Consider the following 144,179-nt stretch of genomic DNA (forward strand, 5'->3'; position numbering starts at 1 on the left):
TCTTTGAGTATCACATGCTGCCCTTGGAGAGTGAAGAGTTAAATAGAGTTGGTTCAACATCCATGTAATAAATGTATGAGGCTTGGAATGTGATAGTATAGATCCTTATGAAGAAGTGGTTTTCATTTCATCTGGGGCTTGGAGAAGTTCTTGTCACTATATGAACATCATGTAAGCAATGCCCTGATGATGGCTTGCTTTTAAAGCTGCATCATGTCAGTAACTTGCTGTAGAAGAAAGTAGAAAAGATCACCTTGCTCAAGTGATGGAGTTTTTTTTTTTTAATTTTTAAATTGTTACATTTACAGTAATGGGCTTATTCAGTAGTTTACCACTTTTTTTTAGAAACCCCTATATACCACTAGGTATCTTCCTGAAGTCTAGAAGATGAACCTCCATACACATCTGAATTTAGCAGGATGTTGGTTCTTTGGAAATATCTCCAATTGGAGATTTTTCTTGTCTTAGTTATCAATACATGTTTCCAAATTATTGTGACATTCTATCATCTTTTTTTTTACATTGGTGTCAATAGATTTCAGAATAAGTCAGTATTATTTGATACAACAAAATCAAAACTGATTTCAAAATGTTTTCCCTTTTTCTGTTCATGCTGAACAGGCTAATATTATCATTGATATATTTGCATTTCAAATGTTCACATATTGTCATATACTCTGAATGCTAGAAGCTTTTTTATTAGTAATACTATATGTCAAATTCACATGGAGAGTAGATGATGGATTCTCTAATAGATGTAGATAGTATAACATAATATATTTATTTATTACAAGTTCATTGTTTTCTTTACAATTTAGTTATATGTGTTCTGGAGTATTAATGTATTTGGTTATAATGATTCATAATTTAAGATCTCTTCATTAACTTACATGTACCATCTAAGTAGGAATATTTTACAAGTTTTTATCCTTAAGGCAAGTTGGAAGATTGTAGAATTATCAACATTCATGTACAGTATAGTTTCAGATTTTGTTTTTAAAGACACACTTTGTCAATTTCTTGTGACTGATTTTTCTACTATGTTTCTAGCTGACCATGGACTGTGGTCCGTGTTCCATGGTTCATCATCAGTCCTTAAACACTTCTCGTTATCACTATTTCCCGGGAAGTTCACGTACGGGATAAATCTCCTCAAATGTAAAATGAAGGTTTCCCTATGGTCCCTAGTTGTAACGTTTTGATTTTGGAACTGATCAGGAAAACAGAATGGGTGACTGGTGGCCATGTTTGATTTTGGACAATGGAAGTTTGTTTGTTATCACCTTTTCTTAGGAAATACTACATAAACATCAATGTTTTTTCTCCAGTTTCATATGTATGCTCCCCTTGGTTTCTAGTTTGTTCTTTTGATTTCGATTGTGGAAATACTGATTAGCTGACACAAGGCCATGTTGGATTTTTACTATGAAAGTTTTTCATATCTATTTCTTGAAAAAAACGGGATTATGGAACTTGCTCAAATGTCACATGGTTGTTGCCCTTGGTCCCTAGTTGTGCCCTTCATATTTTCGGACAGATCAGAGAAGCACAATAGCTGATAGGTGGCTCTCTTGGATTTTGACTATGAAAATTTGTTATCACTATTTTTGTTAAGAGAAACTTCTTGCATATTTTTCAAATTTCCTAGGTACATTCTCCATTGTCCCTAGTTGTGCCTTGTTGATGTTTTTGAGTGGTCAGAAAAGCAAAATGGTTGACCAGTGGCTTACTTAGATTTTGACTTTGAAAGTTTATTATCACTATTTCTTGAAAAAACCTGGATGGATCTTTCACAAAACCTAAATGTAGGTTACCCTTGGTCCATACTTGTACCCTTCTGATTTTGGAACTTGCTGGACAGTAAAATGACTGTAGTCATCTTGGATTTTGAAAGCTAAAGATTATTATTGCTTCTTCTTATGGTAAATTATCAAATTTCATTTAATGAAAAGCAAATAAAAGGAAAGAAGAGAAAAAATAGGGAAAAACTCCAACATTTGATGGAAAACACCAAGGTCTTTGTGAGATCTCTTGTATAAACTAGAAATCTAAGATAACCAGGAGGAACACAAGGTCAAACTGCTGACAACTTATATGGATATATTCTTATAATGTTACATGTATATTAAATAAATATTTGATGTAGACCTAAATATAGGAAAACTGCATGTTTTTATATTGGGACCAATCATATAATAAGAAATAAAGCTTTTAACCAGAACTGAATACAAGATTTTATGTAGGTCCACTTGTGTGTGTATATATATTATTGAGACCATTCATAAGATAATAAATCCAGATTTTAACCAGATTTGAATTCCAGATCTAATGTAGATCAACTTTCTTTATTTTTTTATAATCATATATATCAATTACATTAAAAACTTAAGAGTTACATAAGTTAATTTCAAATATACATATATACAGAGCATATATTGTTGATTCTTTAAAGGTGTATTTTTCAGGGCATTGTTTTGTGTAAAGATGATGAAGAAAGTACATTTTTGTAATACATAAACTTATGTCTAGATATGATCAGTGATTATTAGATAGAAGCATTTGAAATTTATTCTTTGTTAGATTTTGAAGGAAATACTTATTTATGGTAATGTACATTGAATGTTTTGTGCACCAAAAATATAGAATTCCTGTACCTGACAGTGTTTCTTTTACTAAGACAAGGCTTCTGTATCAGGCATAGATTTTCTTAACCCATATCACATTTCTGTACCCAAGAGAGTGTTGTGTACCTCACAGACTAGCATTTCTGTACCCATTGTAGCATTTCTGTACCCAGTGTAATGTTTTTGTACCTCACAGACTGTAGCGTTTCTGTACCCAGTGTAGCGTTTCTGTACCCAGTGTAGTGTTTTTGTACCTCACAGACTGTAGCGTTTCTGTACCTCACAGACTGTAATGTTTCTGTACCCAGTGTAGTGTTTCTGTACCCAGTGTAGCGTTTCTGTACCTCACAGACTGTAGTGTTTTGTACCTCACAGACTGTAGCGTTTCTGTACCTCACAGACTGTAATGTTTCTGTACCCAGTGTAGTGTTTCTGTACCCAGTGTAGCGTTTCTGTACCTCACAGACTGTAGTGTTTTGTACCTCACAGACTGTAGTGTTTCTGTACCTAACAGACTGAAGCGTTTCTGTACCTCGCAGACTGTAGCGTTTGTGTACCCAGTGTAGTGTTTGTGTACCCAGTGTAGTGTTTCTGTACCCATTGTAGTGTTTCTGTACCCAGTGTAGTGTTTTTGTACCTCACAGACTGTAGCGTTTCTGTACCCAGTGTAGTGTTTCTGTACCCAGTGTAGCGTTTCTGTACCTCACAGTCTGTAGCATTTCTGTACCCAGTGTAGTGTTTTTGTACCTCACAGACTGTAGCGTTTCTGTACCCAGTGTAGCGTTTCTGTACCCAGTGTAGTGTTTTTGTACCTCACAGACTGTAGCGTTTCTGTACCCAGTGTAGTGTTTCTGTACCCAGTGTAGTGTTTCTGTACCCAGTGTAGCGTTTCTGTACCTCACAGTCTGTAGCGTTTCTGTACCCAGTGTAGTGTTTTTGTACCTCACAGACTGTAGCGTTGCTGTACTCACTGTAGCGTTGCTGTGCTCACTGTAGTGTTTCTGTACCTCACAGACTGTAGCGTTTCTGTACTCACTGTAGCGTTGCTGTACTCACTGTAGCGTTGCTGTACTCACTGTAGCGTTTCTGTACCTCACAGACTGTAGCGTTTCTGTACCTCACAGACTGTAGCGTTTCTGTACTCACTGTAGCGTTGCTGTACTCACTGTAGCGTTGCTGTGCTCACTGTAGTGTTTCTGTACCTCACAGACTGTAGCGTTGCTGTACTCACTCTAGCGTTGCTGTGCTCACTGTAGCGTTGCTGTACCTCACAGACTGTAGCGTTTCTGTACCTCACAGACTGTAGCGTTGCTGTACTCACTGTAGCGTTTCTGTACCTCACAGACTGTAGCGTTGCTGTACTCACTGTAGTGTTTTTGTAACTTTTATACATGTAGTATTGCTGAACCTTCCATAATGTTCCTGTACTTAACATTGTGACCCAGCATATTGTTTCTGTACCTAAAGTTGTGTTTCTGTACTGTATGTAACACTTCTGTCTTTTCAACTGGTGTTTCTGTACCTGACACATTTAGCATTCCTGATTCTTACATTGAGTTCCAATACTTAGTTTGGTGCTTCTGTGACATATACATGTATGCAGACTTTCTATCTCAGGCATCTGGACTTTCTGTATCAAATATAGCGTTTCTGTACCCAGCATATATACAGTGTATTGTCCCCAATATCTGACTTCTGCACCTGACGTAGCCATTTAGTATCTATGTACATCTGTAGCGTTGCTTTGTACCTGATATAGTATTTCTGTGTCTGACAGCGTTTCTTTGTCTGACAGCGTTTCTGTGTCTGACAACGTTTCTGTATCTGTGTCGTCTAGATCACTGCCATTCCAAAACCTAATTATTCTCATTAAGAATTATGAGACGTGTAGAATTTGTACGATGACTGTAGAAAATTTTATCACTGATAAGGAGGTTTATAAAAAGAAATTTGTGGAATGTATACTAATTTCTGCCAGAAATTGGGAAAATGTTGCATATACATTTGTTACAACATGTATTCACTAAAAGTTGGTTACGTTTTTGTTTTGTTTTTGTTTTACAATTCCGCAATATATAGTATGCCATAAGATAGCAGACAGCTTCGTGTTGTTAGATACATATGTAACTTTATTTATAAAATCTGCTGGAATTTATTATTCTTAAAAAAATATATATGTGTGTTTGATATGTACATTGTTCCCTTACAAAATAATTATGGATATCTTATAGGTCAACAATAAAATGCTTTAAGTTTTTTTTGTGATCACTTGATGTGTGTGTGTTTGTTTGCTTTTTATTTTACTTTTTTTTTGCTCATATAGTCGCCACTTTGTCTATCCATCTGTCTTTCTGTCCGTCCTTTCATGTCCGAAACATAACTGTTCTAACAGGTTAGCAAGGTTCGTGAAAATTGTTGTATACATTGGTCTTACAATGACGATGTGCAGTGTGCCTAATTCAGGGTCCACGATCCCTCAGACACAAAGTTATTGCCCTTTATTAAAATTTCGTGTCTGGAGCATAACTTGATTTGCATTTAAATCAGAATATTGAAACTTGGGTTTATACTTGGTCATATTAATAGGATGTGCAGTGTACACAATTCAGGGTCTGCAATTTCTTAATTCTTAAAAGTCGGTGCCGATTGTTCAAATTTCCGTGGCATAATTTTGTTTTGCTTATAACTAGGTGTATACTTTGGTTATGCGAAGAGGATGTGTACAGTACGGAATTCAGTGCCTGAACCACTTAATTACAGAATTATTGCCCTTAGTTAAATTTCTGAGTTCATTGAAGTTTCAGATACTCGTTTGATTTTTTGTGATTATTTGATTTGTGGAATATTTTGATATACAGAAAAGACAAGATGAAAACAAGACAGACTAAAACGGAGGCCGTGTGGTTATATCCCCATGGCGTAATTTTATATCTACCGTGCTTTATCCTACTTCTGTTTTTGTGTGCAGCAGTTGATCGACATTTTAGGGCTTGTCCCTGGTATCATGATTTTCCCCGATACAGATAAATGTCGCGTTGACTGGCGACGGGGGAATATCCCTCAACCCAGTATTTCGAGAACTGCAAGTTGTAGAAGCTTAGGAAATGTTTTAAAGTTCCTTGCGTTCCTTGTGTGATATGACCTAATAATCTGTGTACGATATTTGTCATGATGTCTGGCTGTGTCGTTATTACCGAGCTCTGAGAGAAGATGACATAGATCTAGATTTAGATTACCCGAGGGTGAAGTCCATTTCTCCTCAGTAAAGTATCATTCTGTTGATATTTTGCCATTGATTCATTTTGAATCAATAAAAAAATGAATAAATAAAAACAAAATATTGGTTACATTATTTACACACTGTATTTAAAACAAAACCTGCCAGATAAAGATATACGACAGAAGTTTCCTGTATTTTTGTGGAATTTGGCGAAACGTCTGCTGGCGTTCTGTCTAGGCACTACTTCTATACGGCTTTGATGTACTTTATCAATTAAAGACATTGTCTAGATCTTTTGTGATTTCACCTTTCACTGATTTGGCTCCTCTGTATCATATCCACGGGTAAACCTAAATTTTAGCCATCGGATTCATCAGTACCTGTAACAAACGTGGTTTATAAAAGTGTAAGGATTTCTTAAATGAAAAATGTGTGGCACGTTTCATAAACTACGTTAGAAATGGGGACATATATGAGATTCTTTTTATCTTCTGATGATTATTTTGGTAAACATTACTGAAAACACTAGTTCGTGTCACGCTGACCGTCACAATAGGCTGTATTACACAATACAATACACAAAAATATTACATATTCGCTAAATATAACAGGAATCATGTGATAAATATAGGGTCTGAATGTGCTTTCATGTCTGTTTCTGTTTTTTTTTTTTTTTTGTTTTTTTTTTGATGGCGCACCGGTATGTTACAAGGCTAGCCATAATTAAAACTTCGGGACAAGTTACATAAAATCTCATATGACATGGAAACATATTGAAGGTATTTTTTTCGCATAACTCAGAGCAGATACACTTTTAAACTTAAAAATGTGTAGAACAGAATCAATTTGGGGGCAACAATTTTCCTGTGCCATTCTTAATAACGTCATTGTCCATATTATGACATCACAATCGCTTTTTGACTGGCACAGCCAATGAAAAACAATCCAGGGTACGTTACACAAGTGACATACATGTAAACATATTACTGGACTGGATAACAGGCTAAAATGTAAAAACACCGAGAGACACGTGATGATTGGAATCAGTCATACCTGTTCACATACCTATCTATCATTGTGTGTTTAATAACAATAATATAATTATGGTAATTTGAGATAAATTTAAGCAATTTACACCTGAAAACAGCTGAAAACAAATCAAGTTTTCACTTATTACCAAGTCGATCGAATACCTTTGGGCTGGACAAGGTAGCTTAACTTCATGATAACGGAAGTCAAACATTAAAAAGCTGCTAAAATCGCATGTAGAAGAAAATACTGATTTTGTATACAAAAGAAACGATAAATATAATTAATAAAAACAAGGAATTTAAAGATAACAAGTATCTGTAAATGAAGAGTATTTCTTATGTAGCTATATATGTATCGTTACTATGACGATAATATATACATCGACTACTATCGACTTACTGTTTTGACCTCTGTATATTGTTGAAGTCCGTATTCTCCCCTGAAATGTACGAGATCAAATACATCATGAATGAGCAGAAGTGGCGAGACGGTCAACAAGGAGTGCCGAAAAAAACTCGACAACTCTAAAATAATAGATAAAATGTAACTTTATTTTACAACAATGGCGAAATAGTAAAGTCACACCTTCATATATGTAGATCTATTTTCTAAGATTTCTTACATTGTTAACAATAGTCATATATATGGCAGTTAACATCTTTTTTTACTTGTGATGCAGAAATATACAAGATGTTGTTACATATTGAGTCATTCGTCATTAGCCCCTGTGTTTGATTATATCAACATATAATCATTTTGCATTTAACGCAGATTTACTTACAATTCTCGCCCTATTCCCGACATTTTGAACCCACCAAATGGACTTTGTGGACAAATGACATTATAGGCATTCACCCTGAAAAATAAAATCTCCTTGAAGGATTCTTCTAGAGACGTTCTTGGAATAAAAAATATAGACATGATGTGAAGCCCAAAGGAGGAATAGTTAAATACAAAATGTATTATTACATGGGAAATTCAATATTTCCTTATATCAATCAGTATGAAAAGTCGGAATATTGGCTAGTGTTAATAGAACATGAAGTACAAGTGTTTTATTCCATTGATGAAATTTTGCGATTTTACGGGAATCATGGAATTTAGGTGCTTTCCCCATTGGCTAACAGTTAAAATAGTTTGAAATCAACAATATTTAAAAGTATTCTAAACCTTGTTAGTTGTCAAAGGAACTTGGACGTGACATACAGAGTTACACACCGAATTCCACAAAAATAGAATTTCAAAGGATTTGAACGGTATCGTGACACATGGACACTAACACGTTTCACAATGAGCTTGTGGATATTTGGCGAGCCACCATTCTATAATCAATGTAAGTATCCTTTCGTTTTCTAGGAGTTGTGACCTTGGTGACTTTATTTGAACTTACCACACAGATCCAGCCTTTACATTATTACTAAAGGTTATTGCCTTCTCAAGGTCGTTTGTGAATATGGCAGCAGCCAGTCCATATGCTGTGTTGTTGGCTTTCTCAATCAAGTCCTCCATGTCCTTAAATTTTATTATTTGCTGAACAGGCCCGAAAATCTGAATCCAATGAAAGAGAAGATTTTTTTAAGACTCGACAAAAATACCCAACCACACTTAAATGGAACAAAAGTTATTTGTACTGTTTGTATTTTCAAAACATCCTTCTAAAGCATCGTGTCAGTGTAACTTTTGATTGGAGTTCTGTTGAAAATAGTCTCGGTTGCGTCATGTATGGTTAGATATGAGCTTATTTGTCATGTTGATCAATGGTATTTTACATGTATGTTACAAAATCCAAACTAAAAGGATGACGTCATTTTAGAGTATATAATGATTGGATATTGGTTGTCGGGTATTTAAAAACGTATACATTTAGTTACGTAATGCCATTTTACCAATCGATATTGCAAGATGATATAATTAAAACTGTATTTAGATAGGATATGCATAAAGTAGATTGTACAAGACTCATAAGTGGACAGCACCATTTCAAACAAATAAAGAAAACTGAACCTCACTAATTGTTTCGTCTTCTAGGAGTCGTTAGTGACGGTAAAAGTCTTAATGTTAAACCTAGGAGGCGACTGAGGGAAAATCAAAAGTGCCACTATTTGAATGACTGAAAACGTGGCATGCAAGTTACAGTAAACCTCGAAGACTCATATTTCACCAGCAGTGTCTACCACCTGCTATTTCAAAGATTATTCAAAAGACACACACGTGAATAGCACGCTTTAATATAAACAGTATTATACAGCTATTTCGTCCTTCTAGATATTATGTCTTGATATAGGTACACTTTATATAACATAGTAAGATTGGCGCTGAAACATTTGATAACTCAGTGTGAAAAAAATGTCTAAAAAATGAATATACCAATATTGCTAAGCTATGCTAGCTAATATCACTCGAACGTTACACCGCGGGAGTATTACAAAGACAATGTGTTCAAAGTGAAGGAACACTTCTGGGGTAACTTTAAGATGAAAGACTATTATCTGTGAAATTTCACTGTTCAATATTCAAGTACATAACAGTAATTTTTTCTTAACTGTCATCTCAGATTAAAGTCTATCACAATAACCAAAATCTGTATCTCGGATTTTCAACACAACTGTATTGTCAGTTAGATGATTATAAAACAGGAGAATATATGTGTTATGGTTATTATTTTAAAGGTATGATGTGCATTCAGAAAAGGTTTGACATATCTGTATCAATTATTCCGATAAATCAACATTGTAATACGTGTTATAGATTACGGCCAAGGACCATTATTACCGCAGTTATGTGACAACAATTGTAAGATCGTACAGAGGCCCCAAACCAACTTTTCTTGACGACATAGAAATTCATAAACATAATTAGTTCTGCCATATGTTTTTGTTTAATGCAGTGTTAATCTTGACATTTATCACCACGATGTATGCCGTGGTTTGAATGAACAAGTACATTTTTTTTAATTCAGAGTTTTACTTGGTACTCGATTTCAAGTAATGTCTGCCTTATCAATTGGTATCAAGAACTGTATTTCAGTTAGTGGTGAAATATAATTAGTTACAAGACGATGTATTTATTAAACCTTACAATGTGCTCAACATGACAGGATCGGAGCTGATTTCCCCTGTCTCGTTGTATTTTATACGAACCTCCTCCCTGCCGATGGTCATGTTTTCTGTGACCCCCGAGAACACTGTTGGCTCTATGAAGTAGCCTTTGCCTTTGATTGCTTTCCCACCACATTCCAATTTGGCACCTTCTTTTTCTCCGATTTTGATAAGCGACAAGATCTTCTTGAACTGTGTTTCGTCAATCTGAATCATGTTGAGCAATGACAAAATGACAACCATTAATAGAAATGCTTTTGTCCACAGAATTTTAGTGGTATTGTACACCAAATAGTGGTCAGTTAAAACCAAAACAGCGATATACCTGTGGTCCTGACTCAAATTGTGGATCAAACGGATCTCCAACAGATCGGGCTTTAGCTCTGTTGACAAGCCTGTCCTTGAAATCCTCATAGATCTCTTCCTGGACATAGGTTCTCGACCCTGCTGTGCAGCATTGGCCTTGATTGTAAAACAACGCTTGGTGGGACATCTCTGCTGCAAAGTCCACTGAAAAAAGACATCAACAGTGGTAATCATTCTACAAAGAGGTAGGGGTATATGAGATGTATACTAACTGCCCTTTAGAAGATACCTTACACAAGAAGTAGTTCAATGGTTATGCACATGGTCCTCATTCCTCTAGGACAAATATGTTAAAACGACCCCCTGGTAACAATAGAATAATGGTAATAATATGAAGTACATCATATTGACATATTGGATTGAGAACTTCAGCATGATATTGCTTTCAGAAAATCTGGAAATCTGAAATCTGGATTTTCTCAGGAAATTTAATTCTTGTATACTAAATCACTGCTTACAGTTTGCATCTGCGAAAATAACGTTGGGACTTTTGCCTCCGAGCTCCAATGTAACTCTCTTCAGATTGGAATCGGCAGCAGCCTTCATAATGAGTTTTCCGACCTGCAATGTAAATTGATCTTGATTGTAAAAGTAAACCAAACTATGTGTAAACTTGTATTAAAGTTCACCATGAGTTAATATTTATCACCTATAACTTACTCGTCATAATACAATATACCCACCTCCGTAGAACCAGTGAATGCGACTTTGTTAATGCCCGTGTGACTCGAGATGGCAGCACCGGCGGTCGGACCATATCCGGCAACTATATTGACAACCCCTGGCGGAAAACCAGCCTGCATGCAAATATTCATAAAGTTACTAATATATATTTTACTATAATTAGAAGCGAACATGACACAGATAATTTTGTCGTGTAAATTAGAAGTCCAAAGGGCTATGACTATCTACTCGCTGTTTTAGATAGATAGATAAATAAATAAAATCGTGTAAAATAATGAACAGAGTAGGGAAAATGTGTTATTATGTTTGGTTTTTGTGTTCTGTTTTATTAAGTCTCGACAAACTTTCTTTCCGTGACACAATCTTAATTCTTACAGAAAAAATGGCTTCACAAAAGATATTTTTGGATTTAATTTATAGTTACAAGATAAATCAAAACTTTCGTTTTGGATATGTATATTTGTTGCTCAACCTGAAAATGATATTCAAACTTTAACACAAATTCCATTAAGGTTTAATTAAAATGTAGAAACATCCTGAAGGCGGCTTTATGGAATACCATGCTTCCGTTTATAACTAGTATGATACCTAGATATAAATGACACACCTCCTTGAAGAGAGATCCCATGTACAGAGCGGTCAATGGCGTTTGTTCGGCGGGCTTCAGCACAATACAATTGCCACAAGCCAGAGCAGGCGCTACTTTCCACATCAACATGAGTACAGGAAAGTTCCACTGTGTGTATAGAAATGAGTTGTGACTTTTATTTTTCTAAGCACTGTCCAATAGTATATATAAATACTGTTATAATGAATTCAGAACAATATGAATTAAAATTCACGCAAAACGTTATAGCGAGCTTTTAAACATGTATTAATAGCCTTAATAACTCGGATACTGTGGCTTTTACAACGGTTTAATAATGAAGTGTAATGGTACGTGTAATCACAACAAATATCAGGAAATTGTCACTTGAAGACATCGTGATTCATGGAAGGATGAACTAGCATTTTACATAACATCACATTAGTAAATGTGTAAATTGGAGGTTTACTGGAATTATTTGTCCACATATTCCCACAGGCTCGTGTCTTGTATAGCAGAAAAATGGCCCATCTTAAAAAAAGGAAAACAGTAAATAATAAACTTGAAATATAAGTACCTGAGTTTACCGATTGTTTATAATTCAATATTTTTTACAGTGGAACTGTTAACCAATAGCTACGTTAATACCAGAACGAGACGAAAAATGTTGCTGTCAATGACAGCCAGTGGTGTATACAAAGGACAAAACTACGACGAATAATCTCATTTTTTTCGTCTTATAACTCAGTATTAACGACTTTTTGAAAAGTATGCATATGCGTCATGACAATACCGACGTACCGACAGGGATGGTTCTTCCCATGATCTTATCTGTCCAGCCAGCGTAATATCGGCACGTATTGATCGCCATCGTCATGTCGTTCATATACATATCTCTGAACGGTTTTCCATTGTCCAAGGTTTCCAGACTCTGAATGTAAAAATCTACTTACAGCTATCAGGGTTCTGACAACAACAACAACAACAACAACAACAACAACAACAACAACAACAACAACAACAACAACAAAAATGATTTTATGGATAAATGGTAATGATAATTGCATACCTTAAGTAATTTTTTTAAAGTTTTGATTGATGTCTCGTCCGTATGTGCTTGAGAAAACAAAGGATTTAAACAGATGCAAGTTGAAAAAAATTATGGGGAAGTATTATGGTGGCCATAGTAATCTCATTGAGAAATATACTAGTCGACATGAAGCTGGATGTGTTTGATGCTCGTTTCTTTGCCTGTTGGTTCAGTTGTTGTTAACCTTGCTCTCATTTGAGAATGTGGCGTTATTGACCAAAGTTTACATGGCAGTTGTCGTCGTTGAAGCAGAAGATGCTTAATCTTCCGGAACACGTTGTCTTATTCTCCTTGTACTATTTCAGAAGTCTCCAGGTAAATCTTTCTTTTGTTCATATTTGCCCTAAGTATATGTAATTTGAGTTTGGATTATGATTATGATGACATGTTGGTATTTTCTTGATGTCTTTGCCTGTTTGGTCCGTTGTTGTATGCCGTGTTCTCATTTGGGAACGTGACCTCACTTATTTGGATTGGCCCATATTTGCATGGCGGGTGTCGATGAAGCAGAATATGCTTACTCTTTCGAAACACCTGGCTTTATCCTTCTGTTACTCTTCAGGAGTCTTTGTGAAAATCTTTCTTTTCTTCATATTTTTTGAACTTCAGATTGAATTATGATTGTGTTGACATGTTGGTATTCCCTTTGAGATTTTAGGTAGTTTTAAAAACCTGAAAGCTTCCTTGCAAAAATTATCATTCACAAATAATCAAGAAGATACATTAGATAGATTATATGAAATAGAAACAAAGTTTTGAATAAATTACAACTGAGTCAAACAATGAATTATACTGCATGGTACATTTATTTTGCCTTACTAGCAATCGACATAAATGCTATGAATCTAAAATGAGAAGAGATGACTAGAGAAAATCCTGATAGGATGATATCAATGTCAAACTATAAATGGAGAGGTGCTAGACTATTTCAAAATGAGGTACTTGTACGCAGTCTGAATCGTTCCACTGTTCAAATATACCATACGTTTGTATATCATTAGTTGGGTGTTTGACTAATGGTGTCATTCAGGGTTTTTTTTTAATTTTAAGTATTTATCATTTTTATTTTTTATATATTTTTGGTGTTGTTGTTGTAAAAGTCAGCCTTCTTTTTATCATTTCTAAATTCTTGTATGACTGTGTTTTGTCTCTACTCACCGATATATATATTCTGTCCCTCTCCATTAAGTCAGCCAGTTTGTTCAGGAGTACGCCTCTCTGACTGGCGTTCATCAAGCGCCATGGTGTTTTGGGCTGAAATGCAGCTTGAGCGGCTTTCACTGCCTTGTCAATGTCGGCCTTAGAGGTAAGATGGGTTCAATATAACAAAAGTTAATTAAATTATAGTGTTGAAAAATAAAAGGTAAGCTATTTTACCACTAAATTAAAATATTTAAAGTTTTCTCATACATATATAATTCTTACTTTGTTAGACGCGCTTAATTCTCAACAAATCCTAACTTCTCTTCTTATAATCAATAATCTAACCATTTGATTAAAAGGTAACCTTCTAACACTGTATGTCATTCGTATATGCCTTTTGTGTTTTAAAGTTGTATACATATATGCAAACACTGTTTCCTGAATACCTTGTCTCCTTCTTGAATACTGGCTATTTTTTCTCCTGTACTTGGGTTCAGAGTGGGGAACGTTTTCCCGCTGACAGAATTCACATACTCATTGTTGATGAAAAGCTGTGAAGAGGAAGCAGTACATGGTAGATGTAAGGACATTGATAAAATCAAGTACGATAAGCTTCTCGGAAGTCAGGTTTAAGAGGGTGATGTTATCCTTAAAACGAACTAATCTCTCATTCATATTCATTGGCGCATTTTTCCGTGAGAAATGATGGACTTTGAATTACGGGAAATCTAACAGCGTGCATTTACACTAATCTTCGCCAATGGCACGTTTAACTTTCCGTAGTGATAATCAATTAAATTAACGCCAAAGTAGTTATGTTAAATGAAACGTGTGGACTTAAAATATATCGATCCCACACATGGAAAAACACTATTGAATATTTGAACTTCTCACTCTTCCATCAACCCAATGACCCTACTCCTAATTATTTTCTCATTGATAAATGTTATCCCATTGATTTAAAAGAATATAAAAGAATGTTTAACACGTGGAACAAGATGTTTACAATGCTGTTGTAAGTAATTGTAATCAAGGCATGAATAACCGGGTGCATATACGTGTAGTCATTCTATACACTGCGGTTAAATGTAATGTGTGGCAGATATAGATAACCACGCGGTGTGCATACACAGGTGCTATCGTAGACATCAGGATGTATGGTATTTTTTTTACTTAGATGTTGTTGTAGACATAATGTAGTGTGATACTTCTTAAACATTCACAGTTCAATGATTTTATATTAGCTATAATAGGGAAAACTTCTCTAGTGTGTAACAGTTTATCTTCATAAAGATAAGTGCCCGCGCTGTGATAATACCCCTGTCTATTTGGTGTTAGAAAGGAGAACGTCTATTGTTTATACATTACAGGTAACACAAGTGTTTGACGTAGAGGTAAAAAGAGACAGATAACTCAGTGATACAGAATTCACAGTGCAACAACAATTTAAACGTGACTTAATCAATTATCATAAAAATCAATTAACAAGTCAATGGTTTTACTTACCTTTGTATACTTGACTTTTGGATTCTTGATAGGGTCGGGTAAGGTCATTCCTGCCATGTTGATATGATTCTATGCGGAGTGGACACACGAAGCTGACCGCGCACTAAGTATATCTGCCGATAATAAATTTATATATATATATAAAGTCATGTGATCGGATAAGACACCCAGGCGGAAGGATATGTGAACATGTAAGCACATCTAAGGGTCTGTGCTGAAGAGATGACACGAGAGACTGATTAAAGTATCGGAGATGTTGAAGCTGGAAAATGTTTGTTATTATATCCATACTATGTAACATTGATATTTTCACTTTCTATCTTCAATATGATTGTACAAAAGGCACACATGTGAACAGCTCCTTTTAATACAAATATAGTTAGATACAGTAGATTTAAAGAATGAGTTAAACTGCATCATACAGACGTATCGTCCGTCTAGGACTCATCAGTTATGCTAATGGCCTAAACAGAGGCGGCGACTGGGGAGAATCCAAACTTATCGAAAGAAATGGCAAAATCTAGACAGAGAGGTGTACTAGCTCCAAAATTCAGTAAGTTTTGTAAATACCATATATCTGATAGTTTTAATAGGACGTCAAGTACATGTTTTCATTATCGAATCTATATTTACAATGAATACTTTATCATTAATCGACAGTTAACGCAATGCACAGAAATGCTACCTCGACCGCTGGGAAACTTTCTTATCATGATTAAATTATCACTTCTCCACCAAATAGGTGACACAGAAAAAGGTTTAGGTGATTGAATTGTAAGTACCAGATATTAATTAAGATATTTAATGGAAACACCCAAATCAAAAATGATTGTACGACAAAACAGCCACTGAAGGAATTTTCCAAGCATTCTAACAATGTTGAGGGTGCGATAATCATCCATATTACTAAATGACCATAACACTAATACTATTGGTAGTATAAAATGATAATCAAATCGTGTGGGTTTGTTTTAGTGGTAATTATATTGGATTTAAAGTTTAAAGTTGACCATTAATAACAATGTAAACCAGCCAGAACTAAACAAGTTGGACTCAGCTTTCGTTTTATAAAAAAAAAAAAAAACAAACAAACAAACTCACCAAACAATTAGTATTACATACGTCATTAATCATTGAATAACGGCGAGTTACGCGATACCTTACAATATCTAGAAAGACCTCTCTAAACGCTGGAATAGTTAAACATTGTAAACTTACCCATACATTTCACACCGTCAGATTCAACATTTTGGATGTGGAATGATGACGTTGTGATTCTATACACAGTATTCCGTCATTGTCGAGAAAGATGGCCCTACAAGAAATATGATGTGTTTTCAGATGCGGACATGCCTTATCACATCTAATTCCTGCGTGGATTTGAAAATTTGAAAACTTTGTGCCAACCCATGTTCTGACCTATGACTTTATAGTGAAAACATTTCTACAAATTTCAAACGTGTCGTTTTTTCAAATAACATTACAGAACCAACATACATGAAAGTCAAAGAGCATAGAATTTGTATTTCGATAAATTTGTACGTATGTAAAATGTCGATTATAAAGTTCACATTTAGATAAGAGGAAGAATCGAAATGACTTATTCATTAAGTAAGCTATAATAATTGGAAAGCTTTTCAGACATATCATGTGTGATAGTTTCATCAATATGATTGTAATAGCATCTTTCCTTGTTCACCATTAACAAGTCGATGGTGCTGCTGTCACTGTCCTTATCAACCCCAGGTCAAGAATTTACCAACCGACTGCTATAAATTTCACTGTTTACTGTTTCACAATATTTAACTTTAAACTTTTAAAGCATATCTTATAAAAAAAATTGACGGTGATGAAAAGTATTTCTTTAAGAACGTTAAATATTGTTAATAATGTTTCAGGCCGAGAGTGTTTTTTTTAAAATTTCATCTGGTATTCCAAAAACACGTCAATATTAACCTAAACGATAGAGGTGTACAGTGTTGTTTAAAAAAAACTGCAAGTTTATCAGAACGAATCAGTAATATTTATCTATTGAAGCAGATTATGTATGTTGTACTTATTCAGGCCATTTCACAGTTTAGACACTGAATCAGTACATGATATCTGTACAAGTCGATATTGAACTAAAGTGACCACTTATTGTGAGCGAGCAGTCACCTTCAGATCTAACCATCATGATTCTGATTCTGTCCCAACGTGTCCAATAAAACCAATTCAGTAGAAGTACACATTTAACGGACAATATGTTCATGTAAAAGGTATTGTTAAATGGTCATGAATAATACAATCTAAATAAATAGTTATGGAAATATTTTATTGAAAACAGCCATAGCAATATCACAATAAGAGTATATCATCGCATTAAATTTCCAATATATATCTGCGGATAAACACGTTTCCACTGATGTTGAACAATCACCCGTGACTGTGTCTGGTGTTGCGTGTTCGAAACGATATATCAGAAAACTGGAAGGTACTTAGTCAGTAAACTTTGGTGTTATTATAACCAAAAAGGTCTAAGTTTTCGTCCATTGTGCTTTACAACAGCGATATTGTCTTGCTTGTCGACAAATGCATACTTATACAGCAGTATTGCACGCCCATTTTTGAACTTGTGAAATACCGAGTCATGTATATAGAAGCGGTGTGTTTTATCAGGGAAGTATAATGTAATGTATCGCTAGTAATTTTACTGTATATAAATTACATGTATCACATCAGTACAAATACAGAGTAAGATATCACGGGTGATAATACAAGTTTAGGATATCGCCTTTCTCTCTAAATTGTCGAAATTTATTGATAAATAGCATCATACATACGTATTTCTGTAAACATTGAAACTTAAATCTGTGTTGTGTTTAACACCTTTACCGCTGTAATTTATCGGCAACTTTTATTACATTAAGGTTATTAGAAATGCTGAGTAATTGTTGTGAGTTTTTATTCGTATAATCGATGCACATGGTGGTCTAAATCGACGCTATGATACTTGTCAGAAGAGAATAGGATATAGGAAGGTTCAGTTACATTTTTCAATAACAAAATCAAATGCTACACGAACACACTAAATCATATTGTACAAAGCCTACAAAATTCCGATATCCAATGGCGCCAAATGGTAGGTCATTCACAAACGATTTGCATGCCATATCATGAAAATAATTCATTGTTATCCTATAAAAGCAAGAAAATACCGGCTGTCAATATGGAATCAATTGTGCATAGGCTGGGAATCAGGAATGTTGCTATCCAGAAATAGAAAGCAGTTTCTGTGTGTCGAAACATTAGCAGGCACAGAAGCGTACCCTGGTATCTTATCAGTGTGTAGAAACATTAGCAGACACAGAAGCGTACTCTGGTAACTTATCTGTGTGTCGAAACATTAACAGGCACAGAAGTGTACTCTGGTGTCTTAACGGTGTGTGGAAACATTAACAGGCACAGAAATGTACCCTGGTAACTTATCTGTGTGTGGAAACATTAGCAGGCACAGAAGTGTACTCTAGTAACTTATCTGTGTGTCTAAACATTAGCAGGCACAGAACTGTACTCTGGTAACTTATCTGTATGTCGAAACATTATAACTTATCAGTGTGTAGAAACATTAGCAGACACAGAAGTGTACTCTGGTAACTTATCTGTGTGTGGAAACATTAGCAGGCACAGAAGTGTACTCTGGTATCTTATCTGTATGTCGAAACATTAGCAGGCACAGAAGTGTACCCTGGTATCTTATCTGTGTGTGGAAACATTAGCAGGCACAGAAGTGTACCCTGGTATCTTATCTGTGTGTGGAAACATTAGCAATAGGTATTAAAACAAAGCTGACAAGTTGCATGAATATCTCTTTAATTTATATATAAATGTAGACAATGCAATTTGATAAATTCATAATCATGACATTAGTAATTTCAATATACAAGTAAAAAGGTGAAATTCTCAAGAATAATATTTTATTACATGTTCTTGTATAAACAGACACACACACGTCTTTCACACAATATCATACACTCGTACCAAATGAAACAAATATCTTAAATTAAGTTTACGGTAAAGGCAAGCACCAATGTACTCGCAAAATAACATAACAAATACAATCTAAGTCCACATTTCATTAAAAATAGCGTAATATTACATCAAAAGAGAAAGAATGTCACATGTGAGTCATAGTGTCATTCTGTATTAAGTTTGAAAAACTCATATCATTTGGCTTTGCAAAAAGATGTTCACATGAAGGTTGTATTCTTCCTCGGCAAATCACAAAATATCCGATGAATTAAACCAATCCAAAGCACTTTTCCATGACCTTAATTTTGTTACATGCATGTTCCTATAAATAACCTACCAACCTGCTTTGTATACACCTAGTTTTTTTTACACAGTCTGTGTCCATTCCTTGCAGGTGATGGCCATGGTTTTCAATATTGGTTTTGTTACACACAGAGTGTTAATTTCCACGTTGGTCTCTAGAGTTAATTCCTATGCGTTTCCATTGAGATCTATTTCTTCTCAGTTGCTGGGGGTGGTTTCGATCCCTCTGTTGGTTCACGTACCATGTTCAGCAGTTTGTCGAGCTTAGCGATCTCCAATTGTTCTCTCTGGGCTGGGTCCATAGCAGGCTGGCCCTTTTTCTCCTAAAATTACGGACAAGGTAATTCAATTAGAAATATATCTATTACCCAACATAAACATCAGAATGTTACATTAGTCATTGCAAAGTGAACAATTAGACAAGTACTACTACAGAATTAATTACTACTGTGCTTCTTAACAAAGCTTTAAAACGACAGTACAAGCAATCATACCACTATACAAGTTAATCACAACATTTAACAAACCTTAACAGTGATTAGTATATAGCTTATCACTAATATATACAGGATTAGAGTACCAACATGTATGTTATACACTTTGAACTACACGAACAATGAGAGCACAAGGATATGGTTTGATGTTCAACACGTTTCAAATTACAGAAAAAACAAAACAAGTCACACCTGAAACATCACAGTAGATCATTATGTGAATTCACATGAGATAACACTGAAAAGTGTTATACTCAGTAAAAGAGTGTGGAAAGGTAATGAGGTAATATGAAAAAAACATGGTACACATATCTCACACACACCAGTGTCATTTAGGTGTTTGTATGGTAAAGACACACAGTCTGATTAAACAGTAGTCAAAATAAAAACTGTGACCCTTTTATTGACATTAAACAGAGGCTGAAATTTCTTATCACAAAAGTTAGACCCTTGTATTGATATATTACAATCCTGAAGTGGGAATTTTTATTTTCTCTTTTTATGTAATAAAAGTGCACTGATGTTTTACAATTCAGTAGTATGCTGTAGGTTATTTTGAATTGATTTTTAATAACCAAAGGATATTGCATGGCCTAATTGATTTCCTTTAACTCTGAAGTTACATTTTAACAACTTTTTCTTATAAAGCATGACTTTTTTTATTGATGTTTTGCATGAAGAATAAAAAACTTATTTAACTGGAATCTCTGTTGATATCTTACCTTTCCTTTGCGCAAAATCTTTGTTAGATATAAATATAATATCAGCTAGTAAGATATATGTATGGTATTGTCAAGATTTTTTTATTACAATATCAATTTTTCCACATTTTATGCTAGTGCATGAGTAACATCAAAGTTTATAACAATATAGCGTAACACGATACATAAACACTGAAATTTCAAAAAAAAAAAAAGTGGTAGAAACAAAATGGAGCAGTGTGATTTTGTCCTAAACAAGACAGAAAAATTAGCAAAACGTCATTTAAATCGAGTAAATCTTATTTCTTTTTACAATACTTTTATAAACGGAATTCACTCTAACATTGTCAGTATCATTTCTGCATACAAAATATTGGTCACATGGTATTTACATGGTGTATAAATGACACCTGCATTTTCTTATGTTGCTCTCATACATCCAAGTGGTCTTATAAAAATTGAAAAGCAGTGCATGATATATGACAGTGCCAAGCATATGTAAGTGCAGATTGCTGTATCAAAAATGTATTTGAAATAGAAGTTATTTTGTTGCTTCATTTAGAGTGTGTAAAACTGAGATTTGCCAGTAACGGAATGATCCTGTGGCACTGTGCTTGAGAAAAGAAAGACCTGGTAACAATGAAATACCAGCCACAACTCACACTGAGAGTAACAAGTAATAAAACTCTTAGTGGGTTGTCGTTAATGTCGCTATCCTCTAAGAAGTAATGCTTGAAAAATAACACATCAAAATATCATTCATAATGTTCTTCACATTCAATACAACATTCAGAACAATTCAACTGTTATATGTACATTACAAAAGTATTTAAAAGATTTATGTACCTGTAACTTCAATTACTTAATGAATCAAAATGAAATCAAAAAGGGAAGAAATAACTTTTACTATTTTCAACCATTTTCTTTTCACTCACGAAAATGAAGGATGATGAGGACTTTTCCAGGTAAGATCATGAAAAGGTAGCAGCTTATTGGTGAACACTAACAGAACATTTATTATTAAATCATTTCCCTGTCCTTCCCGCATAAATCAAAATAATTCTACTCTCTAAATGTCATTAAGTTTACATGGCCCACAACTACACACAACACATACTCTAAAATATCCTCAGCTGGTCAAAGACAAACCTAGATGTAAGTTACTATTTCAATCACTAGTGGTGTGAAACAGTTGCTGTGGTCACAGTAACATTAAGGTGTACACATGTAGTAAGCACCATCTATGAAGTACTTCCTGTGAAATCACTACCGACATGACTGCACTGCTAATCTTGTCACAATCACAGTGCACACATACATACATGTATTAGTACACATTTAACAAGCATGAAGGAGAGATGTATGGACCCCATTTCAGGGACAGATATTAGTATCACAACATTAGTTACAAACATGCTACAAATTATCCCTTAAGTTAAATAAGTTCTTACCAGTACAGCTCAAAACATATCATATATCAATATTTATGTTTTAATCATTTATTCCAAGAATGAACATTGTATAACACCACAACTAGTATTGAAAGTAAATAAAATGTTCAGATTCATCATTCATTTAACCAAATGAAATAGACTGATTGTTAAACGATCAAAATTGTATTGATCTTTAAGAAGTAAACATGAAATCTTACCTTTGGCATTTTCTTGAGATTAGGAGACAGTTTCAAACTTGTAACATTACCCCTGAAATCATAAGATGTATAAGTTTACTTCTGAGTAAATAAAAAGAACATCTTATAAGTATTTCTGTTAAAACTTTTCACGAAAGCATGTGAACAAGATATGTCAGCACATTAATACTTACCTATCATCACCAACAATTATAATAGGATAGACAGGGTTGAACTCTATATGAGTGAGCTTGGTCTTCTTTTTCACAGCCACCATCTGTTCACATAGGGGCTCATACTTGTTCACGTTCAGATCATAAACAAACACCTGATGACAAGAGAGTAGATTATGATATTTTAAAAATCATACTGATACAATAACGTTTGTGACAGTGTAAACTCTAGGATAGAAAAAATTCAAACTAAATGATATACTGTTTGACTTTTCCTGGTGGTAATTGATTGAAGCATACCTTTCCATCAGCTGTCACAGCAGCAAACACTGTGGAGGAATATGGAGCCCAAGCCACATCGCCCACAGAGTTGTTCAAGTCAAATGTAAACAAAGCTTTCCTGTAAATAATAATTCAACAAAAATTTGTTTTATTTGGACGATCACTCACTCACTGTAATAAATATGGCAATTAAATATAACTCAAAACACTCCAGTAGATCCACTAATATACATTTATCTCAGATCTGAGCATCCTACTTGTACTTGGTAGAGATGTTCTCAGTATTAATGACATGAGAACAAAAAACCAAACACCAAGGATCTGTGCATGGTCTGGGTTAGTATTTACAGAAAACTCTACACAGGACCATGTACAGTAACAGGTAGAGATGTTTTCATTATTGTATGAGTTAATGTCAAAAGAAAACAAAAAACATGAACCAAGGACCAGTACAGCACCTGGAAGGGATTTCTCAGTATTGCATGAGTTAATGTCTGGATAAAACTCTACATTTAGGACATTGTATAGCACATCGTAAAATCTTGTTGGTGTCAAGATAAAAACATGAACCAAGGACCAGTACAATACCTGGGAGAGATGTTTTCAGTGTTGGTTGAGTTAGTGTGAAGAGAAAAACATACAACAACAATCTGTACAGTACCTGGAAGAGACGTTCTCAACGTTTTCCGAGTTAGTATCTACGGTGGTCTTGTTGCTAACTTCCCAGATTTTCACAGTCCAATCAGCACTACATGTGATGTAGATGTCCGGATGCCATGGGTTCCAGCGTACCTGGTACACAGCCATGTTATGGGCTAGGTTGGTATCCAGGAACTGGCTACTGTAGGCTTTAGAGCAGGTGTGGATTTTCCCCTCTTCGGTACCTACCAGGAACATGTAGTCATTCTTCTTGTGGAAGTCAAATGCGGTTCCACAGCCTGAAATCACATCATATACACGTCGTTCATTGTGTTGCTTATCCTAAACAAACTACAGCATGATTAAATTTAGATCAAAAGAAGACTGAAACCAGATGAAAGTGTACTTACCAACAGTGCTGACCTTCGTACCATCAGGACCTTCTGCTGGTGCCTCAGGTAAGGTCAGCTGGATCACATCCTGGTAGATCAATTCATTCTGGAAATCCCAAATCACAGTATGTTAATAATGTGTAATACAATAGTACCTGGATTGTCTGTCAGAAACAGTTTGCTTCAAGTCAGTTGTGACCAAGTCAATTTCATTACAAGGGTAAAAAGGGAATACAAAACAGTGGTATGTTTATGTATTCATGCATTACTGGAGAGAACAATAGCAACAACAAAGAAAAAAAACCCAGCCAGTACCTTGATAATGGTCCACTGAACAATTCTGCCATCAGAGGATATAGAGTAGAAATTGTGATTGTTTTCCAAATCATCCTTCTGCCAGCGAACCTGTAATATTTCAATGTTTTGTTATGTAACAGTTATATCAGATCCCATGCATTTTTTTCAAGTTGAAAGGTCAAAAATTCAATACTGAAAATGTGCTAGTTACATTATTTTAAAACTAATGTATAGCTTTAGAACACTTTTGTCAGGCGTTCTAGCATTCAAAGAACAAATTTGGGTTCAACTTGATTACTAACTCATTAAACTAATTACTCTGCTTTCCTCCTAAGTCTCTATACCTACCTGCCAGACTGGGTCTGTATGCTTGCCATTCTTTGCTGTACATCTGTGCACTGGTTCTTTGCATTCAATATTGAATACGCCAACACTTCCATCATAGTAACCCACCACCACTAGGTATGGGTGTTCTGGGTGAACATCTAAACACATCAGGCCGCTGTCTGTCTCATAGATAAACTCAGGGAAGGATGGGTTCTTCAGGGAGTAAAACAAAATCATACCATTTCCTTGCTTCATGAAGTCATCTAGAAATGAAGAGAAAAATTATTTCCACCTTTCAACTTTTACAACAGGAGACAAACTGAAGCATCTTCTCAAAATCTGTGCTTCACCTAAACAAGCTAAACATTACAGACCTGAAGACAAAATATCATCTGTTTGCAGCTTTGTGTCACAGTAAATTGACAAAGTCTTGTCATCTTTTGGAACACATTTAAAATATGTCCTCAACTACCACATCAAATAACCAAAAATATCTGTTAGAGGAACTTAAAAAAATTTGAAACATCATACCAAATAGGTGATCAAACTATATCAACTTACAAGAGCCAAAAGATACTGCATAAAGGTCCTTGTACTTGGGATTCCAACACAGTGAAGTGACAGCCAATTTCTTGGCCTTTTCAAAGGTGAATCTCCAGAGTGGCAAGAGTGTGCCTTCATTTTCACGGTACTCATCTGATGGATCATCCCAGTATTTAAAATCTGACAAAAGAAATTAGAATTCAATTTTAAAAATGAACTTCTTCTTTTGTTTTAATACTAAGACATTGTGAGAAAAACAAAGACCTGCAGAAACATGACAGGTTTACGTTTTGATCATCAAAGTTATCTCACCTTGAGCGATATCATCATATGTATTCTGGTTCACCATCCTCTCTACAATCTGTGCTGCATTTTGAATTCTGGTCACATCATCACTCTAAAATCATTGCAAGAAACAAATGATTAAACTTAGGACAATGAATAATTCTACCCAACAGGTGAACTGTAAATAGATCACACCAACAGCAGAGAGTAAATATATTCTCACAGCTCCCTGAAAATTAATAGGAACGCTTTTGATAACTGAATGATGTCAAAACATATAAAAGTAAAAATACGTTTGATTGGGGATATCAAAACATAAATTAAAATTAAACATATGAAAAATGGATGAGTCTGGTAAAATTGAGGAGTAAAAAAAGTACACAGGCTTACTAATAAATTCATATTGATTTAAATACCACATTTTGTGCTTATTGTCAGAGGGGCTAATCAGACTTATTTGGCATTGGATTGCATGTTTTAAAAGAAAAAATAAATAAATGTGTAATTCACTCCTTTGTGATTCAGAAGCTGTACATATTTTGTACAGTATGAAAGGATAAACAGAGACAGATATTGTGCTTCTAAGAATACTTTAAAAGTGCAAATATTTTAACATAAAGGAAATATTGAACAAGAATTACTGTTTTACAACTGATACATCAAAGAAAGAAACATTTGATATTTTTAAGCTTAAGAATGGAGTCTAATATTATAAACTACAGTTGTAGAAAAGTTTTATTATTTAATTTGTAACTTTTTTTTTCTTTTTCTTTCAATGTGTTGAAAGTCTTGACAGACTAAGAGGTGCAGATAAAAGATGAAATATACTTGTGTCATTTGAATTCTGTCTATGTTAGTATGTTTGGCTCTAACTAACAGAGAGATTAAGTCAAAAGGGTTTTTAAATTGTTAAAACAGATTTGTAGTTCAGCAATATCTGAACAGTCACAATAAAATAATTTGTGTGATATCTAAGCTCAGAAAATAAGTGTGAAATATACATACCATATTGTAGAATTTAGACTAAAACATTTAAAGTATCTAAGGTCATTACAATTTAGAATCTGGTAATTTGTACAAATTTACATAAATGTAAATCCAAAAGATTTTAAATATAAAAATTACAAGATGGAATACATACTGGTGTGAAATAAACAGCAGTCACAATTACATGAGTAAACCTGGACATCATAGATCAATAGATATTGGGAAAGGTATCTGAAGGAAGATGGGTATACACCAGGTCATGTTTGTATCAGGGGAGACAACTATACCTGGGTTTCTGTGATGGTGAGTTTCTTTCTCGTTTTCTCCTCAGCCTGTCTTCCTGGTATCACCTTCTTCTCTTTATTTTTCTCCTACAAAATTTAGGTATTAATGCATTACCAAGTGCCACTTTACCTGTAATCAAGTACTGATACAGAAAACATGTTTTACCCGTGATTAAGTTTTCTCTGCTCTAGATAAGTACTAAATAAGGTATAAATATTTGTTGCTTTAGACATGACAGCTAAATCTGAACGATTTCTGAGATAACTATAAATTTTGTTAAAATGTCATTTCAAAATCATTAATGCATAAAACTGCAAGTATTGATTGTTTGACATCTCAAAAGGTGGCAGGTCTAGAGAAAAAAAAACAAAAAAGAAGAAAAAAAGAAAATTAACAACGTATAATTTAGCAAGGTAATCAATCAAAATCATTTACGTGCCGGTAAGTCATCAACATAATAAAACAATAAAACAAAAAGGTTTTCATTACATTGTGTTTACATCATATAGAATGAAGACATGCAAAAGACATGCAGTGTGCATATAGTTACCACATGAATTACTAGTGTTGTTCATTAATGATATCCAAGTCATATTTCAGTTCATGCTACATGTATGATGTGATCAAACCAAAACAAATTTCAAACTTTCATCTGACTGTCACAATCAAGACAAACAGAAGAATTTTGTCTGGGTCAATGACTTTGAATGTTTGTAATTTTTTTTTCTGTTATCAGATATTTTCTAATTTCCTGATTTGTAATAGTGGCACCTTAACTTCAAATGAATTTATAAAATTTGTCGACACTGAGCCACAAATAAGACAAAAGTTTGAAGACTTGTTTCATGAATTGTATATGGAAATGGATATCCATGCTGGATCCTGTGCATAAGTTTATTATATTTCACTAAATCATGCATTCTACTGATGACCATTCCAGCCATACTGTCGAAGCTTTCTCTTGGTATAACATTACAGAATGTTACTACCTGAGACTAACCAGAGTTTATCATTTACTAACAATGTTGAAAATGTGAAAGTTAAACGCCTAATGGAATCCAAACATTCATTACACAGAGTCACATTGTAATTGTTGGATTCCTTAGTCAACATATAGAAATCTTTCATTCATTAAAAAACTGAAGTGAAGTGATAGACCAGAACGATATACACATTCCTACACAACAAAATAGACATATTTCCTCAGCCATGACAGGTACACACCACGCTCTACAATCAGTATACAATATTCCACAAGATGGTGTACACATATCCTCTATCTGATACAAGAAAACGTAAATTGGGCAGGACAAGTGTACACAACAGTCCAGATCCACAATGAGTAGTCAGTTGACTATTTCCACAGGATGGTGTACATATTTCTCTGTATGGTCAGATATACTATACAGTGACAATACAAATGCTGTCTTTACCTACCCTGCCACTATATTTCATAGGACCAAATCCAAAATGATCAGCCTTGCGGGCAGCTCGAATTCGCTAGGTACATATTAGGTCAAACATATATCACAATCACTCAATCAACATAGTCAGATGCTTACATTTCATAGGGATAAACTATTTTCTCTCGCTTTTACCCCAAAGTACTTATTTTGTCAGTAGAGGTGTGTAATGGACGTAAGAGGTTTTCATTCAGGTACATAATGAGAGAACAGAGAATCCATCTTAAACTATTTATAACTGTCAGGCTTTAGGTAATATACAGTATACACACTAAACTAAATAGACAAAGTTATCTTATCTTTTTTATATACAAACTATATATATATATATATTTCATGCAGACGTCAAACTTTAGAATATACCATATTCTTGAATGACCTGCTGCAGCCAATAGCAGCAGGCCTTCAACTAACATGGCGCCAATATTGATCACTTTCAGATACAGAAAGACTTGTATGGAAATTAAATGAATGATATGATAAGCAAAATGTTCAAGGTCAACATTTATAAGTAAATTTCAAACTTAAGATTTGGGTGAAAGTATTTAAGTTGATGTAGGCAAATCTTTCTGAATCAGATGATCATGATAGAATTAAGGATAAAAAGCTTGACCTCTGAAACAGTCAATCTCAACTTAATCAAACTCACAATTGAGTTTTGTAAGAGTATTTTTATGAAACATGTACGATTAAAGCTTTTTTGGGAAGATGAGTTTGACTGTCACAAAAATATGATCAGCTTGTGCTGGTTACTGTAGCCAGAAATTGCATTAGAATGACTACAGCCAGTGCATAATGCTTCTGAAATCTAACCACTATCAGATATACAAAATAATTGATGCATTCCTCGAATAAAAAGTAAGTAGGAGATGTGTATACTTGTATCAGTTGATGGTGATGCAGGTAGATAGAGGGTGTCTTTTGGACCTGTTTAGCCTTCATGGCCTGGTACTAAAATATAAACTCTGAATTGTTACTGTTTGGACTAACCACAGAAGGATCGTACAGGAACGGGAACAGATTCAACTAGAGAGGTCAACCAAACAGGATGAAGAGAGTGCAGTGGAACAGGTGATATTATACATATTCAGCTACTGAGAGGAAAATTGAACAAAAGGATGAAATGTGGAGTTTGGAAAATCAAATGTAGGAAAGCATGGGTACATAGGGACAATTTACTACATTCGTTATTCCCTGTACAGATATAACTTTATATTCTTTTTCAAGTTTTATATTCATCAGATATTTGACTTTTTAAAAACATATTTCACTTTTGTTAATGGCAAACTATATTTTGAACCAAAGTACAATTTTATGCCTGTCCTGTGCAAAAGAAATATTCATGATTTACCATATCAAAAAGAGTAAAAATATGGAAACGGTAATAATGTGTTAAAATGTCTAGGGAAAACAGTGCTATATATGTTTCATGTTAAAACTAAGTCCACCGAGTGTTAAGGAGATAGGTAGAACTGAAAGAAATCTCTGGTTAAGACTGATAAGAACAAAGGGCAATGACTTCTGGACAAGATAAAAAAAAGACTATGGTATCCCAAATTATCAAATCGCAATGCTAATATCTAAAATATTTACTATTAATTGCATTAACCTAGTTTCCGAAAATATGGTGGAAAAATTAAGAAAGGAAATCTCCATAAAAATTGAAATGCTAATAAACAAAGGACAATGACTCCTTCAGAAATTTCTGACTTGACAGAATCAAATGTTATAGTCAAAATGTCTAGAAAGTTTGAAAGAAGTTGGTTGGAAATTGAGAGAGTTCTCCACTCATGATTAACATTATGAAAACAACAAGGGGCAATAACTCTATCAAATACAGTTGAATCAAACTGTCATCCTAGAAATCACAACTTCATATAATGATAATTAAGCCTACAAAGATTAGATTAAATCAGTTGAAAACTGAGAGAGCAGATCAGCTCCTGCCAAGATTTTCTCTTTGGAAAGAACAAGGGGTAGTATCTCTTCCAATATCATCAAATCAAACTAGCATTCAAGAAAACACATTTATGTCATGGTGATTGAGCCCACTAAGTGTGAAAAGATTGGTTGACTAGTATGGGAGGAGATCTGAAAAAAAAAGATTGAAGCAGACAGACTGATGGACAGCACCATACCATATAATATCCTGTTAAAAGTTTTGATGGGCATATACAAAGTCAGATACACATTTGATCAGTCTGATATACAGTACAACAGTTAAATATATATTGTATTAGTCAACTGTATAATACAATGTAACTGTCATCTGTACATTGTATCAGATTAACATTGTACCTACATTGTAACAGTCACTTATACATTGTAACATTCAGCTATACATTGTAACAGTCAGCTATACATTGTACCTACATTGTAACAGTCAGCTATACATTGTACCTACAGTGAAACAGTTCCTTATACAGTGTAACAATCAGCTATACATTGTACATACATTGTAACAGTCAGCTATACATTGTAATACATTGTAACAGTCAGCTATACATTGTACCTACAGTGAAACAGTTCCTTATACAGTGTAACAATCTGCTATACATTGTACATACATTGTAACAGTCAGCTATACATTGTAACAGTCAGCTATACAATGTAACAGTCAGCTATACAATGTAACAGTCAGCTATACATTGTACCTACATTGTAACAGTCATTTATACATTGTAACAGTCAGCTATACATTGTACCTACAGTGTAACAGTCAGCTATACATTGTAACAGTCAGCTATACAATGTACCAACATTGTAACAGTCAGCTATACAATGTACCTACATTGTAACAGTCAGCTATACAATGTACCTACATTGTAACATTCAGCTATACATTGTAACAGTCAGCTATACATTGTACCTACAGTGTAACAGTCAGCTATACATTGTAACAGTCAGCTATACAATGTACCAACATTGTAACAGTCAGCTATACAATGTACCTACATTGTAACAGTCAGCTATACAATGTACCTACATTGTAACATTCAGCTATACATTGTAACAGTCAGCTATACATTGTACCTACAGTGTAACAGTCAGCTATACATTGTAACAGTCAGCTATCTACAGTGTAACAGTCAGCTATACATTGTACATACATTGTAACAGTCAGATATACAATGTATCTACAGTGTAACAGTCAGCTATACATTATACTTACACCTAAGTTTGTATATATGGTACCAGTGATACATACATTGTATTGAATGAATCTTATATGAATAATAATTTGTGAAAACTTCTCTATAATGACACATGTTTTTACCTGTTTCTCAAAATCCTCATTGTAAGCATCGAAGATTTCCCACTGAGTGACGCTACCAGAGAATGTGGCTCTTGGGGGAGGTTCAGTGGCAGTGCCTCGCTCCTGGAAAACACCACCAGACAATCATACAAAAATGTTTCAATTTCTGTTATAAATCCAATACATCTACAAACCTTTTTCTGTGTTGGTTCAAGACTGATTTCAGGATTATTTAATTTGAACTCTATATCAAAAACCAAGGTTACATAAGACACTTACCCGGTAGGGGTTGTTGTAGGTCTGGGAAGCTCTCTCACTGTAGTTGAACTGGTTTGTAAGTTTTTTGCCTCCTCCAGATGCAGCAGCTGGAGCAGGGGTGGCAGCATCATCACGCCCTTCATCCTTTCCCTACAACAAAAACAGCTTCCATGTTTAAACCATGGGAGTATACCATTTAAACAGTCAAAATCTAACAGTTAGGGGTCCACATCTACAAAACACAGTAAGGTGCTTTGTAAGGTGACTATTTTCTTAAAGCTAAACTGACTCTATTAGGATTTCAGTTATAGTGTTCATATCATAAAAACAGATTCAAAGTAGAAAGTAAAATTCCATTATATCCATATCAACTTTAATCCTTACTCCCTGTCACAAAATAACACAGACTTATCCTTATTATTTTTACAATATGAAAATGATACAAAAGTTTTATTCTTAATGCAACTCCAGCAAAACATGCTTAATTTTGTTTCTAAAAAAGCTTAAAGATTGAGCACATAAATTTGCTAGAAAAATAAGAACAATTACGGACAAACAAACAGAAATGCACAAACACAACAATAGTTAAGCTTATCAGAAAATATCTATGTAAAACAAAATAAAGCAAATCTAAACAGGAAACAGCAAGGTGTACCAATAGATATAAACTGTTTATATGCCATCATACAATAAGGATAACAAAAAGGAGGTTCTGGGTTCAAATCCACATAATTACACGAACAACCTATCCAATGTTTCATCTGATCTTAATTAACATCTATCCTGTCATCTGGGGCTTTTTCCTTATTTTTACAATAAAACAGATACAAGAACAAACACAATATTCCATTTTCTTTTTTAAAGTAAGAGACAAAATGTTGAATTAACTACTGTTCATTAACCTAAGGCAAGGCAAGATTTGATTTATGAAACACACTGTTGAGAAATCAGAATGCGTTGATAAAGATGGGCTACCTTTAGATATAGACTTTACTGATATTGGGTTTTGAATCTAGTAAATAAATCAAGTTTGAAGGAAAATGGCAAGTCACTGGGTTTTTTTTCTACAGGGTGTAAGTGCACGACCATGAAGCAACACAAGTTTTTTTTTGTGAGAATATACATGTATGTAGTGCCCATAAAAAATAATAATAAGATTTAAAAGTGATGGAGATATACCAATTCTTGCACAGGCTCCTCATGGTCAGCCTGACCGTTAGTGGTTGAGCCAGACTGCGAGCAGTAATGAAGAGTTTAGACATACACATTAAGTAAGGTTAATCATTATCACTTCAAAAAATTATATCTATCCTGTACAACACAGATGTACATCAATTAAAAATGTAATGTCTGTTCTAAACATGTGAGGTGTGCAATGTATGAGGGTTGGGACTTATGAGGGAATTCATATTTTTGAGAGTTGGTCATGTGTGAGAGTTGGGACTTGTGAGAGGGTAGATATGTCTAATGATTGGTCATGTTTGAGAGTTGGGACTTGTGAGAGGGTAGATATGTCTCAGGATTGGTCATGTGTGATGGCTGGCTATGTATGAAAGATAGAACATACATGAGAGGTAGGACTTGTCTAAATGTAGATATGTGTGAGGATCGGTCACATATGAAAGTTCATGATATGTGAAGTTATTTATATATGAGAGGTAGAATACATTATATGTGTGAGAGTGTGACAAGTGTAAAGGATGCACATGTGGCACATATGATTTTAAGGTATAATTTGAATTGAAAAGGGCCTATAGTAGAACAGTCTCTTTTTGATCATAGACTAATATTTTCTTTTGTAGTGATATTTCCTGAATTGTACCTCACATAAAAATGTAATTAAACCCCAAAAGAGAAGACAGATTACAATTGAAGTATTGAAATAGATCAAAATTAATCAGTTACATGCATAACTTTGTCTGCATTACTCAGAGACAATTTATGTAAACTGTAAGGGCTCTACAGGACATATAGGGAGGATATGCATGCCATACAGTGGTATTGAAAAATCTATGAATTGTTTCCCATACCTCTTCCTTAGCATCTTCCCCGTCAGCTGCACCGGCTCCAGCCCCTTCCCCACCTTCACTTCCAGCATGCTCACTCTGGACTGCTGCAAAAAAAGACACACAAACTCTGATTTTTCTCAGTAACCAATGGCAACTTCTGGAGATAAATTAGTGTTTCTCTTGTGACAATAATTACACATTGGACTTGAAAACAATAGTTTACATGATTAAATCTACCATGTTTTATTAATTCAAAATGATTAGAAAACACGAAAGAGATATTAACATATTTTCTTTGTTAACAATGATTTGATTGATGATAAGCTTGAAAAAAATTAAAGAAAATCTGGTTTTGTACATATTTAAGACATTTAAGTTCCCTAAAGGATTCCTCAGTTTCCCTTTACAAATTCAAGTTCACACAAACTTATTACCAAAAATCAAGTGGGTGAAATGTCTCCTGTTTTACCAGCATGTGCAAATGACCAGCTTCAGTTTTAATGATCATTGACTGATTTATGATATTGTTGACACTCAGCTTTGAGAATCCACCTGTTTTCTGCAAGTTATTTAATTGTTTTGTGGAAAATACTAGAAGAATTGATAAGATGTTAAACTGTTAGCATTGTAATGACCATTACAAACTAGCTGCATGAATTACCTAGGAACATCAGAGAAATGTTTAATGACCTGGAATAATAAACACATTATGCTCATCAAACAAAGTTGTACAGGTTGTAGCTAACATTTTACAGAAAATAAGAGAAAAGTAGCCAATGATTCCAGAAACAATGGTCAAACAATGGTCAAACAGTGGTCAAACAGTGGTCAAACAGTGGTGATTTGTTGTAATGTCTCAAAAACATACACATAAAAAAACCTATCAACTAAGGATAAATTGCTCATAATTTTTTCCAGCAGGTTTATATTGTTACATTTGTATAATAATAACATAATTTTTTACATCATTGTTCAAGTCTATCTAAACAAGGGCCATCAGAGACCGGTTATGCTCCCTGAATGGGACAAAATTTAAGAATGAAAAATAACAAAGGGCATGTTTCTTACATTATGCAATAAAGAGTGATGGTACTGATGCACTACACTTCTCCTTATTGAGATGTATCTACCTATCAAGTTTTATGCTGATATCATTTATAGTTTTTGTGTTATGTTACAAACCTTCAGCACTCATATTTTTGTAACTAAAAGGACATACATCCAATGTACCTAAATATTTTAACGAACTTGCTTACTTTGGAAAATCATATTTAGCTATAACTGCCTTTTATATACAAATACAAGTGACAATCTAAACAGCATGATAGATATACTGGTGAGATAGTTCTGCAGACTCCCAACAGCTGTTCTGAATCAACATTATCTCATTAATACAGAAAAGTAAGTTACGGTATATCATCATTAATAAAGGCAATAAGCCTGAAAAACAATGTACAATAAGCATCTGTAATTACAAAAATAACATTCAAGATGAATTGTTACCTTTTGTTTTGTTGAGTATTATGAAAAGTGATTTTAAATCTTTGATTATATTATCTAGATTTAGTACTTCAATGAAATGTATTAGTTAAAATGTAAAAAATAAGCTTCTAGGCTTCAAGGACTTTCCTGCCTTTATATACATGTAACGAGGCCAAATGTCAGGGGCAATCTCAATCAGAACTTGTCCAAATTTTTCCAAATCTAAACTTTCTCCCCCACAACCAAATTAGAAAATCATAACATGTGCTATGTATGCTTTTCAAACTTGACCTTAAACATTTATAAATAAATCTTTCCAATTTGTACTTGAGTGGAGATTTACAAAATAGTAAAGAAAAGATCTTTTTGTGTTTGTTATTTAGATGAAGAAAATGTTGCAGAGACACATTAAGTCAAGTTCTTAAACCTCTTTAATTGCTATTAAGTTGAAATGATAAGTAAAGAAGGCAAGGCATACAAGAAAGTAAAACAGAAAACAGATAAAAATTCAAGGGAGAAAATGAAATATTTGTCAGGGGAGATAATTATAATGTTCTAAAACACAACTATTAACAACTACAGCTATAGGTACGACGTGGATGGGAGGTAGATTATTGGTCAGATATGGCAAATGTTACCTTGCGTCATCAGACTTAATCCTGTTGTTTCTCCTTCAACATGGCAATAATTGACAAGATAGTTATAATAATATGGGTTTTCTAAATAAATAACACATCTCTTTAAGTACCACAATTTCTACAATCCAAAAGTATAACATCACCACAAGGTCACACCATCTGCTTCATACATATAAACACACTTTAAAACACTAGAAAAATTTTAACATTCTGGTTAATTAAATTTCGATCATGACCACGCCTTCTTTATTGATAAGTCTTGCTGTTAGTGTTTGATATGTTTAAAATATTACTACTTCACTCACCATCAGGCATTCCAAGTTTAGCCATCTGTCTCTTTGCCTCATCTGAGTCCTTGTGAAGCATGTTTCCATCCAATGCGAAGTGAATGGCCAACTGGTCCACACTGGAAATTTGTTTGTACTGACGTTCCTATAACATCACGAGATTGTACAGTTGTATTAACTTCTAGTTTACTGTGTGTGTAAATATATAGGAATATGCAGCTATAATACATTTTGTACATTAAATGCTTATTTGTATATCAAATGCACTCACTTATGAATACTTTGTTAAATGATCGTACTTGTGATCAATGCAAAAAGTTCTTATAAACAATTTGCAGTGCTTATAGAATTAGAATCAAATACCAATATCTTTGTCTCAAAAACACTGGAGTACACTTATGTAGACTACATACCTTGAAGCTGTAGCGCACAATGTTTTGAGGTGCATGCGGATTGTTGGCTGTAAGAATTCTTGTGAACTCCTCTTTCAATTGCTGAAGATATAAGAAAAAAAAATAAGAAAATTCCTGAAGAGCTCTGCCTTCAAAAATTTACAAATTAAGAATGAAAGGAAAAGTAGTAATGATTTTTTATACATGTTTCATACCCTTGTGGAGCAGACAGTACAGTGCACAGAATAAATAGATACCATTCCAAAATCAAAATTTTGAAGAAAAAAAAATAATACAAAACTAGATACATAGAAACAAAGAAAAGCAAACAATTTTATATACATACATTGTTTAAAAAAATGTTACAAGTTTTAAAGATATATCTAACACTGGAAGAGAAAAAAATGTTATCTGTTTAAGTCACTAGACAATGATAAAATGCTGAAAACAACAAAAACTAAAAAAACCAAAAACAAACAAACAAAAGGGCCATGTCTCTTTCAAAAATTATTGAATTGATATATTTGATATATCACTTTGGAAGACCCAACTAACGATGTCATGGCAAAAAGCTTGCTAATGGATATATTTCAAATTCATTAAAAAACAGATTACCTGCGGATGTGAAAATTTAAAACAAACAGACAATGCCATATAACTATTTTGTCTATTTGCTTGAAATGATAAGCATAAGTTCATAATCAATTAACTTGCCTGCTCTGAAAGGTCCAGTTGATCTTCTGGCTTGACTAGGGCTTTGGACTAGAAAAGAAACAATCGTTTATTTGATGTTGACAGAAATAACTGAAAATATGCAAATGAATAAAGGACATCTTCTGCAAACATATGCATCTTTTTTTAATTTCAACTAAAGAAAAGTATCAATATGCAAAATATCCATTATGTCAGATTTGATTAAGAAACTAAACCTAATGGAGAAAGATCCCTATCTGATCTGCATGTAAGTAATTAACATAACATTTTGTACAACCCTCCGACAAATATATGCATTGCATACACTAAGTACTACGCCATAATTCAATGCCTTCAAATTTATCAAAATAACGTAGTTTATAATCAAAATATTGAGAAATAAAGTGTCTTTCCACATTTTCTTGTTTACTTACATGTATCCAGTCATCTTGGTCTGTGCCATCACCCATGTCTGTCATGTCATCTCCATCCTGTACAGCAGACATATTCACATTGTAGCACATTAAACACTTATGCTTTCAATTTGATAGAAGAAAAAAATTGATTTATTTCAGTCCACATAAGTTTTCAACATTATTGTCACACTTTTTAAAATTTCTATTGTCAAACATATTGAATAGAATTTGGGTAGTAGAATTTAAAAAGTTCAATACATTTGTTTTTCCAAACATTCTCTCATATTGATGAATTGTCTATGTCAATATATACCTTTCCTGGGACCTTCCCTCTTGCTTTACCTTTAGGAGCAACCTACATTTCATAAATGAAATCATAACAATGAGACAAAGTTATACAAGAGCAAACTTACCCCTCTCATTCGTGTCGTTCTCCGACGCGAAATGTCACTTGCTCCTCCAGCCTGCATAGACAATTTATTCAATTGATACCAAGAAACCAAGCTTTTATCATCAGGCCGTTGTCAAACAATTATTCTCACAATATACATTTTAGTACATTGTACATCAAAAATAAACTTGATAGGACAATGGACAACTTTTGTATATTTTGTATATATATGTATATATATAAAAGACAAAAATGAATAAACAAAAAATTGTCTCCCTAGTTTGAAAGTTGTTTATCAAATCATGAGAACTTTTAATGACTAAAAAATAAAAAATTTTTTTTAATTTCAAAATTTTTTCATGTGTGTACCCTTTATTTTTGATTCTCAATTCATATTGTGCAGTTGAACTTTAAAAATTGGAAAGTGATGTTTCCATGAGAATTGGTGTTCATTGTACAATTAATTATATTTGCAGATAAAAATCGCTGCAAATAATTTTTTTTTTGTGTATGAAGAAAAGATAAACAAAAAAAATAAATTTTAAGGAAATTCAAGCTAGCATTTTCCATTTAGCACTTTTTTTTTCTTTTTCTCTTCCTTTTTCAAGTTTAACTTCCTTAAATTGTAATTTGGTGTGTATGTAAATCAGAATTACTGTATTTTTTAATACCATATAATCTTTATGATCGATGTCAGATACAAAAAAAATCTTTTTTTTTTTTGAAATGTGAAATAGAAAAATAAAAATAAAAAAGCACGCCTTACAATACTCTGTCAAAAAATATTTACTGTGTTAACTAATTCTTCTGTATTAATGATCAAATCTATGATGGTATACACATACGTAACTGAGGGTTACAGTCAATTAGATGGACATGCACTGTACAGACTTACCTAGTATAATGAAAAGTAATAACTGTCAGTGTTATTCTTAACTATTCACGAAAATCAAAGACTTTGATATACAATGCAGTATTGAAAAAGAAAATTAATATATCTGGTACCTAGTATGTGCTGTGCATTCTAAAGCTGATCATTTACCAGTGCAACAGACTATTATTTTTATGAACGAGACATTATTTACATATGCAAAAGCTTATCATAAGAAAATATAGTAATGCTGTGCTTCAACAAGACTTATTATGAGAGTTATAGACAGAACAGTTCAGTGAGATGTGAGAGTAATCTACTAGATATTATCAACATTAATTACAATCATTTTTCATTGCCATTAAATGTTGATTAGACTAAATACATGCTGTTAAAATGACACTAAATGAAAGCTTGGATTCAGAATATCATAGTATGTGAATAAAGGTTCTGCAGGCTGAAGGGAAGGAATACAGTTAGAGGGGTACATTCAGGCACACATTAGGAAATAACAGAATACAAAGTAGAAGGTGCAAAGAGATTAGCGTTCACTAATAAAATAATGAAAATCTGGATTTTTTCAAAACTGAATACCAAAATGATTTCAAACAAATGCAAATATCTCTCCAAACAAACATTTCAATCAAAACATATTTGTCACTTATCAAGGCATCGTCATTTTTATTTGTTAATAAATGCATTTAGTCTACTGAAATATTAAATGCAAACCAGATTTTCATTCAGATATGGATTCAAAATATAGATCATGCACATAAACCAAATATAGCAGCCTCATCTCTCAATAAATGTACATCTGTAATACCAATTTTGAATTATCATCAGTGATTTTTGGGACTCATATATTTGAGCCTTGGACTAATGCTCTCACTCAAATTTTGAGAATCCATTATATCTCTTACTAATTGGACTCGTCAAAATTTTGGATCTGGTGATCTGGACTCACCTGAAAAATCCTACAAAAATTACTGATCATAACGGTGAATATGTATTATCAGACAAGGCTAGTACTTATGCATGAATAAACTGAATGTTGCAAGGACATGTCTCTCTAAAGAATGAGAATCATTAGAATATAAATAAATAATACTTTAATAATACTAATAGGAGAAGACGTCAAGCATCGTCTTGCAAATTACTTTTTCATATTTCCTATATTTCTTGATACAGTGTATGTGATATATATGATGCTGTCTGGTGAATCTGCACATCCTGTGATCCTAACTTTGCCTGTTGACAAGCTAACGCTTCGTAAATGCCATCAATTGTTACTAATATAACAAGCTTACCATTATTAGATTGCTTTACATTAATAATGTGAAAATATACCAATGCAGGTTCATAGCAGTTGACAGATTATGTACATACTCAATCGAACAAGTATGTGCAGACCTGATTACAAATAATTGTGTTTCCAAGCTGTGTAACTCGTTCCAGTTTCCAAATGACACTAATAATGTTCATTTACTGTTGAATATGGTGATTCTGCATGTCTGGTGATCCTACATGTCTGGTTATCCTACATGTCATCTCGTTTTTCATAATCTGTCAAATGGTGATGTATTTTCACCACAATAATATCAGAAATATTTAAGTGATTCTGTTGTAATAGATGGTAGCATTTTGAGAGGGTCCAACAAACAGGCAAATTTATGTGCATAGACTCACCAGACGGGCATTTCAGCTATCAACATATCGTGCCTACAATGTCCCTCGTATCAGTGAAAACATACAGTACCATGGTACCGCAGCCTTATCGTTTCTATCACCCCTTCTTCACAAATCCATTGTAAAGTAAATAGATATACAAATATATGTACACGAAGTCCCCATTGAAAATTATCAGCAAACATACAAATGACCATCGAGACGAAATTAATCTGAAAGGAATACTCTACATCATCACCAAATTTCATAAAAAAAAAAGCTAACATTGTCATTCCGTTTATTCCATTTTCATTCAATACATAACATGTGCAGCACGGCAAGTCAAATAATTTCACTATTATTGGCAAAATCGTGTTAATTGTAGATAACGATATTATATACCTGCTTCCCTTTTCCAATTGCCTTCGGTGGCATATTTATTTCTGATTGTTATCCCAGCAAATGGCCTGAAATGTTGACTTCTGAAACTTCTGTGAAGTAAAAACACACGGAAACGGCGTTGCAAGTTGTCATTAGAAACGCGCATGTGTATTCGGCAAACGAGAATCTCGTATAGCTCGCGTTGTTTGAACAAAAATGGTCGGCAATGAACTTCCGGAACACGACTGATGTGAATAATGTTATAATAACCCAGAAATAAACATATTGTTTGTTTCGGTTTTATGCCATGGATAGTATGGAAGACAGTGGATTTGATAGTGATCAAAAATCAATGCTCAACGGAGGCTGTGAATCACAGGTAGGAGACATGGGGAAACTCGCTCTGGATGACAGATGTCGCAAATAAAAAAAAAACAAAATTCGGATACTTAGTCTGCTGTCTGGGTTGGGTTGCAAAAAAAATATTTACATTCTGTACTCGAAAAACAGTTTAATGAACGACCATCTGTTATTTGAAATATATATTTTAGTTGATCGTTCGTCCTCTAAATACCACGCTTTACAAAGACGTTCAAGTTGTCAACATTTCATTCAACAACATACTAAAACACGCAACGAAAGATAAATACACGTACCATTATGAATAAGGAACATGGTTAAACGCTGATGGCCCAGGAGGTGAACTGGTGCGTGCATCAAGATCCACTCTTTCATAAAGTCAACATTATGAAAAAAACACCAAAAAACCTTAGAGATGTACAAGTCGGGTACTTGTGCACCGACTTATGGACTCGATTTTAAAAAAAACATCTGAAAATAACAAACCGTACAATAGCCTTATAGCAACTAGATTTTAGAGCTAGGTTGTTGTGTGATGGATTTTTAAAAGTGTTATTGATATACAACCACATTAGCACAGAAACGATTGAGTACCTCACTATATGTCACTATACCTTGTTATCTCACAATCAGCTTTGTAAATATGAAACTGTTGAAAGGTGTTTGAAATTTTGACTGTAAATTAAGAATTGTATCGTGATATATTTTTCAATTTACCGTTAGAATTTCTAACATGTTCTTTTACACAAAGAGAAGCCTACAGTTGCCAAACTGAAAGATCTAGAGCCAGTGAATCTTCAAAACACTAAATTAACTGAATAGGAATCTCTTGGAATTCAAAGAATTGAATCAAATACAGAACCTCAGTGGAAAGGTTCATGATGCAGAAGCAGTTCACCTGAGACGCACTGACTCCACAATTGTACAATCTTGTACAATCACAAAGAATTGTGGATGATTTAAAGAATTTAGGCAAGGCTAGAAGCTCCAGATGCTGAAGCATGGGAAGGTTTGACAAAGAAAGTGACCATACAGTAGACCAGGGACATGTAAATACTACTGATCCCACCTTCAAGTATTGTTTGGCATCCTCATACTGACATTTATACAATAATCATGCAAACAGGCATATATTGACAGATGTAACTGTTTAAAACAAGGCATGGTAACATATCCAAAGGGATCAATTGATAATTCAATCATCATTTGTTGCTACAACATTCTTATAATCACAATTTCCTGACATGTGAGGGTTCCAGTTATGCTAATTGGCCAAAAATGGCATATTTACAGAAAAGAACAAAGTATATGCACAGTCATATATTCCTCATGATAGACAATATTCTTCTACCTTATGAGTGTGGTTATATATACAATTGCAACAATAATGTACAAAGTTTCAGTTTGTACTCAGGTGGAGAATTTGACAGAGTTTTTGGATAAGAGGGTATGTGTATGGGTGTGGCTGTTAAATCCTGTCAGAGACTATACATCGCTGAAAGTCCTGGCAGTGGCAGGAAAGTGTTTTCACCACAGGTTGTATCCAATTTACATTTATAAATTTGTAATGACAAATTTCATTGTTATCATGCAATTAACTTATACTGCTTTTATTTCTTTTTCAAAGAATACTAAACCTTCCTCATCAGTATCCTCAGCCAGTTACTCGGATGCCAGGACACAGAGTAATGCACAAAGGAAATCTTCACAGCTGCAAAAGAAAATAGGTAAACATGCCATTGTGTAATAGCTTGTTATATTAACTGTAACAATGATTTACATCTACCATATGCAATAATGATGGTACTTTTAACTTTCTTAAATTTAAACAATGTTGTTGCATTAATCTATGTTATGCTTTTACATATTCACATACAACATACACATGGATATGTAGGCATCAATGGGTAAAAGAAACATGTTCTGTATTGCACGTATTTGATGAATACTTCAAAACTAAGTTTCTATTGTTTGAATACATTGTTAAATGTTACATGCTTTATATCTATAAATTTAAACACTTTTATTACTTGAACTGAGGAAAAAATGGGTTTGCAAAAATGTACTTTTACATTTTTTTCAAATTTAAATGAAATATTATTTAAAGGAGTATTCACAAATTCAGTTTGTTTCTAGTCAAGTAATTCTACGAATATAAGTCTAGAAACAATTCAACATTGAACAACTATATAATGCCACTTTATATGACAGAGAGACACAGAGAAAATGCTAGGAAGGCTAAAGTTGTAAATCAGCAGCCCAGCAAAAATACCTTCATGATGCCTAGAAGTCGGTGAGTGAATAAACCTATAGTTCTTGTACTTTCTTCAAAAGTGCATGTATAATGTAGCTCCAGGAAATTCTTTTTCATCTAAAATGAGAAAAATGTACCATATTTCTTTTGATTCTGGTGTATTTACATAATACATTGTTACATGTGAAAATTGATATTGCAATACATAAAACCTTGTTGATTTTATGTGTAAATTCAATACATATAGTTATTATGTCTTGGAAATTGTTGGAGCAGTTTTAGTTAAACAGAAATGAGGATGAAATGTAGCATGCCCAATTTATAAAAGTCGCAAATAAGATATGGTATATCAATTGTGATCCTAGTTGCAGAATATTCTATGAAACTTTAAACAAATATAGTACATGTGTAGCACCAAATAACATTTGTTTAACATTCATAGATACATATATAATTAGAAATCACTCAATATGAAATCCAATGGGAACTTGTATTTTGATATATTTTGTCATTTTAGATCAAGGTCATCTCACTGATGAAATGTGCTTTCCCTGTATGAAAATATTCTCTTATAATTGTTCCAGAAACATGTAGTTTTTTTTCTCAGAATTTCATTACTTAATGTTAAAGGTCAAGAAAAAGTCACATTGGCTCAATTTGGTATGGGTCACATTAAACATATAGATAAGATTTCAAGAAATGTGCATGAGGTCCATGTAAAAAAACATTGGCTAAAATATGCTGTGAAAATCAAATAAAAAATTGTGCATGACAATATTCAACTTTCTTGCTTTGTGGATATGAGGCAATATGTTCAACAAATGAAAACTAATTGATGTTGGTTTCAGGCTGATGATCCCCCCTAAATCTGATTCACAGCCAAGACCTCTTGACCAGCAGCCGTTAGTTGCTATTATGACTGATGATGAGAGGTAGGTGACATACAAATAGAAAAAATCCATTATATTTATTCAGTTATTTTTTATCTTGGAAGAAAAAAATTGTAAGTTGGATAATGGTAATGTTAATCTTGTCACAGAATTTCTCACTAAAGTGAAGTTTGACACTTCAGTAGACCAAGAATTACTAAAATGTTTTGATTATTTTACATGAATACGTGGTGTAGTGTGGTATGGACATATGAGTTTGGTCCTTTATATGTTTATCTAAAAGCCTCCTATCTTTTTGGTATGCTTTTTTTTCAAATTATGTAGGTTGTACCACAGTAAATATCATATTTTTGGCTGTGGCACATTTTGCATTGTCAATGTCTGGAAATGCTTGAAAGGTTTTAATCTTGTCTGATTATCCTTTTTTGTATTCTTAAACAAACTACATTTAAACTTTGTAGGTTTTGATAAAGGACTTAACACTGTGCTTTTTAAATATGTGTAGTGTTTTGATTTTGAAATAACCTCTTCATGTTATCATAAATTTTGATATTAACATACTTCAACTTGACAAAGGGCAGGTGATGTTGACTGAATGTACTTAGACTATTAATGGCAATGATCATTCATTTTAGAGCTTCCTTTCCATTATACATTTCAGGAAATAAAGTCTTAACTAGAATTTTATTAAGACATTAAAAGTGCACATGAAATGTTTAACATTGCTGAGACAGAATTTAGTCGTTGTATAGGTAGCCTGTCTTTCACTCCACATTATATGTTTATATTGGTGCCTAGTCTTATGTTATCATACATACAATATTATTCTTGGTATCTTCTATTCTGCCTGTTTGTTCTAGTGATGATGATGACTTTGAGTCTCCAATGTTATCACGAGGTGCTAACAAAGACATTACCCAGCAGTTAATTAAGGATGGCTATAACCTTGACCTTGAACCTGATGATGAGGACCTTGACCTTATTCCTCCACGACCTATGAATGAACGATGTATGTGTTGTCAGAATTATACAGGAACATGTTCTATACAATGATGAAAGTGTAAAACTCCAGCTGTAAAGAGGATCGTCTGATAAATTGAGGGAGACATATATATATATATATATTTTTGTTGCACAAATTATACAATTATAGATCTAGAGCTTTAAAAGAGGGGTTAACTGTATACTGTAATAATGTTTCATAGAAAAACAAAATGTGAATTATAAATGTGATTCGATTGCAGTTTACTAATCATTTTAATCTGGTTTTGTTTATGACAAGTTTCTTTGGGTTCACTAGGTCCTAAGGACCAAGTTGAACTGAAATAAGTTGTAGTCTCTGCTGCCTAGGTATAACTGAGGTAACAAGTCTCAAAATAGTTGACATATTCCAGCCAAATATAACAAAGTCTTGTTAGGGGATAATGATTTAAAAATGTATGTCTAGAGCTGCTGATTCCTGATAAAGACAAGGCTACAGAACTTTAGCTCGAGGGGTTTAAAGACAAGGCTACAGAACTTTAGCTCGAAGGGTTTAAAGACAAGGCTACAGAACTTTAGCTCGAGGGGTTTAAAGACAAGGCTACAGAACTTTAGCTCGAAGGGTTTAAAGACAAGGCTACAGAACTTTAGCTCGAAGGGTTTAAAGACAAGGCTACAGAACTTTAGCTCGAGGGGTTTAAAGACAAGGCTACAGAACTTTAGCTTGAGGGGTTTAAAGACCAGGCTACAGAACTTTAGCTCGAGGGGTTCCATCTCGGACTGTATGAAATGGCTGAAAACTACTGATCTGAAATTCTATAAACAGAAAGACATTACTGAGATATATATAATGCATTTATTACCATAAGAGGGTTCATCTAGTTATTGTTATTACTATTATTTTGGTGAAATGAATTTTTAAATGTAGTTTATTGTTTGGTTGAAAGTTTCATTTTATCAGAAATTATTTAACTATGACAATATCTTATAGATAAATTCTCCTTTGCAACAGTTTTTCTGTTTATCTGATTTAATCTGTTATAGGCAATGTTGGTCTGTCAGCTGTATTAATTAAAATGTGTTCAGTCTGCTTTTTTGATGGAAAAAAAATATAATTACTTTTAGCTTATTAAAATGAAAATGGAAAGAAAATCTCTGCCTCAGTAAAATTACATGATAATAATTGCACATACTATATAGTTTATATAGAATAGAAATAGTTCTCCTGTTCATATACAACTTGATTCTCCTGTCATATCATTATAATACTAATTGGATCGGTGATGGTCACTTATTAATACCTTGTTAGATTTATGAAGTTTATGAGGCACAGTCATCGACTGTACAGGAATATATTTAGGTAGTTATTATAATTAGTCTTTGTATTCCTATAAACAGCTATGATGTTTGGAGACTTGTAGAGACATATTTCAATGGTAATTATTCCTATGAACCATAGACATAAACTTTTTGAGAAACATTGATGTTTTGTTGTTGAGTATATCAGTAAATATATATGTATTAAGTATAGATGTATATTCAGTACAATAAGGTATAAATGTAATTAGAATGTTGTAGAGTGTTTATTTTATATATACTATCAGAACAGGTCATTATCTTGTCTATGTTTTAGGAGAAGTATAATATTTGTATAATCAAAGGATAGCAACAAAAAATGACTAGAGGTAAACTAGAGTTGAGGCTATTATTAACTCCTCGAAGGTATATGGATGGAAGTGGTACTTGAGTAACTAGATAACTTTAATAAAGAATGGGAGGTGTGGCCAGTCATACTTGGTGTGTATAAGAATCAAATCTGCATTTATATAAATGTATTCTCAGAAACAAATTTAGATGTATAATCATTACAAATGTACTTCTGTTAAACTTTCAATATTTTAAGACTAACTGGTTTTCTATAAAGTTAACAATAGATATAACAGTATAACAGTCGGTGTTGAAATACCACCTGATGATGTTTAAACAGTAGTAAACAGAGGTACAGTTTGTGACATGCATGTATTCATGTCAAATCACAGTACATATGTACATTACTTATAATCTGTAGTATCACATAAACAGGTATTGTTAGATGATTTATGGAATCATGACGAGGTTCTGGGTTTTCATTACAAAGTTGTGCAATGTTTGATATATGGTTTATGTTACTAACTCTATACTGATAGAAGTAAGGTTTAACAGTCCCAGACAACATTTTTAAACATGTTTACGCAGTATGCCAACCTGTATTCATATTTCTTGCTCAATGTAAACTGCTTGTACAAATGTGCAATAGGTCTGCTATTTCATTAACACAGCAAGCTTGATATTGTTTCTGTGTTTTTCTGTTTATCTGTATCTTGTCATATTGGAGACACAGATAACTTAACCAATAGGGTATCATATTCACAAAATCATACTTGTTACTTGAACAGATTTGAAGTATGTTTAGTATTAGTTAATGGATCTGATTTGGTTTGATCTTGGTTATACATAATTAATAAATGAAATACATGTTTACATTTCTACAAAGCTAATTTAAATGTATGGGACAGACTTTGAGATTTAGGTGTGATTGATGAGATATAATTGAAAAGATGTGATTTTGTAATGCATTTTACCAATTAAATTGATGAATATTTGTATTTTGTTAAAGAAATCCTAAGGAAATGCTGCTTTTTTATTTGTTGTATGAGAGCATTTGGACTGGAGGGATAACTTTTTAGGTTTATAGTTCATATATATATAGGTGAAGGGGAGATAACTGACAACAAATTGCTCATCTATAAAGGGGAGATAATTTAGAAAGTAAAGCTGGAGTTTCTATCTCAAACAACAAGATATGTAATGTAGTTGTAAAGAGGATTATAAATATGATCCTTATGTTTCTTGATATTTTTTATGTGTTAAAAAGCATGAAATGATTGTGTTTTAATTGATTTGACAGTCATGTAAATTTATTACTAAAATCTTTGAAGTCTTTTAAGCAAAAACAAAAAAAACATTTTACATAAATTGACATCTGGTAATTTTTCCTATTATATATGGGAATTGTAAAAGGTAGGGTCTGTGGATTTTGATAATATAACAATTAACACTAGAACTAGACAGTTTTATATGTGGAAAGGGAACTAGGAATTATTTTTATTTGTAAGATGTATTTTGTTTTTGTTCCTTTTACGGTACATGAACAAGCACTTAAAATCTGGTTTATCAGTTAAGTCTTCCAAAAGATATTTTTCTTTGGATTGTTTTGATCACCCGTAGTGTATTACTGATACATGTAGAGGTTTCCTGATGAGTGCTCAATTGAAATTTATAGTAGGTATACTTTTGTATTTTTCAAATTTTTAATTATTTGTACTTAGGACATAGATCTTTCCTTGGAAGACATGATTACTTTTCTTTTTTTATCCAAGAATACATGCTTGTCTGTCTTATAAATTAGATGTTTTCATTTTCACTTGATACAAGTTTCATATTGAACCGTTAAACACAGCAAAACACTTCACTTCATTTACTATCAAGTCATACATTTCTTTAATGTTCAAACTCCATTGATGCAAAAGAAATTTCTGTTTTGTTGGTTTTTGGGTTTTTTTTATTATTATTATTATTATTAATTTTTATTCAGGTAACTTGAAATGCTTTGTAGTTATAGATGTAATTTATATGATCAAGTGCTTTGTTGATCAAATGCATTGTTGATCTTTTTTTTTTTTTACATAGAATTCAATATTTACAATTATCTTACAGGAAGTGAAATTGATAACATTTTCCCCAAAGGTCCTTACTGTAATGACAACAAGCCTTTATCAACTTTTTCCTTAAACTGATCCTACACAATTGCATTAAAGTCTAATCAGCAGATATTGCTGATTTGTCCGTCACAGTTACACAGATTTTGTATCTGTGGAGGTGTCAACAATTAAAATAGGTTCCACATAGTAGTTCTTAAAGTTTGTACTTAAATGATTGAACCTATCACAATTTTAATGCTGATGTTTTACCCTATTGTACATCTATGTTTTGGATTCCTGGATAGCTATGTTGATATGTTTGACACAAGTAATCAACTGTTAACAAAACCTTGATTGATTTGAAAGTGTCCTTACATTAATACTGTTTACAGCTTTGATTTTGAATGGTACATTTTTCATATCTTCTGTATGAAGTGTTTAAAACAAGTTTATTTGTGTCATTTTGAATCCATAGTTTTTACATAATCCTGTTTACTATTAGTTATAGGTCCACTTTTTTTCATTTGATAAATGAATAGTTGGCAGATCTACGCAACCTTATCATGAAACACATCCTTGATTAATGAATCTTGTTTAAAAATTGCATGTTGAGAAGAAAAGATCAAAGCTACATGATTTTGGTGTGATGATCTGGTTATGGTAGAATTTGGACGTTTTTAAATAAATAACAGTAGAACTTTGAAATAATCAGGTGATATTTTCTAAAAACAATGACTTATATAAGATCTTCTTTACAGTTTGTTTGAAAGCTGTGGTTAGTATAATTAGCACTTTTTTGGTTTTTGAAAAGTTATAGGTAAGAACAGAGAATACATTCTCAGTGTGCATTATACAGTGACACTGGCATGACAAGTAATAGCTAGGATGAAAACTAGGTACATGTAATTCAACTGGTAGTATACCCGCAACAAAACATCAGAATTATATAAAACAAGATTGCCCTGTATTGGGTTGAAGCTCTTACTTATTCCAGCAGATCAGGTGGAATAAAATCCAACATGATAGAAAACAACTATTTTCAATGGTGTAGATGTTTTATTTGTGGCGCTTGTGTTGTGGTATTCTGCTTACACCAATGTGTCTAAGTCCCAGTTCACCTCGTTTATTTATGTATTTGGTTTTGTTTCCATTGTGATGGTTTTGTTTCCATTGTGATGGTTGTGATGGTTTTGTTTCCATTGTGATGGTTTTGTTTCCATTGTGATGGTTTTGTTTCCATTGTGATGGTTTTGTTTTTTACTCTTTTTACATTAATATTTTGTCGTATGGTATTATCAACATCAGAGGTATTGAAACAAGTATTTGGTTGGTAATTTTTACCAAGTGATCATTTAGTTCAGAAATCAAAATGAAAGGATGATTGTTAGAGGCACCTGATAACATGTATTAGTATTGACTGTCTAGATCTGTTAGAGATGTTGTTAAAACTTCAAGGGTGTTTATGATCATGATAGCATCTACAGAAACATGATATTGTGGAATATGTTTATAAGTGAATGTGCTAATTCAACTGGAATATACATACCAATTATGGGAAAATGTTAACTGGAAATGTACCAAGTGAGATACAGTGTTATACAGTGTTAACTTGAATTGTACAACATTAGATACAGTGTTATACAGTGTTAACTTTGATTGTACTAAGTTAGATACAGTTTTAACTTGAATTATACTCAGTTATATACAGTGTTAACTTGAAATGCACTAAGTTAGATACAGTTTTAACTTGAATTATACTCAGTTATATACAGTGTTAACTTGAAATGCACTAAGTTAGATACAGTTTTAACTTGAGTTTGGTGATATATTTCAATACTTTCTGTAGAAGTACAACTTAGTTGTGTTATTGATATGTTTTTTGTTTTTTCCCCTCATTATACATTCCTTGTCTTATTTATTTTCCTATAATTTTAGTTGTTCCGATTTCTTCACATTTATTTTTTTTGTAGTTTTTGTTGAATATATTATTTCAAAGTAACACAATTAATTGTACTGTAATCTTCACCGATAGCATTATGTTTTATAATGATCCTAGTTTCTCTAGAATCTTATTTCCTTGTAGTTTAAATGGTGGGACTAACCTGACTTGTCTTTATTTTAAACATTATAATCATAAATATTTTGTTAGATTCACAGTGGTGACATACACTGAAAGCTAATACCCGTGGTTTCTTTATGTTTTATATGTATGTATAGTAATCTTATTCAGGACGTCTCAATCTTTACAGGTACTTTATACAGAGACGTGCATTTTATCATTAATCAAATTAACTACATATAAATACCATGACTTGTGAAAGTAGGTCCGGGAAGAGTAAGAAAGTATATATGATATTATCAGGAATGTATGACGGCACTATTATAGACCCAAACTTATTTTTTCATACTTACTTTTTAAAAAGTTTCCTCCATTAGTGTTAATTATAAGTCTGGAAATCCTGTTATATTTATTACAAGCATAGTTTCTTCTTTTGAATTCAAATTAATTTCTGCAGCCATTTCTCTTATATGTAGAATGTGGGAATGAAGATAATGTCCATTTTGAATTAAATAATTATAGGATCAAAGATATTCCATTAGAATATACACATTAAGTGGACAGGTGGAATATTCCTTAAAAAACAACTTTAAAATCACACACTCATTGTAATATTTCATTCCATATCAAAATTACATTTTAAATGAATTGTTAAGTTAGAAGAAACGAAATATCTTCAATGTAGCATAAACGTTTTATATAGGAAAATACTAGTATGATAGGGTGTAGTGCTTTTTAGGAAAAACCACCGAAAAAGTTCTATATAGGGAAAATTGTATACGGTGCAATATAAAAAAAAAACTTTTCTTCCATAGTGGGTATACCTAGAGGTTTGATGTTTCCTTGTCAATAGCGGGTTGATGATTATGTTTCATCCTCAGATAATTTGGGATGCCAGATATTTGCCGTACTTTATCATGGTGATCACATTCCAGAATGCTAAGCGTTCTTCCTGTCTTCTCTGCCATGTTTGATCTGTGATTTTTATCATGCGATGTTGCCCTACTTGATTTGCAAATGTAATGGTGATATTATTGTTTTTGCCACAATCTAATAAAGGTCATTCAAACTCACCTGCCAAGCTATTTGTTATTTATTAAACACCTGAGTCAGGATCCATACATAAACACTTAGTACTGTCCTTATGAACTTTACAGTCACACGAGTCAGTATCTATACATACACCCACTGTCCTTATGAACTTTACAGTCACACGAGTCAGTATCTATACATACACCCACTGTCCTTATGAACTTCACACTCACACGAGTCAGTATCTATACATACACCCACTGTCCTTATGAACTTCACACTCACACGAGTCAGGATCTATACATACACCCACTGTCCTTATGAACTTCACACTCACACGAGTCAGTATCTATACATACACCCTTAGTACTGTCCTTATGAACTTCACACTCACACGAGTCAGTATCTATACATACACCCTTAGTACTGTCCTTATGAACTTCACACTCACACGAGTCAGTATCTATACATACACCCTTAGTACTGTCCTTATGAACTTTACAGTCACACGAGTCAGTATCTATACATACACCCTTAGTACTGTCCTTATGAACTTCACACTCACACGAGTCAGTATCTATACATACACCCTTAGTACTGTCCTTATGAACTTTACAGTCACACGAGTCAGTATCTATACATACACCCTTAGTACTGTCCTTATGAACTTTACAGTCACACGAGTCAGTATCTATACATACATCTTAGTGCTGTCCTTATGAACTTCACACTCACACGAGTTAGGATCTATACATACACCCTTAGTACTGTCCTTATGAACTTCATACTCACACGAGTCAGGATCTATACATACACCCTTAGTACTGTCCTTATGAACTTCACACTCACACGAGTCAGTATCTATACATACACCCTTAGTACTGTCCTTATGAACTTTACAGTCACACGAGTCAGTATCTATACATACACACTTAGTACTGTCCTTATGAACTTCACACTCACACGAGTCAGTATCTATACATACACCCTTAGTACTGTCCTTATGAACTTTACAGTGACACGAGTCAGTATACATACACTTAGTACTTATGAACTTCACACTCACACGAGTTAGGATCTATACATACACCCTTAGTACTGTCCTTATGAACTTTACAGTCACACGAGTCATGATCTATACATACACCCTTAGTACTGTCCTTATGAACTTTACAGTCACACGAGTCAGGATATATACATACATCCTTAGTACTGTCCTTATGAACTTCACACTCACACGAGTCAGTATCTATACATACATCTTAGTGCTGTCCTTATGAACTTTACAGTCACACGAGTCAGTATCTATACATACACCCACTGTCCTTATGAACTTCACACTCACACGAGTCAGTATCTATACATACACCCACTGTCCTTATGAACTTTACAGTCACACGAGTCAGTATCTATACATACATCCTTAGTACTGTCCTTATGAACTTCACACTCACACGAGTCAGTATCTATACGGACACCCTTAGTACTGTCCTTATGAACTTCACACTCACTCGAGTCAGTATCTATACATACACCCACTGTCCTTATGAACTTTACAGTCACACGAGTCAGTATCTATACATACACATACACTTCACACTTAGTAGCTGTCCTTATGAACTTTTACAGTATCTATACATACACCCTTAGTGCTGTCCTTATGAACTTCACACTCACACGACAGTATCTATACATACACCCAGTCCTTATGGATCAGTATACATACACCCTTTACAGTCACACGAGTTTACTGTCCTTATGAACTTTACAGTGACACGAGTCAGTATCTATACATACACCCACTGTCCTTATGAACTTCACACTCACACGAGTCAGGATCCACATGTACGATAATTATTTGACTCGTGTACTTTTAATGTGATCTCGTCAATATATAGGACCCAATGATTTACAGATTTTACATACAAGATATGTTTTTAATATACATATAATTTACATTGGAATCGACTGAGTTATGATGTGATAAAGTCAAATCTGAAGGATTCATTAGTGTGAGCTTGACTGATAAATACATAAAGTGATCCGATATGAAGATGTGAACAGTGAAGTCTATATATCACAGTTTACAATGTTTAGTCGAGTGTAAATCATTATCTACATGTAGATCTTGTGGTGTAAAACACGTTCACGTGGTCTACTGACTGTATTTAGGTGAATGACAAGGAATAAAACTTTTATCCTATTTATAGTTCAAAGTATGTGATATCACGAATTTCAACAGAGCGTTTTCGATTCCTAGTCCATTGTCGATTGAAGTCGTTACAGGATCTGTATACTTTCTTACTGGATAACAAAAAATTTGTAAATTTACCATAATATAGCCCATAACTCTTAGCATCACAAGCACTTGGGCTCCTCAAAGAATAGTGGGCGTTTTAGTGGAAAGTTTTCCCTAGAATGAAATATTGATAAATAACGTGCGAGTATGAGAAAAGGCTGAACACATTCAAACGACATTTTATGTTAGGAAATTGTTTTAATGTTATCACTAGTTAGGTTAAACTATCATTTTTGTCGTTATTAGTTATCGCTCAAATCACGGCTGGATCACTGTTCACCTCCATTTGTATAAGTCGTTATTGGGAAAAAATCATATGTAGACCTGTTGTAAATTTCCATAAAATGTTGTGGCAGTCAAAATATATCAATTTCTCATGAATGTAGTATTTTGAAAATCTCTGACATGCTAATTTAAGTATTTTAACTGAATTTACAGTTAGATTTCGCGTTAGAAATGTTTGAACAAATGGAGATAAACAGGCTTAAGCAAGCAGTCCACGTCAGGTGTTTATCTATATGGTCACTGGGAGGTAATCAAAGTACGATAGAGGTACACGTAAGTATATAACCTAGTTTTGGTCAGTGTGACCAAATAGGTGAGCAACGGGAACAGGATGGCAGCTCCACTACCAGATCCAATAAGAAACCCAGACATTAAGTACACACAGGTAAGAAAACACCTGGTCTTATTTTTTTCATTTTTCTTTCTAAATTTTATTCCAGATATCTTGGCGAGTTACTATATTAGTTGTAGACTATTTGAACATCTATAAGTTATCATCATACTGACCATTGCCTTAAACAGTAGCGAAACATCTTATTCAATATTTGCTTATGACTATCGTTGGCCCGAATTGAAGCGCTCCGAGCACCTTACTGTGGGAGGAAACCGGGATACCCGGGGGAAACGGCAGATGACCATTTACCGAGTTACGTCCCTTCGAAAAATCGAACTCTGGACGTGATGCGGGTGGGTTACCACTGCGCCACTAGACCAATCGATGTGCGTTGCTCATTAGTGTCGTTTATGCAAGCATTTAACATTAAACAAAACTTACTATACTTTTCTCATTAGGATCAGCGTCAAACAAAACACAACAACAATGTCTCAGTGTCAAACAAAACACAGCAACAATGTCTCAGTGTCAAACAAAACACAGCAACATTGTCTCAGTGTCAAACAAAACACAGCAACAATGTCTCAGTGTCAAACAAAACACAGCAACATTGTCTCAGTGTCAAACAAAACACAGCAACAATGTCTCAGTGTCAAACAAAACACAACAATGTCTCAGTGTCAAACAAAACACAGCAACATTGTCTCAGTGTCAAACAAAACACAGCAACAATGTCTCAGTGTCAAACAAAACAAACAACAATGTCTCAGTGTCAAACAAACAGCAACAATGTCTCAGTGTCAAACAAAACACAGCAACAATGTCTCAGTGTCAAACAAAACACAGCAACAATGTCTCAGTGTCAAATAAAACACAAAAATGTCTCAGTGTCAAACAAAACACAACAACAATGTCTCAGTATCAAACAAACAGCAACAATGTCTCAGTGTCAAACAAACAGCAACAATGTCTCAGAGTCAAACAAAACACAGCAATGTCTCAGTGTCAAACAAAACACAGCAACAATGTCTCAGTGTCAAATAAAACACAACAATGTCTCAGTGTCAAACAAAACACAACAACAATGTCTCAGTGTCAAACAAAACACAGCAACAATGTCTCAGTGTCAAACAAAACACAGCAACAATGTCTCAGTGTCAAACAAAACACAGCAACAATGTCTCAGTGTCAAACAAAACACAGCAACAATGTCTCAGTGTCAAACAAAACACAGCAACAATGTCTCAGTGTCAAATAAAACACAACAATGTCTCAGTGTCAAACAAAACACAACAACAATGTCTCAGTGTCAAACAAAACACAGCAACAATGTCTCAGTGTCAAACAAAACACAGCAACAATGTCTCAGTGTCAAACAAAACACAGCAACAATGTCTCAGTGTCAAACAAAACACAGCAACAATGTCTCAGTGTCAAACAAAACACAACAACAATGTCTCAGTGTCAAACAAAACAACAACAATGTCTCAGTGTGAAACAAAACACAACAACAATGTCCTAGTGTCAAAAAAAAACAAACACCAATGTCTCAGTGTCAAACAAAACACAACAACAATGTCTCAGTGTCAAACAAAACACAACAACAATGTCTCAGTGTCAAACAAAACACAGCAACAATGTCTCAGTGTCAAACAAAACAAACAACGATGTCTCAGTGTCAAACAAACAACAACAATGTCCTAGTGTCAAACAAAACAAACAACAATGTCTCAGTGTCAAACAAACAGCAACAATGTCTCAGTGTCAAACAAAACACAGCAACAATGTCTCAGTGTCAAACAAAACACAACAATGTCTCAGTGTCAAACAAAACACAGCAACAATGTCTCAGTGTCAAACAAAACAAACAACAATGTCTCAGTGTCAAACGAAACACAGCAACATTGTCTCAGTGTCAAACAAAACAACAACAATGTCTCAGTGTCAAACAAAACACAACAACAATGTCTCAGTGTCAAACGAAACACAGAAACAACATCTCCGTGTCAAACAAAACAGCAGCAATGTCTCTTTGTCAAACAAAACAGCAACAATATATCAGTGTCAAACACAACACAGCACCAATGTCTCAATGTCAAACAAAACACAGCAACAATGTCTCAGTGTCAAACAAAACAGCAACAATGTCTCCGTGTCAAACAAAACACAGCAACAATGTCTCAGTGTCAAACAAAACACAGCAACAATGTCTCAGAGTCAAACAAAACACAACAACGTCTCAGTGCCAAACAAAACACAACAATGTCTCAGTGTCAAACAAAACACAGCAACAATGTCCCGATGTAAAACAAAACACAGCAACAATGTCTTAGTGTCAAACAAATCACAGCAACAATGTCTTAGTGTCAAACAAAACACAACAACAATGTCTCAGTGTCAAACAAAACACAGCAACAATGTCTCAGTGTCAAACAAAACACAGCAACAATGTCCCGATGTAAAACAAAACACAGCAACAATGTCTTAGTGTCAAACAAATCACAGCAACAATGTCTCAGTGTCAAACAAAACACAACAACGTCTCAGTGTCAAACAAAGCACAGCAACAATGTCCCAGTGTCAAACAAAACACAGCAACAATATGTTCTTCACGGTGAGATTCCATTGTACGTCTGGTAATGAAAACTATTGTTACAGGAGATAGATAAATAAATATTATTTATTAAATTAAATAAATAAATAATAGCAATTTTATTTAATGGTCTACAATATAAACCAGTTCGTACGGTAATCCCAGGCCAACAAACAAGTTCTAAGTACATGTTCTAGAATCTCACACTTTATAGAACACGAGAGTGTCCTTGACTATTTTACATAACCGAGCTGATTGTTACATTATATCTAGTCCTATTCCAGATAAGATACAAGTTATTCAGACCGTCACTAGTGACCTATCAATAAAGATAGACTTTTCATGGTGAAGTCAACTTCACATGTATCCACGGAGAAATGATGGTCTATGTACGATATATAACGTATAACTTCTCTTTAATAGAAAATGAAACATGTTGTATAAAGTACATAACATCAGATTTACAATGAAGATTAATAACTATAAGATATCTTAAATAAAACGATATTTTAACAAAATGTAAACACGAAGTTTCCCTGCACTGGAATCAGATTCTGACCTACATGTATATTATATATACATTAGACAATAATAAATCTTAAATAGGATTTGAAATATATTTGATACTTCCTTCAGATATCGTCTCACAATGTGTGAGATATACAATAGATATTTCATTTTTTAATTTGACGGAATACAAGATCGACACACCTCCTTAGATAATGTTATATGATTTACTGAATGACGTGACGCTACCCAAAATGATACCTTTTACGGGAAAAGTGTCCGTCAACCCTTGTGAATAAAATATTCAGGAATTCACACTGATTATGTAAAAATAAAAACATCTAAGTGTTTATTGAGGACAGATTTATCGCAAAAAGCATCTAAGTTTCTCTGCAAACTCTTTCGAAATGGGCAAAACGTGTCATAAAATGTCCCCATCCAAATTATACAGTCCTGCGACGGGTATTTTCGAGTCCTTCTGGGTATTTTAAAACATAATCAAAGAATCCGTTATTTCTTGATAAACTCAAAAATCCAAACAATCACTTTCGTGTAGAAAATATCTAAGTATATTTTCAGTGGTTCGAATTGGTATCGACAAGCCTCCACTGTTGTCGTCTCCGCCATCTGTTTACACTGCTCTACGTAGGCGCCACTAAAAATCAAGGTGCCCGAAAGAAAATCCGGATATTCTCTTCGTTATATGAAAGCTGCTTTTGCTAAGTTACGAAATCATTTGTTGTCTGTAAATGATAACAAATTCTGAAATAACATGTTTTATTCGTTTTGACAATGACCGAAAAATTTTCAGTCTAATACACAGTAGATTCTAATGTACGTTATGAAGAAAGTATCATTTCTTCTACTGCAATTTCCTAATATCCCAATAAGATAACTTGTTGGATATCTACGTGTGTGTTTATGAGTTAAAACATGATCTTGTCTCCTTTTAAAGTAATAACACAATTTAAAAACAAAACTAACCTTTCAAATGTATGCAGTGACCTATATCTAGGCAATTCTCTGATCAGAATGGACATAATGTTTTTAAATTATTATTTGCACTAGAGATGAAGCCATTTAAAAGAAAGAAGAACGTTTTGTTGTATATAACGAACATGACTCATATTAAAATTTTTGAAAAGAATATTTCACTGGAATAATTTACATACGTGTATATTTAAGAGGTACTTATATATGGCCTAATTTCAGTGTAACAAGATTTAATGAAGATTCCAATTATATTGGAATGTTACTATGCCATTTAACCATTACCAGTAAAAGAAAACTCAAAACGAACATATGTACATGACTCAGGCATGTAACATAGCATTTAGTGCAGATACAAAAATGTTAAAATTTTATTTTCAAATTCAAGTACAATTTTTTCATCTCAATCCAAACTGCAGTTTGCTGTAATCAATGCTCTTAAATGGCAAACTAAAAGGTTAATAAACTAAACAATATGGCTGTTGAATGTCGTTTGAAGGTTAATCCAATCACATTGTAACCAGCCGAGGTTGAGCTCCATACTTAGATACACGTGTCACAATCACAGTGTAACCAGCCGAGGATGAGCTCCATACTTAGATACACGTGTCAAAGTCACATTGTAACCAGCTGAGGATGAGCTCCATACTTAGATACACGTGTCACAGTCACAATGTAACCAGCTGAGGATGAGCTCCATACTTAGATACACGTGTCACAGTCACAGTGTAACCAGCCGAGGTTGAGCTCCATACTTAGATACACGTGTCAAAGTCACATTGTAACCAGCTGAGGATGAGCTCCATACTTAGATACACGTGTCAAAGACACATTGTAACCAGCTGAGGATGAGCTCCATAACAAGTTTTAATGTAGATTCCAATTATATTGGAATGTTACTATGCCATTTAACCATTACCAGTAAGAGAAAGCTCAAAACGAGCATATGTACATGACTCAGGCATGTAACACAGCATTTAGTGCAGATACAAAAATGTTGAAATTTTATTTTCAAATTCAAGTACAATTTTTTCATCTCAATCCAAACTGCAGTTTGCTGTAATCAATGCTCACTTAAGTGGCAAACTAAAAGGTTAATAAACTAAACAATATGGCTGTTGAATGTCGTTTGAAGGTTAATCCAATCACATTGTAACCAGCCGAGGTTGAGCTCCATACTTAGTTACATACACGTGTCACAGTCACGAGACATCTCCGCTTTCAAGGTGGCCAAATTAAGTAGTTCTCAAAGGAGGAAAAAGCAGTACCTTTGGTGAATCCGTCAAATAAATTATTCTTGAATGTTTTGAAATGCCATCCAGGATTTATAAACACAAGCACTAGTTTGTATGTCCAATGAAATACTTGCCTTCCTTAATCTGAAAGAAACAATGCAATGTCTTGGTATCTTTACATCATATTGATACATGTACTAGTAATTATTAAAAAGGAATAAGATTTTGATATAAGGCATTCTTTCATATCACAGACTATACCCATACCAGATTGTGACTCTGATTATCTCCCTCGTATCGTCCTTTCTACATGTACCAGGTAATAGGATACATAATATATGGAGGCAGATACTCTACCTCTATATCTAAAATATCATATCTATATTATGTCATACATATTATAGTATTATGGATTTGATACATATAACTGTATATGCTATTTAGGACAGGGTATACATCAATAACGATCGATCTATTTAGAACAGTTTTTCAATACATCACATTCAGCAGCAACTATATGCATGTATATGTGTCAGGAGATAAACTTTTTACCAACTTTGTCAGTTATAAGAAAGTTATGAGAGACTAAAAATAGAAACATTAAGTATTATAAATAAGTTATGAAGCTAGGTGAAAGGCGAGTGTGTTACCACTGCGCCACCCGGCCACCCGACCACCCGACTACCCACGTTATTTACAGCTCGAGTTAAAAAGACGTACCATTTCGTGACTTGATACTGACGTTATTTACAGCTCGAGATAAAAAAGACGTACCATTTCATGGCTTAATACTGACGTTATTTACAGCTCGAGTTAAAAAGACGTACCATTCCATGACTTGATACTGACGTTATTTACAGCTCGAGTTAAAAAGACGTACCATTCCATGACTTGATACTGACGTTTTTTACAGCTCGAGTTAAAAAGGGGTACCATTTCATGGCTTGATACTGACGTTATTTACAGCTGAGATAAAAAAGACGTACCATTGTATCACTTAATAGTCATGTTAATACTGACGTTATTGTACATTGTATCACTTAATAGTCAGATGTTAAGAAAGACTGTAAGTAAGATGATGTGTACTCACTTAATAGTTATTTAGATAAACTGTAAGTAAGAAAATGTGTCCAAATGGTATCATAATAGTCATGTTAAAATAGCTTAATACTGTCCAAATTGTTATTTACAGCTCGAGTAAGTAAAAAGATTGTATCACTTAATAGTCCATGACTGTAAGTAAGATATGTGTACAAATTGTTTTTTAGATGTTAAGATAGACTGTAAGTAAAAGATGTGTACAAATTGTATCACTTAATAGTCATGGATAAACTGATACTGACGTTATTTACAGCTGAGATAAAAAGGGGTACCATTTCATGACTTGATACTGACGTTACTTACAGCTCGAGTTAAAAAAGACAGACTGTTTAATACTGATGGTATCTTTCTTTGCGGACATAACCTGGAGATAAAACATACATTGATACAAACTGTACAGAATCAGAAATGAAGTGAAAACGACTGTTATTGGTATTTTGTATTTCGACGTATTTTTTTTAAGTAAGATAGATGTGTCCAGATTGTATCACTTAATAGTCATATGTCATAAGATAGACTGTAAGTAAGATAGATGTGTCCAAATTGTATCACTTAATAGTCATGTTAAGATAGACTGTAAGTAAGATAGATGTGTCCAAATTGTATCACTTAATAGTCAGATGTTAAGATAGACTGTAAGTAAGATAGATGTGTCCAAATTGTATCACTTAATAGTCAGATGTTAAGATAGACTGTAAGTAAGATAGATGTGTACAAATTGTATCACTTAATAGTCAGATGTTAAGATAGACTGTAAGTAAGATAGATGTGTCCAAATTGTATCACTTAATAGTCAGATGTTAAGATAGACTGTAAGTAAGATAGATGTGTCCAAATTGTATCACTTAATAGTCAGATGTTAAGATAGACTGTAAGTAAGATAGATGTGTACAAATTGTATCACTTAATAGTCAGATGTTAAGATAAACTGTAAGTAAGATAGATGTGTCCAAATTGTATCACTTAATAGTCAGATGTTAAGATAGACTGTAAGTAAGATAGATGTGTCCGAATTGTATCACTTAATAGTCAGATGTTAAGATAGACTGTAAGTAAGATAGATGTGTCCAAATTGTATCACTTAATAGTCAGATGTTAAGATAGACTGTAAGTAAGATGTCATAAGATAGACTGTAACATATGGATATATTTATCACAAGATGACAATGATTACGTCCACAAAGAAGGATATAACAGGTAAGTATAGCATACAATTTGTGTACCATGTCCCCTATACACTTCCCTGAGGTCTGCATCTATCGATTTATTTCTATAGCAACTCTTCTTAAGGCAAACAAATGTTCAAGTTCAAGCCGAATTTCTCAAGTCGTATAAGGAAATAGAGAATCTGCGGTTATATCCACAAGAACTTGTGGAATGAGGCAAATTGACATTTGTCATTCCATTTTTTCAAGAAATGTACATTTGTATCAAATGTTATGGATGATTCGATATAAGGCTTGTACTGGACTAAATGGAAATATTTATCTAATTCAAAACTGTAATGGTTCTCATAGGAGATAAATTATGCTTTAACTGATATGTTTTATTTTTACATTTTGATGGACAGAAATCTGAAGTCACTTTATTTGTTACAGCTATTCATTAATAACGAATATGTGAATAGTGTGAGCGGCAAGACGTTTGCGACCATCAACCCGACCACAGGCGAAAAGATCATTGACGTTCAAGAGGGAGACAAGGTAAAGCCTTAATGTAGCATAAACACAAAGCTAATTAAAAAAAACGTGGATGTAGAAAAAATACAGATCACCGTAGCACGACAAATACTTCTAACTTTCACGATAAAAATATACCCACAGACACCTACATACAAAGTAAATGTACTATGCAAGTTTGGTTTATATTTTACAACTTTTCCCTGTAATATTTCCATTTGTATGGCATTGCCACAACCTCAGGGTGATTTATGATACAGTAAATTACATTCAGTGTATGGACATGGAAACGGCGATAATTCACCGTCAAAATAGGTGTTCCGCTGTACGGATTATACCGTTGTTAATGGATATACTTTAGTTAAGATCACGACAGTTCAGTACTTAATTAACTTAGAGTGGTTACTATCCAACCATATATCAAGACTACTTAGTGATCAGCAACACCTTACATCTGTCAAAAACCGTCTTATATACTATCTACCAAACTTCATCATTGGAACACCTTGATACAGCTTTATCACGAATACAGAGGGAAAATCACACCGTTACAACCGTTAACGCGTTTTAACGAATTGTTCAAACTAAGGAAAAATTATATTGCCCTAATACATTTGAATATAACCATGGAAGGGAGACAACTTCGTTCTTCTTTAGTCATCCATTATGTGAAGTATAAGAAATATATTTCCACATGAATAAGTGACTTCGTGCCAATCATGAAGTCCCCTTATAGCCGTCTTCATCACAACAGTGTTTAACGTTTTGTTGAGATATGTAAAGACTAAGCATCTTACGATTCGTCCTCAGGTTGATATAGAAAAGGCCGTAGAAGCCGCTAAAGCTGCCTTCAAGGACGACTCGCCATGGAGACAGATGAACGCCAGCACCAGAGGGAAGCTGCTCAACAAATTGGCGGACCTGATTGAGCGGGATAGATTGTACATATCGGTGGGTCTCATGTAAACTACATGTCCGTCATCATATCTAGTGTTTATGAATCAAATAAATGTCACCAAAACATGTACTTTATAGAGGGAAACCTGACGGAAACTTTCGCCATAGTTAAAGATTTGCTCATTTCGCCCTTTGTTGACAAAGCAAAATTAATTCGGTGGCTAAACTTTAAAGCTAATACTGAACTGTATCTTAATATGTTTTTCACGTGCGTTAAACACTTGACGAAGGCAAATGTTTTTATGGAAGGGGGAAATAACCCTGGACGAACGTTTTCCTGTATACAGGATAGACTTAGTTCATCATAAAAGGGGTAACGTTACTGAAGTAAATACAACGGATAACTTTACTGATGTAAATACAACAGATAACTTTACTGATGTAAATACAACGGATAACTTTACTGATGTAAATACAACTGATAACTTTACTGATGTAAATACAACGGATAACTTTACTGATGTAAATACAACGGATAACTTTACTGATGTAAATACAACTGATAACTTTACTGATGTAAATACAACGGATAACTTTACTGATGTAAATACAACGGATAACTTTACTGATGTAAATACAACGGATAACTTTACTGATAAATACAACGGATAACTTTACTGATGTAAATACAACAGATAACTTTACTGATATAAATACAACAGATAACTTTACTGATGTAAATACAACAGATAACTTTACTGATATCAATACAACGGATAACTTTACTGATGTAAATACAACAGATAACTTTACTGATGTAAATACAACAGATAACTTTACTGATGTAAATACAACAGATAACTTTACTGATGTAAATAAAATGGTTAACTTTACTGATGTAAATACATCAGATAACTTTACTGATGTAAATACAACAGATAACTTTACTGATGTAAATACAATGGTTAACTTTACTGATGTAAATACAACAGATAACTTTACTGATGTAAATACAACTGATAACTTTACTGATGTAAATACAACGGATAACTTTACTGATGTAAATACAACGGATAACTTTACTGATGTAAATACAACGGATAACTTTACTGATGTAAATACAACAGATAACTTTACTGATGTAAATACAACAGATAACTTTACTGATGTAAATACAACAGATAACTTTACTGATGTAAATACATTGGATAACTTTACTGATGTAAATACATTGGATAACTTTACTGAGATAACATTACTGATGTAAATACAACAGATAACTTTACTGATGTAAATACAACAGATAACTTTACTGATGTAAATACAACGGATAACTTTACTGATGTAAATACAACGGATAACTTTACTGATGTAAATACAACTGATAACTTTACTGATGTAAATACAACAGATAACTTTACTGATGTAAATACAACAGATAACTTTACTGATGTAAATACATTGGATAACTTTACTGATGTAAATACATTGGATAACTTTACTGATGTAAATACAACAGATAACTTTACTGATGTAAATACAACGGATAACTTTACTGATGTAAATACAACGGATAACTTTACTGATGTAAATACAACAGATAACTTTACTGATGTAAATACAATAGATAACTTTACTGATGTAAATACAATGGTTAACTTTACTGATGTAAATACAACAGATAACTTTACTGATGTAAATACAATAGATAACTTTACTGATGTAAATACAACAGATAACTTTACTGATGTAAATACAATAGATAACTTTACTGATGTAAATACAATAGATAACTTTACTGATGTAAATACAACAGATAACTTTACTGATGAGATCAGTTAGGTATCTCTAAACTGTGACTTCTATATTGAAAACAAGACACTACAGATGAACATGTTTATCATAACAGAGTCTGGAGGTGATGGACAATGGCAAACCTTTCCGAGATATGTATTTAAATGACATGGCCATGATCCTCGGCACCTTCCGTTATTACGCCGGTTGGACGGACAAGATATGTGGCAAAACCATTCCAGTGGGTACGTGTGTATGTAATCCTCGCCTTCCTAAAAACAGGTTGTATAATATAATGTAACTCAACTGGTTCTTTTTTTTTTGAGAAACTGACCATTTCTTAAGCGCACTTGATCCTTTTCATGTATCGTTTTACTTGTAAATGAGGATTACCATGAAATCATAAATTTTCGTGTTTTTTTTTTTATTATTTTCGTTCGTTTCCTGGATGCTCTCCAGCGAATTCATGTGTCCAATAACTGTTAAAAACTAAACCACACTAAAATAAAAGTTATTGAAATGTTCACACTTCCTTTGTTTCTTCTATGATAAAACAACGCATACTTTTAAAATCTTATCATAATTCCTATCTCATTACTTTGCTAATGTATATTTCCAGCATTCCTTTCTCTAACAATACTTACATATTTAAAGCCACCAGTACGCCCACACGTTCTCCTATACAAAAATTCACACCACGGTGTATTTTCATACAGATTCTGCTATCTATACATATCAAACATGGTGATACAACATTCATTACCGTACATCGGATGATCTATTCATGTCCTGATAACATTCCTTAGATTTTCATTTGATTTCAAATACTAATGTGAATCACGTATTATTATGTACAGATTTTGACGTTGTTTCGTTTCCAATACAGATGGCCCCTTCCTCTGCTACACTAGACACGAGCCAGTGGGGATTTGTGGTCAGATTATTCCGGTACGTTACCACAAACTCTATTCTACGAAGGAATCATAATTATGATATTTGGTTGTTAATCTGTTTTAAAATCAAGGTGTTCTTTCTTAAGTCTGTTAGTATTTTTAATCAAATAGGCAAGAATTAGCGCCGATTCAACTGCTTTGAGAAGATGGAAAATAACAGTCATGAGAGACATTGGGGTATTAGAGTTATTCTACTCACGATTAAAGATAATTGTACTCTTCACGGGTAGAATTTAGGTAAATAATGATGATAATAAGTGAATCATGTCAGATTTGTCTTAACGCTTGTGTTACCAGTGGAACTTCCCACTAGCAATGATGTCCTGGAAGTTAGCCCCCGCTTTAGCCTGTGGTAATTGTATCGTCTTGAAGCCTGCTGAACAAACGCCACTAACAGCCATGTATATGGGGTCTCTTATCAAAGAGGTGAGGAAAGAAGTAAAACTATTCGATTTCCGGTATAAATGAGAAACATCAGTAACGATTCAAGCATGAACTCATTACGATGGACGTACAGTATTTAACCTTAAAAACATCACAGAACCAAAAAAGGTACAACTATTCTTATTCATTTTAGCGTGTGTGCGTGTACGTGTGAGGGAGAGAGTGCATGTGTGTGGTGGTGGTTGTGTGTGTGTGTGTGTGTGTGTGTGTGGTGGTAGTGTGTGTGTTGCAGTGGTGGTGGTGGTGGTGTGGTGGTGGTGAGGGGCTGGTGGTGGTGTGTAGTTGTGTGTGTGTGGTGGTGTGTGTGTGGTGGTGTGTGTGGTGGAGTGTGGTGGTGGTGGTTTGTGTTGGTGGTGTGTGTGTGTGTCGGGTGGTGGTGGTGGTGTGTGGTTGTATGTGTGTGGTTGTGTGTGTGTGGTGGTGTGTGTGGTGGAGTGTGGTGGTGGTGGTTTGTGTTGGTGGTGTGTGTGTCGGGTGGTGGTGGTGGTGTCTGGTTGTGTGTGTGTGGTGGTGGTGGTGGTGTGTGTGGTTGTGTGTGTGTGTGGTGGTGGTGGGTGTGTTGGTGGTGTGTGTTTGTGTTGGTGTGTGGTGGCGGTGTGTGTTTGTGCTGGTGGTGTGTGTGTGTGGTGGTGGTGGTGTGTGTGTTGGTGGTGTGTGTTTGTGCTGGTATATGGTGGTGGTGTGTGTTTGTGCTGGTGGTGTGTGTGTATATTGTAGTTTTCGATCAAATAACGAACTGTATAACAAAATAACATTATAATAAAAGCTTTTGATTTTTTTGGAGAAACACTAAAATTCGATATTTTTCATGCAAATATTGACATTTTTGTTTTTATGAATTACGGAGAGATAGTGGTGAGCACACTTGTTATTTACCGCGAATTTTGTGTAACTTTCATTCTACGACGAACGAAATGTTATAAAAATACAACAGAAATATCAAGCTCTAATATGTGATGTTAAGATCGTCATCAGTGATGTTAAATTTTATCTAGGCTGGTTTTCCCCCAGGAGTTGTGAACATAGTGCCCGGATATGGTCCAACGGCTGGTGCTGCCATCTCTAGTCACCCCGACATCAACAAAGTCGCTTTCACAGGATCCACAGAGGTATATGCTTTCAAATTGTCATTGGAAACATGAGAATAAGACCAGGTGTTCCGGAAGGGTTAGCGTCTTTTCTCAATCGACGACACCCGAGTTATAAACTTTGGTTAATCCAATTAAGCGATGGCAAGATATCAAATGAGAACAATATTAATGCGACATAACCTTCAGACATCGAACACATCTAATGTTATATTGAAAGACGGAAATGAAATATTTCTCAATGGCATCATACTAGTGACCAGAAAACAATTGAAGCATAACTATGTGTGTGTTTACAGGTCGGAAAACTGATAATGGAAGCTGCCGCCAAATCTAACCTTAAGCGCGTCACTTTGGAATTGGGCGGGAAAAGTCCGAACGTCGTCTTCGCTGATGCTGATCGTAAGTATTTTCATACAGAAGTAATTACGTACAATTTCTTATACAAATAATAATATACCTTTTTGTCTGCCTTCGTGTATATAAACAAGTACATGTATGTATTCCCCCTTCGTATTTCTAATGATGGTATTCGGCAATGATAAATTAGTATGACCTTTTGTTTAACCTCGGTAACCATCCTACACATCTATCAATGATACAATATTCAATGATATTCCGAACCTATAAGTGATGTTTATCCCCCAGTGGACTTTGCGGCCGAGATGTCCCATCAGGCACTGTTCTACAACATGGGTCAGTGCTGTACGGCAGGGTCAAGGACGTACGTCCAGGAGGATATATACGAGGAATTCACAGCTAAACTTGTCAACAGGGCCAAGAATAAGAACGTCGGAGACCCGTTTGATGTCAAGAACGAAGCCGGACCACAAGTAATACTGATGGAAACATTTTAGTTTGTTAAAAAAGTTTTCAAATAAAACTGATATGAAAATATTTATGCAGGTCTCATATGCTCTTCTTGAAATTAAAGATATCTCTCGAATTAGGTTTCCTTCTAATTAATACCATTGCTATTATTTGCATTTAAGATTGACGAGGAACAGTATAAGAAGATTCTATCGATGATAGAGTCGGGAGTGAAAGATGGTGCCAAACTAGAGTGTGGTGGGAAACCCGTGGAGGGCAAAGGGTATTTCATCCAGCCGACTGTGTTTACCAACGTCACAGAGGACATGACCATCGGGAAGGAGGAGGTAAGAGGCACTTAATCATAAAGTATGTTTCCGTTTTGTCTTTAAACTACCTTTTTTATATATAGATATTGTCAATACAACCTTTATACCAACAGATTTTTGGACCAGTTCAGCAAATTATCAAATTTAAGACGATGGAAGAGGTTATTGAAAGGGCAAATAATACACCATATGGACTGGCTGCTGCTATTTTTACCAATGACATTGGGAAGGCAGTGACCTTTTCTAATAAGGTCAAGGCTGGAACAGTATGGTAAGTGGCTGTTTCTAAATGTTCTAGCTTCTTGTGTTGATACCTTGCCTGTTACTGGGACATATACTCAGATGGATGAATATGTCTTATATTCCAGATTTTCAAACTTATATATGCTACAAGCGTCTTTATCAAAACATTAAAAGCGGTTGCGGTTTCGTTTCAAAACCGGTTGTCATTAGGATAAAATATGAATAGAATATGAAAACGGACCGTGATAGATTTGTAACAAATGAAATATTATAAAATGCTAAATACAAACAATAACGGAAAACAGATGATATGATAAATCTCTTCACCTGTTTTAAATTTGTGATAGAGAAATTGTAGTAACTTACAACTGGATTTGTTGTGTGTTTTATTCTGCAATTTACTTGGTAACCATCATTTACAACGTACTGATAAATATGTCTGTATCCCTTAGTACTTACTGTTACTGATAAATATGTATATATGTATGCCCCTAATGGTTAATCTATACAGAGCTTATACCTCAGTTCAAATGATTTGTACCAATGTTAACTATAAACTTTAACTGTAGTGATGATATTGTATTATGTGCGGTGATGTTTTTTTATTTTATGTGACAACGTTGTTGTGTGAGTAACTTTATTACTATTGTAACATTAATTATGTGGCGTGACATTTGTGCAATATTGTCTAAGATGGCAGTTGGTATCATGGCAAGTGACTTTTTATTTGCATTATGTCACGCGACGTTCGCTCTGTGACATGTGAGTTGACACTTGCTCGGTAATATGCCATTTGACGTTCGTTCCGTGATATGCAACTTGGCGTTTGTTATATATTTTTGTGTATAGATTTTTTCAGTAGTATTAATGTTTATTTTCTTTCGAATTATCAGGGTGAACGCTTACCACATCGTCAATGCTCAAAGCCCATTTGGGGGATTCAAGATGTCTGGTGTCGGCCGAGAACTGTAAGTGCCTTCTTTACATTTTCATAAACAAAAGAAATGTACATGTATTTGCTTTTAACATTGTAACACATTTTCTACCAAAGCAAAGTGAGTATTTTTCAACTCACAGGACATCAATTGAGCACTCAAACTGTAATGTATATTAACATACAGGTTATACCACATGTAGAGTTAAAATCTAGCCTGTTTTAATTGGCTGACAGGATGACCTTTGGCCGAAAGAGCGCTTTACGAACGTATGGAAATTAGAATGCGCAATCAGTAGATCATGATATGGTTTTGGAAATAATTTGAAATTAATTGATTTTCTTTCCTTTCTTTGAGGAGAACAAACTTTTTTACTTCTAGTTTTCATTTGTAATGAGTCACAATATGTCCATATATTTCTGTCATTTTCGTATAATAATTACTTGCATTTCGCTAAAAGTCCTGCCACCACGCACGAACTGATGACATAATCAAAACTTGCGTGGTTACAGAACAGGTCAATTGATCTTTGGAATAAAATCTTTATTGTGGTAGAAACAGGTCACTCAATCTCGTGGTTATATATGACATGCTCACTCGGTATTAACAGTAATTTTCAAAAGTTACAGAAACACTCGCTAAAATTCTTGTTTTTATTTTGTAACTTTTAAAAGAAGCGAAGAACTCCAAGACCTTGACATCGGTAACTTATATCTAGTTCATCTACACGTGTTTCACAAACAACATTTTCTATAAAAGTAGAATCCCTGGTCAATCCTCCACAGCTGACTGATTCCGTGTTAAACAGCTATTATGTGGGTATGAAATATAATGAATTTTATTGGTATTTACTTACTAAACATTTTGTTTGTAAGAATCTTGTTTAGGACCCGGCACTAATACTTGACCTTTAATGTTACAGAGGGGAATACGGATTGTCACAATATACCGAAATAAAAACCGTAAGTACACTACATGTTACATGTATCTATCATATACAGAGTTAAAACCGTCAGTATACTACATGTATCTAAAAAAGTTAAAACCGTCCGTCATGTATCTATCTTATACAGAGTTAAAACCGTCAGTATACTACATGTATCTATCTTATACAAAGTTAAAACCGTCAGTATACTACATGTATCTATCTTATACAAAGTTAAAACCGTCAGTATACTACATGTATCTATCTTATGCAGAGTTAAAACCGTCAGTATACTACATGTATCTATCTTATACAAAGTTAAAACCGTCAGTACACTACATGTATCTATCTTATACAAAGTTAAAACCGTCAGTATACTACATGTATCTATCTTTTACAGAGTTAAAACCGTCAGTATACTACATGTATCTATCTTATACAAAGTTAAAACCGTCAGTATACTACATGTATCTATCTTATACAAAGTTAAAACCGTCAGTATACTACATGTATCTATCTTATACAGAGTTAAAACCGTCAGTATACTACATGTATCTATCTTATACAGAGTTAAAACCGTCAGTATACTACATGTATATATCTTTTACAAAGTTAAAACCGTCAGTATACTACATGTGACATGTATCTATCTTATACAAAGTTAAAACCGTCAGTATACTACATGTATCTATCTTATACAGAGTTAAAACCGTCAGTATACTACATGTATCTATCTTATACAAAGTTAAAACCGTCAGTATACTATATGTATCTATCTTATACAAAGTTAAAACCGTCAGTATACTACATGTTACATGTATCTATCTTATACAGAGTTAAAACCGTCAGTATACTACATGTATCTATCTTATACAGAGTTAAAACCGTCAGTATACTACATGTATCTATCTTTTACAAAGTTAAAACCGTCAGTATACTACATGTGACATGTATCTATCTTATACAAAGTTAAAACCGTCAGTATACTACATGTATCTATCTTATACAAAGTTAAAACCGTCAGTATACTACATGTATCTATCTTATACACAGTTAAAACCATCAGTATACTACATGTATCTATCTTATACAAAGTTAAAACCGTCAGTATACTACATGTTACATGTATCTATCTTATACAGAGTTAAAACCGTCAGTATACTACATGTATCTATCTTATACAGAGTTAAAACCGTCAGTATACTACATGTATCTATCTTATACAGAGTTAAAACCGTCAGTATAGTACATGTATCTATCTTATACAAAGTTAAAACCGTCAGTATACTACATGTATCTATCTGATACAGAGTTAAAACCGTCAGTATACTACATGTATCTATCTTATACAGAGTTAAAACCGTCAGTATAGTACATGTATCTATCTTATACAAAGTTAAAACCGTCAGTATACTACATGTATCTATCTGATACAGAGTTAAAACCGTCAGTATACTACATGTATCTATCTTATACAGAGTTAAAACCGTAAGTATACTACATGTGACATGTATCTATCTTATACAGAGTTAAAACCGTCAGTATACTACATGTATCTATCTTATACAGAGTTAAAACCGTCAGTATACTACATGTTACATGTATCTATCTTATACAAAGTTAAAACCGTCAGTATACTACATGTATCATGTATCTATCTTTTACAGAGTTAAAACCGTCAGTATACTACATGTATCTATCTTATACAGAGTTAAAACCGTCAGTATACTACATGTATCTATCATATACAGAGTTAAAACCGTCAGTATACTACTACATGTATCTATCTTATACAAAGTTAAAACCGTCAGTATACTACATGTATCATGTATCTATCTTTTACAGAGTTAAAACCGTCAGTATACTACATGTATCTATCTTATACAGAGTTAAAACCGTCAGTATACTACATGTATCTATCATATACAGAGTTAAAACCGTCAGTATACTACATGTATCTATCTTATACAGAGTTAAAACCGTCAGTATACTACATGTGACATGTATCTATCTTATACAAAGTTAAAACCGTCAGTATACTACATGTATCTATCTTATACAAAGTTAAAACCGTCAGTATACTACATGTTACATGTATCTATCTTATACAAAGTTAAAACCATCAGTATACTACATGTATCTATCTTATACAGAGTTAAAACCGTCAGTATACTACATGTTACATGTATCTATCTTATACAAAGTTAAAACCGTCAGTATACTACATGTATCTATCTTATACAGAGTTAAAACCGTCAGTATACTACATGTATCTATCTTATACAGAGTTAAAACCGTCAGTATACTACATGTATCTATCTTATACAGAGTTAAAACCGTCAGTATACTACATGTATCTATCTTATACAGAGTTAAAACCGTCAGTATACTACATGTATCTATCTTATACAGAGTTAAAACCGTCAGTATACTACATGTATCTATCTTATACAAAGTTAAAACCGTCAGTATACTTCATGTATCTATCTTATACAGAGTTAAAACCGTCAGTATACTACATGTATCTATCTTATACAAAGTTAAAACCGTCAGTATACTACATGTATCTATCTTATACAGAGTTAAAACCGTCAGTATACTACATGTATCTATCTTATACAGAGTTAAAACCGTCAGTATAGTACATGTATCTATCTTATACAAAGTTAAAAGCGTCAGTATACTACATGTATCTATCTGATACAGAGTTAAAACCGTCAGTGTACTACATGTATCTATCTTACACAGAGTTAAAACCGTCAGTATACTTTATGTACTTTAAACGTCATGCCACGCTTTAATTCATACACGTACATTTTAAAGTGGTGTACTATTTGAATATGTTGAATCTATTAAACTTTGAGGTTATAGTGCACGTAGCATTTGTACTTTCTTTCAAATAATTTTCATTTTTCAAAATCGTCTTGAAGGCTTTACGGTTCAGCTCAGCATCATCAGCTTGATTCCATATTTGACAATGCTGTTTCTAGTTCTAAGCATGTATAGAAAGGTGCTAACTATTCTTATCACTTGTGTGTCTTATGTAAAATCTAAACAACATGAAATGTTTCTCGTGAGATTGAAGGGATATATGTAAATATTAAGTATACTGTATGCTATTACTAATTGTGTTAAGAGGATAAATCTTCCCGATGTTACTTCAAGCACGGTGTTATACAGAATACCGAGTTTGAGGTTTGAGTAGGAAGTATCGCTATATTATTTTAGACGAATGTTCTTTGATATTTGTGTTCTTATAACGTAACTAATTACCACCAGGGTGCGCATTATTGTAATGGGTTCCTCAATAGAAAGGGGGATTTATTTACAAGATGTCTTGTTTTGCATGTGAACAGAAATATTTGTGAATTTGAATGCTTTTGAAAGAAAATATCGCTTTTATTAATGAGTACTGTACCCTGAGATTTTTCCTTGTGTAGACCTAACGTCTCAAAATACCTTTTGAAGTGAACATGCGGTTTTGGTATCAAATTTCAGTAAATTTATTTCAATTCTGATATTCCAGTGATGAAAATGAAATTAAACCCTGTCGAGTGTAGAGCGATAGTATTGTGATCTGATACATACATGTTTGATATACTTGGCCGGAGACTGGTAACCAAAGACAGGGGCACATAGGGCAAATGATTGACTTCCTGTTTAGATGGGATCGACCTTGTATAGGAAATACGTTTAGGAAGAGATATTCATTGTCGTAAGAAGATACGTATTATGTGTAAACTGTCATATACTTAACCTTATACTACAACTAAATGTTTCTCGGGGGATGGTACATCTACAACCAACAGGAAAATACCAACACGGCAACACAATCATCATCCAAACATAAATTTCAGAAAACTAGGACAAAATTTGAACAAAGATTTACATGGAGACTCCTGAAAAAGTACAAGGAGAATAAAACTAGGATTTCTCTGGATGGTCAGATGACGCTGTGGTAACGCACTCGCCTTTCACCTTCAGGGTTCGATTCTCTGAACGGACGTGAAAAGGTATCGGGTCGCCTGCTCGACCATGTGGGTTTCCCCTGGGTACTCCGATTTCCTCCCACCCGCTTCCATCAGGGCCATGAAAAATAGTTTTAAAACCTGATAGCTTGTTTCTCATTAGTTTTGAAATAAATAAAGTCAACATATATACATATACTTTAAACAAACCTCTCTTACTTTTTTTAAGTATGATAAAACTAACAATTTGTTTTATGTTTTGTTTCAGGTATTAGTAAACCCTATGACAAAATGATCGGTGTGCCAGTCTAATGAAACCATGATATTTCGGCAACAGGACAAAAGAGGAACCGCCAAACTTGTTACAACTGGGTTTAATATGATACAACATTTAACATGTGTGGAATTTCGGACACTGTATATAACTCACAGACGTAGGTGATACAATATGTCTTAATGTAATATGTGGATATTTGTGTATATTTCACAAAGGAACTGATATCAAACAGAACTAAGTGATATCAAACAGAACTAAGTGGTATCAAACAGAACTAAGTGGTATCACAGGAGATATCAAACAGAACTAAGTGATACCAAACAGAACTAAGTGGTATCAAACAGAACTAAGTGATATCAAACAGAACTAAGTGGTATCAAACAGAACTAATTGATATCACACAGAACTAAGTGGTACCAAACAGAACTAAGCGATATCACACAGAACCAAGTGGTACCACACAGAAGTTAGTGATATCACACAGGAATAAATGATAAAAATCACAACTCACACTAAAGTTAACTAGTGATACCACACAGTGCTACATTGTATGTAATACAGATGTTAAGAGTATGGCCGGATCCTCTCAACACAGAATAATAGATACTGCGTGTTATACAAGGAATTACTAACGTGTCCCAGTAGCTTCAAGTCAATGTCATTTACACACCGATACAATATATAGAATAAATAAGCCAATGTGATACATATATCACGTGTTAGTTGTTTGATTATTTAGCATTGACCAATTACCGATCTTTAACGACTGATAAATGTTTCAGTCAATGCACATCTATATCTAACTGACAAACAGGATACATGGACGGATAGACGGCAGGACACACAACAGCTCATGTATGTAAATCCATTGACATGGTGAAAGGTATGAAAATATCGTATCATTGTAACAAGAAAGTCATAGTTCAGAAATTTCTGTAACAATACAATAGATTTCTAATGTGTACATACAAAATTATACCGAAGTTTTTGAGCAATTGATGAACATATATAATAGATATAGACTGGACATGCAACAACAAAGAAAATACTGACTTGTCAACAGAAGCCTCGATTAGGATTCAAACTAGAACAAAACGTGAAAGATTTACACGTAGACTGCTTACATGATAAAAGGAGAATACATCCAGGTGTTTTGGAAGGGAACGTGTCATCTGCTGCTTGGTCAACATAGAATGTCACGTTATCAAATAAGAACAAGATCAACAACGACGTGAGCTGACGGATACATTGGGCATGCTGACGAGAATGGAACACTCCTGATTTCAAATTACACGAAGAAACATACTATTTCGAGATGAGTTCTTTGTAACGACCGACCTTACACCTTCCACATAATCGTTGACAATCCGCATCGTTTAAGGAAGTCCTGTGTTTGTCTATCAGTTGTCTATATCCTGCAATGAAATGGACAAAAATACCAAATACCTGAAACAAAACGAAATACCAACATATCAATATACTTCATCATTACAAGAACAACATATATCTTTAACAACAATTTGGAAGGGTAGTCAGTTAACATACACCATTGTATGTCAGTCACTTGTTAAATAACTACTATGGAAGAAGCTAATGGATCAATATAAACGTACCGCTGCAACCTATGACAAGACTCTCAGTTGATAATTACATTATATTTGAAAGAGCAATTAAGTAATAACTAAGATATAGCTATAACAGCACTTGTCTTAGGACGGAAAAAAAGACGGACGGACCATGGGAGAAATTAATTTGACCAGCTCACAGTCTGATGATGGTGGGCAAAGAATCAAGAACTAAACCATCTCAAGATAACATTGTAAACCAATCAGATGTCTCTTATTTAGAGATGGTAGTCAAATCCACAGGACCTATCTACTGTGTTATATCTCATGTACACTAGGGAAGAGATGGTAGTCAAATCCACAGGACTTATCTACTGTGTTATATCTCATGTACACTAGGGTAGAGATGGTAGTCAAATCCACAGGACCTATCTACTGTGTTATATCTCATGTACACTAGGGTAGAGATGGTAGTCAAATCCACAGGACCTATCTACTGTGTTATATCACGTGTACACTGTGGTAGAGATGGTAGTCAAATCCACAGGACCTATCTACTGTATTATATCTCACGTACACTAGGGTAGAGATGGTAGTCAAATCCACAGGACCTATATACTGTATTATATCTCATGTACACTAGGGTAGAGATGGTAGTCAAATCCACAGGACCTATCTACTGTATTATATCTCACGTACACTAGGGTAGAGATGGTAGTCAAATCCACAGGACCTATATACTGTATTATATCTCATGTACACTAGGGTAGAGATGGTAGTCAAATCCACAGGACCTATCTACTGTGTTATATAACATGTACACTAGGGAAGAGATGGTAGTCAAATCCACAGGACCTATCTACTGTGTTACATCACGTGTACACTAGGGTAGAGATGGTAGTCAAATCCACAGGACTTATCTACTGTGTTATATCACATGTACACTAGGGAAGAGATGGTAGTCAAATCCACAGGACCTATCTACTGTGTTACATCACGTGTACACTAGGGTAGAGATGGTAGTCAAATCCACAGGACCTATCTACTGTGTTATATCACATGTACACTAGGGTAGAGATGGTAGTCAAATCCACAGGACCTATCTACTGTGTTATATCACGTGTACACTGTGGTAGAGATGGTAGTCAAATCCACAGGACCTATCTACTGTGTTATATAACATGTACACTTGGGTAGAGATGGTAGTCAAATCCACAGGACTTATCTACTGTGTTATATCTCATGTACACTAGGGTAGAGATGGTAGTCAAATCCACAGGACCTATCTACTGTATTATATAACATGTACACTAGGGTAGAGATGGTAGTCAAATCCACAGGACCTATCTACTGTGTTATATAACATGTACACTAGGGTAGAGATGGTAGTCAAATCCACAGGACTTATCTACTGTGTTATATCTCATGTACACTAGGGTAGAGATGGTAGTCAAATCCTATCTACTGTGTTATATAACATGTACACTAGGGTAGAGATGGTAGTCAAATCCACAGGACCTATCTACTGTGTTATATCTCATGTACACTAGGGTAGAGATGGTAGTCAAATCCACAGGACCTATCTACTGTGTTATATCTCATGTACACTAGGGTAGAGATGGTAGTCAAATCCACAGGACCTATCTACTGTGTTATATAACATGTACACTAGGGTAGAGATGGTAGTCAAATCCACAGGACCTATCTACTGTGTTATATCACATGTACACTAGGGTAGAGATGGTAGTCAAATCCACAGGACCTATCTACTGTGTTATATCACATGTACACTAGGGTAGAGATGGTAGTCAAATCCACAGGACCTATCTACTGTGTTATATCACATGTACACTAGGGTAGAGATGGTAGTCAAATCCACAGGACCTATCTACTGTGTTATATAACCTGTACACTGTGGTAGAGATGGTAGTCAAATCCACAGGACCTATCTACTGTGTTATATAACCTGTACACTGTGGTAGAGATGGTAGTCAAATCCACAGGACCTATCTACTGTGTTATATAACCTGTACACTGTGGTAGAGATGGTAGTCAAATCCACAGGACCTATCTACTGTGTTATATCACATGTACACTAGGGTAGAGATGGTAGTCAAATCCACAGGACCTATCTACTGTGTTATATAACCTGTACACTGTGGTAGAGATGGTAGTCAAATCCACAGGACTTATCTACTGTGTTATATCACATGTACACTAGGGTAGAGATGGTAGTCAAATCCACAGGACTTATCTGAAGGAATGTTCACAGAACTTTTAATTAAAAAGCATACTGTATTTGTTGCTGACATCAATGATATATTTTATGATTTAAGTGAATATGGATGGTTTCAATGAATGGTATGTTGTTTATAATATCCTACTGTTTTCAAGGAGGCAATTATATAAATCCTTATCCAAAGAATCTAATATAGCTTAAAAGTTTAGAGTTAATCAAGATTTCAAGATGTTTCTCCTGAGAACCTTCCAAGTCTTTATCGTGAAAACTTTATAACACTGTAACAAAAATTACATGTATGTTCTATAAAGTATCCTACTGTTAACACACGTGTGTGTCTTTTGTATCCCACTGTTAAAATGTTGTCGATAATATCTGGCTTAATGTTTATACTGTCCTGCTGTTGGTATGCTGTTTATATCATCCTACTGTTGGTATGTTGTTTATAGTATCGTACTGTTGGTATGTTGTTTATAACACTGTACTGCTGGTATGTTGTTTATAACATCCTACTGTGGGTGTGTTGTTTATAAATCGTACTGTTGGTATGTTGTTTATAACATCCTACTGTTGGTATGTTGTTTATAAATCGTACTGTTGGTATGTTGTTTATAACATCGTACTGTTGGTATGTTGTTTATAACATCGTACTGTTGGTATGTTGTTTATAACATCGTACTGTTGGTATGTTGTTTATAACATCGTACTGTTGGTATGTTGTTTATAACATCCTACTGTTGGTATGTTGTTTATAACATCGTGCTGTTGGTGTGTTGTTTATAACATCGTACTGTTGGTATGTTGTTTATAACATCGTACTGTTGGTATGTTGTTTATAACATCGTACTGTTGGTATGTTGTTTATAGAATCGTACTGTTGGTATGTTGTTTATAACATCGTACTGTTGGTATGTTGTTTATAACATCGTACTGTTGGTATGTTGTTTATAACATCGTACTGTTGGTATGTTGATTATAACATCCTCCTGTTGGTATGTTGTTTATAACATCGTACTGTTGGTATGTTGTTTATAACATCGTACTGTTGGTATGTTGTTTATAACATCGTACTGTTGGTATGTTTATTATAACATCCTCCTGTTGGTATGTTGTTTATAACATCGTACTGTTGGTATGTTGATTATAACATCCTCCTGTTGGTATGTTGTTTATAACATCGTACTGTTGGTATGTTGTTTATAACATCGTACTGTTGGTGTGTTGTTTATAACATCGTGCTGTTGGTGTGTTGTTTATAACATCGTACTGTTGGTATGTTGTTTATAACATCGTACTGTTGGTATGTTGTTTATAACATCGTACTGTTGGTGTGTTGTTTATAACATCGTACTGTTGGTATGTTGTTTATAGAATCGTACTGTTGGTATGTTGTTTATAACATCGTACTGTTGGTATGTTGTTTATAACATCGTACTGTTGGTATAATGTTTATAACATCCTCCTGTTGGTATGTTGTTTATAACATCGTACTGTTGGTATGTTGTTTATAACATCGTACTGTTGGTGTGTTGTTTATAACATCGTGCTGTTGGTGTGTTGTTTATAACATCGTACTGTTGGTATGTTGTTTATAACATCGTACTGTTGGTATGTTGTTTATAACATCGTACTGTTGGTATGTTGTTTATAACATCGTACTGTTGGTATGTTGTTTATAGAATCGTACTGTTGGTATAATGTTTATAACATCGTACTGTTGGTATGTTGTTTATAACATCGTACTGTTTGTATGTTGTTTATAACATCGTACTGTTGGTATGTTATATTTATTTTAACCTACCATCTGTGTTTCATACACAACAGCTTTAACGTTTGATGCATAACTACATAATTGCAAAGTTATTAAAAAAAACCGACTGTGAAAAATGTAACCTAGTTTTGAGTAAGAACTGATCAAAGTTTATAATAAGCGTGGAAATTGATATGTTAAGAGCTGTTTTCTATGCCAGCGTGTTTTAAGTGCATTCTGGGTCGTGAGAAGGTGCTTCTCCTGTTAGCGGGTATAAAACAGTTTGTGATACATGTGCAGGTACAGTGTGAAGCAATCTGTTACTGTCGTATACAGACACGCTGTCCTCATCCGACCGTGGTAGACATAATCACACGCAAAATGTTTAACATTAAAACTTCTTTAAATGTTGCACTATTTACACATGTTAACTGTGTGTACTTCGGTGAAAACGTTTATGTGAAGTTCAAGTGAAACATTCATTTCGACGAGAAAAAATATTCACATACCATTCTAAGTTCATTATCGTTATTCTCGTGACTCCATAATTTTGGATAAGACATTTTATTTTGCATTGTTCTTATACAAATAAAGTACACAAGTCACAATGACAGAGAACGTTTGAGAGTATTTGTAACTTTTTCCAATAATGTGCCAACCTTGTTGTTTCATATATGGGCCGAGATATGTTAAATCAAATCAAATCATCAATGGACTGCGACAAAAACCGTATACATATATTTGGAGTGTTGTTTTGTGGAATATGCGTTGATTATCTAGCGTTAAAGATTGTACAGAAGACAATAACACCTTTTAATACAGATACAGTGTTAGATAGGTTATACAGGTATCGTCAGTGATGCTAAGGGCTTAAATCACCTATATCATGTGTCAAAAGTAGGTCATGAAGATATCTCCCCTATCAGTGTGTATTGGCGAGCCTACATTGTTATATTTGTTAAGGGTTGGCATTGACTTAATTTTGGCTTTGTCTGAATCATCGATGTTATTGTGTGTTCATTTCCTCTATTTGGCATCGGACCCATTTTTTCAGTAAAGTTGCCATGATACTGGAAACTACATCGGAAATACAATAGAAACTGATTATGTGTAATAACCTTTATTAGTTACTTGTTATCATAATTAGTTTCTGCCATATACGGATGTTCCTTATTTCTGTAATGTCAAGTTGCTCCTACTTTCTGCTTTGTAGCTTGTCCCTAGTTTCTGCAATGTCAGGGGTTGACCCTGGTTTCCACTGCACCTAGTTTCTACTTGATATGAGTGTTCCCATTTTCTGCTTTGTAAGGTTGCTCTAGTTTCTACTATGTAAGGTAGCTCTAGTTTCTGCTATGTAAGGTTGCTCTAGTTTCTATTCTGTAAGGTTGCTCTAGTTTCTACTATGTAAGGTAGCTCTAGTTTCTGCTATGTAAGGTTGCTCTAGTTTCTATTCTGTAAGGTTGCTCTAGTTTCTGCTATGTAAGGTTGTTCTAGTTTCTATTCTGTAAGGTTGCTCTAGTTTCTATTCTGTAAGGTTGCTTGTTCATAGTTTCTGCTATGTAAGGTTGCTCCTAGTTTCTGCTATGTAAGGCTCCTAGCTCTAGTTTCTGCTATGTAAGGTTGTTCTAGTTTCTGCTATGTAAGGTTACTCATTGTTTCTACTATGTAAGGTTGCTCATTGTTTCTACTATGTAAGGTTGCTCCTAGTTTCTGCTATGTAAGGTTGCTCCTAGTTTCTGCTATGTAAGGTTGCTCTAGTTTCTGCTATGTAAGGTTGCTCTAGTTTCTGCTATGTAAGGTTGCTCCTAGTTTCTGCTATGTGAGTTTTTGCTCCTTGTTTCTGCTATGTAAGTTTGCTCCTTGTTTCTACTATGTAAGTTTCTGCTATGTAAGGTTGCTCCTAGTTTCTGCTATGTAAGGTTGCTCCTAGTTTCTGCTATGCAAGGTTGTTCTAGTTTATGCTATGTAAGGTTGCTCCTAGTTTCTATACTGTAAGGTAGCTCTAGTTTCTGCTATGTAAGGTTGCTCTAGTTTCTGCTATGTAAGGTTGCTCCTAGTTTCTGCTATGTAAGATTGCTCCTAGTTTCTGCTATGTAAGGTTGCTCTAGTTTCTACTATGTAAGGTAGCTCTAGTTTCTGCTATGTAAGGTTGTTCTAGTTTCTGCTATGTAAGGTTGCTCCTAGTTTCTGCTATGTAAGGTTGCTCCTAGTTTCTGCTATGTAAGGTTGTTCTAGTTTCTGCTATGTAAGGTTGTTCTAGTTTCTGCTATGTAAGTTTGCTCATTGTTTCTACTATGTAAGGTTGCTCATTGTTTCTGCTATGTAAGGTTGCTCATTGTTTCTACTATGTAAGTTTGCTCATTGTTTCTACTATGTAAGTTTGCTCATTGTTTCTGCTATGTAAGTTTGCTCATTGTTTCTGCTATGTAAGGTTGTTCTAGTTTCTGCTATGTAAGGTTGCTCATTGTTTCTGCTATGTAAGGTTGCTCATTGTTTCTGCTATGTAAGGTTGCTCATTGTTTCTGCTATGTAAGTTTGCTCCTAGTTTCTGCTATGTAAGGTTGCTCATTGTTTCTGCTATGTAAGGTTACTCATTGTTTCTGCTATGTAAGGTTGCTCATTGTTTCTGCTATGTAAGGTTTGTTGCTCTTGTTTCTGCTATGTAAATTGTTTCTACTATGTTGCTCATTGTTTCTGCTATGTAAGTTTGCTCTATGTAATTGTTTCTGCTATGTAAGGTTGCTCATTGTTTCTGCTATGTAAGTTTGCTCTATTGTTTCTGCTATGTGTAAGTTTCTGCTATGTAAGGTTGCATTGTTTCTGCTATGTAAGGTTGCTCATTGTTTCTGCTATGTAAGGTTGCTCTATTGTTTCTGCTATGTAAGTTTGCTGCTATGTAAGTTGCTCTGCTATGTAAGGTTGTTTCATTGTTTCTGCTATGTAAGGTTTTGTTTCTGCTATGTAATCATTGTTTCTGCTATGTAAGGTTGTAAGTTTCTGCTATGTAAGTTGCTTTGTTTCTGCTATTAAGTTTCTGCTATGTAAGGTTGCTCATTGTTTCTGCTATGTAAGGTTGTTCTAGTTTCTGCTATGTAAGGTTGCTCCTAGTTTCTGCTATGTAAGGTTGCTCCTAGTTTCTGCTATGTAAGGTTGCTCCTAGTTTCTGCTATGTAAGGTTGCTCATTGTTTCTACTATGTAAGTTTGCTCATTGTTTCTGCTATGTAAGGTTGCTCATTGTTTCTGCTATGTAAGGTTGCTCATTGTTTCTGCTATGTAAGTTTTTGCTATGTAAGGTTGTTTCTCTATTGTTTCTGCTATGTAAGGTTGCTGTTTCTCTATGTAAGGTTGTTTCTCTATTGTTTCTGCTATGTAAGTTGCTCATTGTTTCTGCTATGTAAGGTTGCTCTGCTATGTAAGGTTGCTCATTGTTTCTCTATTGTTGCTCTGCTATGTAAGTTTGCTCATTGCTATGTAAGGTTGCTGCTATTGTTTCTGCTATGTAAGTTTGCTCTATGTAATTGTTTCTGCTATGTAAGTTTCTCTATTGTTGCTCTGCTATGTAAGTTTGCTCATTGTTTCTGCTATGTAAGGTTGCTCATTGTTTCTGCTATGTAAGTTTGCTCATTGTTTCTGCTATGTAAGTTTGCTCATTGTTTCTGCTATGTAAGTTTGCTCCTTGTTTCTACTATGTAAGTTTGCTCATTGTTTCTGCTATGTGAGGTTGCTCCTAGTTTCTGCTATGTAAGGTTGCTCATTGTTTCTGCTATGTAAGTTTGCTCATTGTTTCTACTATGTAAGTTTGCTCATTGTTTCTGCTATGTAAGGTTGCTCATTGTTTCTGCTATGTAAGGTTACTCATTGTTTCTGCTATGTAAGGTTGCTCATTGTTTCTGCTATGTAAGGTTACTCATTGTTTCTGCTATGTAAGGTTACTCATTGTTTCTGCTATGTAAGGTTGCTCATTGTTTCTGCTATGTAAGGTTGCTCATTGTTTCTGCTATGTAAGTTTGCTCATTGTTTCTGCTATGTAAGTTTGCTCATTGTTTCTGCTATGTAAGGTTGCTCATTGTTTCTGCTATGTAAGTTTGCTCATTGTTTCTGCTATGTAAGGTAGCTCATTGTTTCTGCTATGTAAGGTTGCTCCTAGTTTCTGCTATGTAAGGTTGCTCATTGTTTCTACTATGTAAGGTTGCTCATTGTTTCTACTATGTAAGTTTGCTCATTGTTTCTACTATGTAAGTTTGCTCATTGTTTCTGCTATGTAAGTTTGCTCATTGTTTCTACTATGTAAGTTTGCTCCTTGTTTCTGCTATGTAAGTTTGCTCATTGTTTCTACTATGTAAGTTTGCTCATTGTTTCTACTATGTAAGTTTGCTCATTGTTTCTGCTATGTAAGTTTGCTCATTGTTTCTGCTATGTAAGTTTGCTCATTGTTTCTACTATGTAAGTTTGCTCATTGTTTCTACTATGTAAGTTTGCTCATTGTTTCTACTATGTAAGTTTGCTCATTGTTTCTACTATGTAAGTTTGCTCATTGTTTCTACTATGTAAGTTTGCTCATTGTTTCTGCTATGTAAGTTTGCTCATTGTTTCTACTATGTAAGTTTCTACTATGTAAGTTTGCTCATTGTTTCTACTATGTAAGTTTGCTCATTGTTTCTACTATGTAAGTTTGCTCATTGTTTCTGCTATGTAAGTTTGCTCATTGTTTCTGCTATGTAAGTTTGCTCATTGTTTCTACTATGTAAGTTTGCTCATTGTTTCTACTATGTAAGGTTGCTCATTGTTTCTGCTATGTAAGGTTGCTCATTGTTTCTGCTATGTAAGGTTGCTCCTTGTTTCTGCTATGTAAGGTTGCTCCTTGTTTCTACTATGTAAGTTTGCTCCTTGTTTCTGCTATGTAAGGTTATCCGTTGTGTTTGTCATGCTACGTTGCAAATTGTAATTTATGAGTGATAAACTTCCTGGTTCCTACTTCCTTAATAGAGAATAGGTGATGATCTTTTAGAGAGATTGCAGAGGGAAGTAATCTTTGTTTAAAAGTGGGTGTTATTATATATTGTGTAGATAATAAATGGATACCAAACGTACCCTTAGGAATGAAGAGTAGATTTCTAGGGAATTGTTTTAGTGACAAGGAAATAATAATTAGTAGCAATGACAAATGATGAGAAGGTTCATCGTTAAACAGGAAGTGAGTAAACAACAGATATCGACGTCTTAAACTCTATATGTACTAACACTTTATGCAGGCAGTCATACACAGATATGATAGATATAATATAGAAAGATTCGTTTATTGTAGATAGTTAAATATATTTCAGAAAACGTTACTGAAGGTTTCAATATATTCACTGACCTTGATTTTGTTCAAATAGATATATATTAATCAATGTAATACATCATATTTATGAAGTTTAAATTATCCCCATGAAATAAATGTCTTTCTCAGATATTTAAGATTCTTAGGTATCTACTAGTACCTTTTATGTAAATGAGGCAGTTGATGACGTAACCGCTGACTGCTCACAGCGGACTTGCCTACTTCAGAATTAATCAGCTTGTCTAAGTGCCCTCTATAAAAGCACCAGCTGAAACGTTCGAAATTAGAAAAAAAGTCGGTGTCAGAAGACTACACAGGTAAAGGTAAGTTAGATATTTTAAAGTTATGCTTCTTGTGAAATATTTCAGTAGAATGTTGTTGGAATTTTTCCTATTTACTTCCTTATTTAATGTGTTGAGAAAAACTTTGTTTAGATTGTCGATGTTAATTCACGTTCTGTGTACCAGTATTTTAAATTTTACCTGCATAAACGTTATGAACACACACCATGTAACGTCGGTTTTATACGGACTCTGAAATCTGATGTTCATCAAAACAATAAGGAATCATTTCAAAATACCAAAACGATGTTGTCACATGGTTTCAAAATTGAGTGCGTTTCACGACAGAATTACTGCTGTATATTGATAAACAATACCGATAATGGGCGATGACCAAGTTTCAAATTATCGTAGTTTATTTAATGTTTCCTCACTGGGTATACACAACACTGGTGATTGTCGGATATTGGCATGGATAGTCATTATTGTAGACTATCACAGATAAAATTATGTACGGACGTAAAGACGGACGACTACAAATACACTTCCCAGTTAGATCTTTTTACAGGACTTCACAAAGTAATCGATCTCTTTCAAACAGGAAATAGTTTCTTTTGTAATAGGAAAAAGTCATTTTAAAAAATCAAGACATTTCAGTAAGTGCCGATTTCTCCTAGAGGGGATGTACGTGCAGGTGGATTGCTAATCTTCTGTAGTGCATATGTCGGTGTCACAAACATGTACATACATCAAAGACAATGAAATGGCACATGATTCACACAAACCATGATATCAGTTGTTGCTTTGTAACTCAAGTGGTTCCTGTGTGTAAACCCCTTAGGAATAGAAACTTTTTTCCCCTCGTCACGTGCATTTCATGAACAGAGTCCCCTCTGTACTTATCAAAGTTTAACATTATTCGAGAGGTTTTTTAGTGTTTAGCCCCTTTTATTTACTGCTGCTATCACCAGTGCTTGTCGATAGCTAGAAACTGTATGGTTTTACTCGTGCTTATAATTACCAATGCCCTATTTATACAGTTGTACTCTGCATACAGGTGTTTTGTCACCTGGGCCTCTAAATATCGGGAAAAAGGAAAATGGTGACGAATCATTTTGCATTTAACCCTATACTGTTACAGAGAATGACAAATTTTCACAAAAAAATGCGTATCCGATTGCCAAATATTAGCCACATAACGAGGAACATCAAAATTGTCTTTCCCTCAAGCACGTGAAAATTGGTACTCAAGAATACATTCTACAAGTGTCTTTTACCAATGTCACTTTATTGTATCCGTCTGCAACAATGCTGATCTGAGAAGGTCTGAGATCGGCGTGGAAAATAATTGATGAAATTTCAAATATGATGACAACACAGAAATCAAAGTACTGAAAGTACTGAGAGGCTAAACGTATTGAAAAATGTTCACAAATAACCGCAAAGCTGTATTACTTTCCCCATACTCCTACACTTTGAAATGCAAAAATTACTAAATAAGAGAACCAGAGGCTATTTTTCTTAATTTTAAGCGATTTTATATCTTCTTTAATTCTTATTTCAAATTTGACGACAATAATGTGAATAAATCAAGATATGTAAAAAAAATAACAAAATACACACAACCATATATTTATCGCCAACAAGCCAAATGATAAATAGCTCTATGATGAAGTTGACTAAATAAAAGCTTTGAAATACCCAAGATGTTGCAATTACTATCCCATCAATATGAGGATTTAGACAAATCGAAAGGACTTTATACCTACTTCTTTATTTTGAATGTATTGCAAAGTAATAGTCCTTACTTATTATAATTATATTTGTAGTTGAGGAAAGTAGATAAGGTGTACACAGCATTTCAGGTAGATTAAAGTGTAAGTAATTACATTAAATGTATTTACATGTCTATCTTCCTTGAAGTATCATGGTTAGACTTTTCTTCCAGTAATTATGTCTATAAAGATATAGTTCTTTGAGATTAAACCAGACTTCCATATATATACAAAATTTACAATATTTTCACTATAGCTACTACTATTTCTGATCATATTTTATTGTAAATTAATTACAAAAGGATCGGGCACAAGTTATTTCAACTTATAGTTGCCCTTTCCTCAATACATTACAAAACAAAAACATCACAATATCAAGTCATCAATAATTTACATAAATATTGGCTAAATATATTTTTTTAAAGAGAAGGGAAAGAGAGAGAGAGAGAGAAAGAGGTGGGGTGGGGGTGGGGGTAGGGGGTAGAAGGGTTGACGTCATCGGAAGTAAAATTATAACAGTTTTATGGTTTAAAACATGTTGCTACTTTTTACAAAATGTTGGACTCGTAAAAAATTTCAGAGTTTGTTTCAGGGGAAAGTTGATCATTTCCATTAAGGAGCAGATCTAGTGAACTTGTAAATTCATATCATTTAAGCGTTAGAAAAGGACATTTCTGTGAACATTATAACGATGGCATTCAAAGATCTCCAATGCATTAGATAATGTCACCATGACACGCTAAATGAATAAATATGTTATGGAAATATTTCGTTCTAGTTAATTGATAATTATGAAACTGAATATTTTGGGTTTTTTTTATACGCGCTTTGTTTGAAGGAATATTTTCAATTCAAGGAACCAAACCTTGAGAAATCAGCACAATCAACCTTCATCAAATAAAAGTAAAAGACAAAAAATACAAGTCATAACACAGTCAACATCATGATCAGTACAGTATCAAAAATAAATTATTCATAAATCATGAGCACCAAATGAATCTTGCCTACGAAGAGCAAACTTTTTATCTTCAAAAACTTGAAAAAGTGTCATGGCGGTGGGTGTGAAAAACCTGAAAAAGTGTCATATCGGCGAGTGTGCGCGTGGGACGAACAGTCCAATTCGGTGACGTCTAATGAGGTAAAGTGATGTTATATCTGAAGACGATCTTGCCACAACGACAAGGATTAAAACAAAATTGGTGTTCTGTTTGTAAGTTTTGTTTGTTTATAAGTGCTGTTAGTTGATAATTCAAACCAAGCCCCCAGACTAGCTTCTTATCAACTCGCACGTACGCTTACGTACGCTGTACGCTTACGTCATGTCGAGAATTCCGTAAAATATATTGTTCAGAATTTATCAATAGTTCAACCACACTTAAATATATAGTAATCGTTTTGTTATTAAAAAAATAAACTAATTTTGGATGCTTTTAAAATAGCGATTTGAAAGAACGCGGCATGATTTACGCAGAAAATTGCTGCTAGAGGGCTCTAACTCTTTTCGATATTTCAGCCAATGAGAAGGCCAGGATCGGTAAATTTTGTCTGAAAGACCGTAGCAATAGGCTATGCATACTGAGTACGTTTAGCCTAAAAACAGCTTGTGGTAGATGATATGGCGACACAAAAAACTAGGTCACGGTCACTTAATGTGTACACTTAGGTAAAACAGGATTAAAGTAAAGCTGTTCAGGATTCAATTAACACTCTCAATAACTACATAATGTAGACTTCATGTACAAAAAACGATATTGGTATAAATCTCCTGGCTATACATATAATAATAAATGATCATCTGGGCTTTTTTACACTGGTTAGTACGGAAGATGCGAGAATGGCTGTGGAAACACTTATAAGACAGACAATTATGGTAGATAATCAAGCACCCATATGATAATTCCATAGAAGACTATTGTGTTAAAATGTGATACATTTTTTTATATGTTCTAATATATGTTGACACGCTATCAGATCGTGATTCAGTCTGGACGGTGATACTAGTAAGTTATTACTTGGGAAAGGTTGAGAACAAATAAAATGTAAAAAAAATATCTTATTTTCATTAGTTTTAATGATATTGACTATATTGAGATAAAAATAAACACACATTAATATTTTGTAGTAAAAATGAAAATAATAAATGAAAACCTTGCGTGTTGTGCTTTCGTATGGATATTCATGGTGTTTGACAACTGGTTCTACATTCTGGTGTCTATCACTCATACACACATTTATATAACCATTCCTAAATGGTTTCTATGACAACTAGTTCTACATTCTGGTGTCTATCACTCATACACACATTTATATAACCATTCCTAAAAGGTTTCTATGACAACTAGTTCTATATTCTGGTGTTTATCTTCCATACACATATTTATTTAACAACTCCTAAATTGTTTCTTTGACAGGCAGTTCTCTATGCCGATGTTTGCCTCTCATACACATTTACAGTAAATTTATATAAACATGTCTGTTCCTACGATAGCTAGTTCTATGTACCTGTGTTTGAATGTGTCTCTTTATAAGTTTTTTGGCACTTAAAGGATTTCTGTTTCCGAAACAGTTTTTTAAGTAAAATAATATGTTAAATGCTTTGGTGTTATCAACACATTTATATACCAGATCCGAATGATAACTGATAAGTATTGATATTTTAAAAACATTAAGATAAGATGACAAGTAGTAGATTCCTGGAGCAGTAATGCAGAAAGAAATCCTCCAGAATAAACACTGAGGTGGAGGGTCAGAAATCAAGTTCCTCCAGGACTAACACTGTGGTGGAGGGTCAGAAATCAAGTTCCTCCAGGACTAACACTGTGGTGGAGGGTCAGAAATCAAGTTCTTCCAGGACTAACATCGAGATGGAGGGTCAGAAATCAAGTTACTCCAGGACTAACACCGAGGTGGAGGGTCAGGTTCTTCCAGGACTCAAGTTCTTCCAGGTGAGGTGGAGGGTCAGAAATCAAGTTCCTCCAGGACTAACACTGAGGTGGAGGGTCAGCTCCAGGACTAACACTGTGATGGAGGGTCAGAAATCAAGTTCTTCCAGGACTAACACCGAGGTGGAGGGTCAGAAATCAAGTTCCTCATGGACTAACACTGTGATGGAGGGTCAGAAATCAAGTTCTTCCAGGACTAACACTGTGGTGGAGGGTCAGAAATCAAGTTCCTCCAGGACTAACACTGAGGTGGAGGGTCAGAAATCAAGTTCCTCCAGGACAAACATTGAGATGGAGGGTCAGAAATCAAGTTCCTCCAGGACTAACACCGAGGTGGAGGGTCAGAAATCAAGTTACTCCAGGACTAACACTGAGGTGGAGGGTCAGAAATCAAGTTCCTCCAGGACTAACACTGAGGTGGAGGGTCAGAAATCAAGTTCCTCATGGACTAACACTGTGGTGGAGGGTCAGAAATCAAGTTCCTCCAGGACTAACACCGAGATGGAGGGTCAGAAATCAAGTTCCTCCAGGACTAACACTGTAGTGGAGGGTCAGAAATCAAGTTCTTCCAGGACTAACACCGAGGTGGAGGGTCAGAAATCAAGTTACTCCAGGACTAACACCGAGGTGGAGGGTCTAAGTTCTTCCAGGACTAACACTGAGGTGGAGGGTCAGAAATCAAGTTCTTCCAGGACTAACACCGAGGTGGAGGGTCAGAAATCAAGTTCTTCCAGGACAAACACTGAGATGGAGGGTCAGAAATCAAGTTCTTCCAGGACTAACACTGTAGTGGAGGGTCAGAAATCAAGTTACTCCAGGACTAACACCGAGATGGAGGGTCAGAAATCAAGTTACTCCAGCACTAAGTTCTTCCAGGACTAACACCGAGGTGGAGGGTCAGAAATCAAGTTCCTCCAGGACTAACACCGAGGTGGAGGGTCAGAAATCAAGTTACTCCAGGACAAACATCGAGGGGAAGGGTCAGAAATCAAGTTCTTCCAGGACTAACACTGAGATGGAGGGTCAGAAATCAAGTTACTCCAGGACTAACACCGAGGTGGAGGGTCAGAAATCAAGTTCCTCCAGGACTAACACCGAGATGGAGGGTCAGAAATCAAATTACTCCAGGACTAACACTGAGGTGGAGGGTCAGAAATCAAGTTCCTCCAGGACAAACATCGAGATGGAGGGTCAGAAATCAAGTTCCTCCAGGACAAACATCGAGATGGAGGGTCAGAAATCAAGTTACTCCAGGACAAACATCGAGGTGGAGGGTCAGAAATCAAGTTCCCCCAGGACTAACACTGTAGTGGACGGTCAGAAATCAAGTTACTCCAGGACAAACACTGAGATGGAGGGTCAGAAATCAAGTTACTCCAGGACTAACACCGAGGTGGAGGGTCAGAAATCAAGTTCCAGGACTAACACTGAGGTGGAGGGTCAGAAATCAAGTTCCTTCAGGACTAACACCGAGGTGGAGGGTCAGAAATCAAGTTACTCCAGGACTAACATCGAGATGGAGGGTCAGAAATCAAGTTCCTCCAGGACTAACACCGAGATGGAGGGTCAGAAATCAAGTTCCTCCAGGACTAACACTGAGGTGGAGGGTCAGAAATCAAGTTCCTCATGGACTAACACCGATGTGGAGGGTCAGAAATCAAGTTGGAGGGTCAGAAATCAAGTTCCTCCAGGACTAACACCGAGGTGGAGGGTCAGAAATCAAGTTCCCCCAGGACTAACACCGAGGTGGAGGGTCAGAAATCAAGTTCCTCCAGGACTAACACCGAGGTGGAGGGTCAGAAATCAAGTTCTTCCAGGACTAACACTGAGGTGGAGGGTCAGAAATCAAGTTCCTCATGGACTAACACCGAGGTGGAGGGTCAGAAATCAAGTTCCTCCAGGACTAACACTGAGATGGACGGTCAGAAATCAAGTTCTTCCAGGACAAACACTGAGATGGAGGGTCAGAAATCAAGTTCTTCCAGGACTAACATCGAGATGGAGGGTCAGAAATCAAGTTCCTCCAGGACTAACACTGAGATGGAGGGTCAGAAATCAAGTTCTTCCAGGACTAACACCGAGGTGGAGGGTCAGAAATCAAGTTCCTCCATGACATATACCGGGCTGAGAGTCAGAGAAAAAACCTATTTAGAGCAATAACGTTGACTAAAAATCATCAAGTATAGGAACTGGAAGGGACGACAGTGTATATAGTCAAATAAGAAGAGAAAAAAACGGTTATCTAGTTAGCGTGTTTACGTTATAAATGGGTCGCATTTTCATTCTTGCAAGTGTAGAACAAGCATGATCGCGCACTTACAGGAGAAAACGGATGCCTTGACGATGACTAGTAAAACATGGCATTGTCCAAAAGCAGCCAAGCAGACAAAACTACGCTATCACCATTATATTATTGTTTAATTTACGAATTCCACCATATCTCCAGTTACTGTAAAACAACATCTTATCTCCAGGTAAATCATGGTCTATATATGTTAGAATGACACCGGGTTGTGTATGGATGAATTATGTGCAGTGTACGTAGTTAAGTCCCTTTTCTGCTTTATATTTTCATGTAGATCTGTAAAAACCAGTTGGACAGACACTCCGGGATTTCGCAGCCGACCTAGACCACCTGATCACCACGATGGTTACACCTATCAAAAACCCAGAGATCAGATATAAACATGTATGTATCCTTTCTCATTACCTATCATTCTTATTACATGTATTGGTCTATGTTGTTCATATGTACTTATCTATATACGCATGAACTATTTCTAAGAGATTATGTCATCCGACTTCGCAACATATATCGATAATTATAATTTCTGTAGAAGTTAATTGTGAAGCTTACATAATATCTTACATTTTTATTTATATTTTGTATATATACTGAAGAAATGTAAAATGTTGTCTTAAATTTATGCTGTTTGTTGGGATACTTAAAACGGTGTTTTACCACAGGAAATAGTGAAAGTGATAAAACACAAGGTAATGATTGCCATGGTATTTAATTCAAGCCGAAAGAAAATGAAATAAAATAGGTAATTAGCTGTCAAAAAAACATAGTCAAACAGAAATTTGCGATACTTCGTCATTACCCCTTTTTAATGCATATAGTATAGGACATCTATTTCGGGACCAACACTAATTTCTCAGTCTATTCTTCTAGTTTAACTCCTACAGGTCGTAGATGAATGACATTTTCGAGACATGCTTGCACGTAGACATGTCAGGATCCGGGTTGCTTACAATGACTTGTCATAATTTTTGCAAGTCATTTACGCACCAGTGTCCCTCAGATAAAAATAAACAGCTCAGAAGCTGTGACTAAGAATATAATAAACAGCTCAGAAGCTGTGACTAAGAATATAATAAACAGCTCAGAAGATGTGACTAAGAATATAATAAACAGCTCAGAAGCTGTGACTAAGAATATAATAAACAGCTCAGAAGATGTGACTAAGAATATAATAAACAGCTCAGAAGCTGTGACTAAGAATATAATAAACAGCTCAGAAGATGTGACTAAGAATATAATAAACAGCTCAGAAGTTCTGAAGATCCGTATATTGTTGGTGAAAGCAAATAAAATATGTAGTCGGTAAGTTCTTGCACTGAATTCAAAGTTGGGTCAACTTGAATGTTGCATTACATGTAAAAACACGTAAAAAGTAACAGTTTTTTGTGGAGAATTTTCAAGACAATGAAAGTCACACTTGTTCAAAAATTAGTCAGCTGTTTTACCTGCAGACCACGATTTTCTTTCATAAAGGCAACTTTCAAAATATACATATGCACGTTCTTTAGAAATCCGAGGGTTTTTTTTACAGGTGTAATTTATCGATCGTGTTATGACTTATGATATTCCCCTATCTAGACTTCAGAATCTATTTGACTAATTTCGTTCTCACTCCACCACTACGATAAGAATTTAGGCGCTCAGCATCAATAATGAGTCCTTGAAGGACGGAACAGCTATATGAAGCCGTGCTTTACTTTTCATTTGATTCATTGACTCAACTTTACGTTTGTATCTAACTTCAACTCTAAACTGAAATGTACTCCCAACCCTTTTATTTTATTTTATTTCTTTTTTATTTTTTATTTTTTTTTGTATAATAATCTTTTCAGTCATCATTGAAATAATACTACCAAGTATCGTGAAATTTATATATTACTTGTATGGATATTCGTGTCACGTGTTTGACCCTAGTACACCACTCTAACTATATTACACAGCACAATTTTGTACTTTTAAATTTAGAGCATGAAGCAATAAGAGAAAAGTTTCTGGTATTTGAACAGCTAAAGTGATCTTCATTTTCTTCGTTTTATTTGTTTAACTTTATGTAGGAATATGTTGGAGATATATTTTCTGTCAATATTAACATTCCAGTCATTTTCCCTGACTTAACATAAATACTTAATTTCAATTCGTTATTACCTCCTTCAACACGTAGAATATCATTTGTAGCTTAGCGTATAGTCAACACAGTCATATCATTGATCATGTTAAATAAACATGTAATACAACACAATATACAATGTAATACAATGTAATACAATACAATATACAATGTAATACAACACAATATACAATGTAATACAATGTAATACAACACAATATACAATGTAATACAATGTAATACAACACAATATACAATGTAATACAACACAATATACAATGTAATACAATGTAATACAATACAATATACAATGTAATACAACACAATATACAATGTAATACAATGTAATACAATACAATATAATGTAATACAACACAAATACAATGTAATACAATGTAATAATACAATATGTAATACAACACAATATAGCTGTAATACAATACAATGTAATACAATATGTTAGCTGAGGGAAAAACCCTATAAAGCCATTTAAGTATAAAAGTCTTGACAGATTAATGCTGTTTCTAGATGACCGTTATACCTTACTTGTCTACAGGTATACTGATATCCTAATAATTTTGTCCCGACCTGGTTTTTTACCTTAGGGTTTCGTACATTCGCCAAGATTGATTTCTTCCAACAGTGAAATTTCAGTGAAAAGACATCGATTTCTTGAAAAAACGAGTTCAGGTTGGAGACATAAAACGTCCTTACCTTTAGCAAGTTGAACTAAGTGTAAAAAAGATTAACGATTGAAAAGTCATTTCCAACACTAGTATATCAATAGATACCTTGGGGATATAAAAGAGGAAGGGGTTATCTACATATTTAACTAAACATACCACGGGACACACTCTGTTCCCATGAAAATATACTGTAGATGAATACAAGTGAATTTAGATAGCACCTTTCAATATAGTCTTTAATTACACATGCAGCTGTATCGTTGTTAGGGTTCAGGGACTTCAGTGTTCAGAACAAGAAGGCGACTAAGGGAAGTAGTTAAAACAAAAGTGAGACAATGTACCAGGTAACTTGTATGTTTTTTTTATTTTAGCTGTTTATCAACAATGAGTTTGTAAACTCTTCTAGCGGAAAGACATTTCCTGTCATCAACCCCGCCACTGGAAAGAAGATAGCTGACGTGCAGGAAGGGGACAAGGTCAGTCAAAGTCAATACAGGACAAGGTTTTATTTCTTTTCCGGACAAGGTTTTTCTTTACCCATCTCAAACACACAGTGTGTAACAAGAGGTCAATACACTCTTTGCATAAATACAAATAATACCAACAAAACTCCGTGTCGAAATATATCCTTGAAACACTAATGTAATGCAGGGTGAATTTCATCTTTTTTCACTATAGCATAGCCTGTTACCTGTAACTGTCCTATATGTTACCTGTAAATGTCCTATATGCTACCTGTAACTGTCCTATATGTTACATGTAACTGTCCTATATGTTACCTGTAACTGTCCTATATGTTACATGTAACTGTCCTATATGTTACCTGTAACTGTCCTATATGTTACCTGTAACTGTCCTATATGTTACCTGTAATTGTCCTATATGTTACCTGTAACTGTCCTATATGTTACCTGTGACTGTCCTATATGTTACCTGTCACAGTTCTATATGTTACCTGTAACTGTCCTATATGTTACCTGTAACTGACCTATATGTTACCTGTAACTGTCCTATATGTTACATGTAACTGTCCTATATGTTACCTGTAACTGTCCTATATGTTACCTGTAACTGTCCTATATGTTACCTGTATCTGTCCTATATGTTACATGTAACTGTCCTATATGTTACCTGTAACTGTCCTATATGTTACCTGTAACTGTCCTATATGTTACCTGTAACTGTCCTATATGTTACCTGTAAATGTCCTATATGCTACCTGTAACTGTCCTATATGTTACATGTAACTGTCCTATATGTTACCTGTAACTGTCCTATATGTTACATGTCCTATATGTTACTGTCCTATATGTTACATGTAACTGTCCTATATGTTACCTGTAACTGTCCTATATGTTACATGTAACTGTCCTATATGTTACCTGTAACTGTCCTATATGTTACCTGTAACTGTCCTATATGTTACCTGTAAATATCCTATATGTTACCTGTAACTGTCCTATATGTTACCTGTAACTGTCCTATATGTTACCTGTAACTGTCCTATATGTTACCTGTAACTGTCCTATATGTTACCTGTAACTATCCTATATGTTACCTGTAAATATCCTATATGTTACCTGTAAATATCCTATACACTTATTAATCAACAAGAGGTAACTTGGGATTGCTGTCATAATCTGGATACAAAAAAACAATATCAAACATGTATGCACTAGCTGAGTCATAATTCAAAATGCACTAATGAAAACACATACATGTATTTTAAGATTTCTTATTTTTAGGAAGGCAATAATTGTCATAATTTCCAAGAAAGAAAATATATAAAAATATATTTCCAGTAATCGTATTGAGCTAGCTCTGTACTGTCTGTAAGTGAGATTTAAAAAGTCATTAAACACTTTAAATGTTTTGAAGATGATAGAGCTACTTCCTGACATTAGTAACAGTAACATATTTGTGAATTTCAAATGATTTAAGAACATAGTTTTCAATAGAGAAATACACTCTTCGACACATGAAGAACGCATATGTTGTTCCTTTGATAAAATGTCACTTAATACGCCACTATTTCTTTCATTTAATTTAAATTAAAATACACTCACAAAAGTGATCTAATAAAGCCAAAAGTATGATTTGTGCACTTCACAATATTTACATGTACCTATGACTGTAATATATATTGGATGTATAACGTTAACTTCGTTGAAAGAACGGAGATAGCACCGTCATAGAAGTTTCAAAAGGAGAACAATAGTATATTGTACAATGGTGGATTTAGGCCTTTTGTCCGAGACAAAGTTTATGAAAGCGGTTTTTCGATCAAAGTAAAGATGTTCTATATCAATAAAAACACATACATGTTTTAGATTAGAGAAAAGTCTCAAACTGTACAATAAGTGTGAGAGAGAACATATCTTACTCCTGACGGGCCTCGATCTCCATAACATACAGAAATAACCACTGTTTACCTCTTACATACAGGTAGTTACCTTAGTAAGATACGATACTTTACCCTCAATGAATTTTGATAAAATAATGTGATTCTCCTTCTCATACACTGTATTTCATCATTCATTGGACTTTATGAATAATATCTTGTTCCTGAATTGCCATATTTAACAGAAATGTTTTGTCTTTTAGTTACCTACTTATATAATTGTTTATTTCCTGCAGAATAAATCTTTTCACCTCTTAGTAATCATAGTACGAAATTGTTAATCTTCTACTAACCATAGTACGTGACTAGTTATCACTTACTAACCACAATACGTCAAAGTTCATTACCTAGTAACCACAATACGTCATAGTTCATTTCCTAGTAACCACATTACGTAAATGTTTACTTTATAGTATATATGATTCGTAAATATATATCTCAGTAATCACAATACCTGACTTTATATTAACCATGATATAGATAACTTTAATAAGTAACTGTTCATCTAGTAACTATAGCAAATAATTGTTTATCTCCTAGTAACTATAGCAAATAACTGTTTATCTCCTAGTAACTATAGCAAATAATTGTTTATCTCCTAGTAACTATAGCAAATAACTGTTTATCTCCTAGTAACTATAGCAAATAATTGTTTATCTCCTAGTAACTACAGCAAATAACTGTTGATCTCCTAGTAACTATAGCAAATAATTGTTTATCTCCTAGTAACTATAGCAAATAACTGTTTATATCCTAGTAACTATAGCAAATAATTGTTTATCTCCTAGTAACTATAGCAAATAATTGTTTATCTCCTAGTAACTATAGCAAATAATTGATTATCTCCTAGTAACTACAGCAAATAACTGTTGATCTCCTAGTAACTATAGCAAATAATTGTTTATCTCCTAGTAACTATAGCAAATAATTGTTTATATCCTAGTAACTATATCAAATAACTGTTTATCTCCTAATAACTATAGCAAATAACTGTTTATATCTAAGTAAATATAGCAAATAACTGTTTATCTCCTAGTAACTATAGCAAATAATTGATTATCTCCTAGTAACTATAGCAAATAACTGTTTATCTCCTAGTAACTATAGCAAATAATTGATTATCTCCTAGTAACTATAGCAAATCATTGATTATCTCCTAGTAACTATAGCAAATAACTGTTTATCTCCTAGTAACTACAGCAAATAACTGTTTATATCTAAGTAAATATAGCAAATAACTGTAACTATAGCAAATAACTGTTTATCTCCTAGTAACTATAGCAAATAACTGTTTATATCTAGTAAATATAGCAAATAACTGTTTATAAAGTAACTATAGCAAATAACTGTTTATCTCCTAGTAACTATAGCAAATAATTTTATCTCCTAGTAACTATAGCAAATAACTGTTTATCTCCTAGTAACTATAGCAAATAATTGATTATCTCCTAGCAACTATAGCAAATAATTGATTATCTCCTAGTAACTATAGCAAATAACTGTTTATCTCCTAGTAACTATAGCAAATAATTGATTATCTCCTAGTAACTATAGCAAATAACTGTTTATATCTAAGTAAATATAGCAAATAACTGTTTATCTCCTAGTAACTATAGCAAATAACTGTTTATCTCCTAGTAACTACAGCAAATAACTGTTTATCTCCTAGTAACTATAGCAAATAATTGTTTATCTCCTAGTAACTATAGCAAATAACTGTTTATCTCCTAGTAACTATAGCAAATAACTGTTTATCTGTTTATCTCCTAGTAACTATAGCAAATAACTGTTTATCTCTAGTAACTATAGCAAATAATTGTTTATCTCCTAACAGCAAATAACTGTTTATCTCCTAGTAACTATAGCAAATAATTGTTTATCTCCTAGTAACTATAGCAAATAACTGTTTATATCCTAGTAACTATAGCAAATAATTGTTTATCTCCTAGTAACTATAGCAAATAATTGTTTATCTCCTAGTAACTATAGCAAATAATTGATTATCTCCTAGTAACTACAGCAAATAACTGTTGATCTCCTAGTAACTATAGCAAATAATTGTTTATCTCCTAGTAACTATAGCAAATAATTGTTTATATCCTAGTAACTATATCAAATAACTGTTTATCTCCTAATAACTATAGCAAATAACTGTTTATATCTAAGTAAATATAGCAAATAACTGTTTATCTCCTAGTAACTATAGCAAATAATTGATTATCTCCTAGTAACTATAGCAAATAACTGTTTATCTCCTAGTAACTACAGCAAATAACTGTTTATCTCCTAGTAACTATAGCAAATAATTGCAAATAATTGATTATCTCCTAGTAACTATAGCAAATAACTGTTTATCTCCTAGTAACTATAGCAAATAATTGTTTATCTCCTAGTAACTATAGCAAATAACTGTTTATCTCGTAGTAAATATAGCAAATAACTGTTTATATCTAAGTAAATATAGCAAATAACTGTTATATCTCCTAGTAACTATAGCAAATAACTGTTTATATCTAAGTAAATATAGCAAATAACTGTTTATATCTAAGTAAATATAGCAAATAACTGTTTATCTCCTAGTAACTACAGCAAATAACTGTTTATATCTAAGTAAATATAGCAAATAACTGTTTATCTCCTAGTAACTATAGCAAATAACTGTTTATCTCCTAGTAACTATAGCAAATAATTGATAATCTCCTAATAACCATTATGTGTAAGCCTTTACCTCCTCTAATTGCTATAGTAAATAACTTTTTTTAATTGATAATGAATTTATTCTTTATCTTTGATATAAACACAGACTGATGTTGACAAGGCTGTTAATGCCGCTAAAAAGGCATTCGAACCTGGATCTGTTTGGCGTAACACGGATGCCAGTGACCGTGGCCGTCTGCTGAACAAATTGGCCGATCTTATAGAGCGGGATAGGCTCTACTTAGCGGTAAGTTGATGAGCGGAGCTTGTGGTCGAGTATTTCAGCCGACCTGGGGTAGGGTTGGGGACGGAATCTCCTCGATTTCTCTGTTTACACTAAGTTATATTACATTATAATTAATTCTTGACTGATTGATATACTTGTTGCTGTTTATTTCCATGTGAAATTTTGGAATTGCAGAGCCTTGAGAGTCTCGATAATGGCAAGCCTTTCAATGACTCTTACAACGTTGACATGGTCCTTGTATATAAGTGTCTTCGGTACTACGCTGGATGGACTGATAAGATTGGTGGCAAAACCATCCCCATGGGTAATGTAGTTCACTACTCCTTTACATAGTTTATAGTCCGATGGACCATGCATGATTAAATCAAAATAACCGTCCACATTTAGATACTGCCGTGTAGGGTTAACACTGATTAAAACAAATCCTTGTTATAACTATGTTTTTCTGGTTTTTCTGTTCTTTCGCGGCGGGGGGTATTTTTGTTTTTGTATTTTTTAAAATTTTATTTCATTTTTTTTTTTTTGGGGGGGGGGGGTATTCAAATAAGAGAACCAATGATGCTATGTAGTAAATGTTATATCTATCTATAATATATGATAAAATTGTATTATTTAGCTATATTCCTTTGTAGACGGCAACTATTTCTGCTACACCAAACACGAACCTGTTGGAGTGTGTGGTCAGATCATTCCTGTAAGTCACAGTTAAATACTTATAAGAGCTATTTTACAAGGATATGAAAAGTTCATTGAAGTCAAACAATTTATTAAATGTCAATTTCTATCACAGTACAAAGAAAGCTTCCCCCTTTTTCAGACTGACATTGGAATATCGCTTTATTAGGATAATAGATGGCATCTTTTCAATAAATATCCGACATCTCTATCAAGGCAAAAACTTCCCATTTCTTCATTAACCGTCCTTACCTCGAAGGGAATAATTGTCCTCTTAAGAACATCTTTATTTCAGTATTAAAGTGTTTACTGACGAATTACAACTATTACTTTAACCAGTTAACAGGAAATAATAAAAGGACTGAACTGGAATTGTTTTTGATCAGCGGGAAGCGAGCAAATCACATCGTTTTAATGGGTTTTTTTTTCAAAAATGAGTGTGAGCGGGAAAAGCGTGTCTCTTACTACGGATGTAAAAGCCTACTGCTTTTTTTTTTACACAATCCTCTGCTCCTTTGCTGCTCGATTTATAATAGAATGAAGATAACAATAGTGAAACATTATATTTTCCAATAACAAGTTGCAGAAAATATTCAATTTTTCCTTCAGTGGAACTTCCCTCTCCTGATGTTTGCCTGGAAGTTAGGACCGGCTATCGCCTGTGGAAACGTGGTCATCCTAAAACCAGCCGAGCAGACCCCACTCACCGCTATCTATACAGCCTCTCTCATCAAGGAGGTAGGGAAATAGATGGATTAAATGACAACATCTGTATCAGTTGTCTCCATGAAATAGCGATGTTTTTGATAATTTCATATGAAACATAAACATATCCAAATTAAAGCATCTCAACTTAAAACAAATATGAAGGGAGGTAACCATCAAAAATACTGTCACACCTTATATATACTGACACAAGTACAACTTCAATCATCTTGATATATACATATCTATACTATTACACTTAACAGTTATTGGCAGATTTGGACCAAAGGGCCACGTGCTTCCATCTGTCACTTCTACTATAAGTATATAATTTTGAGAGATATTTAATTCATATAGTGTTTTATTGAATATCTACAATAAGCCTCGTAGTAGTATCAGATACCTATATCACTCAACAGTCATAATCCACTTAAATTTCTTATATTTGTCTATCAGAAGTTGGAAATATGATGGCTTCATTTTGATATTCATATAGTTATATAGATATCTTAACGATGAGATTTTGTCATGAACTGTTGGACATGTACACATTGACAAAGCAATTATTATTCTAAACACTTTGCAAGTACAATAAAACAAATATAAATATACATATTTTGCTTTTTTCAATATATTTATGTTAATCTATGTTGTTTGTAAATCATTCAGGCTGGTTTCCCTCCAGGAGTGATCAACATTGTACCGGGCTACGGACCAACAGCAGGTGCTGCTATTTCCGAACATTATGAAATCGACAAGGTTGCTTTCACTGGCTCCACAGAGGTACATTTTCTGTAAACAAAACATCTTTTTTATATTTGTATCGGCGGTTGATATCTTTTCATTAAATTTGATTGATATGTCATTGCATGTTGTTGTTCCATCACAGGTAGGACAGATTGTTATGCAGGCCGCCGCTCGTACCAATTTGAAGAGAGTCACTCTGGAACTTGGAGGGAAAAGTCCAAATGTTGTATTTGCAGATGCTGATTGTGAGTAATTCTCTTATTCCAGGGGGTATCGATGAACGGTTGTAGAATTTGTAATTGTTGCTATTTGTGTGAATTTGCTCTATCGCCATTTCCTTTCAGTCAGCAAAGGTAAATTCCAAAAAGTATTTCGATTTCCCATCAATTAATTTTCAATGAATAGATATTCATTATTGTATGGTCTTATTAGAAATTGAAAATATTTAATTGATAAATTTACATTTAGCATGACCTAAAATAAAGCTATCCCACGGTAGATATCTGTCAGCTTACATACATGGTGTTATCTCCCCTGTCTCAGTTTCTTACATCATTGTTTAATGTTGATATCTTATGTTTTTACGTTTGATTTTATTAACAATAGGTGTTCACTATCATTTCCTTTAACGTATCTACATCTGATTTGGTTTGACATGTATTGTTTACTTATGTCTTTTGCACAATCTTGTGATAGGTGTAATTTCGAAAATTGCACTGTAATTGTAATTGTGTTTGCTTGATGTATGCTTTGTGAAAAGACTTTGCAAGGCTTTGTCTGACGTCCAGTCTCATTGGCCTGTTTCCTTTATTGTCAATACCTTATGATGGCTTCGATGTTGAATTTGATAGTGGACGTGGCAGCGGATGCTTGCCACAACGGATTGTTTTTCAACATGGGTCAGTGCTGCTGTGCCGCCTCTAGAACGTACGTCCAGGAGGATGTGTATGACGTCTTCACCAGGAAGTTGGTAGAGAAGGCCAAGACACGCGTGGTCGGTGATCCATTCGATTCTAGGTCCATGTCAGGCCCCCAGGTACCAACAACACACTTATAGTTAAACAATAAATAGTCAAAATGTTGGTTTTTGTTTTCGTGATAATAATTTGATTTATCAGAAAAAAACGCATGCTTTCTTTAGATGGGAAAATAGTCATTCCCTTATGCTATTGCTAATGAAATGTGTCTATTTATGTTCTCTGATGGATAAGGCATACGTCCCTATTTCCGATTTGGTTTATACAAATGTATTGTTGCCATTTGACTTTTCAATGACCTTGAAATGCTTTAGACGTGAAAGGGTAACGATAGCTTTGGTTATGCGCAAAAGTTATTTTACACAGGTTGACCAGGAACAGTTCGACAAGATCATGGCCCTGATAGACAGTGGAGTGCAGCAGGGAGCCAAGCTAGAGTGTGGTGGCAAACGTCACGGAAACGTTGGATACTTCATACAACCGACAGTCTTCTCTGGAGTTACAGAGGATATGCGCATCGGCAGGGAGGAGGTTTGCCTACGTTTGAAATAACTATCTTTAAAACTCAAATCAGTTAAGGAAACAGTTCTCATAGTCATGGCGTCTGTTAAGGTCAACCGAAAATTGAAATTCTTTGAACAATGTGTCGTCAGTGAAGAATGACTTGATTAGAAATCCTTGGTTGATGATATATTTTGGAACATTTATCTCCTTGTTTCATCATGTGCTCTTAAATCTCTTTTTAAAGATATTTGGCCCCGTTCAGCAAATCATCAAATTCAGAACTTTGGATGAAGTGATACAGCGGGCAAACAAAACAAATTACGGACTAGCGGCTGCTATTTGCACCAAAGACATTGACAAGGTCATGACCTACAGCAGCCAGGTCAAGGCTGGAACCGTATGGTACGTATACACTATACGCTATCTAACCACACGTCTATGTCACTATGTACCAAGCAAAATACTTACTATAGACCAATGCAGCTATCATAATATAAAGCAATTCAAAATCAACTTAACGACATGACATGTAAACGAATAAAGTTATATCACATTCATAAATGGTTTCTTAGTTTAAACAATATTTTATTCAGTAATAAGCATTTAATTACAGACAGGTACGCATAATATTATGGGATGGGAAAACAAGCTTAAAGCTTATATTAATTCCTTTCCCATGTACATACAAAGACAAATATAAATCGGAAATGGAACACCTAACATCGACATTGGATGAAAAAGTAATATTTGGACATAACAATAAAACATATTAACTTACGTATACGCACATGTGGTGGATAGAATTACAAAATGTAATTTACAACTTAAGTAGTGGCGCTTTAATTTATTGGTATGTAAAAAAAGGTTACCTTTCAAAGCTCCATTCAGATCTATGAAACAATACATAATGTACAGTTTTATAATAAGAATTAAAGGACAAAAAATATTAGGTAAAACGTTTACTAAGCTTGATATAGTTTTGCACGGTCAAGAATATTTGTTCATTTTTCTGTTTAGAGTAAGTGTCGTTTCCCCATAATAGAGTTTTTTCAGTTAGAGTAATATCTAGTTGAAGTAAAGTATTTTGTCGAATTATGTTATAATTAGCACAAGACAATAAAAAATGGTGGGTACTTTCTACTAACCCGCATGAACAAAATGGACTTTCTTCCAGATTTCTTAAGTATAAATGTTGTTTGAGATTACTGCATTTAAGTCTCAATCGTGTATGTAAAATTTGAAGGTTTCTACTTCCAATATTAAAATAGTGTGGAATCATTACATTTTCTTTTTGTAAAAATCTTTTGATAATCCTGACAGACGGATTTTCGCGAATGTCGATTGGTAAAGAATTCCATAAATGTACTGAAGAATTTAAAAAAGATGTTTTATAAAACTGAGTCCTGCAATTAATTAATAGTAAATTGTTTGAATTTCTAGTATTATGTCTGTGGGTATCTGATACCTTACTTGGAATTAGAATGGATAGATAAAATGGAGTTTTCTTATGATACATTTTATGAAACTGCAAGAGTTTATGATTTTCCCGTCTTTTGGAAAGTTTTTCCCAACCCACATCTTTATACAATAAACTAACACTTGACAATTTAGTAGCACCTGTAACTATTCTTGCAGCTTCTATTTGGATGTTTTCTAAATTTTGACATAAATAATTGGGTAAATTATCCCAAACTACGTCAGAATATTCCATAATAGGTCTGATAAAAGCAAAATATATTGTTTGGAGAGAATTCCTATCAAGTATGTTTTTTAAATTTCTTACAACCGCTAGTCTTGGTGACACTTTCTTTAATATGTAATCAGTATGATTTTTCCATGTACCATCATCAGAAAATAACACCCCTAAATGCTTATGAGATTTTACATTAGTTACATTGACATTGTCCATAGTGATAGGATCATAAATTACTGGTATAGTTTTTCGGCTAATTAATAAAGATTCTGTCTTGTCTGGGTTAAATTTTACTAACCACTTATTTGCCCATACATGTATTTTTGAAAGATCATTATTGATGGTATTAATAGCAATCGTGGGATTTTCAACTATGATATACAAGGCTGTGTCATCAGCAAATAACTTTATTTTACAACTAATATCATTCACTATATCATTAATATATACTAAAAAGAAGAGAGGACCTAATATTGAACCTTGAGGTACACCTGCTTTGATATTTTGGGTTTCAGAGAAAATACCATTTATAACAACCCTTTGACTTCTGTCAGTTAAATAATTTTTGCACCAAGATAGCAATTTACCAGAAACGCCAGATTTTTCCAATTTATGTATAAGACCCCTGTGCCAAACCCTATCAAACGCTTTACTTATATCACAGAATACGGCAATGATTTCTTTACCCGCGTCTAAAGCCCTCCCAATATCATTTGTAATGTCTAATAATTGATTTGTTGCAGAATCCCCAGGTGTGAAGCCCGATTGACAATTTGTAAAATAATTTGTATCTCTAAAAAAATTGTAAAGATGTTTAAAAATACACCTTTCCATTAGTTTGCCAACGATACTTATCAAAGATATAGGTCTATAGTTTGAAACAACGGATTTGTCACCTTTTTTAAAAACTGGTGTAACATTAGCGACTTTCCATATAGAAGGATATATACCACAGTCGATAGATTTGTTAAACAATTTAGAAAGAATTGAAATAATAGACCCTGTCTTTGCTTCCTTAATAATTCTTGGACTCATTTTATCTGGACCAGAAGCTTTAGAAGTATCTAACTTATTTATTGCATCTTCAACATCTTGTTTGTGTCAAGTGTATTATTAGTAGCTACATTATTTGGTAGTGTTACATTAGAGTCGTCGATAGTAGACTGGCTAATAAAGTAATTGTTAAAAAGATCTGCTTTTTGTTTACTATCACCATAATATATATCATTTTGCATTAACGTTGGTATATGAGAAGTTTTGGTTGAAAATTTGTAAAATTGTTAATCAACTTCCACCAGTCACGTGTTGATGAAGACATACATTTTATCTTACCGGTTAACTTTAAAACATATTCATTTTTTGCTTTCCTTATAGAGTCAATACATTTATTTCTTGCCTGTCTGAATTTCTGCCAGTGATACGGATTTTGGGTACCTTTAGCTTTTCGGTGTAATCGTTTTCGATCCCTTATTAATTTTCTTACATCATTATGCATCCATAGTGGTTCGTTATGCCTTATTGTTACTGTTTTATTAGGAATTAGGAATAATGGTTTCTTAAGTATGACACTACCTGTAGTTGTTTTTTTTTCTAATGTTGTAATTTCAATATTTCCAAATTATTGTGCGGAGTACGAAAATTAAAAAAAAATGTATTAATTCAGGGTGAATTCCTTCAATGTGTTTGGCGCTCAGTGTCCTTTTGGAGGATTTAAGATGTCGGGTATCGGACGCGAACTGTAAGTATATTTATATTCATTTATTATTACTTATTTATCCTCGTGTATGAAAATAATAGTTCGTTTCATTCTTTTTTAATCTTATTTAAATAACAATAATGATTAAGCAATATCTATAAAACAGTAAGAGCAATATATTATCTCTTTCCAGTGGAGAGTACGGTCTACAGCAGTATTCCGAGGTCAAAACGGTAAGATATTTCTTTACTAGCTCACAATACAATCCATTTAAAAAATCAATAAATGATGTAACTTTCTACCAATGATCTCAATGTATACACATTGTAGTTAGCTGAACGATTTAGGGTAACCACATTTTATCATGATTTATCTATCGTCTCATAACAAATTAATTTGAGGAGTAACCTGATACTATTAGATAATTTAAACATGTTACAGTTTACACAAATCATTTGTAATCAATGTTAAAGTAGTTATGTCTGTACTATTTCTTTTGTAGGTCATAATCAAAACTCCAACTAAAGTGTAAAGAGTTTCACGGAGGAACATCTCTAATGAAACAGGAGTTGTCTATCCTGTATTGGACAATATGTGTTGTTACACAGTTACTTTTTGATTTAAGTCACCTTTGTTGCTACTGCTCGCACAGCGTCAGGCTTAAACCTCCCATGTTGATGGGGATGTAACAATTCAAAAATATACTCAAGTTTCAACATTTTACTTACAAATGTTAACTCGTACACATAAAGATAACACGATATATCTTGTTCTCAACATCAGCGTTGACTCTAACTGTTATCGGTGGATTAATGTTACCGTTAAAAGTTAACATGGTGAAGGGTATCCATTCGTTACTGTTGTTTCATCGCCTCAAGTATTTTTTAAGATCGTCAGGTATTATCTAAATTTTGTTTACTTTGAACTTGTTTCATTGGCAAATATTTTAAAAAAAATATACAGTGAACTAAACATTATTTTTATATCGAGGTAATTCACTTTTAACGTTTAAAATCAAATATGTAAAATAAAAGACTTTTCAGGACCAGGATAAATAACTGGTTATAATTTATTGGTGTTTCAGGTTGTAAACAAAGTAGTATCGAATAACGTTCGATTTTGTAGAACTGAAGAATATTTGATAAAGAGAGCTTTACTTTCAACATTGATATGGATTTTATGAACAGTGTTAAGTAGAATAGTGATGCTGTAAAATCTCGATGAAATTTCAAAACAAGAGAGTTTATATACATTTTTTTTTATTCTTGAACCTACGTCAAAAGTTACGTAAGCCATCTATTTCATGCCAAGATAATGTATGAAATTGCGTTGTTGCTTTGCCCTTTATTAGATATGCTTTACATGCATGTTACACAACTGCAGTGAAATATGTTTTAATAAAAACATACTGGTTACTAATACCTTTTTTGTTATTCTTTTGTTTTTAATAAAGCGTAAAAAGTGATTATATATATCGGTACCAGACATATTACACAAAAGCTGAACTGTTGGGTCTGTAGTAAACAGTACTTAATACATGGACCGATCTCAAACCACTATTTGTTCTCGGTATTAACTGTATCAAATGCGTTGAAAATCGTATATATTATAAAGAAATAAATTCGAAACGAATAAGAATAGTCACATTCCAGAAAGTTACACTCGATCGGTTAACCCTGCACGACACAAATATAAAAGTATTTTCATAAACTACACGGAAAATGCACTTTTAATAGACTGTAGTGCAATATCTAAACACATGTTTCCTCTCTATGAAACTCCGATGAAAACCATGGTTTCCATATAAAACAACTAAAAAGTTGCAAAACAAAGAGAGGTAGCAGTAAACAGTTAATTTGCATTTTTCCTGAAATTATTTGTCATGTTTGAGATATACAGATATAGCAGATTGGTTATGAAAAATACATCATTACATTGGATATATTTATAAACTACATAACAATTACATTAACAGTAGAGAGATGAAATTAGTGTACAAAAAAAAATTTCCTCTGTTTTCTGACATTTGATTGTCATGGTTACCTACTGAAAATGCTAAAAATGCAAGAATACTGCTAATTCTTTCCCAACACTACAACTTTCTAGGAGAAATTGAATTCTAAACACCTATCTTACAATCAACAACACTGTCATGGTAACAAAGTACTTACATTTCATTAAATTCCAACTCGGAACATAACATGACCACATGTAAACACTATGAAAATTTCACTTCCTGTAAAGCTAGTTTTTGGTGCGTAGACACAGATTCGAGACTGCCCAAATAGTAATCTCCAACACAAAGCTAAAATATTATCCCGAAAAAAATGAAACCCCACATTGTCCACTTTAACATGACAGGATCAATTTTAGCAAGGATTTTTTGTTTCATTTTTAATTAAAACCTTTATAATGGGGTAATCTAATGAACAAAAAAGTCACCCATGGCCACACCGAGAAACTGTGTACTGCTACCAGAGAGAGAGATAATTTTTGACTGAAAATCTCACCAACATTAAAAGAAATTTCAACTATGACACTTATCAAAAATTGAACATTTCATTATTGAGAACAAAATTATTTCTGTTCTAAGGAATTTTTCACAGCATTGCCTCGTGCTCAGAAATCTTAATTTTGCTGCTGGTAATGTTAGCGTTTCCTGTGTAGGCGCAATTTGGTATATTAATTCAAAATCTAAAAATATTTAGAATGATGTTAAGCCCCAATATCTAACAACATCATGAATATATTAGAGTTAGCCACTTTTTTCTTCTTTTTTCTATATGCATTTACATCGGGGCTCTATACTGAACAAAAATATCATACATGCACACACCAAAAACTTTGTACAGCTATTCCATTTCTTTATACGTAGGTTTAGGCACCTGGGGCTCACTCATATCAGGAGACAATGCTCATTCAAAATGAGGAACAAAGGAAAGCCATGTGATTCTAAGTCATGCGAGCTGTCCCTCTGCTGAAGGAAATAAACCATTGGTTCATTAAACGTGAAATTATCTTTCGATAAAGAGGACCGTCCTCCGCCGACTCCTTGTTTTTACTCTCATTTCTTTTTTGTCTTTTTTTATTTTTTAAAGTTCACTTCTGATAAGTTACCAGTATATGTCTATTGTTCAAACATAACCTGTTTCATTGACATCATACCATATTTCAAATTCTTAACTACTATGTAATACTCATTAGATGGAATCAAAAGTACTAAATGCACCGACAACGACATATTTTGAATGACTTTCACATTATCTTAAATTTGTTAAAAAATAAGGTGATCAGACTATGATGTACTCGTGGACAGTATCCAATGTTACAATTGAGAGAACTGAAGATTGCTATGAAACAGTATAGCAATAAAACTTAGGAATTCTAGTTTAACAATACTAGATGGAATAAACAAGAAAAAGCTCTCAGTCGATACTCAGTCAGCATGTTATGCCAGTATTCGTAATAGTTAAATAATGCACATGGTTAAGCAAATTACTCTTTCATACACTAGTTTTATCGCATAATATAAATATTCAATGTAGCATGGCATATTGGTTATCACACCAAAAAAATCATTGTATAGAAATGCAAAATGTGTCACTATGACAACCGAGATATATGTAGAATGTACTATGTCTGGATTAATTCGAGTGTTGTAGCAACATTTGTTCATTTTTCGTTTAATTGAATAAATTAACAAATTCTGTTTATCTATATTTAATTGTTTAGATGTTGCTGCTAATGCTTCCTCTCTCGATGGGCGGAAATTGTAACACCTGCACACATATATATATAAATATTTATATATCAATCAAGTTGATACCATCGAATTGAGGCTCGTTAATATAGCCTAAGAGAACAGAAGAAAACTTAATTGGAAAATTTAACATGATATGAATCGTTACTTTTCCTAATATGAATCAGCAACGTAAAATCGTGAAATCATCATGTTATCTTATTCTACTTCTGCATTGAATAATCAAACTAAGATTTATATCATCATTATTGTTAATGTAAATGTTTTTTTTTTTTTTTTTTTGCTTGCTGAAAAATCAACAGATTCGTTCATAAGTTTTACACAAAAGCAATATTCAGACTAAATTTAGGGTCCATTAAGTTAAAATGGAAACATCTTTGAGTATCCGAGTCCAAAGTAGACTACTTAAACTTTCTATCCAATGCTAGAGCAGTTTGCTAGGATCTATACTGCTTCGGTTTTCCCGAACAAAGGGGTGTTCCTTTAGGATATAAACCGAAGGCATCAAGGTTCGTTAGCGGATCTATATTTTCAAATCACTTTCTACTTTTTTCTGTTTTTTTTTTTTTTTTTTTGTAATACAGTACAATTTCTACGTATTTTGACAATATCAAACCCTATTTGTGGTACATCGAAACATTAAAACATTTTGCCAAGAGTAGCCGCTAAAAGGAACAGACTAGAATACATTAAACACAAAATGCTAGCGTATTAATTTCTCAACAAGCCCCTTAAGGTTTGACGCTGAGGTATTTTGAGGTATTCTCTAGTCTTATGCGTGGGATCCAAATCCAGAGCATCTCAATGAACAAAATGTTATATTCTTGTAAGTAAAAATGCATAAGTAAACATAAACCTTGCCTTGCTTTTGTTATTAATCTTTTCAAATTATCTTTTATCATTTTACAGGCATTTTCAATATTGAGCATTCATGCAATGCTGTCAAGGTAGATATACTGATGTTCACGTTACCAAGTGTACCATGGCCTGGCCGGGGTGGTCGGGTGGCGCAGTGGTAACGCACTCGCCTTTCACCTAGCTGACCGGGGTTCGATTCCCGGAACGGACCACGTGGGTTTTCCCCGGGTACTCCTGCTTACATCCGGGCCAACAAGAGTGATTATATTAGTATAAGTTGACATAACTTGTTTCGCAATTGTTGTAAAATAAATAAAGTTTTTATATATGGCCTGGCCACATACGAAATATGAGTAACGAGAAAAAAGCGAGAAAGATACGTACGTACGAAAGGTTGAAAATGTAACCGGCCACAATCGCTTATCATAGAAACAGTTTAGGAAGCGAATGGCATGAATGACAAGTACACAATTTTCAAAACGACACACAAGTGAATAGCACCTTTCAATACAAATTAATAATCAAACGCAGTGCAGCCAAATTATGATTTTTTCTTAATCACATTGCTGTTTTGTCTTCTAAGACCCAAATTGTTAATACCTAGGGACGATTGTGAAAATCTAAGTGTAGTAGATACTTTCTGAAAGTCATATACAAACTTTTGAAACTGATTATACATATTTTTAAATGCCAACCTTCATGCATTTTTATGCATTTTTATGCATATTTATGCATGCTCACCAAATAATACGACGTAATTTTTCTTATTAATGTATATTTGTCGATGTTTTTCGGTTCTATTATATCGGCTTAAGCAGATGAATATCTATTACTGCAGTCGTGCCCACAGAAGTCTCCAACAAACAGTTTGCATAATAGAATAACTCTTATCATTATTTGGAACTAACATAATTCGGTCATTATTAGATTCGATCACATAAGTCGACATGCTTCAACAGAAGAATTCCTTTGAAGTGAAAATATCATTGATCACTAATTACTCAATAATAATTAATACAAAGGTTGTATTAGCATATTGAATATCAAAGCAAACAATGAGATGTTGGTAGGTATAAATACCAGTTGATTCTATGCCTACTGTCATCAAGTCACTTCAGTCATTTCACCGTTATCGTCGACAAGCAAAGCAAGGGAGAACGTCATGATTTCAGCTGTGTTCATCGCGCTCGCGGTGGTAAGTGCATACAGCTGTTGTAATAGGCTCTTTCAAGTAAGATGCTTTGTTACTATTCAATGTAACAGTTTCATAAATTTAACTGAATTTCTAAAACAATATTTGGTTATCTATATAATCAAAAGCCAAATACCTAACTTCTTAAAAAGTACATTTAAGTGTCTCTTTGGGGTTTTCTTTAACAAAAGTTTTAATATCGACTTTTACGAAGCGGTCAATGAAAACAATATCTAATCACAGGGAAGTTTATGTTTTGGTAAAACACTTAACTGCCTATCATTATTGTGTTGATTATATAAGTTTTCCATTTGATATTTTGTCAATTATAATTATAATTAGATCAATAAAACATAATTTGACACTTTATAAAATGAGACACTTTATAAAATGAGACACTTTATAACATGAGACACTTTATAAAATGAAACACTTTCTTTTCACATTTTCCAATAATACAAAAAAATAATTGGCTGCAGCTGATTGTCATATCATGATATCAATCGGGAAGAAATAAGTTCTTAAATTCGTCAGTGACACTACGTGTAAAGGTGACAAACGTTTAAATACAGCGTGCATAAGAATACGTGTCTAAAAGCATCTTTGCAAGAATCAAAGTCTCATATATATATTGTTTTATTGTTTTATTATTTATTGTGACCTGGAAACAAACGAAAAACTTCCAAGCAACGATATATTGGGTAAAATAGGAATTGTGTTGTTCTATTTCTTAATGATACGGTCAGCTTACGTAAAGTTAACAATAATATATACGGTCAGCTTAGATACCGGTTAAAGTTAACAATAATATATACGGTCAGCTTAGATACCGGTTAAAGTTAACGATAATATATACGGTCAGCTTAGATACCGGTTAAAGTTAACGATAATATATACGGTCAGCTTAGATACCGGTTAAAGTTAACGATAATATATACGGTCAGCTTAGATACCGGTTAAAGTTAACGATAATATATACGGTCAGCTTAGATACCGGTTAAAGTTAACGATAATATATACGGTCAGCTTAGATACCGGTTAAAGTTAATGATAACAGGATTATGAACTTTCCTTTCCAGATCTCCACCATCGAAGCAATGCCGTACTCTTGTAAGTACTATATAACAGTGACTACAATTATGATTAGATTAATATCACGTGTTCATTTATATTAGAATATAAGCCTTCAGATATCTGATTGTCATTTGCATTATTATACATATTCAGAATTGTATTCCATATCCTCATTATTGTATTCATTCATTTGGCTAATGAAACATAATAACAGATGATGATTAATGAAACATTTGTTTGTGTTCCTTTCATTTCAGTGGAACAAGAAGTTGCAAAAATATTAGAACGGAGAGGCGGTCCTATCGGTAAGGAAGGCAAACTATTCCATATTATTTTATTAATTCTTAACATGCATTTCAAATTGGAGTATCTATAACAACCATGAAATGCCAAAAATAGATACAGTTTCAGAATTTTGGTTTAAAGCAAAAGTAACATACGCATGCTGTTGGAAATTATATTGAAAGCTGAACCATCGTACATGTTGAGGTGTGATCATCAATGTAACATAATCAAATTTAAAGCACGTGTTTTTTGTTGTTCTTTTTTTATAATCATGAATTTAACAAACTTTAAATTTGACGTGCGTATGAAACATATCGTTGAACATTTCAAACTGACAAGGTGTTATCTTACCGAAATCTTCTTATGTGCTTTTTAGTTTGTGATTCTGGTAATACTGGCTCGATCGCATTCGCGTTTGACACCGCTGAAGGCACTACAGACTTCTCCGAGCAGAAAGAATACGCTAAAAAAGTAGTCAAATTCTTACCTGACAATGGAAATATAGCAGTCGCAGGACTCGTGTACGGGGGCTCTACTGCAATCAGTGTCCCATTAGGAAGTGATAAATCATACGACGACCTTGTGGCAGCTATAGGAGGTATCTCTCAAGAACAACATGGCCCACGTGATGAAGCTAAAGCACTTAAAGCTGCTGGCGACCTCCTCATGAAAGAACAATCAGATGTCAAGGCCATCGTTTTGTTCGTTGACGGTTCTGCAAACAACTTAGAAAAAACCAAAGCCGCTGCTGATGATTTAAGAGGAAAAGGTTTCAATGTCTTTCTCGCCTTCCCGAAAGAACTTTTCAAAAAGATTAAACCTGAGCTCCAGGACATAGCATCTGAGCCATTTAGTATGACATTGAATGCCATGAACAGCCTTGGTCTCGCAGAATCACTTGGAATTGTATTTGACGTAAAATACAGTTGTTAGGTAAGTGGAAATATTTCATTTCAGTGTGTATGATATCTATATTAACATGGTGTCTTTTTTTTTGTTCTTAATATTTGTGAAAGATGTTAAGATATTCAGCATGTCAATGTCCTACATTATTATATTACACTTACGTTTTTGTTCTTTTACAAATTCAAAACATGAGAAATAAATGAATATCGTTCCGTGATATACAAATATTCTAGTTTTGTAAAATAGCAAATATTTCTAATTTCAAAATATTACAAACAATTCCGTCTTTATTTAAATAACAGGTCATGCATCTTCTTTTATAAACAGGCAATTCATCCTGGCGTTATTATCGCACTGCCTCTTAGTTCGTAAGCTTGATGTGCCTTAACGTGACGCTATATAGAGAGATATGTAACGGTCAAAGTCAGACATTATCAGAACTGTGTGATGGTAACATTGTAGATACACTAGAGTGAGTAAGTACTTAAAGTGTCATGTCTGCACATAAACGTTACGGAGTGACCAAATTGGTGTGAGATGAGGATAAACAGAAGAATGACTTTCCTATGATATAGCCAAGGACCTATGGACTTGTACTTCACCTGCTCATTACTGTATTCAGCTTGTAAATTAGAATTTACTTTCGTTTCTAAATAAATTATTTCAAGTCACAAGTGTTTCGTATGGTTTAAATTTGTTTTGAAGCTTTTGAAATATACATAGCCCTGGATACATCGCGTTGTCAATGAAGTCAGTTCTTTGTATTTGGTTTCTTTGTTTAAATGTTTGGTATCCACATCATTCATTTTTTATAGTTCTTTGTGCTTTTCATTGTCGTTATTTTGAAGTAATAAGTGTTTCCCTTCAGTGTATACATAAGTTAGCATTATATTTAGTGTCAACATAAGCACGTTTTGTCGTCCACACTTAAGAAATGCATATCTTAAAGTAACGCAAATAAAATACCAAAGTACAAAATTGTACACAAAACGTAATTCATAATCAACATGCATTTCATTAAAGCATAAGATGGAGTAAGGAATATTCAATAAGAGCTATTGCAAAATAGCAATAGTACTCGGACAAAACAGCTGGTGTTTCATGCATTACTGAAGACAGGCTTTCTGACACACAGCTATGCTATCAAGAATATAATACTTTAACTTTATATCGAATAAGAAACGATGCTATTTCCTCCTGAGATCAGTGTGAGAACTAGACCTCTGTTCTGTGGTCCTGAACTTTCATCTCTGCAATATCTTCGTTGTAAAGGTTTATCAGTTATTGACATAGGTAACGGTTAACATGACAAAAAGCTGAAACCTTGATTAAAGCTCAAAGATATGGAAGCAAGAATGTATTTAGTAAAACGGAAAGCTCACAAAAGAGGAAGTACTAACACTGTCCAGCGTCTTTGAATAATGCCTCTGTCGGTTACAGACGATTATGATGATGATGATGACGACGACGACGACGATGATGATGATGACGATGATGATTGTCTTTTATTTCTATGTTTCAAGCTACATCCGGTCCACACACAATTCAACGCAAAAAAAATCTAGCTTGACAATGCAATTGCTACTTTGAAAGAAACAAAACAAATATTCTTGCCTTTTCCCACAGTCGTAAAAAGCAATCATCTCCTGAATTGGTGATTAATTAGATGAAGCTGGGCGTGTTTGATGCTCCTTAGTTTACTTGTTGGTTCCGTTGTTGCATATCTTGTTCTTGTTTCAAAACGTGCCATAAGATTTGCATGGCGGTTGTCGTCGACGAAGCAGAATACGCTTACTCTTCCGGAACACCTGGTTTTATTCTCCATGTATTTTTTTCTGGAGTTTACACGTAAATCTTCTTCATTTTTTTTTCGGTTTTTTTTCCTGGTTTTATTGAATTTGAATTTTGGATTCTGGTGTTGTTGACAATTTGGCATTTTCTTGTTGATATATATATAACACTAAACACATCAGTAAACTTTAATATATTTTATTACAGTTTTTCCAATATAACATATTACAGTGTATATCTTAACAAGTCGACTGTCGTCTCCATAGAAATAAAATCTTTCTTGATCTTTTTTTAAATATCATGAATCATTTCACATTCTGCACAATATTAACTATATCAAATATAAGTCTACTTCTGATACATAAATAAAGTCATTAACTAACAAACGACAAAATATGTTGTTTTCATATCGTAGGTACAATACAATATACTTGCTAAGAACGAAAGTTTTACTGTCGAACATTCCATGCTGTCAAAATGTCTTACTTTATAGACAAACTTTTCATCAAAGACATATCAAGGAAGTACTGATACAGTAATAATTACAGAAACAGTACAGGCGTATGACGGCTTTTATCTCCCATATTTACTCAAATTAAGCAGTTATAACTGCAGTCCACACTTTCATTGTAGCTTAAAACCAGTATGCTTTCAAGCATTCTTGATTAACTCGTCACTTCCTGCCTTTTCACCATGAAGTACAAACTGTATTTAATATGTTTGGCCCTATGGAGGCCAGCATGTGGTAGTCTTGTACACGGAGGACATGGTGAGAACTATGCTGGCTTGCAATTTTTTCCAAAGTACGCAGGTCTAAACCTTGCCCCGTAGCGATCACAAACGTCTCCAGTTTAAACCTCTTGTTTTTCCTGGCTTCAAGCAGAGCACGTTTCGTGATATCGACATTGTTGTCAACAAAATGTATGATTGTCTTTTGAACATTTATTCGTCCCCGTCTGAGCATGCGCCGTGCCCGTTTAATGATATCACCGTGGTCAGAGATGGCTACAGTACTTAGTCTGTTGCTGAAGTCCTCCACTGAACTCAGTCCTCTACCAACTGTTTTGTAGTTTATTTTACTATTTACAAGACCAATCTTCAACCCGTCTCTGTTATTATTCATGTTTGACACCAGAAATTCTATCAGATGAAAAATCTTCTGAGTGTTTCTAGCACCTATGCTAATTTCGTCTACCACAAATATCAAATCAACGGGTCTGCTAACATCGCAGTCTGAAAATAAAACAACTCAAAGGTAATTATCGACGATATTTGATAAAAAAAAATATTAAACACGATTTACTTTTTCATTTACAATGTTTATATCAAGATGCATAAATAATTTGTAAGTTGTTAAGTTTTGCATATCGGCATGTTTATCTTTGCTGGACCGACTACCGCTACAGCAAAGGAACCGACAACCCCCTCAGTAAATGCAATCTTCTTAATCTCGATCAACGCCGCGTGCTCACAATTACAATGGTATTATTTGTCACGTTGGCAGACAAAGATATCAACGTGACCAAACAGTACGAATACTGTTTATATCAGTTCTGGTGAAAGCCTATCACAGAAGCAAACACATATATAAATTTAAGAGCACATCTCACTTGATATTATATCAACCGACTGAGGTACACCCAACGCTTACCAGATCAGTAAATATACGAGACGCCTACAAGATCAGTGAATATACAAGACGCCTGCAAGATCAGTGAATAGACGAGACGACTACAAGATCAGTGAATATACGAGACGCCTACCAGATCAGTGAATAGACGAGACGACTACAAGATCAGTGAATAGACGAGACGCCTACAAGATCAGTGAATATACAAGACGCCTACCAGATCAGTGAATAGACGAGACGCCTACAAGATCAGTGAATAGACGAGACGACTTCCAGATCAGTGAATATACGAGACGCCTACAAGATCAGTGAATATACGAGACGATTACAAGATCACTGAATATACGTGACGACTTCCAGATCAATGAATATACGAGACGTCTACAAGATCAGTGAATATACGAGACGACTTCCAGATCAGTGAATAGACGAGACGCCTACAAGATCAGTGAATATACGAGACACCTACAAGATCAGTAAATATTTATGATGCGTACCATATCAGCGATGTGGTAAAACCTACCAGATCAGTGGGTATACGGGACGCTTAGTAGTTAAAGAAAATTGCTATCATTGACGGCTTCTAACTTATTAGCTGCTGTCTCTCCACACCTAACCGCGTCCCTCTGGTTACGTCTAATACATGTACAAAGTTCTTTGGTTTGGTTGCCGTCGACCTGTAACCGTACGTTGTTTATTACCTGGCTAACTCCGAAGCCAATAAACACACTAAATATCATTTCAGTGTAATCGTCAACACATACCAACACTTTATCACCACGTCCCGTTGACGCGAGCCAAGAATTAATCCCTGCGTCTTTTGGTTACCGCCGACGTCTACCAACATATTGGTTACTGCGTCCTTCGGAATCTGACGAGTACTAACACATATTATAACGGACATTGGTTATCCGACCTGTACCAATACAATAATTATCACGCCCCTTTTTTATCTGACGCGTGCTGACACGTTTCTACAACGTCCCATTTGTTGCCTTGATGTATACCAACACATTGATCATCACTGCCATTGGTTACCCGACGCGTACCAACAAAATAAATACAATGTTCCTTTGGTTACCTCCATCTAACATATTGATAACTAGTACCAAGTCACTCTGGCGACATCCATCTTGTAATATCACATGTTCGGCAGCTTTAAATGCCTTGATGCAAAGAAATTAATGACTTTTGGCTAGTTTCATGTCTGACGACTCACGATGCATGCATCTACAAATCCATTGCTTTAAACATATCTTAAGCGGCTTATACTTTCTAAAACGAGTGTTTGGAAAACTAACAACTATCACATGAGACTCGTTATGTCTGACAGGGTCATTGTGAGTCGGTAAGTAGAAAGGTTACTTACAGTAGAATGTGTGCGGGTTCACGGGAGGCTCAATTTGATCTGTCAAAGTAGAACAATTACATAGTCTTTACTTACTGTATTCTGAATATCATGCGTAGAAGAAGACACAGATGTCTGACACAAATAAGTTTTACTCCAGGTAAATCTTTATCATGTTTATCATAAAAAGGTGTATCAAGAGTGATGAAAGTTGATAGCTCAGTCCAGGCTGCTTGTAACACCAGTCATACAAAATAAATACTGATACACATTTTCAAAGGAAAATGCTGTCCTTGCGGGGTTCGTTTTGGAAAAAAACCATGTTGAACGATAAAAGACGATAAGAAATAAAGATACTTACATTCACAGAGTTGTATCATCAGTAGATCAGCCAGGGACTCGACAAGCGTATCATCTCCGTCATTGAATACAAACGCCCTAGCAGGACGAGAAGAGATGGAGGAGAGCTGCTTTCTGATAGATGAACTCTGACCTATAGTATACAGGTATATTCCTTTATTCTTCGCTTCATTTGCATACCGTTTCGCTTCTTTTTTGTTCGTTATTCTATTGTTCACAAATAAAATGGCCAGATGAGCAACCTCACGCCTCGCGTTAGAATAAGAAAAACCTTCTGTAGCAATGTACTGTAGTGCTTTGTCGACTTTACAAGGACCTGTGGTATCCGAGGAAACACTATTCATTATCGTAAAGGTAACATTCTGTATAGTTGTGCCATCTTGGAAGGATGATACTTGCATGACGTTATCACTGTACGTTACAACACTCATGCGAGTGTTTTCCTTGCCAAAAGAAAATACTCGTAGCAAATCGACGGCAAATTTCTTCTGATACGCTAATTGCCTTACGGTTACCTCACTTGACGTATCAAACACTAAGAATACATCTGCTGGTTTTCCACTACAACCTGAAGAAGAAAAAACTATAATTCGTAAAATTACGATTCACATATAGGGGTAAAGTTAGAGCTATTATTGGGTTTCTTTTTGAGTGACTTATTCCAAATTTGACTTATCTAATATGACAGTACCAACCCTCCTGTAGCTGTAGCTACATGTGTTGATGTCTTTCGTTCCTCTACATATTCTCTCTTGGAAGCAGTGAAAGGACATCACAACTAACGACAGGATGACCGTTGCCAATAAGTAGTTAAGTGTGGTGTCTCTCTTGTTCACGGAAGTTTGCATAGTCGGCATTGTTCTATTGTTGACTTTATTGGCACTGATTATGTGGCTTTGTAAAGGCCATTTTATCGTTATTCAATCCTGAGATTGTACAACTCTTATCTGTAAATACTCTAGATAGGACATAACTACTTATATATGGGAATTGGGTTAAGATCATCACCTCTTGGAATATAGTTCCACGCTCCCACTGTGCTATGACCTTTCGTCCAATCATGGGAGTCTACCTGCATTTCCTCGTCCAAGTCTGCCAAAGGAAAATACCTTAGGTTTACTTATGTTAGGCATACATTTGTTTCACAGAATTAAAAGGATATTATTTATATTTATTCGTGACATTAGGAACACATAAAGTGCATTTGCATAGTCTGCACCCTGCCTCTATATGAGATATAGGAGAAACGGCAAATCTAAGGGACTGACATTTTTTTGTCCACTTCCAAAAGCTACAATTACCAATATCTGGCTTTCTAGTGAACACATGTGCACTCCAATATCTCTTACTTCTATACCTCATCAATCAGTAAATAATTCTATCAAAGTGTCAAGTTTGTGATGAAACTGGTACAATTTTAACCCTACAAATAACACTATTTGCTATATCTGTTGAATACCCAAAGCATGTGTCCACTTTCACAATAATGGACACGCTAATGAAATATCAGTGCGAAAATATCTGAAGCGGGAAAGATGTAGAACAAATTTTCGATATGGTTAAAAATATAATGAACTTCGATGTTACGCAAAAGCTTTCCATATAAAGCTCACTTAAGTAGTCTAACCAAGTAAGCGGATGCTGGTTGTTGTACGTAGATCTTCCTCATACGCAATAACCCCATCCCACGTTTCCGACGTGATTTATAAACTCCGTATAATCACGAGCCAATGACCCTGTTTGTCCCATGCACTACAGCTTCATCTAACATATTTTTCCTAAATAGCTTTTTAAATTTTTATAGAACATCGCGTGAGGTGACGTTACATGTTTCCGTTTTGTGTAATAGGGATTTAAATAAAATGCCGAAAACAAATCCTCCTTTTCAAAAAGGATTCTCAACTGCTGTGCATCGACACTTTAAAATCAGTTTTAATAGCTGTGTGGATTTACTGGCTACACAAAGGAATGCAAAGTGTACCTTGTTTATATCTGAGAATTTGTAAATAGCTGTAAATAGTACCTCCATACTCACCTCGAGAAGAGGATACGCCTACAGCAGCCTGAAATAAAATAAACAACAAACATAAGATAAACAGATCTGTGTATTAAAACAGGACATTGTATTTCTCAACATGTTAAATATCAGTTTGAGATCGGAATGAAGGAATGTGTTTGTTACCACTTTTAATGAGTTCCTATTTCTTATGGAAAACTACCTCAGCTTGGTTATGACAAGACTCCTGCCTCTCAGCTTTTGTATTGTAGTGAATAGAATCTTAATTTGTCTGTAGTTTTATTCCTTAGTGAGGACAACATTGAAGAATTATCTTACTGTCATGTAAATTAATTTTAAAGACTTTTTTTCCGAAAAAAAGATTAGATCTCCCCTTTTTTCTATAGACTGAATTATCAAATTTTAGAAGATAACAACGAAAGTGGAAGGGAAATAAAGTTACAGTTCCTAGCTATGACATATGTATGATTTTGGCAAGAGACAGTAAAAACAAAGGTTTGTTTTTTTTGTTTTTTTACAAAAAAACACTTCTTAAACGTAACATTTATTTTTTTTCGAGCTTAAAAGCAGTAAAATAAAAGGCGGTAACTGACAAAAAAAACCAATATCAATGTACCACACAACTTGTCATACCCACACACTACATTTACCGGTCACCTACATCTGACAGAGGTTCAACCCGCAAAATGTATTTACAATGTATGCAAGCAATGTATTGGTGCGATCCAAAAAATGAAAATAAATGTTCGCGGATACGTTTACGTATTTGTAGTATGGAAGCAACCAGAAAACAGTCTTTTTGTTTCACTATGCATACAGTACATATATAAATGTAACAAAATGTAAATATCACAACACTTGACCGATAAAGCAAACACGACTATTTGGTCTAGACAGCTGTTGGCCGTCATCTTAATAGTCACTGTTATTATTTCGGTTCATGGAGCGTTCTTATAATTTCCCAATCGTAATGCTGTCACCATTATAGTTATTACTTCTGTCATTGGGATGTAATGACCGCAAAATGTCAAATAAAAACGCTGAGTAAAAAACCAAAGTAACCGTGTAGAGAGGATTTTTTTCTTTTTGACTAATAATTCTAACTTCATACAAATTCAGAGATATAAAGATTTTGAAATACTACTTACAATTGTGAGGAGTAACAGAATGACTCGTTCCATGATGGTCGATGACAATGTAAAGATGGTTAATACTAAGGTGTAACTCCGTCGTGTGGGTGGCCAGTTCACATCAGCTATCCATCAAGGTGCCGCAATCTATATACTCAGTCAAGGGTCGCGAGCTTAGCATAGTATGTGGGTGAAATAGTTTCGCGCATTTTTTATGAAATTATTGGAAATCCATCTCTAGTCATTGGAATGAGGTTTAAAGCATCCGTTTAAACTCACGCCTCATACCGGCTACTGCTGCTGACATCTTCACGAAAACGCGGGAAATGAAGGGTTGCAGAGGCTGGTACATTTATCCCAAACGGTCCCGCCTACTTGTACTCAAAAGAATAATCTGCGTATGCATCATTTCAGACCGATATAAATGATGTTGTTTTTTCACAGAGTTTAAGTACAGTACAACACATTTACAAAGTTTCTGATTATCTGACTGTCTACAACGGACAACGTTTGTTTTCATTTGATAAATACACCTATTTGATAATTCAAAAATTAAATAAGAAAGTAACTGTTATCTTGTCAATTAATTGCCATCGGAAAAAATGTGAGAAATACTTGTTTATAGCTTCCAACCAAGATTTACTAGAGCGAACGTCATTTGAAAATGTCGCCTTTTTTATCTCGGACGGACATGGTTATGAAAAATCGCGATATCTTTTCACGGTAATATGTATAAAGCTTTTTATGGCTAAATTAACTGCATGGCAATATGCAATGACTTGTTCCGTCAAATCTGCTATATATTTATTCTATACAGGACGGTGTTTTAGGAAGAGTAAAGTAATATTTTCCGTTCAAATCTGTAGCCACTTCACTAGAATATCTGTTGGTGTATGAGGGAGTGTTAACCTCATCCTATATGTTGTGTTGCTGCTATCCTTTATTACGAAGAGATAATGACAGGTAGCATTGGGCATCTCAAGTGTAAAAGAAACCATTCCAAAATATTCTACACTGCAACACACACTAAAGATGTGTTATAACTTTGAGTTTGGCTAGATAGCAGATGACACTTTGTATACAAGTACAAACCAATTGTGAAAATATCTTCTAAGTTATAGTGAGGACAGCCTATAGAGGTAAATAACTCGAACACATGTATGATGAGTAGCCTATCTTTTAACCTTAATCCTCAGTTCAACGCTCTATCGCAGTACTTCATACAACTTTATAATATGTAATACACACTTTATGGTTCTTCCTGAGCGTGACAAACTTGACCCGACTGTACGCCGTTTGCAATGACAGCGTGTTATATGTGTTATTTAGAAATCTCCATGTTAATCTTTTTTTCCTAACTTGAAAATTAATTGGAGGTGGTATCTTATTCATTATGTGGTTTATTGTGAAGATTACATATATGTTAAGAATTTAGATATAGTGTTATCGGAAAGTAAAAATTACTCCTTTATTGAATGTGAAAATCCTGTCCGTCATTGTTATATAACTACTAAACTAACGACCTCGATCTAAAAAACTTTTTTCGCTCCTTAAGATAGGTAATTCGACGACCGATTTTGCTTAAATACGTCAGAAATCGCGCGTTATTTTCAGATTGTTTTATTTATATTTATCAAAGAAGAAGCTACCTTACTGCTAAAAATGACAATATCAATAAATGCACATGTAATGTGACTATATCCACCACAGTCTCTATAGCGATACCGAACAAGCTGTTGTGGTTAAGCAATTGGAGTATTGAGGTTCTAAGTTCTGATAGAAATAACTCTTTTCCTTCTGAAATAGATGTGTTGATAGGTACATTGTAGGATGATATTAACTCTCGGGAGTTGACTTGACGCGTTGACTGTTTGCGAATGTTTGATTCCTTTATTTACCTCTAACTGTATTAAATAGATTTCACCTTCTTTCGAATCGTTTTTGTCATAAATGGAAATAAGTATCTGTCCTTCCAGAACGGTGTTAGATTGCATTAAATGTTCACCCTTCCAGAGTCACTTTGTTGGACCATTAAATTGGCTTACCTGTTCTGATAGCGGGAGATAGATTGACATGCCTATATTACCCTTTCAAAACAATTAAAACATTAAGCTATGAATAACATTGCAAAAATCGAACAGGAGTGTTTGTATAATGAACATATTGCAAATTGTGATGTCGTTTAATGAATACTCAATATCGTTTAATAGAAATATAATGCAAATCCTTTTATTGTGTCTGTTAGATATTAAAAAGATAGCTGTTTAATTTTCTTCATTTGAAAAAATGATTCCGTTTATCCTAAAAGTGATTGATAATCACTGCGCATAATTTTCCTTGCCGAACAGCTATGGTCCAAAGCCGATTAATGACCTACATTGGTATGAATGCTACTTATTCATTTCAACACATCGAAAGCCTCCCATAAACCTGCTAGCAATATTGACAAACAAAAGTGATAATACTGTACACCTGAAAGGTATTTAATCTCATTGTTTCAATGTTCTTAACTGTGGTACACATGTCTGTGTAACTAAAAAGGTTTTATGATCTATAGTGAAATTTTTACGAAACTTTAATTTAATCGAACGATAAAATGACATCCACGTGTATCTTTGTATTATGGGATAGTTTTACGGTCGTTATAGCAATCTAATTGAGAGAAATTCTATTTCTTTGTGTGATATGAAGCTGGCGTGTTTGATGCTCGTTAGTTTTCCTGATGTTTCTGTCTTTGTAAACCTTGTTCTCCTTTCAGAACGTGACATTACACGTACTTGGATTTTTTTTAAGGTTATCGTGGCGGATGTCGTTCCTTTGTTCACGTTTTACCATTGTTTTATTGATTTTGAGTTTGGATTATGGTTATGTTGACATGTTGGTATTTTTTTTTCTGTTGCTTACGTAAACTGATTCTATGAACTTGTAATTTGTGAGGGAATCATTTTGACAAAAACGTAGGACTCATCATATCGTGTTACTAGCACATACTCTACATCATAATTAACACACAATATGGAACATCTAGTTTGATATAAATCTAAAAAAAAAAAACCCGCTTCATGTTCTCACAAAACATGTATAACATGTTATCATTACAATAAAATTTAGTGAATAGAGAAATTTTAGAGAGATATGCATTGTTTACCGTCTGGTATGTCTACTTTGTCTGTTAGGATTACTCAGTAGTGTACAAATATAACTAGCATGACAGTGATATCATATCAAAACTGAAAAGTACACCTTTCAGAATCAAATAAATTACTTTGTAACATAATTTTAATGACTATTACGAGAATACATTAAAGTTACAAGTTTACGTGGTAACTATTTAATATATATATAAATAAATTGAAGGACACGACAAGTTCTTTTTATCTGTTCTTGGATAAACTTAAATTGATTAAGCAAAGTTTCCATGACGGGTGTCGTCGATGAAGCAGAAGACGGTTACTCTTTCGGAACACCTCCTTGAACTTTTTTTATTTTTAGGAGTCTCCGTGTAAATATTTTGCCCTAGTTTTATGAGTTTGAATTATGATTATGTTATCATGTATTTTCTTGTCATCAGAAGGAAAACAATACAAGTCAGCGAAACAGAGTACAGTTAGTTCTTGCAAAGATCTTACCTTGAATATATTGTCAACCAGATCCAATAATCAATATCAAAACGTTTCATGAATCGGTATGGAATAAAAAACAACACCTACCATTCACATCCAATGTAAATGTGAATGTTTCTTTAGCAGATTTAAAATGAAAATCAAAATAAAGCATGAAAATGAGAAACCATAACTTTATATAATTAAGATTCATTCTATACAAATAAATACATACATATTGCATGGTCTTACGTTTACCTCTTACGATCATTTTTCTCTTATCACAGCAGAATGAACAAAAGGCAAAAAGGTATTAATGCAGGGGGAGTAACTCTTGCAGAACTATGTATGATGTGTTTATCCGTTGCGTTTTTAAAGAAAAGTCAAATAATTGTGTACACATATGAAGCCTAAATTTAACACAAAAATCCACATGTATAATTATTTTCTTTTTGATAATTTGGTGATACGTGTAGTTCTTTATACCACTAGGACAATTTCTTTGTGTTTTATGTCAATGTTATATCGTGACATGATAGATTGACTACACATATAACGATAGAAAAAATATATTTAACAGAAAATATCCCTAGAGAGGTTTGTCAATTTAGAAATTTCAGAGAAAGGTAGTTTTAAGCTTAAAATGATTATTCAATTAATCAATGGGTCCAAAATGAAAAAGTCGCATTTATTTCTTCTAATTTTGTCACTTTTTTATATTTCTGTTGGTCAGGATTGAATTCTCAATTGAGATATTTTCAGAATAAAGGTACAATTGGTGGTTATCTGGTGTAAGTGTATGTGCTTGTTCATCGAGTTCTTCTTTCCCAGTCAATATATAATCTTATCTAACTGAGTCCAATTCACTGCTGGGCTATAGTTATGGTCGACTTTTCCCTGACCAGAGTCATTTGTCGAGACGTCGAGAAGTGAAGCTCATTTTTATGACAAACATGGACTGCAGTTATAACTGCTTTACCTAAATACATATAGGAGATAAAGGCCGTCATATTTACTGTACTGTAAATGTTACTATATCAATTCTTTATTGATATGTCTAGGATGAAAAGTTTGTCTTTAAATTTAGACATTTTGATAGCATGAAATGTTTAACTGTAAAACTATTTGTGAAATACTGTCGTACTTAGCAAGTTTATTGTGTTGTACCTACGACATAAAACAATATAGTTTGTCGTTTGTTATTTAATGACTGTATATATGTATAATAAATAGACTTATATTTAATACATTTAATATTATGCAGAATGTGAAATGATTCATGACATTTAAAAAAGATCCTGAACGATTTATTTTTTCAATGAAGACAGCCGGCCTGTTAAGATATGCACTATATGTTCTATTGGAAAAGCTGTAATAAAATGTATTGAAGTTTAACGATGTGTTTAGTGTTATTTTATAAAAACAACAACAATGCCAACATGTCAACCAGAATCCAAACTAAAATTAAATAAAACCAGGGCAAAATATGAACATTAGAAAGATTAACACGGAAACTCCAGAAAAATAAAACAAGGAGAATAAAACCGGGTGTTTCGGAAGTGTAAGCGTCTTCTGTTCATCGACGACACCATAAAACCCCCCAATCAACCTGTATCTTTTGAACCCCTGTGTTACAAGTTTGTCAGTCAGTTGACGATTTCTTGCATGAAAATCGTGATAATGGGAACATGGCCTTGAATATTGATCCATTGTGACATGTAAATACCATAGGTTGCCAAACTCAGCTTTTTAGGGCCATTGATTTAGATTTTCTTCATATTTCGAGCAGAAAATTATAAACATGATAATGTGATATTTCAGTTGTGAGTATCTTAAACATGCTATATAAACTTATAACCTGTACAAGTCCCTGTCTCGCAGATACAGCTTTAATCTCTGAAGTGTTTGTGTTAGGGCATCATAGGTCATCTAAGCCAACACTGGTCTTTTGTGATACGTGTCTTCAAGGATTTTTCAACGACATGGTCATTTACTTAACGACTGTAAGAGCCAGATATTTGCCAACATACGATTCGAATCCCCAGGACCACTATGAATCCCATAACATTTTTTTATCAAAGTCAGTGTAGAAATAAAGGGTGCTTTATCTTTTCCTGGACGACACACCGAATGTTGCTTCGTCATCTAAACAATTATTTTCTTTATTCCTTACACTAACCGTCAGCAGTGATTTAATACTGGTCGATTATGATTCAAGGTTGTTGAAGTGCGTTAAAAGATCTCAGATAAGAAGACAAAACTAGTCTTTATTGTACATACCTAGGGAAGGAATAGTCTGTATACAAGCGCACACTGTATCGTCCGTGTGTTTGTAGACACGAGTTCAGCTGACTTAAGCGTTTCCAAATAAGACCGATCAAACCTCTTTCTAGGATGAGAGCTTACATCGCACTTTTTCAATATTTGTTTTGTTTTTAATTAACATCTATCCTTGTCATGTCATGAGAACATCTGCCACAAGTATTTTCATATCTTGAGAACATTTGTTCTTTTCACGGCGTGAACACATCTATTATTACGGTGTGAGAACATATGTTACTGTCACTGCATGAGAATATTTATAATTCACTCGTCATAAAACACGTTAGTGTAACTTACTTAGAACATTTATTATTATTACGTGGTAAGATTATTTGCTATTGTCACATCTTCAGAACATCGGTTATTGTCACGTTATAAGAACATATGTTAGTTTCACTTTATTGGAACATCTAATAATATCAAATCATGGGAAAATAGTTCTTTTCACTTCATAAGAATGTCTATTATTGTTATATAATGAAAACGCCTATGATTATCACGCCCTGAGAACATTTGTCATTGTCACGTTGCGAGAACATCTATTATAACCACGTCATTGAAACATCTATTAGTGTTACGTCATTGAGACATCTGTAATTGCCACGTCATCGGAGCATCTGTTAATGACATATCATTTAAACATCTATTGTCATGTCATTATTGCACATGTTATTGTCATGTAATGAGAATATCTGTTCTGGTCATTGATATATCGATATCAGAAGGTATGCTTGTCAAGTATTGGGTTCAATTAATCACTCGTGCATTGTACAATATAGATATTGCTTCATAAAGATTTATTTCTTCAATTCACGCAAAATCGGAGGCACCATACATTTATGCATCGACATTTAACTTACAATAGCCTTCAAAATTGGCAAAATCTTTAACATGTTGTAGAAAAGTAAAAAAAATCATTGGATTTCACAACATTTGATTACGTTCTGTAAACTTTATCATTCCTTTATGACGGATTTCATTTTAAGTAACAACTAAGGCAGTCTACAGCGTCACATGTTAGATATACAATCGAAACTAAACAGACAGAATATATAATATACATTTGTACAACAACAGGCAAGAACAAAAGAAGCGCGAAGCAACCCGTTTTCTCCGAAATAACACCAGTGACCCGTTTAAGCTCAGCTAATCGCATGAGAGCAAATATGATATTGTAGCTAGAAGATTGAATTGTTACCATTCCACGAAGTTAAATGTTCGTATCGGTTGTTTGCTCATTAAGATATCTTAGAAACTGCTGTTATCCAAGTTACATTCAGGTAATACAATCAGTCGAGCTTAAACGGCATGTAATAATAAATACAGATATATGACTCTTTCACCAACCAAATTCCTACATGAGACAATTAAATATATACTGCTATATTGAGACACTAATCTTATATACACTGACTTACATAGAGATTCTTCTCAAATAAATTAACATATGATCTGAAAACAAATTATCACAGATGTAATCCAAATGGATTGGAATGTTCAAAACATTCAATGCTTAATAATACTGCTATCAGGTATGTTTGAGAGCGATGATATTTTGTTTAAAATTTAAAAGAATTAAACAAATGAGAAAATGAGTGACGCGAAATCATCCTTGAAACAACAAGCTTGGACTTACCAATGATATATATAAATATAGACATTTTAAATAAGCTTTTTTTTGTATCTGATACATTGAAAGCAAACTGAAATACATGAATTTTCTCAACACTGTTGTCCTACATTTGAAACTATTAACTGTGATGAATGTCGTCCCCTGATAAGAAAACGGTGTGTAACAAATGAAGTCATTTCGATATGAGCCTTTGAAAGACTGTATGGTACATAATAGGGGTGAGTTTGTGTATCGGTAGAATAGAATAGTTATTAGTTTTAGCACCAATGAAACAAATCGCTCACATCTCACGCGTCACATAGCTTTTTAGCGATGGATGTCGTTGACAGCAATATATCATTGTATGTAGGTACGTGCATGAGAAACTGATCGGCTGGCGAACTAGATATCAGATTTGCGTCCGGCACCGATTCCTCGCTTCCAACAACAACCACATACACTGTAATTTTAAACGATGTTCTCTTCGCTTCGCGAATGACTCGAGGTGTTATTTGTGCACTTTTGTCCAAGAATATGACAGCTACATGTTCTGCATTCGACCGACCACCATTGACCGGTAGAAAAGCATGATGGCGCAATTTCCTCAGCAGACCTCTGAGCTTTCCGTCATTTGCGGCACTCAATCTTTCCTCGAAAGACGTTTGGTCCCGAATTTCTGTCAGTCTTGCATCAGAGCCATGCGCATATATTTCCGACATGACTCCTACTCGCTGGTCATGTCTGCTTTCTAGACCCATATTCTTTGCTATTTTACCTATGGCCTTCCGAAGAATGGTTGACTTTTCCAAACCAAGGTTAACCTCATCGTAAACAAACATAATATCGCGCGGTCCATAAACGCCACAAGCTGAAAGAAATGAAAAATCAGTTAAACATATGTATGGATATTAGGTTCTAGAAAGTCGCTAAAGTCGCTGATACATATATAGCATGTGTTATTGATTCAGTTACCTGTGGATATTTATACTAAGACTGGTTCTCTTAAACGTTTTCAAAGGTTTTCAAGGACTGCTGTGAATGATGCTCACACATTAACCTATCGTTTTAACGTTAGTGAAACAGATGTTTGCCGCCATAAATTGACCCAATATCACGCTACTAGATTTATTTTGATTGCGCATAAGTTACTTGCTCATTTAAAAAAAAAAGTCCTTAAGAATGTCTTAATATTTGAGAGATCAAATGTACTTACCAAAGTCATTCAGGACAGGCTCATCATTTGGTGTAACTTCAACTGCAAATTAAGATAAAGTGTTCGATAAACAAGATTAAGCAATAATTGTTTTTATCTCAATGATTGGAATGCACTATATATTTATGTAAATATATAATGTTCAGTACATCATTCAAATAACGTTAATGTTTTATGTACAGTTGTACTTAAAGATGAACAAGTATAGTTACATGTAAATCTGGCCTTACCTTTACAAGCTTTGATAGCAAGTATGTTTTTCAGATGGCGTAGGGCATTGTAATTGTTGACCTTGAAAAGGAAGTTCTCGTCAGGATCGCTTGCGATTGCCATCAGCTCTGGAATGGACGCCATGTCCCCAATACCGACAGCAAATACATATATCCCCGCTGAATGCGCCAGTTTCGCTTCTATTTCTGTCTTGATAGTGTTTGTAGACTTCCCGTCTGTCAAGAGAACGACAATGTGAGCTACTTCCGACCTTGCTATATCCTCCCGGAACCCATATTCTCTCATATATTTGAGAACAGCGGCTGTATTTGTGTTTCCAGTCAAACGCCTTAAGTTGCTGACGCGATGTTTGAGTTGTTCTTTATCAAAGTCGTTGTTGATTGGGATGACAGGGTGGATTCCATCACTGTATAAAGTTACCCCTACTCTGGTATGGGAAGGAGATATGTCAAAGATATCCACAACTTCACTGACGAACCTCAGCTGTCGATCAAAATCACTAATGTGAATGCTGTTAGAGGAATCCAACACGAAATATAAATCAGCTGGCTTACCGCCACACACTGAAAGGATAAAAAAAGGTATGTAAGAAAATGAAAATCGACTGCTTTTTTTCTATATAAAATATTTCTTAAATTAAATAGACAACATGAAATCCTCTTGTTAAACGCCATTTTCTTATAACGATCTATCACGAATATCTGACAAAGATAACAAAAAAGTGGAAAAATTCAATATCGCGTCACTGTTTTTTATTGTTTTGTTATGAAACGATTTTTTAAAAATCTTTTAAGTTTTTAGGAAATACTGCCATTTATACGTGACGAAATAGTAAGGTTATCACGGTGTCGATATCTGATGTCATTTGCTTTACAAACCACACTTTTGTGAATTTTGTGTATCAGAAATGACTAATTCTATTGACAGGAATAATTCAAAGCTAATCTATAGTAATATCAACTTTAAACAAATTTCTCTTTACATTATTTCAGAAAGTCGAGTATCATTTCAATGAAATCGGTGTATTTTTATTTTTAAAAGGACATTAAATCGTTCAAGGATGCGATGATTCAACAAGTTGTTAAAAAAGATGATGTGTTATCACTTATATATGAACTTTCGTTTCGTATTTAACGATTTAACGGAAAATGTGATGTAAACCTTGGATACAATATACCTAATGTCAGATCGATATAAATGACACTTACACATTTTTGGTTTTTCCTCAGGCTCTAGATTTTCTTCGGAAATTTGGTCATTCTGGGGTGCATCTGGAGGTAAAACAAATGGTTTTAACATTGCACTATCTCTATATTACGTCATATGTTCTATACATGATATTGCTGCTCGCATATCATGTTGTAACCACACATCCATCCATCAGAGGGTGACATCCCAGCAGATGTGTTCATGGATGTAGTAGGGGGTTGAATGTGTATTGTACTGACAGAATAGTGACCTAGCGGTTGAATTGGCTCCCTCTATTTCATGAAATCAGTGTTCAACAGTAGAATCTACAGCCAAACATAGGATAATTCATTAGAGACAGAAAGGGAGACTACTAAGACCTACGATGATGTCACATTAACACATAAGACAAAGGTAAATTATGGTTAATCACCTTGACATGTTTTGATAGACAGTTCGTTCTTCAGTGTACTGAGGGCCTGGTAGTCATCCACCCGGAACACGTATTTTTCCCGCGGGGTACTTGCTAGCCCCTCCAGGTCCATGTCCTGCACGCCGCTGCCGACACCGATCGCCATCACGGTAATGTTCATGTATTTAGCAAAGTAAGCCTCCTCTTGGGCATCCACATAAAGACCTCTGTTCAAGAATCCATCCGTTATCAGCACCAATATTTTTGCTGCCCATGCGCGTCCACCATTATCCGGTTTAAACATTTCTTCCCGAGCGTAAGCTATTGCCTTCGCCGTATCTGTGCCCCCTCCGACGTACGGTATCCTCCAAATGGCACTCTTCAGTTCCGATTTATTCTGATGAGTGTTGAGGTGGAAGTTGAGTTTGGCCTTGTCGCTAAATGTTATAGCTCCAACTTGTATGTTGTTGTTGCCTATCTTAAAGTTGTCGGCTACATTTTGTACAAAGTTTAGTTGATCCTGAAATTGTTCCTCCCTTATGCTACTGGACGAGTCTAGCAGAAAAACTATGTCTGCTACCTTCTCAAAACAGTTGGCACCTGTAAGGAAGAAAGATAGCTGTTAATTGCTTCCAGCTCGTTTTTATTTTCTTTAGAGAAATACGTTGTTTTTAAAGGGCCGTAAACTAGTTATGGATTAATCTTTGACAGTTATTAAAATATCTGGCTTCTCAACAAAATAGGCTTATTCATTCTAATAAAACATTCACTCAAACACAAACTAAAAATAACATAAATATCTCATATAGGCATTTGAACAAAAACGTTTACATTTGAAAGTTTCAAACACGATAAAGATCAAACCATTGATAGTTTTAATCAAATGGAATTCCCAGACACCATGTATCACGATATGAAGTATCTCAAAGAACAAAAGTCAAACCCAAGAATTCCAATATTTTGTTAACAAATACATGTGTTATAGGATTTACGTGTTATGATGAAGACTACGTATATAAAGGAAGGACATAATCGGGTTTAAGTCTCACTACGAAAACATCAAACGAAATTTCATAAATATCGATTACGGTCTGGTTCTTTAAAGATTTAAGCCTGTTTATGAAGCGTTTAAGTGTTATATTCATGATTACAAATCGCCATGACGATATGGCAATGTGTGACTTAATCACGTTGTCCCGTGAATTCCGATTCAGGTAAAAAGAAAACCCACACCAAAGACTCTAGTATAAAATTTCACCCAGTTTCTCATTTCTGTACCGCGTACATGCTGTGAGAATTTAAAACATATTTTTGGAAAAAGGATTTCTGGATATTTTCATTAATATTTCATGGTGTATGTATATATGCTATTTATAGAGTGACCTTTTCTTCAGGTACGATCTGTTAATAGGTAACAGGTGAGAATATCACTTACCTTTTGTGAAGCGAGGTAAACCAATCTGTGAAAGAGAAACGGAAAGAAAATAATAAGACATAAATCATAAAGAGCACACTACAATATCTTGTAATTATTATATGGTCAAACCGGTTAATATTACATATACTTAGACACCTTGTAATATATAGCCACCCCGGAGACACTTCCCTTTATACTACATCTTGTTTTATGAAATAGATAAAGTTGCCAATCTTAAACATATTTTTATCATTTTAAAGCGGTAATATTTGTTTTACTATGAAATATTAATCTCAATCAATAATAACACACAGCAGGTATCAAGTGGGCTTGGTTCGCCTGTAAGCTGAACTGTTGTTCTCCCGTTTGCCTTGTGGAATGCGTTTAATTCGTGGAGGGGTTTTATCATTTCCATTTAAAATTTTAATTTACAAAATATATTAATATTCTGTATCTCATTTGTTGTGTTAACACTTGTCTGTATTACAGTGTTTGCATCATAACGAGTGTGAGTATAAAACACATCCTGTTTGCGTTGCTGGAGGAGCTAGCTCTCAATGCTAATAAATACACGTATATATATTGAGCAATAGCCATAAAACAGTTAGTATCTGTTCGACAGACAAACATGCCTGGTAGCTATTGTCGCGTTCTAACGATTTATTGACAATAAAAATTTGTTTGAAACCCATAAAATCTAATATATAATTATTTATTCTGTACTTATAACCCTGTATGTTTGCACATTGAAGAACACAGGCAGTTTGCCACTTCAGTGTATTTCGCTGTTGACACTCAAAGTTTACAGCTGTGAAAGTCATATTATCGCTGATAAAGACTGTAAGTCTGTCCTACTCCTGTCTAATGTGACGCGCAATGCGTTATCAGCATGTAGGTTCATATTACCTGAACTCTATTTTTTTTTACTCAAGGTTAATAAGCCCTGGTAAGAAATACAGTTAGGTTTGAAACATGTAAACGATATGAGAATTAGTTTTATATAACGGAATCACAATGTCACTGTATGCGATTATCATTAAGATGATACCTACAGCTAGGTAAGATAAGCTGAAAACACCATATACTTTACATCACCGGTGGGTCATTACTTTGATTCGGTATTATTTGTTCACATTGAACTGTACTATGGTGATCACTTTGTATTGCATTAGCGCTTCCCATTCTATATCAGTAAAGTTAACACGGACATGATACTACAGACTTTATCTTTAAATCCAGAAATTGCTTTATATTACGTTTGGACTGTTTTCGTAGAAGTACTGCTGAAGAACTTCACATCAAACAGTCATAGTTTTCATATTGGAACACTGCTTCAAACTGTACAGTCATAATATTCACATCAAATATACTGCTTCAAATTCCACAATGGTAATATTCACAAACATACCACATCAATTTTTTCGTCATTCTTTTACCAAGAATCACTCTTTCAAACTCCACAGTCATTATTTTGAAATTGAAATACTGTTTCTAGCTCTAAAGTCATTATGTAGTCATGGTATTCATATATAACTACTGCTCCGAGCTCTGTCGAACATTGTAAATGTTACAGACAATTGATGTTATTCCCAGAGTCATTGTTTTATGCAGTTGTGAAATTTAAAGTCAAATTGATACTCCCGCTTTGCTACTCAATATACAATGTGTATTTTCGTTTTCAATGTAAAGACGTATCGTACTTTTTAAGTTCAATTATATGGGGTTTTTTTTACTAGAAGTGAGACCCAACCATTATCAACACGAGCAAAAACAAGAAAACATCTACCTGTATTATGTTATGTGCTAAAAGCGGAGCTATGTTATGCTGAATACGGCGAACAGTCTAGGCTACCTGTAACATCACTGTGATGACACACTTAACAGAGAACACTTGACATTGCCGCTTTTGACAACTAATTTTATCAAATGACACTGAGTATTGAAAGCTGTACTTACAAAGCAGAGAAGAAATGTTAGGTTGATAACGATCCTGGCCATGTTATACTTCATCGTCCGCTTGTTTCTGGTGTGTAGATGTCTTCTGCTTGACTGACTGCCAGTGGGTTCAGGGCTACATATATACCAGTGCCAAAACACTTTTTACGTACGGACAAGGTACACAGACGTGATTCTATTGGTTTATTTCACGAGAGTACCTGCCCTCTCTTAACGTAGTACGTTTGCCATATATGGAAGTCGATTGTTAAATATGTATGGTGCGTATAGAATCATGCGCCCAGGAAACAGTTTGTTATCATTCAGATTTCATTCATTAATGTGGAAAACATTCCCACACCCAAACATACGAACTTGACACGTGTTTTTATACATAGGATTGGATATTCGGTTATATCAACAGCAGGAATTCAATAATGTTCCACTATATGAATTTATAACTTTCACAAAAATTATTTATATTATAGAGTAAAATGTGCATTTTCATTTTAACTATGTTATTAGACATAATTTGAAATGCCTGAATAGGTGTCTAAATACTACTTCAATGAAAACAGCATAAGACAAAACATATTTACTGTATAATACACATAACGTATATATATATATATATATATATATATATATATGAATGTGTGTGTGCGCGCGCGCGTGTGTGCGTGCGTATGCGTGTGTGTGTGCGTGTGGGTGCGTGTGTGTTGTGTTCACAGGAGGTATTCAACATTGGATATTTGACATACTTAAAACAACGCCTCAGGTATAAGCATCCAACACTTGAAGACCATAGTTATAAAGAAACTGGATCAGATGAACAAACGACAGATTTGATAAAAACCTGTCTCAGAGAAATAGAAAATTGATAAACAGGGAAAACAATAGAACGAAATATAAAAATCTACGGACAACAATAGGTTAGAGTCATCAATCTAGTAATCACGGAAACAATAGGTTAGAGTCATCAATCTAGTAATCACGGATAACAATAGATAGAGTCATCAATCTAGTAAACACGGACAACAATAGATAGAGTTTTCAATCTAGTAATCACGGAAACAATAGATAGAGTCATCAATCTAGTAATCACGGATAACAATAAATAGAGTTTTCAATCTTGTAAACACGGATAACAATAGATAGAGTTTTCAATCTAGTAATCACGGATAACAATAAATAGAGTTTTCAATCTTGTAAACACGGATAACAATAAATAGAGTTTTCAATCTTGTAAACACGGAAAACAATAGGTAGAGTTTTCAATCTAGTAAACACGGAAAACAATAAGTAGAGTTTTCAATCTAGTAAACACGGATAACAATAGATAGAGTTTTCAATCTTGTAAACACGGATAACAAAAGATAGAGTTTTCAAGAGTAACAATTAGAGTTTTCAATCTTGTAAACACGGATAACAATAGATAGAGTTTTCAATCTAGTAAACACGGATAACAAAAGATAGAGTTTTCAATCTAGTAAACACGGATAACAATAGATAGAGTTTTCAATCTTGTAAACACGGATAACAAAAGATAGAGTTTTCAATCTTGTAAACACGGATAACAATAGATAGAGTTTTCAATCTTGTAAACACGGATAACAATAGATAGAGTTTTCAATCTAGTAAACACGGAAAACAATAGGTAGAGTTTTCAATCTAGTAAACACAGAAAACAATAGGTTAGAGTCATCAATCTAGTAAACACGGAAAACAATAGGTAGAGTTTTCAATCTAGTAAACACGGAAACAATAGGTAGAGTTTTCAATCTAGTAAACACAGAAAACAATAGGTTAGAGTCATCAATCTAGTAAACACGGAAAACAATAGATAGAGTTTTCAATCTAGTAAACACGGAAACAATAGGTAGAGTTTTCAATCTAGTAAACACGGATAACAATAAATAGAGTTTTCAATCTAGTAAACACAGAAAACAATAGGTTAGAGTCATCAATCTAGTAAACACGGAAAACAATAGGTAGAGTTTTCAATCTAGTAAACACAGAAAACAATAGGTTAGAGTCATCAATCTAGTAAACACGGAAAACAATAGATAGAGTTTTCAATCTAGTAAACACGGAAACAATAGGTAGAGTTTTCAATCTAGTAAACACGGATAACAATAAATAGAGTTTTCAATCTAGTAAACACAGAAAACAATAGGTTAGAGTCATCAATCTAGTAAACACGGAAAACAATAGGATGTAATAGAAATCTTATCACGGAAAACACCAAGAGAACAGTAAAATATCGTTCAAAAATATGGTAAAGACACTTAACAGACTAATGTTATAAAAAAAATAATGAAGTGATAATAAGGAAAAACCAGAGGAAAACAATAGAATAAAATGACTTTAATCGTCTATGGTCATCGATCTGTGTGGACTTTCGTTATGTGTATTGATAGTTATTTGTTTTTTCTGCTTATGTCATTTTATGTATTCTATTTTTAGTCAGTGGATGAGTAATACGTACGTTATGAATGGCACTAGTACCATTTCAGTGACCTTTAAACCAGGAGAAACCCCCCTGTACTCATTATAACGTACCCGAGTATTTAAATACCACCTTCACTATGTGACCCAAGCTTTAGAATTACATCCATGTAACAAAATCACATGAATTCTTTCTAATTACAGACAAATATATAATCTTATATATCGTCATTGCCTTAAGTGCGAATTCAAGAATGATTTAAAAGAAGACGACTTTGTTTAAGGATGTTAAATGTTGATATACAAAGAAATACCATACCATTCATTGCTACTGACCACAGAATTATAAAAATAAAAACCGCATGAGTCGGGAGATTTTTCAACAGCTATTTGGGTAGCATTGCAGTGAACCGGGCGACCATGTGCGGTCTGTGGTACGTTACCTCAGTAAACTTATAATTTTCAATGATACAGGTATGTTACAGGTATTTCCTATCCAGTACCATTGACTCACTTAGCTGATAAGTGACAATGACACAAATACACAAATTGAAATAAATATCTGTTAAACAGGTAGAATATTATTTAAATACAGAGCCCATCACACCTGCCAAGCTGTCACAAAAGTACACACACAGGTACAAAAACGTCAGCACGGTAAATATCCAACAACACAGATCGTCAACTCCCAAAATTTTATCTTAACATGTTATTTTAAAGATAAAATATACTAATACAAGAATATACAATCTATTTCAGCATGGCCTTTCATTTCCATATCATAAAAATACTTTTCTAGAGAAGACAATGGTAGGGTTTTTGTAAGCTGATATACAACTAAAAAGACGGTTGATATATTGTGTAATTTATTTTTGTATATTACCGACGAACAAGTGACATACACGTAATACATTGTCACTTAGCAGAAGGAAGCAGCGATATGTTACGCTGATGGTGTTTGTGATTAACATTCATACAAAGCATTAAATAAAAAACACGCATACCTTGTCATGTCATGTTTCATTCGCTGCTAATTAAGCTAGGTAAATACATGAATGAGGCGGCTTGAAGTGGAAGACATAAACAATATATCTTGACCTCTTCGTGACGTCACGAAGATGATTGTGCACGAGGACAGTGTTATCTTACACATTTATCACAAATAGCTGCTGGTCGTTGTGAGCTTTTGTAGCACACCTTGTGTACGTCCTCTATCGTGTGACGATATAACACTAACCGCCTTTTGCTTCAGAAACCTGAAACTGGCTTCATCCCGGAGACCACATGACAGAAAAATAACATGTGCACCCACGAGTATGTACGCGTTAGCTACCGACCGTGCCTAGTCCTACCCACAGACAAGGAAATGCATGTGTTATACCCACAGAAATGCATGTTGTACGCAATGGTATCATCAACAAGGTTGACAACAGTAAATCGCCACCCACTTTTTGGCTTTATAATGTTTCCGGATTTGATAATTAATGTTGCTGGTTCAAATTTCAGTTGCAACACCCTCATGAGATATTGAACGTTGACGAATAGCAAAGCCACATTTTAGGACGAACTCTGTTTCCTTTTCCATGATTTTGACTCTGAAAATTGTTCACACATTTTGCTAATTATACTTATAATCCTCTGCAGTCTTTCTACACATCCGCTGTACTCCTCTAAATGATTTCAATTATACGGAGTCTGTTACAATAGCAGGTTCCATCTTGTTGAGGTTGCTAAAATGGTAATATCGGTTCTCCACATGTACAGGGACTGTTATAATAATACTCCAATATCGGTTTTCATCTTGTACAGGGGTTTGTTATAGTGATATTTCGCTGTCAATTTTTCTCGTAAATTGAGACTACTATAATGGTATTCTGCTATCTTTGACCCAGTTGTATGGAGACTACTATAATGGTGTTCTGCTATCTTTGACCCAGTTGTATGGAGACTACTATAATGGTGTTCTGCTATCTTTGACCCAGTTGTATGGAGACTACTATAATGGTGTTCTGCTATCTTTGACCCAGTTGTATGGAGACTACTATAATGGTATTCTGCTATCTTTGACCCAGTTGTATGGAGACTACTATAATGGTATTCTGCTATCTTTGACCCAGTTGTATGGAGACTACTATAATGGTATTCTGCTATCTTTGACCCAGTTGTATGGAGACTACTATAATGGTATTCTGCTATCTTTGACCCAGTTGTATGGAGACTACTATAATGG

General features: G+C 34.2%; 10 protein-coding genes across 10 annotated transcripts in view; 5 read left to right on the plus strand and 5 right to left on the minus strand.

Moving 5' to 3' along the window:
• Positions 1-5,968: 5,968 nt before the first annotated feature.
• LOC132553044 (retinal dehydrogenase 2-like) lies at positions 5,969-15,439 on the minus strand. Its single transcript, XM_060217249.1, has 14 exons — positions 15,350-15,439; positions 14,290-14,394; positions 13,859-13,999; positions 12,412-12,541; positions 12,080-12,141; positions 11,632-11,760; positions 11,024-11,137; positions 10,799-10,901; positions 10,300-10,484; positions 10,017-10,181; positions 8,267-8,424; positions 7,658-7,732; positions 7,276-7,315; positions 5,969-6,224 (listed from the first exon to the last, which is right to left on the minus strand). Exons 1-14 carry the CDS (start codon positions 15,404-15,406, stop codon positions 6,195-6,197), a joined length of 1,494 nt encoding a protein of 497 aa, XP_060073232.1. The 5' UTR covers positions 15,407-15,439; the 3' UTR covers positions 5,969-6,194.
• Positions 15,440-19,373: 3,934 nt separating this feature from the next.
• LOC132553024 (dynein intermediate chain 2, ciliary-like) lies at positions 19,374-41,006 on the minus strand. The gene is made up of 20 exons (XM_060217228.1): positions 40,922-41,006; positions 37,906-37,947; positions 37,611-37,667; positions 37,198-37,245; positions 36,505-36,585; positions 36,110-36,236; positions 33,706-33,788; positions 31,697-31,825; positions 31,439-31,540; positions 26,701-26,784; positions 25,454-25,538; positions 25,160-25,321; positions 24,620-24,861; positions 24,290-24,379; positions 23,993-24,080; positions 23,605-23,881; positions 22,962-23,061; positions 22,683-22,816; positions 22,510-22,561; positions 19,374-19,986 (listed from the first exon to the last, which is right to left on the minus strand). The coding sequence occupies exons 1-20, from the start codon at positions 40,952-40,954 to the stop codon at positions 19,852-19,854; spliced, it is 2,151 nt and encodes a 716-aa protein (XP_060073211.1). The 5' UTR covers positions 40,955-41,006; the 3' UTR covers positions 19,374-19,851.
• A 132-nt stretch (positions 41,007-41,138) lies between these two features.
• Positions 41,139-46,318, plus strand: LOC132553001 (protein FAM219A-like). Its single transcript, XM_060217205.1, has 5 exons — positions 41,139-41,279; positions 42,888-42,987; positions 43,472-43,553; positions 44,363-44,446; positions 45,265-46,318. Exons 1-5 carry the CDS (start codon positions 41,208-41,210, stop codon positions 45,455-45,457), a joined length of 531 nt encoding a protein of 176 aa, XP_060073188.1. The 5' UTR covers positions 41,139-41,207; the 3' UTR covers positions 45,458-46,318.
• Positions 46,319-55,131: 8,813 nt separating this feature from the next.
• On the plus strand, positions 55,132-76,000 carry LOC132552988 (retinal dehydrogenase 2-like). Its single transcript, XM_060217194.1, has 14 exons — positions 55,132-55,185; positions 63,159-63,263; positions 64,050-64,190; positions 66,046-66,175; positions 66,817-66,878; positions 67,181-67,309; positions 68,323-68,436; positions 68,715-68,817; positions 69,064-69,248; positions 69,408-69,572; positions 69,668-69,825; positions 70,691-70,765; positions 71,655-71,694; positions 75,894-76,000. Exons 1-14 carry the CDS (start codon positions 55,132-55,134, stop codon positions 75,918-75,920), a joined length of 1,488 nt encoding a protein of 495 aa, XP_060073177.1. The 3' UTR covers positions 75,921-76,000.
• An 11,034-nt stretch (positions 76,001-87,034) lies between these two features.
• Positions 87,035-110,639, plus strand: LOC132552990 (aldehyde dehydrogenase 1A1-like). Its single transcript, XM_060217196.1, has 15 exons — positions 87,035-87,103; positions 94,358-94,467; positions 97,248-97,352; positions 102,081-102,221; positions 102,396-102,525; positions 102,854-102,915; positions 103,506-103,634; positions 104,271-104,384; positions 104,491-104,593; positions 105,200-105,384; positions 105,692-105,856; positions 106,074-106,231; positions 109,186-109,260; positions 109,412-109,451; positions 109,721-110,639. The coding sequence occupies exons 2-15, from the start codon at positions 94,426-94,428 to the stop codon at positions 109,748-109,750; spliced, it is 1,479 nt and encodes a 492-aa protein (XP_060073179.1). The 5' UTR covers positions 87,035-87,103; positions 94,358-94,425; the 3' UTR covers positions 109,751-110,639.
• LOC132553004 (micronuclear linker histone polyprotein-like) lies at positions 92,794-93,938 on the plus strand. Its single transcript, XM_060217208.1, has 2 exons — positions 92,794-93,385; positions 93,433-93,938. Exons 1-2 carry the CDS (start codon positions 92,794-92,796, stop codon positions 93,936-93,938), a joined length of 1,098 nt encoding a protein of 365 aa, XP_060073191.1.
• Positions 110,640-116,125: 5,486 nt separating the features above from the next.
• On the plus strand, positions 116,126-117,892 carry LOC132553005 (uncharacterized). Its single transcript, XM_060217209.1, has 4 exons — positions 116,126-116,138; positions 116,360-116,407; positions 116,764-117,320; positions 117,621-117,892. The coding sequence occupies exons 1-3, from the start codon at positions 116,126-116,128 to the stop codon at positions 117,318-117,320; spliced, it is 618 nt and encodes a 205-aa protein (XP_060073192.1). The 3' UTR covers positions 117,621-117,892.
• Positions 117,893-119,295: 1,403 nt separating this feature from the next.
• On the minus strand, positions 119,296-125,713 carry LOC132553007 (uncharacterized). Its single transcript, XM_060217210.1, has 6 exons — positions 125,588-125,713; positions 124,458-124,485; positions 123,431-123,514; positions 122,424-122,990; positions 122,084-122,122; positions 119,296-120,317 (listed from the first exon to the last, which is right to left on the minus strand). The coding sequence occupies exons 1-6, from the start codon at positions 125,618-125,620 to the stop codon at positions 119,773-119,775; spliced, it is 1,296 nt and encodes a 431-aa protein (XP_060073193.1). The 5' UTR covers positions 125,621-125,713; the 3' UTR covers positions 119,296-119,772.
• A 6,546-nt stretch (positions 125,714-132,259) lies between these two features.
• On the minus strand, positions 132,260-139,601 carry LOC132552992 (collagen alpha-6(VI) chain-like). The gene is made up of 7 exons (XM_060217198.1): positions 139,523-139,601; positions 137,585-137,609; positions 136,171-136,749; positions 135,758-135,820; positions 134,549-135,112; positions 134,319-134,360; positions 132,260-133,973 (listed from the first exon to the last, which is right to left on the minus strand). The coding sequence occupies exons 1-7, from the start codon at positions 139,574-139,576 to the stop codon at positions 133,414-133,416; spliced, it is 1,887 nt and encodes a 628-aa protein (XP_060073181.1). The 5' UTR covers positions 139,577-139,601; the 3' UTR covers positions 132,260-133,413.
• Positions 139,602-143,719: 4,118 nt separating this feature from the next.
• LOC132553008 (histidine-rich glycoprotein-like) overlaps positions 143,720-144,179 on the minus strand; it is a 1,977-nt gene continuing 1,517 nt past the window's right edge. Inside the window, exon 2 of the mRNA XM_060217211.1 lies at positions 143,720-144,179. This exon is cut by the window's right edge and continues 977 nt beyond it. Within this exon, the coding sequence (XP_060073194.1) occupies positions 143,720-144,179 (460 nt within the window).

The sequence above is a fragment of the Ylistrum balloti genome, unplaced genomic scaffold, assembly GCF_031769215.1.
Source record: "Ylistrum balloti isolate Yb309-2 unplaced genomic scaffold, AGI_CSIRO_Ybal_v1 Utg370292, whole genome shotgun sequence".
Classification (NCBI taxonomy): Eukaryota; Metazoa; Mollusca; class Bivalvia; order Pectinida; family Pectinidae; genus Ylistrum; species Ylistrum balloti.

What these genes read in the sequence shown, in the direction of transcription:
- LOC132553044 (XM_060217249.1), bottom strand. Translation starts at nt 15,406, where the DNA reads ATGGCAGGAATGACCTTACCCGACCCTATCAAGAATCCAAAAGTCAAG. An exon ending in TATGTGGACAAATAATTCCA is followed by an intron (nt 11,761 to 12,079) that starts GTAAACCTCCAA and finishes CTATACACACAG; the next exon opens with TGGAACTTTCCTGTACTCAT. An exon ending in AATATACAGAGGTCAAAACA is followed by an intron (nt 6,225 to 7,275) that starts GTAAGTCGATAG and finishes CGTTTGTTACAG; the next exon opens with GTACTGATGAATCCGATGGC.
- LOC132553024 (XM_060217228.1), bottom strand. Translation starts at nt 40,954, where the DNA reads ATGCCACCGAAGGCAATTGGAAAAGGGAAGCAG. An exon ending in ATATGATGATATCGCTCAAG is followed by an intron (nt 25,322 to 25,453) that starts GTGAGATAACTT and finishes TTCTTTTGTCAG; the next exon opens with ATTTTAAATACTGGGATGAT. An exon ending in TACGAAGGTCAGCACTGTTG is followed by an intron (nt 23,882 to 23,992) that starts GTAAGTACACTT and finishes ATGTGATTTCAG; the next exon opens with GCTGTGGAACCGCATTTGAC.
- LOC132553001 (XM_060217205.1), top strand. Translation starts at nt 41,208, where the DNA reads ATGGATAGTATGGAAGACAGTGGATTTGATAGTGATCAAAAATCAATG. An exon ending in ACAGCTGCAAAAGAAAATAG is followed by an intron (nt 42,988 to 43,471) that starts GTAAACATGCCA and finishes TTTATATGACAG; the next exon opens with AGAGACACAGAGAAAATGCT. An exon ending in TTCATGATGCCTAGAAGTCG is followed by an intron (nt 43,554 to 44,362) that starts GTGAGTGAATAA and finishes TGTTGGTTTCAG; the next exon opens with GCTGATGATCCCCCCTAAAT.
- LOC132552988 (XM_060217194.1), top strand. Translation starts at nt 55,132, where the DNA reads ATGGCAGCTCCACTACCAGATCCAATAAGAAACCCAGACATTAAGTAC. An exon ending in CAGACATTAAGTACACACAG is followed by an intron (nt 55,186 to 63,158) that starts GTAAGAAAACAC and finishes TATTTGTTACAG; the next exon opens with CTATTCATTAATAACGAATA. An exon ending in TGACCATCGGGAAGGAGGAG is followed by an intron (nt 69,573 to 69,667) that starts GTAAGAGGCACT and finishes TTATACCAACAG; the next exon opens with ATTTTTGGACCAGTTCAGCA.
- LOC132553004 (XM_060217208.1), top strand. Translation starts at nt 92,794, where the DNA reads ATGGAGGGTCAGAAATCAAGTTACTCCAGGACTAACACCGAGGTGGAG. An exon ending in GACTAACACTGAGGTGGAGG is followed by an intron (nt 93,386 to 93,432) that starts GTCAGAAATCAA and finishes GTGGAGGGTCAG; the next exon opens with AAATCAAGTTGGAGGGTCAG.
- LOC132552990 (XM_060217196.1), top strand. Translation starts at nt 94,426, where the DNA reads ATGGTTACACCTATCAAAAACCCAGAGATCAGATATAAACAT. An exon ending in TGGCAAAACCATCCCCATGG is followed by an intron (nt 102,526 to 102,853) that starts GTAATGTAGTTC and finishes ATTCCTTTGTAG; the next exon opens with ACGGCAACTATTTCTGCTAC. An exon ending in TGTATTTGCAGATGCTGATT is followed by an intron (nt 104,594 to 105,199) that starts GTGAGTAATTCT and finishes TGAATTTGATAG; the next exon opens with TGGACGTGGCAGCGGATGCT.
- LOC132553005 (XM_060217209.1), top strand. An exon ending in ACGGAGAGGCGGTCCTATCG is followed by an intron (nt 116,408 to 116,763) that starts GTAAGGAAGGCA and finishes TGTGCTTTTTAG; the next exon opens with TTTGTGATTCTGGTAATACT.
- LOC132553007 (XM_060217210.1), bottom strand. Translation starts at nt 125,620, where the DNA reads ATGGAACGAGTCATTCTGTTACTCCTCACAATT. An exon ending in TTCTGTTACTCCTCACAATT is followed by an intron (nt 124,486 to 125,587) that starts GTAAGTAGTATT and finishes ATTTTATTTCAG; the next exon opens with GCTGCTGTAGGCGTATCCTC. An exon ending in GATGATACAACTCTGTGAAT is followed by an intron (nt 122,123 to 122,423) that starts GTAAGTATCTTT and finishes CTACTTTGACAG; the next exon opens with ATCAAATTGAGCCTCCCGTG.
- LOC132552992 (XM_060217198.1), bottom strand. Translation starts at nt 139,576, where the DNA reads ATGAAGTATAACATGGCCAGGATCGTTATCAACCTAACATTTCTTCTC. An exon ending in TAACATTTCTTCTCTGCTTT is followed by an intron (nt 137,610 to 139,522) that starts GTAAGTACAGCT and finishes TCTCTTTCACAG; the next exon opens with ATTGGTTTACCTCGCTTCAC. An exon ending in GTCTATCAAAACATGTCAAG is followed by an intron (nt 135,821 to 136,170) that starts GTGATTAACCAT and finishes TTTTACCTCCAG; the next exon opens with ATGCACCCCAGAATGACCAA.